The sequence below is a fragment of the Ranitomeya imitator genome, chromosome 3 (genome assembly GCF_032444005.1).
Source record: "Ranitomeya imitator isolate aRanImi1 chromosome 3, aRanImi1.pri, whole genome shotgun sequence".
Lineage (NCBI taxonomy): Eukaryota > Metazoa > Chordata > Amphibia > Anura > Dendrobatidae > Ranitomeya > Ranitomeya imitator.
This window is the reverse complement of record NC_091284.1, coordinates 601,947,819-602,091,997: the sequence shown is the minus strand read 5'-3', so window position 1 is coordinate 602,091,997 and position 144,179 is coordinate 601,947,819. Positions and strand designations below refer to the sequence as shown.

General features: G+C 43.9%; 1 long non-coding RNA gene across 1 annotated transcript; it reads left to right on the top strand.

The window, feature by feature from the left end:
- The first annotated feature begins 40,856 nt into the window (after window positions 1–40,856).
- Window positions 40,857–129,431, top strand: LOC138672225 (uncharacterized). Its single transcript, XR_011319652.1, has 3 exons — window positions 40,857–41,060; window positions 126,228–126,416; window positions 128,943–129,431. It is a non-coding gene; the product is annotated as an uncharacterized lncRNA (long non-coding RNA).
- Window positions 129,432–144,179: the final 14,748 nt, after the last annotated feature.

Below are 144,179 nucleotides of genomic sequence, written 5' to 3'. Positions count from 1 at the left end.
CTCTCATATTTGAAGGGTGCCTTCTCCCAACAGCAATTTTCAGAACTCTCCACAGGTGTTCAATGGTATTTAGATCCGGACTCATTGCTGGTCATTTGAGAAGTCACCAGCTCTTTGTTCCCATCCATTTCTAGGTGCTTCTTGAAGTATTTTTGGGGTCATTATCCTGCTAGAAAACCCAAGGCCTGGGATGCACCCCAGCTTTCTGACACTGGGCAAAAAAATAGTTTGGTAATCTTCAGATTTCATGATGCCTTGCACACAGTAAAGGCACCCAATGCGGTGGGCAGCAAGATAACAGCAAAACATCTTTAATGTGTACCATATTTGACCGTAGGTATAGTGTTCTTTTCTTTGCAGGCCTCACTCCATTTTCAGATTCAAAATGAACAAATAGCCTGCTGTAACTAAATAAGTAAATTGTGCATAGCTATTATGAACTATTGCTTTTACTTATTTACTTACAGCAGGGTATTTTTTATTTATTTTTTTATTTTTTTCCAAACTTTTTATTGAACATTTTAAACATTTATAATAGGGGGAAGAGGGTCGGGAAAGGGTAAAAGGGGCATAAAGGGGAAAGAAGGGAACATGAAGGACCTGTAAGTTCTTGTATATATTTCTCTGTAAATAACAATCACAATGTTGAATAAGTGAAAAACAGTACAATATTAACACTAGGACTACTGGTATAGTCATTTTGACTACTTACTTGGATTAGTTCTTGTCAGGGTTCACGAGTCCAGTAGTCTTAGTGTTAAATTTGAGGAAACAATTCTATCCATCTGGACCATTTCCTGGAGTATTTTTCAAATTTGTTATCAATCAGGGCCAACTTGTGTATGTAAGAGTTATGAGTGTGAATTTTATCTATAATATCCTGAAACAAAGGGGGATGTGACCTCTTCCAATGATTAACAATAGAGTTTTTAGTAATTAGCAGGATGTGAATAATAATTGCAACCAAGGATGGTGAGATTGTCTGGGTGTCCAGAGACAGTAAAGCCAGTTGTGGAGATAATGTTTTGCCTGTGGAATGAATTTTATTGATCGAGTTCGATATATTCGTCCATAAGGGTCTAATATAAGGGCAATGCCACAAAATATGAATCAAACTTCGACGTTGGCCACATCCCCTCCAACAATCTGGTGAATGGTCAATGTGAAGATGCTCCTATTTTGCATGCATACCAACTGATACTCCAGATAATTTTCTTTTTTGTTTTTGGTACACAGTACAATAATGTGCTTTATCAAAAAGCTCTGTCTTGCTCTCATCTGTCCACAAGGTGCTTTCCCAGAAGAGCATGGCTTACTCACATGCATTTTGGCAAACTGCAGACTAACTTTTTTATAGCTCTGTGTCAGCAGTCCTCCTGGGTATCATGCCATTGTATTTCATTTATTTAAATGTCGACAGATAGTTCACACTGACACAGCTTTAATTTCTTTGGAATTTGATTGGGGCTGCTTATTCACCATACAGACTTTCCTGCATTGCTACCTTTGATGAATTTTTCTCCACCCTCCTCGTCCAGGGAGATTAGCTACAGTGTCGTGGGTTGTAAGCTTCTTGATTATCTTGCTCACTGTGGACAAAGGAACATCAAGAGCTATGGAGATGGATTTGTAACCTTGTGATTGTTGATATTTTTCAACAATTTTGATTCTTAAGTTATCTAACAGTTCTCTTCTCTTCTTTCTGTTCTCCATGCTTAGTGTGGCACACATAGATATACAATGAAACATTTAGTCAACTTCTCCCATTTGGAAACAAAGACAGTCAGTGGCATCTAAATGATTAACAGCAGTGATCAACGCTCAGTTCCGCCCACTGCTATTACACTGGCAAAAGGTTTTAAAACATATTTTAAGTCAATTTTGGCTGCTGATTACGAATATGAACTCCTTTTTTGGCTATTAGGATTTCGAGATATTTTCAATTTTTGATGAAAATTACTCCTAATTAGGGTTGAGCGAAACAGATCGGACAAACTAAAAAATCGCCGACTTTCGGCAAAGTCAGGTTTCGTGAAACCTGACCCGATCCTAGTGTGGGATCGGCCATGAGGTCGGCGATCTGCACGCAAAAGTCGCGTTTCATATGACGCTTTCAGCGCCATTTTTCAGCCAATGAAGGAGGACGCAGAGTGTGGGCAGCGTGATGACATAGGTCTCGGTCCCCACCATCTTAGAGAAGGGCATGACAGTGATTGGCTTGCTTTCTGCGGCGTAACAGGGGCTATGAAGGGGCGTGCACGCCGGCCGCCATCTTGCTCCTGACGATCTTAGCATAGGGAGCTGTTGCTGCAGCTTCATCAGAAGAAGGGATATAGTTAGGGAGGGAAGATTAACCCCCAAACTGCTTGTGCTGTAGCGATTTCCACTGTCCAACACCACCATTTTTTTGCAGGGACAGTGGAGGCTATATTTTTGTGCATCAGCTCTGTAGCTTATTAGGCTGCCTTATAACGCTCCCTGATAGCTGCATTGCTGTTTGCACGCTGCTGTGCAAACCAACTGCTTTTTTAAAAGCAAAAATCATGTTGCTCCTTTCTGCACAGTTATCTTGTTTATTTGTCCACACTTTTGTGTGCAGCAGTCCTTTTTATTGCTGCCATACTTTTCCTGAGATCATTGTAGGGAGATTGAAATTGTACTACAGCCCTTGTATTTTTTCATATATCTTCCAGCCACTTTCTGCCACTTACATTGTGTTGTTATATACACTGGGCCTGAGTTTGGTTCAGTCTCCCCCCAAAAAAGGGAGATTCTAATTCTCACAAAGTGGATATGCTTCAGTCCTGTTAGTTTGTGGTATATCTGCCAGCCACTTTCTGCTACTTACATTGTGTTGTTTTATGCACAGGGCCTGAGTTTTGGTTCAGTCTTCCCCCAAAAACGGAGATTCAAATTCTCACAAAGTGGATATACTTCAGTCCTGTTAGTTTGTCGTATGTCAGCCAGCCACTTTCTGCCACTTAGATTACGTTGTTATATACATTGGGCCTGAGTTTTGGTTCAGTCAGGGAGATTCAGTTCAGTCAGGGAAATTCTAATTCTCATAAAGTGGATATACTTCAGTCCTGTTAGTTTGTCGTATATAAGCCAGCCATTTTCTGCCACTTAGATTACGTTGTTATATACATTGGGCCTGAGTTTTGGTTCAGTCAGGGAGATTCAGTTCAGTCAGGGAAATTCTAATTCTCACAAAGTGGATATACTTCAGGCCTGTTAGTTTGTCGTATATAAGCCAGCCATTTTCTGCCACTTAAATTGTGTTGTTATATACACTGGGCCTGAGTTTTGGTTCAGTCTCCCCAAAAAAAGGGAAGATTCAAATTCTCACAAAGTGGATATACTTCAATCCTGTTAGTTTGTCGTATGTCAGCCAGCCACTTTCTGCCACTTAGATTGCGTTGTTATATACACTGGGCCTGAGTTTTGATGCAGTCTCCCCAAAAAAAGGGAGATTCAAATTTTCACAAAGTCGGTATACTTCAGTCCGGTTAGTTTGTCGTATATCAGCCAGCCACTTTCTGCCACTTAAATTGTGTTGTTATATACACTGGGCCTGAGTTTTGGTTCAGTCTCCCAAAAAAAAGGGAGATTCAAATTCTCACAAAGTGGATATATTTCAATCCTGTTAGTTTGTCGTATGTCAGCCAGCCAGCCACTTTCTGCCACTTAGATTGCGTTGTTATATACACTGGGCCTGAGTTTTGGTTTAGTCTCCCCCCAAAAAAGTGAGATTCAAATTTTCACAAAGTGGATATACTTCAGTCCTGTTAGTTTGTCCTATATCAGCCAGCCACTTTCTGCCACTTACATTGTGTTGTTTTATGCACAGGGCCTGAGGTTTGGTTCAGTCTCCCAAAAAAAGGGAAGATGCAAATTCTCACAAAGTGGATATACTTGAATCCTGTTAGTTTGTCGTATGTCAGCCAGCCACTTTCTGCCACTTAGATTGCGTTGTTATATAGACTGGGTCCGAGTTTTGGTTCAATCTCCCCCCCCCAAAAAAGGGAGATTCTAATTCTCACAGAGTGGATATACTTCAGTCCTGTTAGTTTGTCGTATATCAGCCAGCCACTTTCTGCCACTTACATTGTCTTGTTATATGCACTGGGCCTATGTTTTGGTTCAGTCTCCCAAAAAGAAAAGGGAGATTCTAATTCTCACAAAGTGGATACACTGCAGTCCTGTTAGTTTTTCGTATGTCAGTCAGCCACTTTCTGCTACTTAGATTGCGTTGTTATATACACTGGACCTGAGCTTTGGTTCAGTCTCCCAAAAAGAAAAGGGAGATTCTAATTCTCACAAAGTGGATATACTTCAGTCCTGTTAGTTTGTCGTATATCAGCCAGCCACTTTCTGCCACTTACATTGTGTTGTTTTATGCACAGGGCCTGAGGTTTGGTTCAGTCTCCCAAAAATAAAAGTGAGATTCAAATTATCATAAAGTGGATATACTTCAGTCCTGTTAGTTTGTCGTATATCAGCCAGCCACTTTCAGCCACTTACATTGTGTTGTTTTTTGCACCGAGTCTCATTTATTGTTCAGTCTCCCCCCCAAAAAAATGGAGATTTAAATTCTCAACAAGTTTATATACACCTTCTACCTTGTTTTACAGTACCATATAACAGTTGTTTTTTTGGTTAGATTTTCAAAAAAATGAGGAAGTCTGGTGGAAGAGCCTATGGGCGGTGGTTGCCAGCTGGTACTGATGGTGGTGGTGCATCTGGTGGTAATGGCAAAAGCACAATAGCACCTAAGGCTGGAGGTGTTGAGCCAGCATCATCGTCTGGCTACACAAGGCCTCGAAGGCTCCCTTATCTGGGAGTAGGAAAACAGCTTTTAAAACCGGAGCAGCAGGAAAAAGTTTTGGCTTTCCTTGCTGACTCAGCCTCTAGCTCTTTTGCCTCCTCTTCAGAAAGTTCCAAATGTAAAAGCAGCAAGTCGTCAGTGGATTCTCCCAGTCAGGAACAAGACGTTTCCTTGTGTCCTTCACCCAAACCAAAAGTGAAGGATGCGTCAGGCGACACTACAGGTTACTCCATGGAGCTCTTTACACATACCGTGCCTGGGTTAGAAAGGGAAATTGCTAACTGCCCATTACAAGATGAATCGGACATGGAGTGCACTGATGCACAGCCACAGCTAGATTTTTATGCTGTTCATTGACTCAGAGCACTACATTGCCCTGGCAGTGTACTGAGCCAGAATCTGACCCTGCTGAGACTATGGTGCCCCGTCCTGAACGTTATAGCACCTTACACGGTGACACAGAGGAAGGTGCACATGACATTGAAGAGGAGGTGACCCAGTTGTTGACCCAGATTGACAGCCATTGGGGAAAGAGGGTGCCGCTGCCAGTAGCTCAGAAGCGGAGGAGGATGATGCGCAGCAGCCATCTACATCGCAACAGCTGTCATCTGGCAGGCCCGTATCAGGCCAAAAACGTTTGTCAAAAACAAAAACAGTTTTAGGACAGCGTGGCCATCCAGTGAAAGTAGAACAGCGTGCAATGCCTGAAAAGGTATTCCATAGTAGGAAGAGTGTAGTGTGGCAATTTTTTAACCAAGATCTGAATGATCAGTCAAAAGTTATCTGTAAGAAATGCTCAAAGACCTTTAGCAGAGGGGAGAATCTTCAAAATTTAAATATAGCGTGCATGCTTAGACATTTAACCAGCAGCAACTTGCAAGCCTGGACTAACTACCAAAAGTCTCGTACCGTTGGTGCACCTGCTCAGAATGAAGGTAGTCAGCAATGCTACATTGCTTTCCTCACTGTAAGGCCACCGGTTAGGACACCACCAGCAGCAAATGTGGAGGTATCGTCGCAAGGCCAAAGCAGTCAGGGAATCACAAGGTTATTGGTAGGAAACACGGTATGTAGGCCAACATCGAGAATACCATCACCAACCCTCTCTCAATCCGCCATGTCCACTACTACCACCACCGCTAGTTCCACCATATGCAGCTCTCCAGTCCAGCTCACCCTACAAGAGACTCTCGTTAGGAAAAGAAAGTACTCATCCTCTCATCCGCGTACACAGGATTTGAATATACTAATTTTGTTAGAGATGATGCCCTACCGGTTGGTTGTAAGCGAAGCTTTCAAAGCCCTGATGGCCTATGCAGTACCACGCTATGACCTACCCAGTCAGCACTTCTTTGCGAGAAAAGCAATCCCAGCCCTCCACCAGCATGATAAAGACCTCATTGTCCACGCACTAAGGCAATCAGTCAGTGGAAAGGTGCACCTCACAACAGATGCATGGACCAGTAGGCATGGTCAGGGACGTTATGTGTCCATCAAGGCGCACTGGGTTAATGTGGTGGATGCAGGGTCCACAATGGACAGCCATAGTGGGACAGTTCTGCATAGCCCACGGTCTAGGAAACAGTTGGCTGTAGGCGTTCGCAACCCCTCCTCCTCCTCCAGAAGCGAAAGCTCGTCCACAGAGTGCAGTCGCATGACCACTCCATCCGCAGCTGCCAGTGTTGAACCCGAGGTGTCCCATTATGGAACAGCTAGTGGTAAGCGTCAGCAGGCTGTGTTAGAAATGAAGTGTTTGGGCGACAACAGACACACCGCGGAAGTACTGGTTGAGTACTTGCAGCAACAAACTCAGCCATGGTTGGGCAGTGTACATCTTGAGGCAGGCAAGGTATTCAGTGATTACGGAAGGAATTTTATGGCTGCCATAGCCCTTTCAGAACTGAAACACATTCCTTGCCTGGCTCACACCTTGAACCTGGTGGTGCAGTGCTTCCTAAAAAATTATCCGGGGTTACCAGCCCTGCTCATGAAGGTGCGAAGTGTTATGTTTGCTAATGACAGGTGTTATGAAGGCAATCCAGAAACACAGTGTGCTTAGCGATCAGAGCGCACACAGAGATCTGACAAATACCCAAAAATACAAGAACGAGCTCTGAGACGTGGAAACTCTGTAGACTTCACACCTGATCCTATCCTAAACACAACTAAAAGCGGCTGTGGATTGCGCCTAACAACTACCTAGGCAACTCGGCACAGCCTAAGAAACTAGCTAGCCTGAAGATAGAAAAATAGGCCTGACTTGCCCCAGAGAAATTCCCCAAAGGAAAAGGCAGCCCCCCACATATAATGACTGTGAGTAAGATGAAAAGACAAAACGTAGGGATGAAATAGATTCAGCAAAGTGGGGCCCGATATTCTAGGACAGAGCGAGGACAGTAAAGCGAACTTTGCAGTCTACAAAAAACCCTAAAGCAAAACCATGCAAAGGGGGCAAAAAAAACCCACCGTGCCGAACTAACGGCACGGCGGTACACCCTTTGCGTCTCAGAGCTTCCAGAAAAACAAAAGACAAGCTGGACAGAAAAAAAGCAACAAAAAAGCAAAAAGCACTTAGCTATACAGAGCAGCAGGTCACAGGAACAATCAGGAGAAGCTCAGATCCAACACTGAAACATTGACAAGGAGCAAGGATAGCAGCATCAGGCGGAGTTAAGTAATGAAGCAGTTAACGAGCTCACCAGAACACCTGAGGGAGGAAGCTCAGAAGCTGCAGTACCACTTGTGACCACAGGAGTGTATTCAGCCACAGAATTCACAACAGTACCCCCCTCTTGAGGAGGGGTCACCGAACCCTCACCAGAGCCCCCAGGCCGACCAGGATGAGCCGCATGAAAGGCACGAACAAGATCGGAAGCATGAACATCAGAGGCAAAAACCCAGGAATTATCTTCCTGAGCATAACCCTTCCATTTAACCAGATACTGGAGTTTCCGTCTAGAAACACGAGAATCCAAAATCTTCTCCACAATATACTCCAATTCCCCCTCCACCAAAACCGGGGCAGGAGGCTCAACAGATGGAACCATAGGTGCCACATATCTCCGCAACAACGACCTATGGAATACATTATGTATGGAAAAGGAGTCTGGGAGGGTCAAACGAAAAGACACAGGATTGAGAACCTCAGAAATCCTATACGGACCAATAAAACGAGGTTTAAATTTAGGAGAGGAAACCTTCATAGGAATATGACGAGAAGATAACCAAACCAGATCCCCAACACGAAGTCGGGGACCCACACGGCGTCTGCGATTAGCGAAAAGTTGAGCTTTCTCCTGGGACAAGATCAAATTGTCCACTACCTGAGTCCAGATCTGCTGCAACCTATCCACCACAGAATCCACACCAGGACAGTCCGAAGACTCAACCTGTCCTGAAGAGAAACGAGGATGGAACCCAGAATTGCAAAAAAATGGAGAAACCAAGGTAGCCAAGCTGGCCCGATTATTAAGGGCGAACTCAGCCAACGGCAAAAAGGACACCCAATCATCCTGGTCTGCAGAAACAAAACATCTCAGATATGTTTCCAAGGTCTGATTGGTTCGTTCGGTCTGGCCATTAGTCTGAGGATGGAAAGCCGAGGAAAAGGATAGGTCAATGCCCATCCTACCACAAAAGGCTCGCCAAAACCTTGAAACAAACTGGGAACCTCTGTCAGAAACAATATTCTCAGGAATGCCATGCAACCGAACCACATGCTGAAAGAACAAAGGTACCAAATCAGAGGAGGAAGGCAATTTAGCCAAGGGCACCAGATGGACCATTTTAGAAAAGCGATCACAGACCACCCAAATGACTGACATCTTTTGAGAAACGGGAAGGTCAGAAATGAAATCCATCGAAATATGTGTCCAAGGCCTCTTTGGGACCGGCAAGGGCAAAAGCAACCCACTGGCACGAGAACAGCAGGGCTTAGCCCTAGCACAAATCCCACAGGACTGCACAAAAGTACGTACATCCCGTGACAGAGATGGCCACCAGAAGGATCTAGCCACTAACTCTCTGGTACCAAAGATTCCAGGATGACCAGCCAACACCGAACAATGAAGTTCAGAGATAAGTTTATTAGTCCACCTATCAGGGACGAACAGTTTCTCTGCTGGACAACGATCGGGTTTATTCGCCTGAAATTTTTGCAGCACCCGCCGCAAATCAGGGGAGATGGCAGACACAATGACTCCTTCCTTGAGGATACCCGCTGGCTCATATAAACCCGGAGAGTCGGGCACAAAACTCCTAGACAGAGCATCCGCCTTCACATTTTTAGAGCCCGGAAGGTACTAAATCACAAAGTCGAAGCGGGCAAAAAATAACGACCAACGGGCCTGTCTAGGATTCAAGCACTTGGCAGACTCGAGATAAGTCAAGTTCTTATGATCAGTCAATACCACCACGCGATGCTTAGCTCCTTCAAGCCAATGACGCCACTCCTCGAATGCCCACTTCATGGCCAGCAACTCTCGATTGCCCACATCATAATTACGCTCAGCGGGTGAAAACTTCCTGGAAAAGAAAGCACATGGTTTCATCACTGAGCAATCAGAACCTCTCTGTGACAAAACCGCCCCTGCTCCGATCTCAGAAGCATCAACCTCGACCTGGAACGGAAGAGAAACATCTGGCTGACACAACACAGGGGCAGAACAAAAACGACGCTTCAACTCCTGAAAAGCTTCCACAGCAGCAGAAGACCAATTAACCAAATCAGCACCCTTCTTGGTCAAATCGGTCAATGGTTTGGCAATGCTAGAAAAATTACAGATGAAGCGACGATAAAAATTAGCAAAGCCCAGGAACTTTTGCAGACTTTTCAGAGATGTCAGCTGAATCCAATCCTGGATGGCTTGGACCTTAACTGGATCCATCTCGATAGTAGAAGGGGTAAAGATGAACCCGAAAAATGAAACTTTCTGCACACCGAAGAGACACTTTGATCCCTTCACAAACAAAGAGTTAGCACGCAGGACCTGAAAAACCAATCTGACCTGCTTCACATGAGACTCCCAATCATCTGAGAAGATCAAAATGTCATCCAAGTAAACAATCAGGAATTTATCCAGATACTCACGGAAGATGTCATGCATAAAAGACTGAAACACAGATGGAGCATTGGCAAGTCCGAACGGCATCACTAGATACTCAAAATGACCCTCGGGCGTATTGAATGCAGTTTTCCATTCATCTCCTTGCCTGATTCTCACCAGATTATACGCACCACGAAGATCTATCTTAGTGAACCAACTAGCCCCCTTAATCCGAGCAAACGAGTCAAATAACAATGGCAAGGGATACTGAAATTTAACAGTGATCTTATTAAGAAGGCGGTAATCAATACACGGTCTCAGCGAACCATCCTTCTTGGCTACAAAGAAGAACCCTGCTCCCAGTGGTGATGACGATGGGCGAATATGTCCCTTCTCCAGGGATTCCTTCACATAACTGCGCATAGCGGCGTGTTCGGGCACGGATAAATTAAATAATCGACCTTTAGGGAATTTACTACCAGGAATCAAATTGATAGCACAATCACAATCCCTATGCGGAGGTAGAGCATCGGACTTGGGCTCTTCAAATACATCCTGATAATCAGACAAGAACTCTGGGACCTCAGAAGGGGTGGATGACGAAATCGACAAAAATGGAACATCACCATGTACCCCCTGACAACCCCAGCTGGATACCGACATGGAATTCCAATCCAATACTGGATTATGGGTTTGTAGCCATGGCAACCCCAACACGACCACATCATGCAGATTATGCAACACCAGAAAGCGAATAACTTCCTGATGTGCAGGAGCCATGCACATGGTCAGCTGGGCCCAGTATTGAGGTTTATTCTTGGCCAAAGGTGTAGCATCAATTCCTCTCAATGGAATAGGACACCGCAAAGGCTCCAAGAAAAACCCACAACGTTTAGCATAATCCAAATCCATCAGATTCAGGGCAGCGCCCGAATCCACAAACGCCATGACAGAAAACGACGACAAAGAGCATATCAAGGTAATGGACAGAAGGAATTTGGACTGTACAGTACCAATGACGGCAGACCTAGCGGACCGCTTAGTGCGCTTAGGACAATCAGAAATAGCATGAGTGGAATCACCACAGTAGAAACACAGACCATTCAGCCGTCTGTATTCCTGCCGTTCAACTCTAGTCATAGTCCTATCGCACTGCATAGGCTCAGGTTTAACCTCAGGCAGTACCGCCAAATGGTGCACAGATTTACGCTCGCGCAAGCGTCGACCGATCTGAATGGCCAAAGACAAAGACTCATTCAAACCAGCAGGCATAGGAAATCCCACCATGACATCCTTAAGAGCCTCAGAGAGACCCTTTCTGAACAAAGCTGCCAGCGCAGATTCATTCCACTGAGTGAGTACTGACCATTTCCTAAATTTCTGACAATATACCTCTATCTCATCCTGACCCTGGCACAAAGCCAGCAAATTTTTCTCAGCCTGATCCACTGAATTAGGCTCATCGTACAGCAATCCGAGCGCCAGGAAAAACGCATCGACACTACTCAATGCAGGGTCTCCTGGCGCAAGAGAAAATGCCCAGTCTTGAGGGTCGCCGGGCAAAAAAGAAATAATAATCAAAACCTGTTGAATAGGATTACCAGAAGAATGAGGTTTCAAGGCCAGAAATAGCTTACAATTATTTTTGAAACTTAGAAACTTAGTTCTATCTCCAAAAAACAAATCAGGAATAGGAATTCTTGGTTCTAACATAGATTTCTGATCAATAGTATCTTGAATTTTTTGTACATTTATAACGAGATTATCCATTGAAGAGCACAGACCCTGAATATCCATGTCCACACCTGTGTCCAGAATCACCCAAATGTCTAGGGGAAAAAAAAAAAAAAGTGAACACAGAGCAGAAAAAAAAAAAAATGATGTCAGAACTTTTTCTTTCCCTCTATTGAGAATCATTAGTTAGGCTCCTTGTACTGTTATGTTTGCTAATGACAGGTGTTATGAAGGCAATCCAGAAACACAGTGTGCTTAGCGATCAGAGCGCACACAGAGATCTGACAAATACCCAAAAATACAAGAACGAGCTCTGAGACGTGGAAACTCTGTAGACTTCACACCTGATCCTATCCTAAACACAACTAAAAGCGGCTGTGGATTGCGCCTAACAACTACCTAGGCAACTCGGCACAGCCTAAGAAACTAGCTAGCCTGAAGATAGAAAAATAGGCCTGACTTGCCCCAGAGAAATTCCCCAAAGGAAAAGGCAGCCCCCCACATATAATGACTGTGAGTAAGATGAAAAGACAAAACGTAGGGATGAAATAGATTCAGCAAAGTGGGGCCCGATATTCTAGGACAGAGCGAGGACAGTAAAGCGAACTTTGCAGTCTACAAAAAACCCTAAAGCAAAACCACGCAAAGGGGGCAAAAAAAACCCACCGTGCCGAACTAACGGCACGGCGGTACACCCTTTGCGTCTCAGAGCTTCCAGCAAAACAAAAGACAAGCTGGACAGAAAAAAAGCAACAAAAAAGCAAAAAGCACTTAGCTATACAGAGCAGCAGGTCACAGGAACAATCAGGAGAAGCTCAGATCCAACACTGAAACATTGACAAGGAGCAAGGATAGCAGCATCAGGCGGAGTTAAGTAATGAAGCAGTTAACGAGCTCACCAGAACACCTGAGGGAGGAAGCTCAGAAGCTGCAGTACCACTTGTGACCACAGGAGTGAATTCAGCCACAGAATTCACAACAGCGAAGACTTTGCTCGCACATCCGCTGGTCGCCCGTACACTCCAGCCACATGCTGAACCATCAGCGATCGCTGAATCTTCCCCAGCACTGCCTAATAATCAATGTTGCAACAAGGTGGAACTCCACACTGCACATGGTTCAGAGGCTGTGCGATCAGAGGCGTGCTGTGATTAATTTGTGGCAGGATACACATACACGGGCAGGCAGTTGGATGGCAGACATGGAGTTGTCTGGTGTGCAGTGGTCGAAGCTCCAAGACCTCTGTCAAGTCCTTCACTGTTTTGAGGAATGCACATGGCTGGTAAGTGCAGACAACACCATCATAAGCATGAGCATCCCACTAATGCGTCTGCTGATGCAAAGTTTGACGCACATTAAGGAGCTGGCATCTGCAGCTGAGGAGGAGGGAAGCCTTGCTGACATTCAGCCATTGTCTGCTCAGGGAACTCTCCTGGACGAGGTGGCAGACGAAGAGGAGGAGGATGATGGGGATGAATATTTATGGGAGGAGAATGCTTCTCAGGGGGGCAAATCAAACTGGTGGCATTGCAAGTTCAGGTGCTGGGTTTTTTCGGGACACAACTGATGTTGATTTGCAAGAATGTGCTCCTCAACCCAGCACAAGCAGTGAATTGACACCTGGAACATTGGCCCAAATGGCTGAGTATGCTTTGCGTATCCTAAAAAGGTACCTCCGCATTATCAAAATGATGACCGATGACGATTACTGGTTGGCCTGCCTCCTGGATCCACGATATAAAGGAAAATTACAAAATATCATGCCACATGAGAACCTTGAGCAATTATTGGCTACCACACAAGCAACTCTTGTAGACCGTTTGTTTCAGCAATTCCCAGTACACAGCGGCGGCGATGGTTCTCACACGAGCCGTAGGGGGCAACATGGCAGAGGTGTTAGAAGTGCATAAATCCAAAGTGGCATTGGACAGAGGGGTTTTATGACCAGTTTGTGGAGTGATTTCTCAATGACCGCTGACACGACAGGTTCTGCTGCATCGATTCAAAGTGACAGGAGACAGCATTTGTCCAGTATGGTTACGAACTACTTTTCCTCCCTTACCGATGTTCTCCCTCACAGGTCATTCCCCTTTGATTACTGGGCATCTAAAATAGACACCTGGCCAGAATTGGCAGAATATGCATTACAGAAGCTCGCTTGCCCAGCTGCTAGTGTGCTATCAGAAAAAGTCTTCAGTGCTGCTGGTTCAATACTGACCGAAAAAAGAACATGTCTGGCTACCCAGAATGTTGATGATCTAACCTTCATTAAAATGAACCAGTTATGCATTTTAAATTATTTTGCCCCACCTTCCCCTGCTGACACGTAGCTTGCCGGAAAAATGTCTTGCTTTTGGCCTCCTCTTACTGACTTCTCCAATTCCTCCATTTGCAGCTGCTGAATGTCCACATTAGGCCATTTTTATACCTCTCTAATTGGGCTGACTCCCCCCACAGGGCTGTGGTCACCACCTGGCGCAAGCATTCGTGCGAGTGCCGTTTGCCTGGACAGGTTGGTGTGCCCACTCTTGGGCGACGGCACTGGCATGGGGTCCCTCATAGTACAATGAAGTGTCTCTGATGGTGGTGGTGCACAACCAACATCAGACACACCGTCGTAATATGAGGGGCCCTGTGCCAGTACCGCCGCCCACGAGAGAGTGTTCCCCCCAGCTCGAACAGTGCTCTACCACTTGCAATACTTACCTCTATCTTGTCCACCACTGTGTAGTCTGTGCTGTTAAATCCTACACTGCCAAAACAAATTTGTTAAAATGATAGATGATAGCTAAAATATACAGGGGCCCTGGCCTCCACTTAGACCAGTTAATACTTTGCGCCTAAAATTACTGTCTGCTGCTCAGAAGAGGAGCCCACCCCTCTACCTAGCTATGCCACCTGTTTAGTCCTGTTACCAATTTTGAACTGCATTTAGCCTACTTTATTATTTGGGCCTACTAACTGTGTCTGCCACTCATTACAGTTGTCCTCCACTGAACAAAGCAATGCCGCCTGTTTAGTCCTGTTACCAATTTTGAACTGCATTTAGCCTACTTTATTATTTGGGCCTACTAACGGTGTCTGCCACTCATTACAGTTGTCCTCCACTGAACAAAGCAATGCCGACTGTTTAGTCCTGTTACCAATTTTGAACTGCATTTTGCCTACTTTATTATTTGGGCCTACTAACGGTGTCTGCCACTCATTACAGTTATCCTCCACTGAAAAAACAATGCCGACTGTTTAGTCCTGTTACCAATTTTGAACTGCATTTAGCCTACTTTATTATTTGGGCCTACTAACTGTGTCTGCCACTCATTACAGTTGTCCTCCACTGAACAAAGCAATGCCACCTGTTAAATCCTGTTACCAATTTTGAACTGCATTTAGCCTACTTTATTATTTGGGCCTATATCTGTGTTTCCTCCTCATCCTGCCCATTGCCCAGCCACTGCTATGTGAGTCTGCTGGTACATTGACCCAGACCACTACATTCCCTTTGCACTCTACACAGCCAGAATCTGACCCTGCTAAAAGTCAGGCTCCCCTTCCCGCATACTATACCACCTTACACGGGGGCAAAGAGGAAGATGCAGATGAAAGTGCAGGTTCCTTCATCAGGTGGGGGGCATACTCATTGGCGACGTCACTGGCACAGGGCCCCTCATAATACAGAAAAGTGTCTCTGCCAGTGGGAGGCACCACCCGCCGTCAAACACACCGCCATACTATGAGGGGCATTGTGCCAATGCCAACGAGTGCCCCCCCCCTGCTTGCTCTGGATTACAGCACTTACAAAGTTGAAATACTTACCTCTCCCTGCTCCACCGCCGTGACGTATTCTGCGTTTCCTGGGCCCACAAAAATCTTGAGCCAGCCCTACCCTCCACAACTTTACCCAAATGACCCCCAGTTTTCAATGCCTAACTATTATTATAAAGTAAGTTAAGATTGACAAGCTTAAGTACTAAGAATTTATGTTTTTGCCATTAAAATGGGCACTGTAGGTGTTTTCCTGTCCTCCACTCACTGCCGACTTTGATTCCCCATTGACTTGCATTGGGTTTCGTGTTTCAGTCGGCCCCTGACTTTTCGAAATAATCTGCCGATTTCACCCGACCCGACTTTTGACAAAGTCAAAACCCGACTCGATCCGAAAAAAGTAAAAGTCGCTCAACTCTACTCCTAATGTTTTATTATAAAAACACATGATTTTCGGTACTATATTTTTAATCAAGGAACAACAAAGATTACAAAGTCTATGTACAGCAAATCAAATATACTTACAGAATTAAACTACAAAATATAAAAACACATATATATGGCACACAGATGAATGACAAATGGCAGTTATTTGATCTTTCTTTTCTTGGCTGATCTGTGATGTACAGCTTCTGGATTGTCTCTCATCAAGCTCCATCAATAGTCAGCCATCACATGTGAGTCCCACAGCGCCGGGGGACAGACACCGGAATGTAAGTATGTAGTGTTTTTTTTTTTTTTACGTTTACGCTGGTAACCAGGGTAAACATAGGGTTACTAAGCCCGTCCCTGCACTTAGTAACCCGATGTTTACCCTAGTTACCAGTGAAGACATCACTGAATCGGCGTCACACACGCCGATTCAGCGATATCTGCGGGAGTCCAGCGACGAAATAAAGTTCTGGACTTTCTGCTCCGACCAACGATGGCACAGCAGGGGCCTGATCGCTACTGCCTGTCAAACTCAATGATATCGCTAGACAGGACGCTGCAACGTCATGGATCGCTAGCGATATCGTTCAGTGTGACGATACCTTTACTGGTAAAGTCACTTGAATGATGCAGCAAATCACAGGCCACATGGTTCTCCCTATGTCAGCACAGACTATGGAGCAGCCTCTATTGAATCAATGTAGGTGCCAAGAGATAAGTATTACTTAGTTTGTTATATTTTATGCCTGAAAGCCATTGGGAAACTCTTTTATTTTCCCACACAACCACTTTCACTAAATGGCATGCTGAATCGGGTTGAGGTCAAGTAACCCCATTGAAGAATATTCCATTCATTTGCTTTAAGAATATTTGGTTGATTTTATAATATGTAGAGGAGTGGACGGGGGTCTGCACAGATGGACGGGTGAGCGGTGACAGATGAGCAGTAAGGTTTTCTTTTACTTTCATGACCCTCTATAAATCAGCAAAGTGGTAGCAGTCTGGCTGCCAGTTTTCTCCATTATTAAGTAAATCCTGAAATATTTGAATTCAGTAGAATATGTTTTTTTTCTAAAATTCTAGTTGAATTTCATATGGCTCCAACAATTTCGCTGATCTCTAAAATCCAACACTTGGATAAAAGATTATGGCAATATTTTTGTAAAAACTCTTGAATTAATCTACACTTCAGTCTCATCTTAATGGCTTTGTTTCAAGCTGAAAGCTATTTTTCAATATGATGCCATATTCCTAGTCATACTGTGAATAGCCAAAGTGATCTAAACGTGCAAAACTGTAAAGCGCTGCGGAATGTGTTAGCGCTATATAAAAATAAAAGATTATTATTATTATTATTATTATTACCATGGCCTGCAGCATCTCCGGACTTGTCTCTGATTTGTACATCTGTGATGTCATCGGTCGGCAATTTCAAAGGGAGCTGCCACCATCGGATCCTAATGATTTGTATGTCCAAGTGCATTCACCGTGGCAGAACATTCCTCAGACAACCAATAGTAGCATATTGATAGCGGCAAGACATTTAAGTATCTGTATTTCTGCACGGAGCTTTCATACTCATTACTAAATAAACTTAGATATTATGCAAATTTTGTTTTAATTTCTTCATTACTTGAATGTAATTAACATGTCTATCTATCCTCTTATTTTCAGAATTCCACAATTTTTCCGTCTTATTGCAAATTCAATGTGGAGGAGTGTATTTATATATTTGTTTCCATTATCTAATTTAGTTGTCAGACATCTTTGGGATCATCTATTATGCAGGGTGGGCCGTTTATATGGATACACCTAAATAAAATGGGAATGGTTGGTGATATCAACTTTCTGTTTGTGGCACATTAGTATATGGGACGGGAAAAACTTTTCAAGATGGGTGGAAACCATGGTGGCCATTCTGAAATTGCCCATTTTGGATCCAACTTTATTTTTTTTCAATGGGAAGAGGCATCAAACTTCTTGAAAATTTCACAATGGTATGCTTTGTTATAATGTAACTTTATTCTTTCATGAGTTATTTACAAGTTCATGACCACTTATAAAATGTGTTCAAAGTGCTGCCCATTGTGTTGGATTGCTAATGCAACCCTCTTCTCCCACTCTTGACACACTGATAAAAGTCTAAGGGCGTCAGATCAGGAGACCTTAGTGGTCATTCAACTGGCCCACAATGACCAATCCACTTTCCAGGAAACTGTTCATGTAGGAATGCTCAAACCTGATACCCATAATGTGATGGTGCAAACCAGATCTCACACTTTGAACTGATGAGGGTCAGTACCCGGAAACACAGTGTCTGCAAATTGAGATTCTGGTTTTGGCTTTTTTCCTAAGTCATGTGACAAAGCTCGTTAAAGGATCGTCATTGTCTTCTAGGATTGCTACTTTCCATAAGTGGCACTAGAGTTTTAGGAGCATTGCAGCTTAAAAGTCTCCTCATATCGGCATGCTTGATATGTCACTCTCTACCTTGACAAACGATATCTCTTGGATCCCGGCATTTCCGAGAGAAATATTTTTAATAGCTGTTAGGAATCTAGCCACATAGCATGCTATCCCTGGTGGTCTTTCCCCGTATTATTATCCATTTTATAGTTTTTTTAATTTACATTTCACATTTTTTATCTATTTGTATTCTTTAATATTTTCCATTCTGCATTTTTGGGCTAAATGTATAATCTTTTATAAATAATTTCTTTTTGAGAGTAGGGTTTTAAAAATCTATAAAAATCCTTATATTAGGTATTGATTCAAGTCATTATAACAATGTAAAAAATGACACAGCAGTAATTACTGTGCAAATATTTTCAATTTCACTATAGAAAAAATGAAATTAGGTCCATAATGAGTTCTCTAATAATTTCTCAAAGCTCCACTAACAAAACAGCCAAATGTATATTGATTACGACTATGAAATGAACTTGTAAATGAACATCTAGATTTGTCAGCAAAATTTGATCAGTTGAGTTCAAGAGGTTCTCTTCCTAGTATTAACCTGACATTGATAGGATGGACTGGTGTACATCTTGTGTTTTTTGCACTCATTTAAGATTTTTCCGCTAAACATCTTAAAATGTCTGTATATTTTGGAGGAAAGCAAGCCAATTCTTTTATGTTCATAGATCTACAATAGGGACTCTATCTATTTCCATATGCCCAGTCCTTTGACTATGCAAATTGTCTCTTCAGATAGGAAGAGGACTTGAACTCTAGCACCACCTAATAAGTAGCAATCTTAAAATTCAATATTGACCCTATAACTAGCTGTGCCATGTGATGTAGGATAGAAGCCAAACCAGAATCTCAATTTGAAGACATGTGTTTTGGAGTGATGTCCCTCATCAGTGCAAAGCATAAGATCAGATTTGGTTGTAAAAGAGGTCTCTGACTGGGGTTACCCCTTAGAACCCAGGTCCTTTGACACCCAGTTCACAATCTGAAATCTTGTGGAATGAGAATTTTTTAGCTCCTTTCACTTGTTGGTGCTTTGTTGTCTCCATTATTGCTGTATTGCTGTGCATGTGGAGTGGTGTGTACTGAAATAATTGGGAATCAGCCTTGTAGCATGGATGCGGCGAGGCACCAGGTCATCTGCCATGGTGGTGCACTATTGCTGTGGTGGTAGTTGGTGTATGGCACCGCACCTTTAAGGCGAGGAAAAAGTTAGGAACCCATTGAGAGGTTTGTCAGAACATCACAGTGGGCTTCATACAGTCTGATCAGAATGTTAAACTAAGGCACTTATATTCTGCTTTGTAAGTTTTTGCCTAGCATAAATGATTGTTGGCTGTGCGATTCATGTCTTTCTCTGACATTATAGTATACTAGATGGTAGCCCGATTCTAATGCCCGGGTATTCTAGAATATGTATGTAGTTTATGAAGATTTTAGAATAATACATTGAATACACAGGATTCAGCCAACTGCGACCAATTAGCGAAGCGTAGTTCAAATCCTGCGCCAATTCCGGACTGCGCCTGTCGCTGATTGTTCGTGGCTGGCCATGTAGTATATAGCACAGCCACGTAGTATATAACAGCCCACGTAGTAAATAGAACAGTCACGTAGTACATAGCACAGCCACGTAGTATATTGCACAGCCATGTAGTATATTGCACAGCCACGTAGTATATAGCACAGCCCATGGAGTATATAGCACAGCCCACGGAGTATATAGCACAGCCACATAGTATATAACAGCCCACGCACGCAGTATATAACACAGGCTACGTAGTATATAACACAGCTCACGTAGTGTATAACACAGCCCACGTAGTATATAACAGCCCACGTAGTGTATAACACAGCCCACGCAGTATATAGCACAGCCTACGTAGTATATAGCACAGCCCACGTTGTATAGCACAGCCCACATAGTATATAGCACAGCCACGTAGGATATTGCACAGCCATGTAGTATATTGCACTGCCACATAGTATATTGCACAGCCCACGTAGCATATTGCACAGCCCATGTAGTATATTGCACAGCCCATGTAGTATATAGCAATGTGGGCATCATATCCCTGTTAAAAAAAAGAAATAAAAAAAAATTTGTTATATACTCACCTTCCGTTGGCCCCCGGATCCAGGCAAAGCGTTTACCGATGCTCCTCGCATGGTTCGGTCCCAAGAGTGCATTACGTCATCATCTCGCGAGATCGCAATGCATGGAGTGGTCACCGGAGCGTCGCGAGGAGCAGGAAAGGCCTGTTCTGCATCCGAGGGGCCGACGGACAGTGAGTATATAACTATTTTTTATTTTTTTTATTATTTTTAACATTAGATCTTTTTACTATTAAATATTAATAATAATAATAATTTTTATTTATATAGCGCTGCATAGGCAGCATCAATAGTAAGAAGTTGGTCACACAGGGTTAATAGCAGCATTAACGGAGTGCATTACACCGCACATAACACGGTCCACTATTGCTACCATTAACCCTGTGTGAGAGCTGACAAGGGGGAGTATGGAGCGGGCTATGATTGTGAGGAGTAAGGAGCGGCCATTTTGCCGCCGGACTGTGCCCGTCGCTGATTGGTCGTGGCTGTTTTGCCGTGACCAATCAGCGACTTGGGATTTCCGTTACATACAGACAGACAGACAGAAAGACAGAAGTGGACCTTAGACAATTATATAGTAGATTGCATGGTCTGTCTCCTCCTTTTTTTTCTTGAACCAGCAATTTTCCCAATTGACATAGGCGATTTTAATTAGCAAGAGACTATAACAGGGGTTCTGCCTGTTTTTGCTCTGAGTTCACAGTCTAAGAGCTTGTGGAAGATGAGTTTTTCAGCTTCTTTCACTTGATGTTGGTACTATGTGGCAGCCATTGTTGCTTTGGTGTTGTGCCTTTGGGGTGGTGCGGTCTGGTGTCATGGGGACTTAGACTTGCAGCATGATTACTGTGAGACACCATGTCGTCCCTGCTGCACCTTTAAGGCTATGAAAAAGTTAGGGAACCACTGAGAGGTTCGCCGTGACATGGCAGTGGGCTTCATACAGTCTAATCAGAATGTTAAGCTAAGAACCTCAGGCTCTGTTTTGTAAATCTTTTCTTAGAGTCATTTGATCAGTGTATGAGTTTTGGATGTGCGGTCCTTGTCTTTCTCTACCGCCATGGTACTTTGAACACAGCAGTAAATAAGTAGTGGCCAGAGCAGCTTATGGTGACCATACACATTAAAATATTGGTGGTGTTGGCAGAATTGCACGATTTCTACATAAAGATGTCATACCAAAGAAGGAATCGACATGTTGAACCTCAATGCCCAATCATTTTTGGGCTGGATGTGCCAACACAGAATTTGTATAATCAAATTTACATAACTCTCCATATGGAAAACTCATACATGCCTAGTAGTGATGGGCGAGTATGCCCAAGCATTCTCAGGTGTTCTCCGGGTATTTGGGTTTGCTTAGAGATTTAGTTTGTGTCGCCGCAGCTGCATGCTTTGTGGCTGCTAGACAGCCTGAATTCATGTGGGGATTCCCTAACAGTCAATCCCTGCATGTATTTAGGCTGTCTAGCAGCCGCAAATCATGCAGCTGCGGCGACACAAACTAAATCTCCGAGCATGCCCAAATACTCGGAGAACACCCGAGCATGTTCTGGAAATCTCAAGTAACGAGCACACTCACTCATCACTAATGCCTAGCTGATATATAGGCACATACAATGCCTTGCGGAAGTATTCGGCCCTCTGGAACTTTTCAACCTTTTCCCACATATCATGCTTCAAAAATAAAGATACCAAATGTAAATTTTTGGTGAAGATTCAACAACAAGTGGAGCACAATTGTAAAGTTGAACAAAGTTTATTGATTATTTTAAATTTTTGTGGAAATTCAAAAACTGAAAAGTGGGGCGTGCGATATTATTCAGCCCCTTTACTTTCAGTGCAGCAAGCTCAGTCCAGAAGTTTTATTGTGGATCTCTGAATGATCCAATGTTGTCCTAAATGCCTAATGATGATAAATATAATCCGCCTGTGTGTAATCAAGTCTCTGTATAAATGCCCCTGCTCTGTGATAGCCTCAGGGTTCTGTTTGAAGCACAGGGAGCATCATGAAGACCAAGGAACACAACAGCCAGGTCCATGATACTGTTGTGGAGAAGTTTAAAGCCGGATTTGGATACAAAGTGATTTTCAAAACTTTAAACATCCCAAGGAGCACTGTGCAAGTGATCATATTGATATGGAAGGGGTATCATACCATACCAGGGAGACACGATCTTCCTGCCCTATTGTTCTCCATTTTGTAGACCACAGGTTGTTTTAAGCCTGTTGTTTACAAAACAACATGGGATGCATTGGGTGAGTCCCCAGCACATGCACAGAATGTCAGAATGTGAGCTAACGAGAGGGTCACTATACAGTTTGGGTGCCATCATACAACGTGGGAGCCCAAATACAGTGTGGGGACCACTGTAGTGGGCCACCATAAAGTGTGGGGACTACAGTGATGGCCATTATGCAGTGTGGGAGCTAATGAGAGGGCCATTATATATATACAGTGTTAACTACTGTGCATGGCTCTCATAATGTGCGGGGACTACTGTGGCAGCTATTATGAAGTGTGAGGGACATTATACATTATGGGGGCTACTGTGAGGACCAATAAGCATTGTCAAGGCTACTATGGGGGCAAATATACTGTGTGAGGCATAATATAAAGTGTGAGGACTACTGTGGGAATCATTCTCCTGTGTTTGGGACAGCAGTGGGGACATAATTCTATGTATAGAGTAACTGGGGGATATCATACTATATGTACTATATGTAGGGGAGCTGTGGGCCAATCATAGTGTGTATAAGGAAGCTGTGGGGGAATTATACTGTGCATAGTGGAGCTCTGTCAGCATTATACTGTGTATGGGGAAGCTGTGGGCATATCATACTATGTGGAGGGGACCTTTGGGATAATTATATGGTGTATGGGGGGCTGTGGGCCCACCATACTGTGTAATAAGACAGCTGTGGGGGCATTATACTGTGAAATAGGGCAGTTGTGAGTCTATGATACTGTTTATAGGAGGGCTGTGGACCCATCATACTGTGTATAAGAAAGCTGTGGGGGCATTACACTGTGTATAGGGGAGCAGTTGTCTCATTATACTGTGTATAGTGGAGCTCTGTCAGCATTATACAGTGTATAGGGGAGCTATAGGATCACCATACGGTGTATAGGGGATCTGTGGGCCCACCATACTGTGTATAGGGGATTTGTACATGGGGAACATTATTAAATGTTAAGTGGGCACTTAAACATTATTATAAAGAGGGGCACTCAGTATTGTCACCATCAAAGTTGCACATGGAGTATTATTACTTTCTAGGGACAAAATGTGGAGGGCACATGCACAGGAAATTAGTATTTTTTAGGGGCAAATTTACCTTCTAGAGAGCACAGAATCAGCATTATTACTATGTGTGGCACTAAGAGGAGCTGTTATTGTACCACACAGTAGGTGCCGAAATAGGGACACACATGGTAGCAGAGGCTCAGTATTGGAATCAACAGGATGAGGCAATTGTGCAGGTTGGGAACAGATGGGGATGGTGCTGGAGATGTGAGAAGTCAGATGTGTCATTGTTGTAATATCTGCAGCCGAGTCCTGGTTAGAGAAGTTGGCATGTCGGTCTGGGCCAGATGGAAAAGAAGGGAAAAGTGAATGACGTCACCAGAAAAAACATCAGCGGTAAGTCACCATCTATATCTGTACTGTGATCTCTTATATGGTCTGCAGGATTGGTATCTACCAATATATGTCACCATATGGCGGTAATATCAGTGCTGGTCTGGGCATAGAGATTATTTTCAATAACAGTGTGGTCATCTGCTGAGGTTCCCCTATACTCACCGTAGTTATAATCATGGTTACCTGATTAAGGGCCACAAGCGGACACAGAAAAAGGTCCAAGTGTAAAAACAATAAAGCTCTCATTTTTCATATTTCTAGTGCAGTAATGCATTTCAAATTTCGTTTTCAAGTTTGTATGTTCTAGCGCTACAGTGTGCTGCCTTATTTACTTAACTATATACGAGTTGGCGACTCTAGGTTCAGCACCTGTTCACACTGAGTCTATGTTTGGATGTGCCGGTCAGGTTTTTGAAATGTATTCTCTAGCCTTCTGATCGTGCACTCCGCCTCCTAGCTTCGGGTGTTTTAATTACAGCAGGTCCAATACCCCTCCACAGAGAGAGAGAATTTTAGTCTAGGGAGAGGTTTTCACATGTACCCATTCAGATGGAGACGTTTATTCTCAGCGAGGTAAGGCAAGTTTAGGACCTGGTATAAGAGAGATGCCGTAACGGGGCTACCAGGTACACATAAAATTGGCCATTTTTATGCGCTAAAAGCTCTAATATTTCATATTTCTAGTGCAGTAATGCAGTTCAAATTTCGTTTTCAAGTTTGTATGTTCTAGCGCTGCAGTGTGCTGCCTTATTTACTTAACTATATACAAGATGGCGACTCTAGGTTCAGCACCTGTTCACACTGAGTCTATGTTTGGATGTGCAGGTCAGGTTTTTGAAATAAAAACAATATATGGGCCCTTTGCAGCCCAAGAGCTCCTAAAAATACAATATTGCTCCTTATTTACAGGTAAAAATGGGCCCCCTTAGCTCTTGCCTCCATGTGCGGCCACGCAGGTTGCACCAATGATATGTCCTCCTGTTAGAGGCCCACTCACATGTTTTGCCCCCCCCCTGAGCTGAACCCCTAGCTACACCTCTGCTCAGACCACAAATGTTGGACATCTGAAAAGCGGCAATTCCATCAAATTTGAATTCCGCCTGTTAATGCCATTTTGACTTTGGATATGTTCACTAATGTAAAGAATTACTGCTCGAAATCCTCTCTTCCAACCTTTATTAATAGTATTTAAGAATAGCACTAGTAGTGTTCATGTGGCGTACAGAGCTGCAGACATCTGCCATCTTTAATCATCGAGGACGCCAATAGCTGACGCTATAGCAACACATTATCCAGACTGTGCCATGAGAGGCATCTTCATCTAAACACTGGAAACTTTTGAGTAATGCACTAAATAATTTGCTTTTAGTAGGAACTCAGTGCTCATTTTAAAAACACAAACTTCTTTAATTTATCTCCACTATTGAAAAATGTGTATCATGAATAGACAACAGATTGAGTGCCCGTGCCTGAAAAATTGAATGTTGTTTTTCTACTTTTCTCACATAAGCTTATGGAGTTTAAACTGAGGTTTTGATGTATGCTTGATTTAATTTCCTCTACAAAATTAGAAACAGGAATCACAAGAGATGGCTAAACATTTAATTTGCTCTTCTGTTTTGTTTTTCAGGCAGTCTAATTAAAGCCTGGTTCCCATGCCTGATTAGGCTATTTCTCCATCTGACTGCAGTTTACACTACACATAGCGCTTCCAGACAGGAACTTATGCTCATTTTCCATTAAATGGAACAATCTGGGAAGGAAAAATGTGGTTTTCGGTTTAACCCCTTAAGCCCGGTTCATTAATTCTTTATAAAGTTGTACAAAACAGAACGGGTTACTATTACTGATTCGCCTATCTTGCACAAATAGAATGACTTAAATTGTGTTTTTATTATGTCTACAAAGACTGTACTTTTGCAAGCCATAAAAAAAAGAGGAAAGCTGAACTCAAATAAAGTATAGGAACTAATTAGAGAAACAGCAGTGTCTTCAGGGGGGAATATAAATGCCATTTAACATATGTCAAAATGAAACTCTAACTACATATGCGTAAAACATTTTATTTTTTTCTATTTGCTGTGTGATTTTTATGGCCGCGTTTATACTCCATTGTGGTAAACAGTTGCAATATTCACTTAGGTTTTGGGAATACCTACAGAATAACATTTTGCAAATTCATTCTTTTTGAGCCTCTGGGTATAAATGAGTAACTCAACTTTGGAACATAAATAGTAATATAGACAGAAGATATTGTGCGTCTACTGGTGGACGACAACTGTATCTATAACTAGACCTTCAGGGCTCATGTATGTGGATGCAAATGTATGTGTACAAAAGAAACAGACAATGCAGCTCTACCCTTCACATGAACTGCATTATTCACAAATGAAGAGCAGGAAAATTGACAGAAAATCTATGAAAAAGGGATTGGATGATTATGGCAAATAAGTACATGCCCAATTGTCTTGGGTGGCAAAACCAGGCCCTATAATGGGGGGCCCATTGATTAGTCTATTATGTGTACACCACTGCTCTGGTTATGGATCATTCCTGTAATAATATAGCATAAAGGTGGTCCAATGCTATAATGCCATACTATATACTCTAATACCATGTCCCTTTTATTTTGTACAGAAGCTGACAGTTTTCATAGTTTCATATGAAATAGCAAAAAATAGGGCATGAATATATACCCCCCAAAAGCATTAATCAGAAATCCATGAAAAATGCTTCAAATACTATTTGAACAACATACCGTTAGCTCACATACTGCTTTTTTCCATCAGGAAATAGGAGCAAGTCAATTCTTGAAGCATTTCTGCTAATAAAGCAATGTGTGCAGAAAACGCCACAAATAATTAACTATTTCTGTGTGAAAGTGACTTGCTGTGAACATGTTCAAGTTTTTGAACACCTTTTAACCACTTCAGATTTCTAAAAGCGCAACACGGATAAAGGAAGTGAAATCTCTCGTCTTCAGGATTTTATTGCTTAGAGGAGTCTTCTTACTTTACAATACAACTCAATGAGAAAGCTCAGAAGATGCCTGGAGTAATCCTGGATGTCTTTTAACCCCTTTACCCCCAAGGGTGGTTTGCACGTCAATGACCAGGCCAATTTTTACAATTCTGACCACTGTCCCTTTATGAGGTTATAACTCCGAAACGCTTCAACGGATCCTGGTGATTCTGACATTGTTTTCTCGTGACATATTGTACTTCATGATAGTGGTAAAATTTCTTTGATAGTACCTGCGTTTATTTGTGAAAAAAGCGGAAATTTGGCGAAAATTTTGAAAATTTCGCAATTTTCAAACTTTGAATTTTTATGCAATTAAATCACAGAGATATGTCACACAAAATACTTAATAAGTAACATTTCCCACATGTCTCCTTTACATCAGCATAATTTTGGAACCAATTTTTTTTTTTGTTAGGGAGTTATAAGGGTTAAAAGTTGACCAGCAATTTCTCATTTTTACAACACCATTTTTTTTTAGGGACCACGTCTCATTTGAAGTTATTTTGAGGGGTCTATATGATAGAAAATACTCAAGTGTGACACCATTCTAAAAACTGCACCCCTCAAGGTGCTCAAAACCACATTCAAGAAGTTTATTAATCCTTCAGGTGTTTAATAGGAATTTTTGGAATGTTTAAATAAAAATGAACATTTAACTTTTTTACACAAAAAATTTACTTCAGCTCCAATTTGTTTTATTTTACCAAGGGTAACAGGAGAAATTGGACCCAAAAAGTTGTTGTCCAATTTGTCCTGAGTATGCTGATACCCCATATGTGGCAGTAAACCACTGTTTGGGCGCATGGGAGAGCTCGGAAGGGAAGGAGCGCTATTTGACTTTTCAATGCAAAATTGACAGGAATTGAGATGGGACGCCATGTTGCGTTTGGAGAGCCACTGATGTGCCTAAACATTGAAACCCCCCACAAGTGACACCATTTTGGAAAGTAGACCCCCTAAGGAACTTATCTGGATGTGTGGTGAGCACTTTGACCCACCAAGTGCTTCACAGAAGTTTATAATGCAGAACCGTAAAAATAAAAAATCATATTTTTTCACAAAAATTATATTTTTGCCCCCAATTTTTTATTTTTCCAAGGGTAAGAGAAGAAATTGGACCTCAAAAGTTGTTGTCCAATTTGTCCTGAGTACGCTGATACCCCATATGTGGCAGTAAACCACTGTTTGGGCGCATGGGAGAGCTCGGAAGGGAAGGAGCGCAGTTTGACTTTTCAATGCAAAATTGACAGAAATTGAGATGGGACGCCATGTTGCGTTTGGAGAGCCACTGATGTGCCTAAACATTGAAACCCCCCACAAGTGACACCATTTTGGAAAGTAGACCCCCTAAGGAACTTATCTAGAGGTGTGGTGAGCACTTTGACCCACCAAGTGCTTCACAGAAGTTTATAATGCAGAACCATAAAAATAAAAAATCATATTTTTTCACAAAAATTATATTTTTGCCCCCAATTTTTTATTTTTCCAAGGGTAAGAGAAGAAATTGGACCTCAAAAGTTGTTGTCCAATTTGTCCCGAGTACGCCGATACCCCATATGTGGCAGTAAACCACTGTTTGGGCGCATGGGAGAGCTCGGAAGGGAAGGAGCGCCGTTTGACTTTTCAATGCAAAATTGACAGGAATTGAGATGGGACGCCATGTTGCGTTTGGAGAGCCACTGATGTGCCTAAACATTGAAATCCCCCACAAGTGACACCATTTTGGAAAGTAGACCCCCTAAGGAACTTATCTGGATGTGTGGTGAGCACTTTGACCCACCAAGGGCTTCACAGAAGTTTATAATGCAGAGCCATAAAAATAAAACAAAATTTTTTTCCCACAAAAATTATTTTTTAGCCCCCAGTTTTGTATTTTCCCTAGGGTAACAGGAGAAATTGGACCCCAAAAGTTGTTGTCCAATTTGTCCTGAGTACGCTGATACCCCATATGTGGGGGGGAACCACCGTTTGGGCGCATGGGAGGGTTCGGAAGGGAAGGAGCGCCATTTGGAATGCAGACTTAGATGGAATGGTCTGCAGGCGTCACATTGCGTTTGCAGAGCCCCTAATGTACCTAAACAGTAGAAACCCCCCACAAGTGACACCATTTTGGAAAGTAGACCCCCTAAGGAACTCATCTTGATGTGTTGAGAGCTTTGAACCCCCAAGTATTTCACTACAGTTTATAACGCAGAGCCATGCAAATAAAAAATATTTTTTTTTCCACAAAAATTATATTTTAGCCCCCAGTTTTGTATTTTTCCAAGGTTAGCAGGAGAAATTGGACCCTAAATGTTGTTGTCCAATTTGTCCTGAGTACGCTGATACCCGATATGTGGGGGGGAACCACCGTTTGGGCGCATGGGAGGGCTCGGAAGGGAAGGAGCATCATTTGGAATGCAGACTTAGATGGATTGGTCTGCAGGCGTCACATTGCGTTTGCAGAGCCCCTAATGTACCTAAACAGTAGAAACCCCCCACAAGTGACCCCATATTGGAAACTAGACCCCTCAATGAACTTATCTAGATGTGTTGTGAGAACTTTGAACCCCCAAGTGTTTCACTACAGTTTATAACGCAGAGCCGTGAAAATAAAAAATCTTTTTGTTTTCCCACAAAAATTATTTTTCAGCCCCCAGTTTTGTATTTTCCCAAGGGTAACAGGAGAAATTGGTCCACAAAAGTTGTTGTCCAATTTGTCCTGAGTACGCTGATACCCCATATGTTGGGGTAAACCCCTGTTTGGGCACACAGGAGAGCTCGGAAGGGAAGGAGCACTGTTTTACTTTTTCAACGCAGAATTGGCTGGAATTGAGATCGGACGCCATGTCGTGTTTGGAGAGCCCCTGATGTGCCGAAACAGTGGAAACCCCCCAATTATAACTGAAACCCTAATCTAAACACACCCCTAACCCTAATTCCAACGGTAACCCTAACCACACCTCTAACCCTGACACACCCCTAACCCTAATCCCAACCCTATTCCCAACTGTAAATGTAATCTAACCCTAGCCCTAACCCTAGCCCTAACCCTAGCCCTAACCCTAACCCTAGCCCTAACCCTAGCTCTAACCCTAGCCCTAACCCTAGCCCTAACCCTAGCCCTAACCCTAACCCTAGCCCTAGCCCTAACCCTAACCCTAGCCCTAGCCCTAACCCTAGCCCTAACCCTAGCCCTAACCCTAGCCCTAGCCCTAACCCTAGCCCTAACCCTAATGGGAAAATGGAAATAAATACATTTTTTTTTATTTTTCCCTAACTAAGGGGGTGATGAAGGGGGGTTTGATTTACTTTTATAGCGAGTTTATTAGCGGATTTTTATGATTGGCAGCCGTCACACACTGAAAGACCCTTTTTATTGCAAAAAATATTTTTTGCAATACCACATTTTGAGAGCTATAATTTTTCCATATTTTGGTCCACAGAGTCATGTGAGGTCTTGTTTTTTGCGGGACGAGTTGACGTTTTTATTGAAAACATTTTTGGGCACGTGACATTTTTTGATCGCTTTTTATTCCGATTTTTGTGAGGAAGAATGACCAAAAGCCAGCTATTCATGAATTTCTATTGGGGGAGACGTTTATACCGTTCCGCGTTTGGTAAAATTGATAAATCAGTTTTATTCTTCGGGTCAGTACGATTACAGCGATACCTCATTTATATCATTTTTTTATGGTTTGGCGCTTTTATACAATAAAAACTATTTTACAGAAAAAATAATTATTTTTGCATCGCTTTATTCTCAGGACTATAACTTTTTTATTTTTTTGCTGATGATGCTGTATGGCGGCTCTTTTTTTGCGGGACAATATGACGCTTTCAGCAGTACCATGGTTATTTATATCTGTCCTTTTGATCGCGTGTTATTCCACTTTTTGTTCGGCGGTATGATAATAAAGCGTTGTTTTTTGCCTCGTTTTTTTTTTTTTTTTCTTACGTTGTTTACTGAAGGGGTTAACTAGTGGGACAGTTTTATAGGTCGGGTCGTTACGGACGCAGCGATACTAAATATGTGTACTTTTATTGGTTTTTTTTTTTTATTTAGATGAAGAAATGTATTTATGGGAATAATATTTTTTTTTTTTCATTATTTTGGAATATTTTTTTTTATTTTTTTTACACATTTGGAAATTTTTTTTTTTACTTTTTTACTTTGTCCCGGGGGGGGGGACATCACAGATCAGTGATCTGACAGTTTGCACAGCACTCTGTCAGATCACTGATCTGACATGCAGCGCTGCAGGCTTCACAGTGCCTGCTCTGAGCAGGCTCTGTGAAGCCACCTCCCTCCCTGCAGGACCCGGATCCGCGGCCATCTTGGATCCAGGGCTGGAGGGAGCAGGGAGGGAGGTGAGACCCTCGCAGCAACGCGATCACATCGCGTTGCTCCGGGGGTCTCAGGGAAGCCCGCAGGGAGCCCCCTCCCTGCGCGGTGCTTCCCTGCACCGCCGGCACATCGCGATCATCTTTGATCGCGGTGTGCCAGGGGTTAATGTGCCAGGGGCGGTCCGTGACCGCTCCTGGCACATAGTGCCGGATGTCAGCTGCGATAAGCAGCTGACACCCGGCCACGATCGGCCGCGCTCCCCCCGTGAGCGCGGCCGATCGGCTATGACGTACTATCCCGTCCAGGGTCAGATAAGCCCAGGGCACCTCGACGGGATAGTACGTCTAAGGTCACAGAGGGGTTAAAGCATTTTGCCATCATTTTTTTTTTTTTTTTAAATACTAGCAGCTTTTTCATTATTCAATGGAGTGGAAAAAACTACTTTAGAAAACCATCACAAAAACCTGGGAACATGCTGCAAAAAAATGTCACCAGCCAAAAATAACTGGAAAAATGCTCAGGAAATGACCAAAAAATGACACAAAAGATGCTTCAGAAAAAAAACACATGAGTTTCCCCAAGCAACTTCTGCTTGAAAAACTTTCTTTGAGTTTAAACCCTTTCTGAAATTTGTAGTACATGTATGGCGTAATTCAGAAGTGGGTGTATGGAGTGGGCTCATAGGCTGGAACTATACCCAGAAGATAATGAATGTGTGTCACAGCTAGGATCTGCTACCAACAACCATGGGTGGCACAGTGCTCTGCCCCTGACTGTTAAATGCCACTGTCAATCAGTGACTGCTGCGTTAACAGTGCTCCGGCATTGGGAATGTCATTCTGTGCGTCCATCAGCCACTCTGATCATCGGGCGCCGATGGGTTGCTATAACAGCTCGGCGTAGATTGTAGATCTTACATCAATAAGCTGAATTACGTCAAGAAGCTGCATTAAGTTTCAATCTGTAGTTGGGTTTAAAAGGAGATTGTGATTTTTACTTTATTCATTTATTCTTTATAATTCAAGCGATTGTAGAATCACAGCTTCAGGTTCCATAATTCCCTTAGACAGGGCCGCCATCAGGGCATGACAGCCGTGACTGGCGTATGGGGTCCGGCGAGTGCATCTGTGTGGAGCCAGGGGGGATCTTCGCCCGGCGCTGGAGCATGGCCAGGTAAGAAGTCGTGTTTTTTTTTTTTTCTGAGAGCGGCATCCAGGGGGGCCCAGGGGGCAGAATGCTGGACACACAGGGGCAGAAATGCTGGACACAGTGGGGCAGAAATGCTGGACACAGTGGGGCAGAAATGCTGGACACAGTGGGGCAGAAATACTGGACACAGTGGGGCAGAAATGCTGGACACAGTGGGGCAGAAATGCTGGACACAGTGGGGCAGAAATGCTGGACACAGTGGGGCAGAATGCTGGACACAGTGGGGCAGAATGCTGGACACAGTGGGGCAGAAATGCTGGACACAGTGGGGCAGAAATGCTGGACACAGTGGGGCAGAATGCTGGACACAGTGGGGCAGAATGCTGGACACAGTGGGGCAGAAATGCTGGACACAGTGGGGCAGAAATACTGGACACAGTGGGGCAGAAATGCTGGACACAGTGGGGCAGAATGCTGGACACAGTGGGGCAGAATGCTGGACACAGTGGGGCAGAAATGCTGGACACAGTGGGGCAGAATGCTGGACACAGTGGGGCAGAATGCTGGACACAGTGGGGCAGAAATGCTGGACACACAGGGGCAGAAATGCTGGACACAGTGGGGCAGAATGCTGGACACAGTGGGGCAGAATGCTGGACACAGTGGGGCAGAAATGCTGGACACAGTGGGGCAGAAATGCTGGACACAGTGGGGCAGAAATGCTGGACACAGTGGGGCAGAATGCTGGACACAGTGGGGCAGAATGCTGGACACAGTGGGGCAGAAATGCTGGACACAGTGGGGCAGAAATGCTGGACACAGTGGGGCAGAAATGCTGGACACAGTGGGGCAGAAATGCTGGACACAGTGGGGCAGAATGCTGGACACAGTGGGGCAGAAATGCTGGACACAGTGGGGCAGAAATGCTGGACACAGTGGGGCAGAATGCTGGACACACAGTGGGGCAGGAATGCTGGACACACAGTGGGACATGAATGTTGGACACACAGTGGGGCAGAATGCTGGACACACAGTGGGGCAGAATGCTGGACACACAGGGGCAGAAATGCTGGACACACAGTGGGGCAGAATGCTGGACACAGTGGGGCAGAAATGCTGGACACAGTGGGGCAGAATGCTGGACACACAGTGGGGCAGAATACTGGACACAGTGGGGCAGAATGCTGGACACAGTGGGGCAAAATGCTGGACACAGAGTGGGGCAGAATGCTGGACACACAGTGGGGCAGAATGCTGGACACACAGTGGGGCAGAATGCTGGACACACAGTGGGGCAGAATGCTGGACACACAGTGGGGCAGAATGCTGGACACAGTGGGGCAGAATGCTTGACACACAGGGGCAGAAATGCTGGACACACAGTGGGGCAGAATGCTGGACACAGTGGGGCAAAAATGCTGGACACAGTGGGGCAGAATGCTGGACACACAGGGGCAGAAATGCTGGACACAGTGGGGCCGAATGCTGGACACATAGGGGCAGAAATGCTGGACACAGTGGGGCAGAATGCTGGACACACAGGGGCAGAAATGCTGGACACAGTGGGGCAGAATGCTGGACACACATTGGGGCAGAAATGCTGGACACAGTGGGGCAGAAATGCTGGACACAGTGGGGCAGAATGCTGGACACAGTGGGGCAGAATGTTGGAGACAGTGGGGCAGAATGTTGGAGATAGTGGGGCAGAATGTTGGAGACAGTGGGGCAGAATGTTGGAGACAGTGGGGCAGAATGCTGGAGACAGTGGGGCAGAATGCTGGAGACAGTGGGGCAGAATGCTGGAGACAGTGACAGGGGCAGAATGCTGGAGACAGTGACAAGGGCAGAATGCTGGAGACAGTGGGGCAGAATGCTGGACACACAGTGGGGCAGAATGCTGGACACACAGGGGCAGAAATGCTGGACACAGTGGGGCAGAATGCTGGACACACAGTGGGGCAGAAATGCTGGACACAGTGGGGCAGAAATGCTGGACACAGTGGGGCAGAAATGCTGGACACAGTGGGGCAGAAATACTGGACACAGTGGGGCAGAAATGCTGGACACAGTGGGGCAGAATGCTGGACACAGTGGGGCAGAATGCTGGACACAGTGGGGCAGAAATGCTGGACACAGTGGGGCAGAAATGCTGGACACAGTGGGGCAGATTGCTGGACACAGTGGGGCAGAATGTTGGACACAGTGGGGCAGAATGCTGGACACAGTGGGGCAGAAATGCTGGACACATTGGGGCAGAAATACTGGACACAGTGGGGCAGAAATGCTGGACACAGTGGGGCAGAATGCTGGACACAGTGGGGCAGAATGCTGGACACAGTGGGGCAGAAATGCTGGACACAGTGGGGCAGAATGCTGGACACAGTGGGGCAGAATGCTGGACACAGTGGGGCAGAAATGCTGGACACACAGGTGCACATATGCTGGACACAGTGGGGCAGAATGCTGGACACAGTGGGGCAGAATGCTGGACACAGTGGGGCAGAAATGCTGGACACAGTGGGGCAGAAATGCTGGACACAGTGGGGCAGAAATGCTGGACACAGTGGGGCAGAATGCTGGACACAGTGGGGCAGAATGCTGGACACAGTGGGGCAGAATGCTGGACATAGTGGGGCAGAAATGCTGGACACAGTGGGGCAGAATGCTGGACACAGTGGGGCAGAATGCTGGACACAGTGGGGCAGAATGCTGGACACAGTGGGGCAGAAATGCTGGACACAGTGGGCAGAAATACTGGACACAGTGGGGCAGAAATGCTGGACACAGTGGGGCAGAATGCTGGACACAGTGGGTCAGAATGCTGGACACAGTGGGGCAGAAATGCTGGACACAGTGGGGCAGAATGCTGGACACAGTGGGGCAGAATGCTGGACACAGTGGGGCAGAAATGCTGGACACACAGGGGCAGAAATGCTGGACACAGTGGGGCAGAATGCTGGACACAGTGGGGCAGAATGCTGGACACAGTGGGGCAGAATGCTGGACACAGTGGGGCAGAAATGCTGGACACACAGGGGCAGAAATGCTGGACACAGTGGGGCAGAATGCTGGACACAGTGGGGCAGAAATGCTGGACACAGTGGGGCAGAATGCTGGACACAGTGGGGCAGAAATGCTGGACACAGTGGGGCAGAAATGCTGGACACAGTGGGGCAGAATGCTGGACACAGTGGGGCAGAATGCTGGACACAGTGGGGCAGAAATGCTGGACACAGTGGGGCAGAAATACTGGACACAGTGGGGCAGAAATGCTGGACACAGTGGGGCAGAATGCTGGACACAGTGGGGCAGAATGCTGGACACAGTGGGGCAGAATGCTGGACACAGTGGGGCAGAAATGCTGGACACAGTGGGGCAGAAATACTGGACACAGTGGGGCAGAAATGCTGGACACAGTGGGGCAGAATGCTGGACACAGTGGGGCAGAATGCTGGACACAGTGGGGCAGAAATGCTGGACACAGTGGGGCAGAATGCTGGACACAGTGGGGCAGAATGCTGGACACAGTGGGGCAGAAATGCTGGACACACAGGGGCAGAAATGCTGGACACATTGGGGCAGAATGCTGGACACAGTGGGGCAGAATGCTGGACACAGTGGGGCAGAATCCTGGACACAGTGGGGCAGAAATGCTGGACACACAGGGGCAGAAATGCTGGACACAGTGGGGCAGAATGCTGGACACAGTGGGGCATAATGCTGGACACAGTGGGGAAGAAATGCTGGACACAGTGGGGCAGAATGCTGGACACAGTGGGGCAGAATGCTGGACACAGTGGGGCAGAATGCTGGACACAGTGGGGCAGAAATGCTGGACACAGTGGGGCAGAAATGCTGGACACAGTGGGGCAGAAATGCTGGACACAGTGGGGCAGAATGCTGGACACACAGTGGGGCAGGAATGCTAGACACACAGTGGGGCAGGAATGCTGGACACAGTGGGGCAGAATGATGGACACACAGTGGGGCAGAATGCTGGACACACAGTGGGGCAGAATACTGGACACAGTGGGGCAGAATGCTGGACACACAGTGGGGCAGAATGCTGGACACACAGTGGGGCAGAATGCTGGACACACAGTGGGGCAGAATGCTGGACACACAGTGGGGCAGAATGCTGGACACACAGTGGGGCAGAATGCTGGACACACAGTGGGGCAGAATGCTGGACACAGTGGGGCAGAATGCTGGACACACAGGGGCAGAAATGCTGGACACACAGTGGGGCAGAATGCTGGACACAGTGGGGCAGAAATGCTGGACACACTGGGGCAGAATGCTGGACACACAGGGGCAGAAATGCTGGACACAGTGGGGCAGAATGCTGGACACACAGGGGCAGAAATGCTGGACACAGTGGGGCAGAATGCTGGACACACAGGGTCAGAAATGCTGGACACAGTGGGGCAGAATGCTGGACACACATTGGGGCAGAAATGCTGGACACAGTGGGGCAGAAATGCTGGACACAGTGGGGCAGAAATGCTGGACACAGTGGGGCAGAAATGCTGGACACAGTGGGGCAGAATGCTGGACACAGTGGGGCAGAATGTTGGAGACAGTGGGGCAGAATGTTGGAGATAGTGGGGCAGAATGTTGGAGACAGTGGGGCAGAATGTTGGAGACAGTGGGGCAGAATGCTGGAGACAGTGGGGCAGAATGCTGGAGACAGTGGGGCAGAATGCTGTAGACAGTGGGGCAGAATGCTGGAGACAGTGACAGGGGCAGAATGCTGGAGACAGTGACAGGGGCAGAAATGCTGGACACAGTGGGGCAGAATGCTGGACACACAGGGGAAGAAATGCTGGACACACAGTGGGGCAGAATGCTGGACACACAGGGGCAGAAATGCTGGACACAGTGGGGCAGAATGCTGGACACACAGTGGGGCAGAAATGCTGGACACAGTGGGGCAGAAATGCTGGACATAGTGGGGCAGAAATGCTGGACACAGTGGGGCAGAAATGCTGGACACAGTGGGGCAGAAATGCTGGACACAGTGGGGCAGAATGCTGGACACAGTGGGGCAGAATGTTGGAGACAGTGGGGCAGAATGCTGGAGACAGTGGGGCAGAATGCTGGAGACAGTGACAGGGGCAAAATGCTGGAGACAGTGACAGGGGCAGAAATGCTGGACACAGTGGGGCAGAATGCTGGACACAGTGACAGGGGCAGAATGCTGGACACAGTGACAGGGGCAGAATGCTGGACACAGGGGCAGACTGTGAGACCCAGGGGCAGTATGCTGGACATTGGGGCAGAATGCGAGACACAGGGGCAGAATGGAGATACGGGGCATGATTGGCGACACGGGGCAGGATGAAAGACATGGGGGCATGACTGGAGACAGATGGGGCAGGATTGGAGACAGATGGGGCAGAATGGAGACACAGGGGGCATGATTGGAGACAAGTGTCAGGATTGCAGACATGGGGGCATGGTTGGAGACATAGGGGGCAGAATGGAGACATGGGGCATGATTGGAGACACTGGGGGCAGAATTGGAGACAGAGCGTGCAGGATCATGGGGCAGGATGGATATGTTGGAGACAGATGGGACCAGATGGAGAGATCACATGGGGCGATCATATGGGGCAGGATGGGGAGATCATATGGGGCAGAATGGATACTCATGAGGGCAGGATGGGAGAACATCTGGCTGACGCCAGGAATGAGACACACAGGGCCAGGATGGGGGATATTATTAACCCTCCGTCACATACAACTGATCTGACAGGCGCTTCTCTTTTACTTTCATTTCTCCTTCCTCACCAGATTGTGAGGAAACCCCCTCCCTCCAGGTAGTCTCCTGTCTCTTGAAGGTCTGTGAAACCTGATATCACAGTTGGATTTCAGAGCTTCAGGGGAGAGGATATAGCTGCACAGATCTCTCAGGCTCATTGTATGTGAATACGTCACATTCAGTAAGGTTGGTATTTTATGTTTTTATTCATCACAATAGTTTATTTAGCTTGTTTTATGAATATATAGCACAAAATGTGAGGATATTTCATAGAAATAAGGGAGATTTTATAAAAGAAAGTGTGCTGCTCAGGCATATACAGTAGTTCCCTAACATATTCCTTCTCTTGCTTCAGATTATCTGCTGAAATGGAGAGGAAAATGTACAATTTATCCAAACAACTTGATGTTGAGGAAGTAACAAACATGCTGTTAGATGATAGAGACCTCACACTGAATGAGGATTTAGGAGAGGAAAGTGAGATTGATTCTCATGATGAGGTGGAAGAATGTGTCCTGGATTCTGAAACAGGGCAAGATGGTGACAGTGGTGAGGATGAAGAAGTTGGATCATATTATATTGGAAAAGATAAAAATACTAAATGGAACAAGAAGCCATTCTAGAAAAAACGTAGGAAACCTTTAAACATTATTACTCACCTTCCTGCAGTAATAGGAACTGCACGTAATGCAAAAACTGCAGTTGAATGCTGGAACAGTATATTTACAGATGACATTCTGGACTCTATTGTCACATATACCAACCAATATATAGACATTATAAAGGACAAGTACATCTGCAACAGAACCATCAAGCCCACAGATGAAATAGAACTGCGTGCTTTTTTTGGATTACTGTACCTTGCAGGAGCTTATAGGGCAAATAGACAAAGTTTGGAGGAACTTTGGGGTAAAGATGGGGATGGAGTTGAAAAATTTAGCCTTGTTATGTCCATAAACAGATTCAAGATTCTAATTCGTTGCCTTCGGTTTGACGACAGAACTACCCGAACCGAACGCAAAACACATGACCGACTTGCTCCAATTCGTGATATATTTCAAAGATTTGTTGTAAACTGTAAACAAAGTTATTACCCTGGAGAGAATCTCACTATTGACGAAATGCTCCCTGGTTTTCGTGGTAGATGTGCCTTTCGTCAATATATTCCATCAAAGCCAAACAAATATGGAATAAAAATTTATGCCCTTGTTGATGCCAGTAAGACCTACACTTACAACCTGGAAGTTTATGCAGGAAAACAACCAGAAGGTCCTTACTGTGTGAGCAACAAACCCATTGATGTTGTAAAAAGACTGGCTGAACCCTTATTTGGATCGGGTCGCAATATTACAGCTGACAATTGGTTTACAAGTTGTGATCTGATTGATTATCTGAAAATTCAGAAGCTGTCATATGTGGGAACTGTAAGAAAAAACAAAAGGGAATTGCCGCCACAGTTTGTAAGTGTGAAAGAGAGACAACAGTACAGCAGTATGTTTGCATTCCATAATGGAAAGGCTTTAGTTTCCTATGTACCACATGCCAAAAAAATCGTACTTCTTCTATCAACACTTCATGATGATGCTGCCATCGATCCTGGGACTGGGGCAGAAAAAAAACCGGAGATAATTACATTTTACAATGCCACCAAAGGGGGTGTGGATACAGCAGATCAGATGTGCTCCACTTTCAACGTCAGCAGACACATCAAACGCTGGCCAATGGTCATATTTTTTGCTATGTTGAATTTGGGTGGTATAAATTCACAAGTAATTTATCTTGAAAACAAGCTTGAACCACTCCGTAGACGATTGTATCTGAAAAAATTGGCCCATGAACTAGTACTTGGAGAGCTACGCAGGAGAAGCGTGAAAACAATCGGTATCCCCTATCGCCTTCAAGTTCAGCTCAAAAGGTTCCGCCCAGAAGATGATGGTGAAAAGTCACCATCTGCACCACCTCACAAAAGAAGGAGATGCACCACCTGCCAAACGGAAAGCGGAACCAGAAGGCTTTCAAATTATGAATCTCTCAAATGTCATAAAGCAATTTGCCTGACACATGCAAAAATGGTGTGTAATTCTTGCTATTTGCTCTGCAAGTGTGACTTTTCTGGGGAAACCTCAGCATCTACTTCTGATTGAATATGTTTTTAATAGTACTTAAGGTACCTTAAAATTAAGTTTGTGTTCAAAAATTTTCTTTGTACATTTTTTGGAGAGAGTCGAACTGGGGACTATTTGGCGGGAGTTTTGAAAAGTTTGCATTTCATAGTTATTAGTTTTATGTTAAGTAAATGTTTTTTTTTTGCAACTGATTATGTGTAGTCTCTTTTATTACATCCCTATGAAGGTCACTGATCACTTTTAGAGCACTGAAATTGCAAACATTAGATATTATAGGTATTTTTCCAGCAGGCGCCTGACAGGCACATTGTATGTGAACTCGTTAGTCCGAATATTGTATGTGACGGAGGGTTAATACCATAGGGGCTAATTTAGGGATATTATTACTGCAGTGATGTATTTATTTTATTTTTTGAGTATACTGTTTTAAATGGGGGGCGGTCCTGTTACTGTATAGAGTGATACTATGTCGCCTTCTTCATGTGGTGTAATGTAGAAGTTGTGAAAAATTAAGTAATGTGTTCTGCAAGCGGAGCTCGAGATAACTGTGTTATTTCCTGCAGAGAGAAGTCCTGGCTGGATGAAATGATGGCGGTCTGTGCTGGATGAAAGATGAAGGACTTCACCTAGAGACGTCACTGGTGAGTCAGTGTGTTACCTATACACTGACACTATACACTGTATACTGTATACAGAGCTCCTGTGTATAATTTCACTAGTGATCACTATATTATCTGTACACAGACACTGCTTACTAATTACAGATCTCCTGTGTATAATGGCACTTATGGTGATAGTATGGTGCTTTTTTTTAAATTACTGATCAGAATTGTAGTATTCAGTCACTATGTGGTGGTAATATGTGGTCTGGACATGGTGTTGTGGTATTTGTTCCTTGTATGTGATATTATTCGATCCCTGTGGTGGTAATATGTGGTCTGGTCATGGTGTTGTGGTATTTGTTCCTTTTATGTGATATTATTCGATCACTGTGGTGGTAATATGTCATCTGGTCATGGTGTTGTGGTATTTGTTCCTTCCTTCCTTTTAAAAATTGAAAAATAAATAAAAATATACCTAAATTGTATTGCATATTTTAACAAATATTTAATAGGTTACAGCAGAGTAGGGCCCGGCCAAAAGTGTCTACCTTGTTATGGTGGCGGCTTAAAAAATATTTTGGCCAAAACAAAAGCTGCCGGCTATATGTGTGATCTGGTGATGGGAACTGTCAATGTGTGATAGGTGAGAAGTGGAGTTTTTCCAAGAGAGAGCGGTGGGACTGTGGACAGTTCGAGGGGTGGAGCCTGGAGGCGGGGCTGGGGTGGAGCCTGGAGGTGGGGCTGGGGTGGAGTCTCAAGGGGGCCCCGAAAATTTTGCCAGTATGGGGCCCCGAAATTTCTAGTGGCAGCCCTGCCCTTAGAAGACTAAGAAATACGCTAAAAAGTTAAAAAGGGGAAAACATATATAAAAATTCAAATCACTCCTTTTTCCTCTCTCTACAAACACATACAACATTTTTAAAACAATTCACATATTTGGTATGACTAATTCCACTCTGTCACAAAATCAAATTAATTAACCCGATTGGTAAACATTGTTAACAGAAAAAAACCCGCCAAGATTGCGATTTTCTTTGGAAGCCGCAACGCTGCAATAAAAAGCAGTAAGACGCAATTAAAACGTGTTATCTATCCCAAATTGATAGCAATAAAAATGTCAGCACGGTACAAAATAAACAAGCCCTCATACAACTTTATCAGTCAAAAAATCAAGGCATTTTTTTTGCAAATCTCCAATTATTTTTCATCAGTAAAATTTAAAAATTAGATAAGTTTGATATTGCCGTAATTATACTGACTTAAAAAATCATAATGCCAGCTCATTTTTAAAATGATGTGGGGTCCCCCCCTTTTATTAATAACCAACAAAGGCTAGACAGACAGCTGTGGGCTGATATTAACAGCCAAGGAAGGGGCTTTCCCCCAGCTGGTTAAGAAAAATTAGGGAGACCTCAAGTCATTTTTTTCTTTTAGCTGTTTATTTTTTAAATAAATACATGTGCATTAAACTGCAAACACCGCACTAACTACTGTATATGTCACTGACATCTTTCTATCTATCTATTCAATGCATATATTTATTCTATATATTGTAACCATGTTGGTCACACTGTAAATTTACTGTACTTGGCTGCTGAAATGTCGGGTTTAGTATGAGATGGATGTATAAAAATTAGACAGCACACGCATGGTCCGTGTGCTGTGTGGTTTTTTTCTGTCACTTATTGACAAGTCTCGTTCAATATACACTGCTCAAAAATTAAAAGGGATAATTAAACAACAGAATATATCTCCAGGTAAGTCAAACTTCTGTGAAATCAAACTGTCCACTAAGGAAGCAACACTGTTTGACAATCAATTTCACAAGCTGTTGTGCAAATTTAATAGGCAACAGATGGAAATTATTGGCAATTATCAAGACACACTCAATAAAGGAGTAGTTCAACAGGTGGAGCCACAGACCACATCTCAGTACCAATGCTTTCTGGCTGATGTTTTGGTCACTTTTCAATGTTGGTTGGGCTTTCACACTCATAGTAGCATGAGACGGACTCTACAACCCACACAAGTGGCTCAGGTAGTGCAGCTCATCCAGGATGGCGCATTAATGTGAGCGGTGGCGAGAAGGTTTGCTGTGTCTGTCAGTGTAGTGTCCAGAGGCTGGAGGTGCTACCATGAGAAAGGCCTGTACACCAGGAGACATGGAGGGGGCCGTAAGCAGGCAACAACCCAGCAGCAGGACCGCTACCTCAGCCTTTATGCAAGGAGAAAGAGGAGAAGCACTGCCAGAGCCCTGCAAAATGACCTCCAGCAGGCCACAAATGTGCATGTGTCTGCAAATACAGTTATAAACTGACTCCATGAGGATGGCCTGAGTGCCCGATGTCCATAGATGGGGGTTGTGCTCACAGCCCAACACCATGTAGGACGCTTGGCATTTGCCACAGAACACCAGGATTGGTAAATCCGCCACTGGCGCCCTGTGCTCTTCACAGCTGAAAGCAGGTTCACACTGTGCACATGTGACAGACGTGACAGAGTTTGGAGATGCCGTGGAGAGCAATCTGCTGCCTGCAACATCCTTCATCATGACCGGTTGGGCAGTGGGTCAGTAATGGTGTGGGGTTGCATTTAGTTGGAGTACCTGTTAGGACTGGCGGAACGCACCAAGAGAGATGATATAGATGCGTTCGCAGTCCGGGGTCCACCGTGCAGGTGAAACCTGCTGCTAGGAAATGACAGACAATATGGCGGTATTCAAAAGTATGCACGCGTGGGTTAAACCTCACCCAGCGTGAAGAAAGCGATCTTGTTGCGTCACAGGACCGCGGTACCGCACATAGAGCGCGAGCAAGTGGTCAGCGAACTAAACCCCAACAGGGATTGTAGTCCGATTAGACCCTTGCTGGCACTACACCGCTACTGGGTGTGAAAGGAATTATATAATTAAGGCACCGAAGTGCGAACTGTGCCATGCTGGCAGGCACCACTAAGCACCCAGACGTGGGTCAGGAAGCGCACACTGGCGCGTGGCACCGCACTGGCGGTCACAGCAGTAGACGCTGACACGTGTGTGACACGTTGAGTGATAAGTCGGGCGCTAGATAGCAGCCATACTCCATACGCGAACAATCATACAATAGGGTAGGGGTATTTAAAGAACGACTTGCACTCACAACAAACACACGTATTAAATTGTACACTAGCGCATGGCCGTGCGGTCATGCGCAGTTTATATAGTTGCAGGACAGGAAGCGGCCACAGAAACTTTGCCCTTCCAAGACCTGCCAAGAGGACCAATAGAATGCGCTGCAGAGTCTGAGCACATGACCCTCGATCTCCAACGGGAGATCTTGCCCTGGGCATGCTCAGTGTGCGCAGACAAGGACTTAGTCCCAGAGAAGTCCACTCGCTGCTGACCAGTATAGGCTTTACAGGCAGAAGCTGGAGAAGCAGCAGTAACTCTTCTCACAGAGTCAGACTGAGCGAGACGCTGGGATCGACGTCCCTGCTGAGCAGGCTCCACTGCAGCTGGAGGAGAATGGGAGACCGCAGCGGAGACGGATCGAGATTCCCCCTGTGCAGCAGAGGAAACTCGACTCCTAACATTACCCCCTCTCCTAGGACCCCCCCTCCTTGGGCCTCGCTACGTTCGAAGGCAGCAATGAGCTGTGGGGCCCGAATGTTTTCAGCAGGCTCCCATGACCTGTTCTCTGGACCATAACCCTTCCAATCCACCAGATAGAACTTTTTGCCGCGTACCACCTTACACCCCAAAATAGCGTTCACCTCGTAATCGTCCGTAGACGAACCCGATGTCCCGGCAGATGACTCGGAAAACCGGGACATGTATACGGGTTTCAAGAGGGACACATGAAAGGTGTCGGTGATACCCAAGCATGGAGGAAGAGCCAGGCGGTAGACCACAGGATTAACCTGTTCGAGAACCTTGAAGGGACCCAAGTAGCGAGGCGCAAACTTAGTGGACTCAACTCGCAGCCTGATGTTACGGGCGGAGAGCCACACCAAGTCGCCAGGAGCAAAGGTCGGAGCGGGGCGCCGATGAACATCGGCGGAGGACCTCATTCTCTCCTTGGAAGCCCGAATGGCATCCTGAGTGCGATCCCAAATGTCCCGTGCCTCCACAGCCCAGTCTGCCACCCTGGAATCGGCGGAAGACACGGGCATGGGCACAGGTACCCGCGGATGCTGACCATAGTTAAGGAGGAATGGGGTCTGTCCAGTGGAGTCAGCTACAGCATTGTTAAGAGCAAACTCCGCCCACGGTAGCAAAGATGCCCAGTCATCTTGTTTAGCAGACACAAAATGTCGCAGATATGTGACCAAGGTCTGGTTGGCTCTCTCCACCAACCCATTCGTCTCGGGATGATATGCCGAAGAGAGATTCAACTCGATACTGAGAAGGTGACAAAGCTCTCTCCAGAACCGAGACGCAAACTGGGGACCCCGGTCACTGACAATTTTGTCTGGCATACCGTGAAGACGGAAGATGTGTTTAACATACAATGCTGCCAAGGCCCGTGCAGAAGGTAGCCGGGGAAGCGGCACCAAATGCACCATTTTAGAAAAATGGTCGGTGATAACCCAAATGACAGTACAGCCACGTGACTTGGGCAAACCCACCACAAAGTCCATCCCGACCATCTCCCAGGGCCTGTCTGCCACCGGCAGAGGGTATAACAACCCAGCTGGCCGTTGACGGAAAGACTTATTTTTGGCACAAGAGACGCATGCCCGAACGTAGTCTCCAATGTCACGAACCATATGTAGCCACCAATACATTCTCGCCAACAACTCAGATGTCCTCTTTGCCCCAAAGTGTCCACCCACTCTGGACGAATGAGCCCACGAGAGAACCTCCGGACGCAAATTGATGGGGACAAAAGTCTTGCCCGGAGGCACAGACTCAAGCGAAACCGGAGCTACGGTTCTCAGACTTTCTGAAGGGACAATGAGCCGAGGCTCGTCCTCCTCCTCCACAGTTGACACCAGGGAGCGAGAGAGAGCGTCAGCACGAATGTTCTTCTCCCCGGCGAGATAATGTAGAGTGAAGTGGAACCGGGAGAAAAACAAGGACCATCTGGCCTGACGAGAATTCAGCCGCTGGGCTGTCTGTAAATAGACCAAATTCTTGTGGTCCGTGAAGACTTGGAATGGGAACCGAGCACCCTCCAAGAGATGTCTCCAATCCAAAAAGGCCAACTTCATTGCCAGCAACTCCCTATCCCCGATGGAGTAATTTCTCTCCGCTGGTGAGAAGGTTTTTGAGAAGAAGAAGCATGTATGCTTCCGACCTTGAGCATCCTTTTGATAGAGGACTGCTCCTGCACCAACGGAAGAGGCATCCACCTCCATTAGGAATGGCTTATCCACATCGGGACGATGTAAGATGGGAGCGCTAGCAAAGTGGGACTTAATAGAAGTGAAGGCCTTGGAGACCTCTTCGGACCACGATTTAGGATTCGCTCCCTTCTTGGTGAGGGATATCAAGGGAGCTACCAGGGTTGAGAAGTGGGGGATGAACTGACGATAGTAATTTATGAACCCCATAAAGCGCTGCACCGCTTTCAGAGAATGGGGTTCCTGCCAGTCCATCACTGCCTGTAGTTTGGCAGGATCCATAGCCAATCCCTGGGCCGAGATGATGTAGCCCAGGAAAGGTAAAGACTCCTGCTCAAACATACACTTCTCCAATTTGGCATAGAGGGAGTTTGCCCGTAGGAGGTCGAAGAGTTTGCAAACATCTCTCCGGTGGGAGTCAATATCTGGAGAGTAGATAAGAATATCATCCAGATAGACTACGACCGAGGTGGAAAGCATATCCCGGAAGATATCGTTCACAAAGTCTTGGAAAACGGCTGGGGCATTACAGAGCCCGAAGGGCATCACCAGATATTCATAGTGCCCATCCCTGGTGTTAAAGGCCGTCTTCCATTCGTCCCCCTCACGGATGCGAATCAGGTTGTAAGCACCCCGCAAATCTAATTTAGTAAATACCCTTGCTCCCCGAAGTCTATCGAATAACTCAGATATCAAGGGCAAAGGATACTTATTCTTAACGGTGATGGCGTTAAGACCCCTGTAGTCTATGCATGGGGGCAATTCCCCATTCTTCTTCTGTACGAAGAAGAACCCAACCCCAGCAGGTGACACTGACTTCCTAATGAATCCTCTTGCCAGATTTTCCTGGATGTACTGTGACATTGCCTCCGTCTCCGGGAGAGATAGCGGATAAACTCGACCCCGGGGAGGCTCAGCACCAGGCAAGAGATCAATAGGACAGTCATAGGGGCGATGAGGCGGAAGGACCTCCGCCACCTTTTTGGAGAACACATCTGCATAAGACCAATACTGCTTGGGGAGAGAGGATAGATCTGCGGGTACCTCAGTAGTAGCAACCTGAACGCACTCCCTCTGACACCTACCCCCACAAGATTCACCCCAACCCAGAATTCTGCCTGAGGACCACTCGATATGAGGAGAGTGGTACCGTAGCCAAGGTATTCCCAACAGGACCTCATCAATTCCTTCCGGAATGACGAGCAGAGAAATTATCTCCTGATGAGATGGCGACATGGACAGAGTAAAAGGGATGGTCTGGTGTGTTATCTGTGATGGCAATGTCGACCCATTCACCACTCGCACCGTTACTGGTTGAGCAAGCATAACCAGGGGTATTGCGTGACGTTGGGCAAAGGCAGAAGACATAAAATTGCCCTCCGCCCCAGAATCCACGCAGAGCTCTACCGAGTGGGAGAATGAGCCAATAGTAATTGTCCCCTTAAAGGACAACTTAGAGGCAAACGTCGCCGTGTCTAGTGTACCTCCACCTACTACCACTAGACGCTGACGTTTCCTCGACCGCTGAGGACATCTGGTGGCTAGATGTCCTGACTGCTGGCAAACATGACAGACCCTGAGTGCACAAGCGGTCCGGGACTTAGATCCTGCTTGTGACACTTCCCTGGCCTCATGTGACTCAGGAACCAGGACCGGAAATTCCAGAGGTTTGGCGAAAGTAGGAGCCAGCCGAAACCTCTGCCTACACTGGGCTCGCTCTAACCTCCGCTCGTTAAAACGGAGGTCAATTCGAGTGAAGACAGTTATTAACTCCTCCAGTGTGGCAGGAATCTCCCTAGTGGCCAGAGCGTCCTTTATGTGGTCAGCCAAGCCCCTCAAAAATATGGGGATAAGAGCTTTATCCGACCAATCCAGCTCAGATGCTAAGGTGCGGAATTGGACGGAAAAATGACTGACCAAGGACTCACCCTGAGTTAATGCCAGCAATTGGAGCGCAGTATCATGGGTGACTTGAGGTCCTAAAAAGACCTGTTTCAGAGCGCTCAGAAACAGCGGAGCACTCTGCACCACATGATCGCCACACTCCCACAGCGGTGTAGCCCATTCCAATGCCCTGTCCGACAATAGAGACAGAATAAATCCCACCTTAGCCCGCTCTGTGGGAAAACGTGTAGCCAGGAGCTCGAGGTGAATAGAGCACTGACTCACAAATTCCCTACAAAACTTGCTATCGCCAGAAAATTTTTCTGGCAGCGGGAGGCGAGATAATGTCGGAACAGGGGTGGCAATGGACATAGTAGCTGCAGCCACGCTGGCAGCCTGTACAGCTACTGCAGTAACATCCACAGCTGAGGTCGCGCTCTCGAGAGCCGCCAACCTACCCTCCAGCTGCTGGATATGCCGCAGAGATTGCTGTTTGTCTGTCATCACTAGCCAGACCCTGGCGCTAGTGTAATGTTAGGACTGGCGGAACGCACCAAGAGAGATGATATAGATGCGTTCGCAGTCCGGGGTCCACCGTGCAGGTGAAACCTGCTGCTAGGAAATGACAGACAATATGGCGGTATTCAAAAGTATACACGCGTGGGTTAAACCTCACCCAGCATGAAGAAAGCGATCCTGTTGCGTCACAGGACTGCGGTACCGCACATAGAGCGCGAGCAAGTGGTCAGCGAACTAAACCCCAACAGGGATTGTAGTCTGATTAGACCCTTGCTGGCACTACACCGCTACTGGGTGTGAATGGAATTATATAATTAAGGCACCGAAGTGCGAACTGTGCCGTGCTGGCAGGCACCACTAAGCACCCAGACGTGGGTCAGGAAGCGCACACTGGCGCGTGGCACCGCACTGGCGGTCACAGCAGTAGACGCTGACACGTGTGTGACACGTTGAGTGATAAGTCGGGCGCTAGATAGCAGCCATACTCCATACGCGAACAATCATACAATAGGGTAGGGGTATTTAAAGAACGACTTGCACTCACAACAAACACACATATTAAATTGTACACTAGCGCATGGCCGTGCGGTCATGCGCAGTTTATATAGTTGCAGGACAGGAAGCGGCCACAGAAACTTTGCCCTTCCAAGACCTGCCAAGAGGACCAATAGAATGCGCTGCAGAGTCTGAGCACATGACCCTCGATCTCCAACGGGAGATCTTGCCCTGGGCATGCTCAGTGTGCGCAGACAAGGACTTAGTCCCAGAGAAGTCCACTCGCTGCTGACCAGTATAGGCTTTACAGGCAGAAGCTGGAGAAGCAGCAGTAACTCTTCTCACAGAGTCAGACTGAGCGAGACGCTGGGATCGACGTCCCTGCTGAGCAGGCTCCACTGCAGCTGGAGGAGAATGCGAGACCGCAGCGGAGACGGATCGAGATTCCCCCTGTGCAGCAGAGGAAACTCGACTCCTAACAGTACCACACAGCCCTCAATGTGCTCATCAGAGGTAGCCTGACTGCCATGAGGTACCGAGATGAGATCCTCAGGCCCCTTTTGAGACCATATGCTGGTACGGTTTTCCCTGGGTTCCTCCTAATTCAAGACAATTCCAGACCTCATGTGGCTGGAGGGTGTCAGCAGTTCCTGCAAGAATAAGGCATTGAAGCTATGGACTTGCCTGCCCGTTCCTCAGACCTGAATCCGATTGAACACATCTGAGACATCATGTCTCGCACCATCCACAAATGTCTTGCTGCACCACAGACTGTCCAGGAGTTGGTGGATGCTTTAGTCCCGGTCTGGGAAGAGATCCCTCAGGAGACCATTCACCACCTCATCAGGAGAATGCCCAGGTGTTGTAGGGAGGTCATACAGGCACGTGGAGGCCACATACACTACTGAGCATCATTTCCGTGTCTTGAGGCATTTCCATTGAAGTTGGATAAGCCTGTAACTTCATTTTTCACTTTGATTTTGAGCATCATTCCAATACAAGACCGCCGTGGGATATTAGTTGTGATTTACGTCGATCATTTTTAGGTTTTATTGTTCTCAACACATTCCACTATGCAAAGAATAAAGATTTACAACTTGAATATTTTATTCATTGATATCTAGGATGTGGGATTTTAGTGTTAGCTTTGTTTTTTTGAGCAGTGTACATTTAAATACATAAGGCAGCACTCTGTAGTGCCAAAACTTTGCAAACATGAAATATGAAAATTGAATTGCACTACTGCGCTAGAAATATGAAAAACTGAGAAAGTTTAGCGCATAAATTGTCCAATTCATGTGTACCTGGTAGCCATAATAAGGCATTTCTCGTTTACCAGTGCCAATCCTCGCTTGGAATAAAGTCTTCAACCGTATGGGAACCTGTGAATCCTCTCTTAGACTAAAATATATATCTCTGTGGAGGGTTAGGGTCCTGCCTTGCTTAAAAACGCCTGTAGCTAAGAAGCTGAGTGCTCAGCCAGAAGGTTAATAAATACAAATCTCAAAAAAACTGACCATCACATCCAAACATAGACTAGTGTGTCATATGAACACATATCTCAACATACACATTAGTAGCATAATTCATGTGATTAATATCCCACTGATGACAATTTTCCAACAAAACACATATTAATGCTAAATGTGTAGGACTACGTTGTGAGGCCAATCGTTATGAAAATATACAAGAAACACAGTGAACAAAAAACGATCAAAAGGCCAGAATATATAGAAAAAAATGATATACTTTATTATACAAATACACTAAAAAACAGGTGCAATAGTGGGTATTCCCACATGACATATGCAAAAACTTCAACAGCAGAAGTGGGACATGGATGGTCTGGCGTTATTTAAGTATTTTGACATACATGCATAGGAGTACTAGACCCCTATAGTATTAACATTATATATCCCGGGTGACGTGGATGGCACTGGCGGGTCCCCTGGTTACTCTGTTTGGTAGTGGACGGCTGCACTTTGGGTAAGCGTATGGCCCCTATACTTTCTATTTAAGCAAGGATTTTGATACTATGGCAGGTCTTTGTACCTGACCAGTATAAAGACACATGGGCTAGCGCTTTTAGCCTGTATGATTTTCCAAAACCGTCATACCATCTATGTGGGGATATATAATGTTAATACTATAGGGGTCTAGTACTCCTATGCATGTATGTCAAAATACTTAAATAACGCCAGACCATCCATGTCCCACTTCTGCTGTTGAAGTTTTGCATATGTCATGTGGGAATACCCACTATTGCACCTGATTTTTTAGTGTATTTGTATAATAAAGTATATCATTTTTTTCTATATATTCTGGCCTTTTGATCTTTTTTGTTCGCTGTGTTTCTAGTGTGTCATATGGAAAGAAGAGGCCAAGTACTTAGGCTACATCATTGGAAGAGTTGAAATCAAACCACAGTTAAATTAGAACGAGGCAATTCAGAAGTGGCCACAACTGCTTTATAAGAAGTTTCTTGAAATTGTAATAATAATAATAATAATCATCTTTATTTATATAGCGCCAACATATTCCGCAGCGCTTTACAGTTTAACAGTTTCAAACACAACAGTCATAAGTAACAACGTTAACAATGCAATAATTAAAGCGAAATAAGACGACCCTGCTCGTGAGAGCTTACAATCTACAAAGAGGTGGGGGAGATACAAAGCACAGGTATGTATTTACAATGATGTATTTACAATGGTCCAGCCATCTTCAGGGGGTGGGGGATAGATGGGGATAGTGAATGGGCTACACACATGCACAAACATAAAATGACTTTGATTAGTGAACGTGTAGGCCGCTCTGAACAAATGTGTTTTGAGCGAGCGCCTAAAACTATGCAAATTGTGGATGGTCCTAATATCTTGGGGTAGAGCATTCCAGAGGATTGGTGCAGCACGGGAGAAGTCTTGGAGTCTGGGAGGGGGAGGAACGGATTAGTGCAGAGGTTAGTCGAAAGTCATTTGCAGAGCGCAGCGGTCGGTTAGGCCGATAGACAGAAATGAGGGAGGAGATGTAAGGGGTGGCGCACTGTGGAGAGCTTTGTGGGTGAGAACAAGCACTTTGAATTGTATCCTGTAATGAATGGGCAGCCAGTGTAATGACTGGCGAAGAGCGAGTAACGATTAGCCAGATGGACGACCCTGGCTGCTGCATTAAGGATGGATGGACTGGAGAGGGGAAAGTCGCGTGAGGGGGGGCCAATTAATAGAGCATTGCAGTAGTCCAGACGGGAGTGTATCAGGGCGACAGTGAGGGTTTTTGTTGTTTCCATGGTGAGAAAAGGGCAGATTCTAGAGATGCTCTTTAGGTGTAAGCGGCACAAGTGGGCAAGAGATTGTATATGGGAGGTGAAGGAGAGATCGGAGTCAAACATAACATCCAGACAGCGCACCTGCTGCCGGGGTGTTATTATGGTGCCACCCACGGAGAGGGAAATGTCAGATTTAGGGAGGTTAGTAGATGGTGGGAGCAGAAGAACTTCAGTTTTGGAGAGGCTGAGTTTCAGATAGAGAGCGGACATGATATTGGAGACTGCAGACAGTCAGTGGTGTTCTGTAGGGTATTACCGTCAGTTTATCACAAATTTCACCATGTTGCCACACCATAGACAGATCTTTTCATGTGCTCCAAGTCGAAGATGGTGAAATGGACTACTAATACAGAGGTGGCGTTTCAGGAGCTGAAGCAGGCTCTGTGCAAGCATCTGGCTCTGGTCGCCCCAGATGGATGGATGCTTCAGAAGTAGGGTTGGGGGCCATGCTGTCTAAAGAAATAAATGGAGAAGAGCATCCCATCCTGTATCTGAGCCGGAAACTCTCTTCCTGCAAGAAAAACTATGTGATTGTTGAGAAAGAATGCTTAGCCATAAAGTGGGCCGTGGATACATTGAAGTATTACCTTCTAGGATGTAGGTTTAAGCTAGTGTCAGACCACACTCCTCTGAGATGGTTAATAGAAAATAAGGGTAAGAATGCCTGGATGACTAGGTGTTTCTTAGCCCTTCAAGATTTCTGTTTCCACGTACAGCATAGGCCAGGTAAGTTACATAGTAATACGGATGCTCTCTCCCGAATCCCCTGTTTGGTGTCTGAAGGTGCCAAAACTTCCGGCTGTGGGCAGAGGGGGGGAATATGTGACAGGGTCACTGGCACGGTATGAGGGGAGATATGGGTCACTGTGCGAAATGGTGTCAGTAATGTGAAACCAGAGTATTTTCTGTTGTGAATTCTGTTGTCGGGATCCCTCCTGTGGTCATGAATGGTACTTCGGCTGGTTCTGTCCATGGACTTCCTCTGGTGGGTGTTTCTGAGTTTCCTGCCGCAGGTGACGAGGTTAATTCGTTAGCTGGCTGCTCTATTTAACTCCACTTAGATATTTGCTCCATGCCACCTGTCAATGTTCCAGTATTGGTCTAGTTCACTCCTGGATCGTTCTTGTGACCTGTCTTCCCAGCAGAAGCTAAGTTCCAGCTTGTATTTCTTTGGTTTGCTATTTTTCTGTCCAGCTTGCTATTTTTATTGTTGTCTTGCTTGCTGGAAGCTCTGGGACGCAGAGGGAGCGCCTCCGCACCGTGAGTCGGTGCGGAGGGTCTTTTTTGCGCCCTCTGCGTGGTCTTTTTGTAGGTTTTTGTGCTGACCGCAAAGTAACCTTTCCTATCCTCGGTCTGTTCAGTAAGTCGGGCCTCACTTTGCTAAATCTATTTCATCTCTGTGTTTGTATTTTCATCTTTACTCACAGTCATTATATGTGGGGGGCTGCCTTTTCTTTTCGGGAATTTCTCTGAGGCAAGGTAGGCTTTATTTTTCTATCTTCAGGGCTAGCTAGTTCCTTAGGCTGTGCCGAGTTGCATAGGGAGCGTTAGGCGCAATCCACGGCTATTTCTAGTGTTTTTGATAGGATTAGGGATTGCGGTCAGCAGAGTTCCCACGTCCCAGAGCTCATCCTTTACTATCAGTAACTATCAGGTCATTCCGTGTGCTCTTAACCACCAGGTCCATTATTGTCCTGACCACCAGGTCATAACAGTACAGGTGGCCAAAAGTACTTATGCATCTCAATAGAGGGATAAGAGAAGTTCTGAGACCATTTTTTTTCTTTGCAGTGTGTTTTGTCTCTCTTTTCCCCTTTACCTCTGGGTGGTTCAGGACACAGGTGTAAACATGGACATTCAAGGTCTGTCCTCTTGGATGGATAATCTCACTACAAGGGTACAAAACATTAAAGATTTTGTGGTTCAGAATCCGATGTCAGAGCCTAGGATTCCAATTCCTGATTTGTTTTTTGGTGATAGATCTAAGTTCTTGAATTTCAAAACTAATTGTAAATTGTTTCTTGCCTTGAAACCTCGCTCCTCAGGTGACCCTGTTCAACAAGTAAAGATCATTATTTCTTTGTTACGTGGTGACCCTCAAGACTGGGCGTTTTCCCTTGCGCCAGGAGATCCGGCATTGCGTGATGTTGATGCGTTTTTCCTGGCGCTTGGATTGCTTTATGACGAACCTAATTCAGTAAATCAGGCAGAGAAAATCTTGCTGGCTCTGTGTCAGGGTCAGGATGAAGCGGAGATATATTGTCAGAAGTTTAGAAAGTGGTCTGTGCTCACTAAGTGGAATGAATGTGCCCTGGCAGCAATCTTCAGAAAGGGTCTCTCTGAAGCCCTTAAGGATGTCATGGTGGGATTTCCCATGCCTGCTGGTCTGAATGAGTCTATGTCCTTGGCCATTCAGATCGATCGACGCTTGCGTGAGCGTAAAGCTGTGCACCATTTGGCGGTACTATCTGAGCATGGGCCTGAGCCTATGCAATGTGATAGGACTTTGACCAGAGCTGAACGGCAAGAACAAAGACGTCGGAATGGGCTATGTTTTTACTGTGGTGATTCCACTCATGCTATCTCCGATTGTCCTAAGCGCACTAAGCGGTTCGCTAGGTCTGCCACCATTGGTACGGTACAGTCTAAATTTCTATTGTCCGTTACTCTGATTTGCTCTTTGTCATCCTATTCTGTTATGGCATTTGTGGATTCAGGCGCTGCCCTGAATTTGATGGACTTGGAGTATGCTAGGTGCTGTGGTTTTTTCTTGGAGCCCTTGCAGTATCCTATTCCATTGAGAGGAATTGATGCTACGCCTTTGGCCAAGAATAAGCCTCAGTACTGGACCCAATTGACCATGTGCATGGCTCCTGCACCTCAGGAGGATATCCGCTTTCTGGTGTTGCATAATCTGCATGATGTGGTCGTTTTGGGGTTGCCATGGCTACAGGTTCATAATCCAGTATTGGACTGGAAATCTATGTCTGTGTCCAGCTGGGGTTGCCAGGGGGTACATGGTGATGTTCCATTTTTGTCTATTTCGTCTTCCACTCCTTCTGAAGTTCCAGAGTTTTTGTCGGATTATCGGGATGTATTTGATGAGCCCAAAGCCAGTGCCCTACCTCCTCATAGGGATTGCGATTGTGCAATTAATTTGATTCCTGGTAGTAAGTTTCCTAAGGGCCGATTGTTCAATTTATCTGTGCCAGAACACGCCGCTATGCGGAGTTATATAAAGGAATCCTTGGAGAAAGGCCATATTCGCCCGTCGTCATCACCGTTAGGAGCAGGGTTCTTTTTTGTGGCCAAGAAGGATGGTTCTTTGAGACCTTGTATTGATTACCGCCTTCTTAATAAAATTACAGTCAAATTTCAGTATCCTTTGCCATTGCTGTCTGATTTGTTTGCTCGTATTAAAGGGGCTAGTTGGTTCACCCAGATAGATCTTCGAGGGGCGTATAATCTTGTGCGTATTAAACAAGGCGATGAATGGAAAACAGCATTTAATACGCCCGAGGGCAATTTTGAGTACCTGGTTATGCCATTCGGGCTTTCCAATGCTCCATCAGTGTTTCAGTCCTTTATGCATGACATCTTCCGAGAGTACCTGGATAAATTCCTGATTGTGTATTTGGATGATATTTTGGTCTTTTCGGATGATTGGGAGTCTCATGTGAAGCAGGTCAGAATGGTGTTCCAGGTCCTTCGTGCGAATTCCTTGTTTGTGAAGGGGTCAAAGTGTCTCTTTGGAGTTCAGAAGGTTTCATTTTTGGGGTTCATTTTTTCCCCTTCTACTATCGACTGTTAAAGTCCAGGCCATTTACGATTGGACTCAGCCGACATCTGTGAAGAGCCTGCAAAAGTTCCTGGGCTTTGCTAATTTTTATCGGCGCTTCATCGCTAATTTTTCTACTGTTGCTAAACCCTTGACTGATTTGACCAACAAGGGTGCTGATGTGGTCAATTGGTCTTCTGCAGCTGTAGAGGCTTTTCAGGAGTTGAAGCGTCGATCCTCGTTTCTCTTCAGGGCAGGTTGAGTCTTCGGACCGTCCTGGTGTAGATACTGTTGTGGATAGGTTGCAGCAGATTTGGACTCATGTGGTGGACAATTTGACATTGTCCCAGGAGAAGGCTCAACGTTTCGCTAACCGCCGGCGCTGTGTGGGTCTCCGACTTCGTGTTGGGGATTTGGTTTGGTTGTCGTCTCGTTATGTTCCTATGAAGGTTTCCTCTCCTAAGTTTAAGCCTCGTTTCATTGGTCCGTATAAGATTTCTGAGGTTATTAATCCTGTGTCATTTCGTTTGGCCCTTCCTGCTTCTTTTGCCATCCATAATGTGTTCCATAGGTCGTTATTGCGGAGATACGTGGCGCCTGTGGTTTCATCCGTTGATCCTCCTGCCCCGGTGTTGGTTGAGGGGGAGTTGGAGTATGTGGTGGAGAAGATTTTGCATTCTCGTGTTTCGAGACGGAAACTCCAGTACCTGGTCAAGTGGAAGGGTTATGGTCAGGAAGATAATTCCTGGGTTTTTGCCTCTGATGTTCATGCTGCCGATCTGGTTCGTGCCTTTCATTTGGCTCATCCTTGTCGGCCTGGGGGCTCTGGTGAGGGTTCGGTGACCCCTACTCAAGGGGGGGGTACTGTTGTGAATTCTGTTGTCGGGCTCCCTCCTGTGGTCATGAATGGTACTTCGGCTGGTTCTGTCCATGGTTTTCCTCTGGTGGGTGTTTCTGAGTTTCCTGCCGCAGGTGATGAGGTTAATTCGTTAGCTGGCTGCTCTATTTAACTCCACTTAGATCTTTGCTCCATGCCACCTGTCAATGTTCCAGTATTGGTCTAGTTCACTCCTGGATCGTTCTTGTGACCTGTCTTCCCAGCAGAAGCTAAGTTCCAGCTTGTATTTCTTTGGTTTGCTATTTTTCTGTCCAGCTTGCTATTTTTATTGTTGTCTTGCTTGCTGGAAGCTCTGGGACGCAGAGGGAGCGCCTCCACACCGTGAGTCGGTGCGGAGAGTCTTTTTTGCGCCCTCTGCGTGGTCTTTTTGTAGGTTTTTGTGCTGACCGCAAAGTAACCTTTCCTATCCTCGGTCTGTTCAGTAAGTCGGGCCTCACTTTGCTAAATCTATTTCATCTCTGTGTTTGTATTTTCATCTTTACTCACAGTCATTATATGTGGGGGGCTGCCTTTTCTTTTGGGGAATTTCTCTGAGGCAAGGTAGGCTTTATTTTTCTATCTTCAGGGCTAGCTAGTTCCTTAGGCTGTGCCGAGTTGCATAGGGAGCGTTAGGTGCAATCCATGGCTATTTCTAGTGTTTTTGATAGGATTAGGGATTGCGGTCAGCAGAGTTCCCACGTCCCAGAGCTCATCCTTTATTTTCAGTAACTATCAGGTCATTCCGTGTGCTCTTAACCACCAGGTCCATTATTGTCCTGACCACCAGGTCATAACAATTTTTCTCCAGCACACTACGTGTTGTGAGGGTTAAATTAAAATTGCATACATGGGCTGGTTTTATGTGGACATCTATAGAATGGGTGGGAAGATGTCCACCTTATCTCCACCTGCAGAGCTAGCACTGCCGTGTTCTGACAGGACCTGTGTGATGTCTCAGTCATGTGATTAGTCACATGGTCTGGGTTTAAATAGCTGGACTTGAGAAGCAGTGTTTTTGTTGTGGTTTGGAGAGGAAAAGCTCCAAATGGTGGCTCCAGGTGGAGCTGAAGACATATGGTGGTCTGAGTGAGCTGATCCCTCAGAAATATGGACTTTGTTATACATTGTCTTTTTGTTTTGCCCTTATACCAGAAAGGCCATGTTTATATTGCTGAGCCCTGCTATGGTTTATGCTGTTCCACAATAAACCAGCAGGTGATTTACCACAAGAAGTGTTCCTGTGTCTACCTTTGGAAGCAACTCAGTGAGTCAACCCCTCACAGTGACCACAACCGTGCAAAACAGGGGTGGTTTCTGTGCTGAGAAAAGGTGGACATGACAAACTGCTGTACTGTGAGTGAGAAACAAGCGGGGATGTAATGGTGGATTGAGAAAGATGTAATGTGCTTAGTTTCTGAGAATGGTCAAAAACAGCGTTCATATGCCCTTTGGTTAAGATGTGCTGTCACTCACCACAATGTAGCCGGTAAACAAGTGGAGGTTCTGAGGACGGAGATCTGTGTGGGAACACCTTCCACATTGAGGGAGGAGAAAGAAGCAGCAGATGTGGTTGATGGGGCGGCCAGTGCTTGGCAAGGCATGCTTGTACCCATTTTAGGGCAGTTAAATTCCCTCCCTCTCCGCTCATCGCAGCTGAAGACTTCACAACATAAGGCAAAGCTTTTGCCTAAAGTCCTCACAGCTCCTCCTCATAAATACACAACTCTGCTCCTGCAAAAATGACTTATCCACTGTCACGGAAGATCAACTTTCCTCTTAACTCTCAAAATCACGTCTCACTTACCACTTGTGAACTAGACCCAATCCTGTCCCACCTAATACAAAGTCTTACCACAGTTTTCATCTCAACGCTAACCCAGCTCTTCAACCTTTCACTAACAACTGTTGTCTTCCCATCATACTTCTTACATACCTCAATCACACCCATCCCAAAAATACCTTGAACAATCCTTTGTGAGTAGCTATTACCCCATATAACTTCTCCCCTATGCTTCAAAACTACTGCAGCAACACGTCCATTTTGATCTGTCCTCCTATCTCTCTCCTCCTGCTCCCTGTTTGACCGCTTACAATATAACTTTCGACAGCATCATTCCACTGAAACTGCCCTGGCTAAAGTCAACAACAACCTACTGACTGCCACATCCAATGACACTACTTTGTCCTCCTCCTGGAGGACTTTCACCTGCCTTCGACACAGTGGATCATTCCTTCTGACTACAGACTCTCTCATCTCTTTGCATCACAGACTTGGCCCTATCTTGGATTTCCTGATACCTAACATACAGGATATTCAGTGTCTCCCACTCACACACCACCTCTTCATCTCACCCCCTATCTGTCAGTGCCCCCAAGGTTCAGTTTTAGGACCCCTGCTCTACTCCATCAACACCTTCAACCTGGGACAGCTCATAAAGTCTCGCAGCTTTCATTATCACCTCTTTGCTGATGACACACATATCTACTTCTCTGAACCTGATATCACCCCCTTACTTGCCAGAATCCCACAATGTCAGTCGTCTATTTCATCTTTCTTCTCAGCTAGGTTTCTAAAACTTAATGTGAATAAAATCATCTTTCCACCATCTGATTTAACCACCCCAACTGACCTATCCGTCAATGGCTGACCACTTTCCCCAGTCCTGTGAGATTTATTCTGACCTCTCCTTCAAATCTGAGATCCAAGCCCTTTCCACTTCCTGCCAACTTCAACTCAAATATAACTTCCCGATCCACATATCTCCCTCATCATCTCCCGCTTTACCTAATGCAACCTCCTGCTCTGTGGCCTCCATCTTAACACTCTCGCACCCATCCAAACTATCCTAATCTCTGCTGTCCGACTAATAGACCTTTGACCCCGCTATTCCCCAGATTCTCCCCTCTGTCAATCCCTGCACTTGCTCCCCTTTGCCCAGAGACTGCTATTCAGATCCCTTACTTTGGCATACAAAGATATCCACAACCTGTCTCCTCCATATATCTGTGACCTAATCTCCCAGTACTTACCTGAACACAACCTCCAATCCTCAAAAGTTCTCCTTTTTTACTACCCTTTTTTCTGCTCTTCCCTCAATTGTATACTAGATTTCTCACATAGATCCCCTCAACTCTGGGACTGTGCACCACAACATATCATACTCTCACCTACCATGGGAAAGTTCAAAAGGAACATGAAAAATTACATCTTCCGAAAAGCCTACAACCTACACTAACCATCGCTCCACAATAGTGATGCATAAGCAGCTCTACCCTCATCTATTGTATCCTCACTCATCCCTTGTAGACTGTGATCTCTCAACGGTAGCTGAGATCTAAAAATGGCAGTTTGGAGAAGGCACCCAACAAATATCAGGGACCTGGAGCAGTTTGCCAAAGAAGAATAGTCTAAAATTCCAGCAGAGCTTTGTAAGAAACTCATTGATGGTTACCGGAAGAGGGTGGTCGCAGTTATTTTGGCTAAAGGTTGTGCAACCAAGTATTAGCCTGAGGGTGCCAATACTTTTGTCTGGCCCATTTTTGGAGTTTTGTGTGAAATGATCAATGTTTTGCTTTTTGCTTCATTCTCTTTTGTGTTTTTTCATTTAAGACAAATTAAATGAAGATAATAATACCAAATAATTTGTGTTTGCAATCATTTTCAGGAAGAAAATGAGTATTATCTGACAGAATTGCAGGGGTGTCAATACTTTTGGCCATGACTGTATACCCCTTTTCACATGTAAAGCGCCATGGAATAAATGGCTCTATAACATTAAATGACAATATTATCTCTGTGTGGCTGCCAAAGAAAGGGGGTCAAATAGACCATACAGTAACTGAAGTTTTAAAAAAATGCGCAATTGTAATATTTCTACTCTAGGGGAAATTCATGATAGTTTTGTGGTGTGTGGCAATAATTTTTCGATATTTTTATATTCCAAGTTGGGTCTATTTCATGTGAGTTGCCTGAGTTTGTCAGGTCTCCCAGCACAGCAGGACTACACCTATCCTTCGACCTCCTCTTAATTTCTACCAAATTTCAAAGCTCTGAATACTGGCCCAGACCCTGATACCTCATGCATTTTGGACGGCTGACTGCTTATGTTCCATTATAAAATGTTCTGCTGTGGGTCAATTGATCAGACAACTACCTGTGTTACTATTCTGCCATTTTTCTTTCAATAGCAGTCTATGAATCTGATGTTTGTGCTACCTGACAGTGGCTGTGAGAAAATCATTGAGACATTGCATAAGGTCTCAGGGCTTCCAGAAAAGAAGGCTTATACCACTCCCTTACCCACTACATTGTAATTGAAGCTTTAGTTGAAAGGTTGAAAAGCTGTCCCAGACCCTGATACCTCATGCATGGCTCATGGCTAACTGCTGCTGTGCCATTCTAACATTTCTACTGTTAAGGAAAGAGAGCGCACATAGGGTGATAAAAGTGATAATTTGGATGACAATATGCGGTAGGTGCATTCTCCTTTAAAGCATGTGAAAGGTCACAACCCCTTACAGGATATGAGAGTAAACAGTGGTCGCTGCAGACTCCCGTGGATACCAATGTCACAAAGAAGGAAGTGAAACATTTACAGTATCTGTTTACAACAGTGGTTTTATACAAATCCTTCATGGCATCAAGCAAACAGACATCACTTCCTGTGCAAACACCCCCTACAATGTCAGAATTATTATTATTATTATTATCATCATTTAATCAGTCAGAATGTCATACAACAGTTACAATGACTTTATTTCAAAATCTAAACTCAACTGAAACACATTATCCACCTGAACAATCAGTCTTTAATTCAAAAGGAATTGTTTTGTATAAAACCTCAACTATTCCCAACAAGTGGAGAGATAGTATGATGGTAATGGGAAGCCCTAAGTATTCTGGCTCGGCCAAAACTTGTGAGTTTGATCTTAGCTAACTCTATTTTTTCAAAACACTTTTTAATATATAAAAATCATTGATTGTTATATATATATATATATATATATATATATATATATATATATATATTCCTTTTGGATGAAATACTGATTGTTTAGGTGGATAATGTGTTTTCACTAGAGTTTAGATTTGAACTACATTCATTGTAACTGTTGTATGACATTCTGACATGGGAAGGGGCGTTTTCACAGGAAGTGATGTCTGTTTGTTTGTAATTGTGATGCCATGAAGGTTTTCTATAAAACCACTGTTATAAACAGATACTGTAAATGTTTGGCCCTGAGGAAGTGGCAGACTGCCACGAAACTGGGCGGCACAATAAAGCTTTCAAGAACATTTCCATCATTGTGTGGTCAGCGTGGATACGTTGAGAAACCCGGTCTTTTTCTTCCTTCTTTGTGACAACATTTCTTCATTGGGTGAATTGATCAGTCAACTACCTTTGTTACTATCCTTAAATTTTTCTAACAATGGTGGTCTACCAAGCTGACACTTGTATCACCTGAGTGTGTTTGAGCAAATAAGCAGTTTGAGCTGTTGCATTAGGTATCAGGGCTCCCAGCACTTCAGGTTTACACTGGTCCCTCAACCACCTCATCTTAATTTAAGCTTTAATTAAAAGCTGTAAATGCTGGCCAGACCCTGATATCTCATGCATGGCCTATGGCTGACTGCCACTGTGCTATTATTAAATTTCAACTGTGGATCAATTGATGCCACTTTTACTGGTGTCTGCCCCTAATTTGGGTTGTTTTAGCAGCTTTTTGCCGTTCCCCCTGAGGGTGTTGTCTGTGCATTTGGTTTTGCCTGCCATTGAATTTAATGGGCTTTGGGTACATTCATGGAACATTTCAGTGAACATCTAAACATCTAAACTTTTGGCAAATCAAATCAAACCTTGAAAGGTTCGTTCATCTCTAATTGTGAGCAGCGACTGTTTAAGTAGGCAGAGAAGCAGGATACTTGAGCTGACCATGGTGTCATGACTGTTCACCATCTTTGTAGAGTCCTCAAAGTCATGGCGAACAGCACAAAAGTCAGACATCCATACCCACTCTTCAGTTGGAATGTGTGGAGGTTGACAAGAATACTGGTGGCTGTGTTGGAGCTGGCACTCAAACACTGGCCTCTTCTGCTCACAAGGCCTTGCCAGCATGAGGCGTTCCAACATGTGGTGACGCCCCATACTAGTCGGTGAGTTGATACCTGCATGCGCTGCCGCAGCTGTAGCCGACTTGCGGAAATGGGCGCTGATGTGGCATAACGCAACCAGAAGCTCTGGCAAATCTGCATAGGTTTTGCGAAACCTCTGAACTACCAATTTGAGCACATGTGCCAAGCATGGTACATGAACTTGCCAAACTTCACAGCCGCCACTAGGTTAAGCCCATTATCACTGCCAACATATATACCCTCTAAAAACAATGTACTTTAATATACCTGATTAAAAAATACCAATAACCATATGGTGCAGAAATAAACAATAATATAATGAGGACAAAGAAATACCCAAAAATTATTTCTGATAATACTAACTATAAACTCCCTGTTCTTTGCCTGAGCTGATAGTGTCCTACGGAAAAGGTTGACACCCTAGTGCAAGCGGATTGGCGCCCCGGCTCCTCAGCAGCTCTCTCTCACTCTCTTTTATATGTCCTGATTCAATGAGCTAAAGACAGAAAATGAGTGTCAGCCTATCTCAATACATCCATATTTCTCACATATAAAAAAATATTTATAATTAAATGGATAAACTTATCATTAGTTGTAATAACTGCTTCAACGCATTTCCCCATCCATTCAGTTCATCAGGAGGCCCAATTGATGGATAGTATGAATGTTGGCTGCAAATTCATGATGAAAAAAATCACAGGCTGAGATGGTCTGACAGGGAACACCATACCGGGATAAAGAGTGGTGGCTGAGTATCCTCTGTGTCAACAAGTCGAAACTGCAACATTTCCATGGCAAGCAGCCTGGAAATGTGTTCATTTAGCCTTTTGGGCCTGTGGCTGATTGGCTGCAAACTTTACCTTGCATTCTAAGGCCTGGGGTAGGGGCAGCTGAACGCTGTGCTGGGACAAGGATCTGGAATTGCCTGATGATGGTAAGTCAGAATATGCAAGGATGGGTGCAGGGCAGGAGGAATCTTCGCCAGTGTTTTGGACAGAGGATTGGGAAGCACTTAAGCACAGGGCAAGAGGCAGTGGTATCACCAGATGGCATCAATCATGGACCCAAGCAATTGGCCCACCATCATTCTGGTAGTGGTTAGATTCTTCATGGTACAGGACCCTTCTGACCTTGGCATTGCACAGATTACAAATGGCCATTTTGTTTTTCTCTGAACTCTCTTTAAAAATGTAACAGACTGGTGAACTAACTCTTTGACGGAGAAATTCATGAGTGTCGGTGCTCTGTTGAATAGTTGATCGTCTTCTCCTTCTGGTTACCCCATTGCCTCTTCCTGTCTGTTTTGGTGCTAGCAATCTCTCCCCCTCAGTGCTGCTGGCTTTGCTCCAAATGCCAGCTCCCCAGGTTGGGTCGGTGATTTCATCAAGCACTACCGCGTCTTCCACCTCCGCACCCTGATTCTCCTGACTTTGTAATTTAGCAGCATGACTTAGTGCCAATTGTGTGTTATCATCATCTTCCTCATTAACCCAAATTTTCCATTCCACTCCGTTATCTTCTTGTGGCTGTGGCTGCTCTAAGTTTTGTCCATCACAAAACAGCATGTCCTCCTGTCCCCTTTGAAGCATGCAGGTTGAGAGGCCACAATCAAGAAATATTGTTGTAAAGAGCTCCTCAGAGTGTCCTAGTGTTGGATCACTAGTTTCCTGGGACTCCATGTGGTGGGAGAAAGGAGAATCAGGATAAGGATCAAGTAATCCAGACTGTAGGCTGGTGAGACTGGATAGTACAGAAGACTGGGTAGTGCTGCCAAACCTGCTGGAAACATTATCTGCTGTTCAACCGACCACCTGTTTGCACTGTTCTGGCATCAGAAGTGGTGTACCATGCCACCCTGCAAAGTAGGACAGAACCTATGTATTGTGTAAGAGCGTGTTTCTTGTGCTCCAGCAACAGGTATGCCCCATGTCCTCGGCATCTGCGTGCAAGATCATCAGCACTTCCACTTCCGTGTCCCTTACCGCGGGCCTTACAGTTTTTCTAACTGCTAGGTCTCTTGAAACCAAGATTATTTTCAATATAATTAAAAATTGGTCACCTGCAGCAGTCAAAGCGGTTTTGGAATTTTAATACCACCGTAATGTCACAGAAAGAACTAAAAAATCTATGGCTGTCAATCAAATTCAATCCAGAAAAAAGTTTCAACACTTTTTTGGAGAGTTATATGCCACAAAATATACCACAAAGCACGCAAAACTTTATGACTGAGAAATTTAAGACTGCAACTTTTTAATGCTTTTTTCCATTTTTATCTACCGCAGGAAATGTCCCCCAGAACACAGATTAGTGTATGGATGAGAACTGTAATCTAGCCAGTTTTTTTTAACACTTTTTTGTAGTGTTAGATAACATCACATTATTATTATTATTATTTATTTATATAGCACCATTGATTCCATGGTGCTGTACATGAGAAGGGGTTACATACAAGTTACAGATATCACATACAGTAAACAAACTAACAATGACGGACTGATACAGAGGGGCGAGTACCCTGCCCTTGCGGGCTTACATTCTACAGGATTATGGGGAAGGAGACAGTAGGTTGGGGGTTGCAGGAGCTCCGGTATTGGTGAGGCGGTAGCTTCGATAGTGATGAGGCGGCAGCGGTGTCAGTGCAGGCTGTAGGCTTTCCTGAAGAGATGGGTTTTCAGGTTCCGTCTGAAGGATCCGACTGTGGTTGATAGTCTTACCCAAAGCCATGGAATAGTGTATGGGTGACAAATTTAAGCCTGAAAATTATTTAAAAGGTTTTTGGACAGTCATACATGAAAAAATATAATCCAGAGCAGAATAGTGCAAGGATAAGAAATATAACCCACAGACATTTTTTTTACAATTTTTTTGAATATTATAGAACACAAAAAGTACCACAAATCACGTAATACTCAATGGATCAAAATATATTAAATTTTTCTCACCCCTTCCAAAACAGCTTCAGCTGTATATTTACCTGCTTCTCTCCTCCACACCTATTTGCTCCTCACCTAATCACCTCCAAGACTTCTCCCGAATATCCTCATCCCCTGGAATTCTGTGCCCCAACACGTCCGACTATCAACCACATTCTGACCCTTCAGATGTAAACTAAAACCCACCTCTTCAAGAAAGCTTACAACCTACAATGGTCCTGCTGCCTCCTCACCACTACCGGAGCTACCGCCTCACCAAAACTGGAGCTGCCGAACCTCCCAACCTACTGTCTCCTTCCCCACTATCCTGTACAATGTAAGCCCGCAAGGGCAGGGTCCTCTCCCCTCTGTATCAGTCCGTCATTGTTAGTCTGTTTACGGTAATTTGTATGTAAACCCCTTCTCATGTACAACATTCATGTAAACAGAAACTGTTTTCAGGAATGCTGGACTTTTTGAAAAAGAAGACAGAATCAAAATTGCTGGATGAATCATCAACAATCTTAAATACGTAGACAATGCAATATTAATAGCAACAAGCATAAATGGAATGAAGGACTTATTACAAAGTGTTAAGATGGAAAGCTCGAACATGGGACTGCTACTCAATACAATGAAGACAAAGTTATTTCACAATTGCCAAGTACAACCGGAACATACATATTTGAGATGGATTTTGATGAACTGGAAGTTGTAGAGGGCTTCAATTTACACGGATCAATGATTACTTAAGATTCAGCAAATACACCAGAAGTCAATAGGGCAATAGCTATGGGCAAATCAACAAAAAAGTCTTCAAGGTCTTCAAATTGAGGAATATTACACTGGCGATGAAGACATAGTAGGCACATAGTTTAGTCTTTTCTGTGGTAACATACGGATGCTAAAACTGGACTATAAAGAAATAAGACAGCAAAAAAATCAATGCACAGAAAAATAATCACTGCCTTCAAAATGTGGTGCTGGAAAAGGATGTTATCAATATCATGGATGTCAAGAAGAACAAATAAATCAAATTAGGAACAAGTCAGGTCAAACATCACTCAAAGCAAAAATCACCAAGCTACAACTTGCCTACTTTGGACACATCACACGAAGAGACCAATCACTGAGGCTGTTAAAAAACATCAAACAAGACATTAAGTTGTTGGATTATTGTAAATGTTAAAAGTGCTGATCCTATGTTATTGATTGTGAAGTTTTTCCCAAAATAACAAAGTTTTCCTCTGTGAGGTACGGCATACATGTTGATCGCAATTCCAGGGATGAAGCTCTGGATTCCCAAGAATAGGGTTCTGGACCCCAACCTGAATGGAACAGGGGAGTGAGTGTGCAGCCTCTACTCCATTCATTGTCTTGGGATGGACAGAAATAGTGAAACACTGTATTTGGTAGTTCCATAGACAATGAATTGAACATAGGCTTAGTTTGCTTACTTCAGCTCCAGTTACGATGGGGCTACAGAATTCCCCCTTGCTCTTTCAAAGCCCTATTTCCTGGATTGCTGAAGGTCAAGGTGTACAGACCCCAGAAATTAGTATGCTATTACTAGTGTTGAGCGATACCGTCCGATACTTGAAAGTATCGGTATCGGATAGTATCGGCCGATACCCGAAAAATATCGGATATCGCCGATACCGATATCCAATACCAATACAAGTCAATGGGACATCAAGTATCGGAAGTAATTCTGATGGTTCCCAGGGTCTGAAGGAGAGGAAACTCTCCTTCAGGCCCTGGGATCCATATTAAGGTGTAAAATAAAGAATTAAAATAAAAAATATTGATATATTCACCTCTCCGGCGGCCCCTGGACTTCACGCTGGTAACCGGCAGGCTTCTTTGTTTAAAATGAGCGCCTTTAGGACCTGCGAATGACGTCGTGGGTTCTGATTGGTCGCGTGCCGCCCATGTGACTGCCACGCGACCAATCAGAAGCCGCGACGTCATTCGCAGGTCCTTAATTCCTAGAATTAGGAGTTTAGTGAATGAGAATGATGTCGCGGCTTCTGATTGGTCGCGTGGCGGTCACATGAGCGGCACGCGACCAATCAGAACCCGCGACGTCATTCGCAGGTCCTAAAGGCGCTCATTTTAAACAAAGAAGCCTACCGGTTACCAGCGTGATGTCCAGGGGCTGCCGGAGAGGTGAATATATCAAAAAATTTTTATTTTAATTCTTTATTTTACACATCCCTATGGATCCGATACCGATACCCGATACCACAAAAGTATCGGATCTCGGTATCGGAATTCCGATACCGCAAGTATCGGCCGATACCCGATACTTGCGGTATCGGAATGCTCAACACTAGCTATTACCTATCTCATGGAGAGTTGACAACTTTGATTTTGTGGGAATAGCCCTTTAAAAAATGCATTAATGTATTTATCATGTGGGTCAGTCCAACTGGATTTGACACATCTCTTCCATGACTCATTTTGCAAGGTAGCTAGAAGGAATATAGAGCACGCATTGGGTCTTATCCGAGATAAAGGGAATATTCGTGAGAGATAGTTTAAATTCACTCACCTATTATGATTGTGTAAGACACAACCACTGCACTTAGCATTGGCGGCTGCTGCAAGCCCCGATATGATGATCCTTGGCTAGATGAAGAGAATGGGGCATCAGACTGCGCTGCTCGCCTGTCAGGATAATGTACCAGAGAAGTCCAAATAGAAGTAATAGAGAATAGACTTTATTTCTACGCGTTTCGTGGTGATCACACCACTTCCTCAGGACAGTCTATACACATACACATACAGGGTCTTGTATTTATAGCAAAAGAAGGCACATGGAGACGCCTCCTTTCAAAGAAAAAAAAAACACAAACAAGAAACACCACACCCAGTGGGTGGGGAATCTGACTTAAACACATATTCAAACATATATGTACATCATAAAACACACAAAACAATCATAAAATATAATTGAGTAAAGCACTTAAAACCATTGCTCATACATGTAACAATCTAAATACAAAAAAACACATTAAAAAGAGTAGTTAAGCAAATAAATAACTTTTACAAGCTGGGCGAGTGCTAGAACCTACAGTGTTGAACATTTATTCTTTGTCAGGACCCTGCTACTGATGTTTTGAACCATTAAGCCATGGGTGGATTTGATTGGATTCTTTTGTTTGGTGGTAGTTTCACAAGAGTCTGTGAAATCAAAGAGATAACAGTGGAAAGAAGAAAAAAAAAAAAAGAAAGAATCCCTGAGAATTATTTTTTATTTTTCTTTTATCCCTTTCAATTGAACAAATCCGTTGTTTCGTTGAGTCCATGGGGATTTATGGTGTTCAGCTTGTGAATCCAGAAGATCTCTTTTCTGTTGAGAGTCTGGACTCTTTTTTATATGAAAGCATGCAGTTCATACTCCATAATAATTTTTTTTTACCTTTCAAGATACTCTATACCATCAGATACTTGGGACCGCAATGGGCTCGAAGGTGGCGCCAACTTAAGCAAATTTGTTTATGGCCATCTTCGAGTCCATTTTCATATACAGCAGTATACATGCACCCAACATCATCATTTACAAACGTTACATAGATGATTTATTCTTTATTTATGATAACTCAAATGATGATGTGGGGTCATTCCTCAGGAGCATTGAAGACAACACCTGGGGTTTGGGTTTCACCCCTGTAGTAAACCCTGACACAGTTGACTTCCTTGACCTCACTTTCTTTCATGACCATATAAAAATTCATACAAGAACCTACTTCAAACCTGTGGATGCGAACAGTTATGTCCATTATCAAAGTGGACACTACACCAAATGGTTGAGGAATATTCCACTCAACCAATATAAAAGAATAAAGAGGAACTGCAGTTTGGATATAGATTTCATTAACCAATCAAACGTTTTATCACATAGATTTCTTGAGAGAAGTTACCCCAAAAAATTGATCCATAGAGCCTTCTCTGAAAGCAAAAAAATAGAACAGATAGAATTAATCTCTAATAATATAAAAACAAAAAATCTGCATCTGATATGAAGTTCATCTTCAATTTTATTACCACTTTTTCAGCCCAGAACAAGAGAATTCGCCTGGTTCTGAAAAAACATTGGGGCATACTTCTTAATGATCCCATATTGGGGAAGCTTCTTCCTAGCAATCCCCTGATAACGTTTTGAAGGGCCCCAACATTGAAAAACATGTTGGCCCACAGCCGGCAAAAGAAAAAAGAGGATCTCAATCCCTCTACAAAAAAGCCCAGACAAGGCTCCTATAGATGTGGCATCCCGAGATGCCTATGTTGCTCAAGCATCATTCATGATGCAAAAACTTTTTCATCAGACAGTGGAAATTCAGATGAGTTTCAAATCAAATACCATTTGACTTGCCAATCCAGTTTTGTCATCTATGTCATTATATGCGAATGTAAGAAATTATATGTGGGTAGGACAACGCAACAGCTGCATAAAAGAATAAACTCACACAGGTACAATATAAAAGAAGGATTTTTACAGCATGGCCTTTCCAGGCATTATGCAATGTATCACAACAAAAGGATATCCTTCAGGGTGATCCCTATTGACCATGTCCCCCTTGATAATCCTAATCGAGTCCAGACTCTCAACAGAAAAGAGATCTTCTGGATTCACAAGCTGAACACCATAAATCCCCATGGACTCAACAAAACAACTGATTTGTTCAATTGAAAGGGAAAAAAGAAAAAGAAAAAATAATTCTCAGGGATTCTTTCTTTCTTTTTTTTTTCTTCTTTCCACTGTTATCTCTTTGATTTCACAGACTCTTGTGAAATTACCACCAAACAAAACAATCCAATCAAATACACCCATGGCTCAATGGTTCAAAACATCAGTAGCAGGGTCCTGACAAAGAATAAACGTTTTAACACTGTAGGTTCTAGCACTCACCCAGCTTGTAAAAGTTATTTATTTGCTTAACTACTCTTTTTAATGTGTTTTTTTTTGTATTTAGATTTTTACATGTATGAGCAATGGTTTTAAGTGCTTTACTCAATTATATTTTATGATTGTTTCGTGTGTTTTATGATGTACATATATGTTTGAATATGTGTTTAAGTCAGATTCCCCACCCACTGGGTGTGGTGTTTCTTGTTTGTGTTTTTTTTTCTTTGAAAGGAGGCGTCTCCATGTGCCTTCTTTTGCTATAAATACAAGACCCTGTATGTGTATGTGTATAGACTGTCCTGAGGAAGTGGTGTGATCATCACGAAACGCGTAGAAATAAAGTCTATTCTCTATTACTTCTATTTGGACTTCTCTGGTACATTATCCTGACAGGCGAGCAGCGCAGTCTGATGCCCCATTCTCTTCATCTAGCCAAGGATTACTTATTTTGCAGGCACTGCAATGTTTTAACCCCTTTCTGACATCAGACGTACTATCCCGTCGAGGTGGGGTGGGCCCCTATGACCACCGACGGGATAGTACGTCATATGCGATCGGCAACGCTCACGGGGGGAGAGCCGTCGATCGCGGCCGGGTGTCAGCTGCTTATTGCAGCTGACATTCAGCACTATGTGCCAGGAGCGGTCACGGACCGCCCCCGGCACATTAACCCCCGGCACACCGCGATCAAAGATGATCGCGATGTGCCGGTGGTACAGGGAAGCTTCCCGCAGGGAGGGGGCTCCCTGCAGGCTTCCCTGAGCCCCCCACAGCAACGCGATGTGATCGCGTTGCTGCGAGGGTCTTACCTCCCTCCCTGCCTGCTCCAGCCCCAGATCCAAGATGGCCGCGGATCCGGGACCTGCAAGGAGGGAGGTGGTTTCACAGAGCCTGCTCAGAGCAGGCTCTGTGAAGCCTGCAGTGCTATGCAAACTGTCAGATCATTGATCTGTGATGTCCCCCCTGGGACAAAATAAAAAAGTAAAAAAAAAAATTTCCAAATGTGTAAAAAAAAAAAAAAAATATTCCTAAATAATGAAAAAAAAAATATTATTCCCATAAATACATTTCTTCATCTAAATAAAAAAACAAAAACAATAAAAGTACACATATTTAGTATCGCCGCGTCCATAACAACCCGACCTATAAAACTGGCCTACTAGTTAACCCCTTCAGTAAACACCGTAAGAAAAAAAAAAAAAACGAGGCAAAAAACAACGCTTTATTATCATACCGCTGAACTAAAAGTGGAATAACACGCGATCAAAAAGACAGATATAAATAACCATGGTACCGCTGAAAGCGTCATCTTGTCCCGCAAAAAACGAGCTGCCACACAGCATCATCAGCAAAAAATTAAAAAAGTTATAGTCCTCAGAATAAAGCGATGCAAAAATAATTATTTTTTCTGTAAAATAGTTTTTATCGTATAAAAGCGCCAAAACATAAAAAAATTATATAATTGAGGTGTCGTTGTAATCGTACTGACCCGAAGAATAAAACTGCTTTATCAATTTTACCAAACGCGGAACGGTATAAACGCCTCCTCCAAAAGAAATTCGTGAATAGCTGGTTTTTGGTCATTCTTCCTCACAAAAATCAGAATAAAAAGCGATAAAAAAATGTCACGTGCCCGAAAATGTTACCAATAAAAACGGCAACTCGTCCCGCAAAAAACAAGACCTCACATGACTCTTTGGACCAAAATATGGAAAAATTATAGCTCTCAAAATGTGGTAACGCAAAAAATATTTTTTACAATAAAAAGCGTCTTTCAGTGTGTGACGGCTGCCAATCATAAAAATCCGCTAAAAAACTCGCTATAAAAGTAAATCAAAACCTCCCTTCATCACCCCCTTAGTTAGGGAAAAATTAAAAAAATGTATTTATTTCCATTTTCCCATTAGGGCTAGTGTTAGGGATAGGGTTAGGGTTAGGGTAGGGCTAGGGTTAGGGCTAGGGCTAGGGCTAGGGTTAGGGCTAGGGTTAGGGCTAGGGCTAGGGTTAGGGTTAGGGCTAGGGCTAGGGTTAGGGCTAGGGATAGGGCTAGGGTTAGGGTTAGGGCTAGGGTTAGGGCTAGGGCTAGGGTTAGGGCTAGGGTAAGGGCTTGGGTAAGGGCTAGGGTTAGGGTTAGGGCTAGGGTTAGGGCTAGGGTTAGGGTTAGGGCTAGGGTTAGGGCTAGGGTTAGGGCTAGGGTTAGGGTTAGGGCTAGGGTTAGGGTTAGGGCTAGGGTTAGGGCTAGGGCTAGGGCTAGGGTTAGGGTTAGGGCTAGGGTTAGGGTTGGGGCTACAGTTAGGGTTGGGGCTAAAGTTAGGGTTAGGGTTTAGATTACATTTACAGTTGGGAATAGGGTTGGGATTAGGGTTAGGGGTGTGTCAGGGTTAGAGGTGTGGTTAGGGTTACCATTGGAATTTGGGTTAGGGGTGTGATTGGATTAGGGTTTCAGTTATAATTGGGGGGTTTCCACTGTTTAGGCACATCAGGGGCTCTCCAAACACGACATGGCGTCCGATCTCAATTCCAGCCAATTCTGCGTTGAAAAAGTAAAACAGTGCTCCTTCCCTTCCGAGCTCTCCCGTGTGCCCAAACAGGGGTTTACCCCAACATATGGGGTATCAGCGTACTCAGGACAAATAGGACAACAAATTTTGGGGTCCAATTTTTCCTGTTACCCCTGGGAAAATACAAAACTGCGGGCTAAAAAATAATTTTTGTGGGAAAAAAAAAGATTTTTTATTTTCACGGCTCTGCTTTATGAACTGTAGTGAAACACTTGGGGGTTCAAAGTTCTCACAACACATCTAGATGAGTTCCCTGGGGGGTCTAGTTTCCAATATGGGGTCACCTGTGGGGGGTTTCTACTGTTTAGGTACATTAGGGGCTCTGCAAACGCAATGTGACGCCTGCAGACCATTCCATCTAAGTCTGCATTCCAAATGGCACTCCTTCCCTTCCGAGCCCTCCCATGTGCCCAAACAGTGGTTCCCCCCACATATGGGGTATCAGCGTACTCAGGACAAATTGGACAACAAATTTTGGGGTCCAATTTCTCCTGTTCCCCTCGGGAAAATACAAAACTGGGGGCTAAAAAATAATTTTTGTGGGAAAAAATTTTTGTTTTATTTTTATGGCTCTGCATTATAAACTTCTGTGAAGCCCTTGGTGGGTCAAAGCGCTCACCACACATCTAGATAAGTTCCTTATGGGGTCTACTTTCCAAAATGGTGTCACTTGTGGGGGGTTTCTACTGTTTAGGTACATTAGGGGCTCTGCAAACGCAATGTGACACCTGCAGACCATTCCATCTAAGTCTGCATTCCAAATGGCGCTCCTTCCCTTCCGAGCCCTCTCATGCGCCCAAAGAGTGGTTCCCCCCCACTTATGGGGTATCAGCGCACTCAGGACAAATTGGACAACAAATTTTGGGGTCCAATTTCTCCTGTTACCCTCGGGAAAATGCAAAACTGGGGGCTAAAATATAATTTTTGTGGGAAAAATTTTTTGTTTTATTTTTATGGCTCTGCATTATAAACTTCTGTGAAGCCCTTGGTGGGTCAAAGCGCTCAAAACACATCTAGATAAGTGCCTTAGGGGGTCTACTTTCTAAAATGGTGTCACTTGTGGGGGGTTTCAATGTTTAGGCACATCAGTGGCTCTCTAAACGCAACATGGCGTCCCATCTCAATTCCTGTCAATTTTGCATTGAAAAGTCAAACGGCGCTCCTTCCCTTCCGAGCTCTCTGATGCGCCCAAACCGTGGTTTACCCCCACATATGGGGTATCAGCGTACTCAGGACAAATTGTACAACAACTTTTGGGGTCCAATTTCTTCTCTTACTCGTGGGAAAATAAAACATTGGGGGCGAAAAATAATTTTTGTGAAAAAATATGATTTTTTATTTTTATGGTTCTACATTATAAACTTCTGTGAAGCACTTGGTGGGTCAAAGTGCTCACCACACCTCTAGATAAGTTCCTTAGGGGGTCTACTTTAAAAAATGGTGTCACTTGTGGGGGGTTTCAATTTTTAGGCACATCAGGGGCTCTCCAAACGCAACATGGTGTCCCATCTCAATTCCAGTCAATTTTGCATTGAAAAGTCAAACGACGCTCCTTCGCTTCCGAGCTCTGTCATGCTCCCAAACAGTGGTTTACCCTCACATATGGGGTATCGGTGTACTCAGGACAAATTGTACAACAACTTTTGAGGTCCATTTTCTCCTGTTACCCTTGGTAAAATAAAACAAATTGGAGCTGAAGTAAATTTTTTGTGAAAAAAAGTTAAATGTTCATTTTTATTTAAACATTCCAAAAATTCCTGTGAAGCACCAGAAGGGTTAATAAACTTCTTGAATACGGTTTTGAGCACCTTGAGGGGTGCAGTTTTTAGAATGGTGTCACACTTGGGTATTTTCTTTCATATAGACCCCTCAAAATGACTTCAAATGAGATGTGGTCCCTAAAAAAAAATGGTGTTGTAAAAATGAGAAATTGCTGGTCAACTTTTAACCCTTATAACTCCCTAACAAAAAAAAATTTTGGTTCCAAAATTGTGCTGATGTAAAGTAGACATGTGGGAAATGTTACTTATTAAGTATTTTGTGTGACATAATTTAATTGCATAAAAATTCAAAGTTGGAAAATTGCGAAATTTTCATAATTTTCGCCAAATTTCCGTTTTTTTCACAAATAAACGCAGGTAATATCAAAGAAATGTTACCACTGTCATGAAGTACAATATGTCACGAGAAAACAATGTCAGAATCACTGGGATCCGTTGAAGCGTTCCAGAGTTATAACCTCATAAAGGGACAGTGGTCAGAATTGTAAAAATTGGCCCAGTCATTAACGTGCAAACCACCCTTGGGGGTAAAGGGGTTAAAATTAAATTGGTAAGTCCTTTTTTAATTATCATTTTTACTCTCATAAAAGACTGCAATAGACAATAGGGAATGAAAAAAGTAACAATAGGGCATGAAAAAAGCACTGCTTAAATTAAACACTTCATTTTAAGTTATCCTTTGCAATCTGCTTTTCCATGAACCTATAAGAATTGTTCATGTGGTAATTATCATTTATTGTACAGCTGACAGAAATCCTTTTCTAGCCTGATGCGCCTGACACGCCTGTCCAAACAAAATTAACTTAAAACTGAATTTTTATGAGTTAGCATATCCCTTAAAGTTAACCAATTTAATTTACATACTGGACCATTAAAATATTTAGATATAGGACAGATGATTGACCTAAAATTCCATTCAAGATACCAAATGTAAATTTTTGGTGAAGATGAAAAATCAACAACAAGTGGAACACAATTGTGAAGTTGAACCAAAATTATTGGTTATTTTAAATTTTTGCGGAAATTAAAAACCTGAAAAGTGGTGCAGGCAATTTTTTCGGCTCCTTTACTTTCAGTGCAGCAAACTCACTCCAGAAGTTCATTGTTGATCTCTGAATGATCCAATGCACCTGCTCTGTGATAGTCTCAGGGCACAGAAAGCATCATGAAGACCAAGCAACACAACAGGCAGGTCCGTGATACTGTTGTGGAGAAGTTTAAAGCCGGATTTGGATACAAAATGATTTCCAAAACTTTAAACATCCCAAGGAGCACTGTGCAAGCGATCATATTGAAATGGAATGGTAACTATCTACAACTAAATGTTAAGAAAACTAAGGAGCTGGTGGCCAACTATAGCAGGATAAAGATGGAATGCTTACCGATCACTATTGCTGGTCAGGAGGTAGAACAGGTGGAGAGGTACAAATATTTGGGGGTCCATTTGGATAGCAAACTGGACTGGAGATGCCACTCAGAGTTTGTCTACAAGAAGGGGATGAGCAGACTGTATTTCCTAAGGAAACTGAGGTCTTTTAATGTGTGCAGCAAAATGTTAGAAATGTTCTACCAGTCGGTGGTGGCAAGTGCCATCTTTTTTGCAATCACGTGCTGGGGTAGTAGTGTGCGGGCCTCTGATGCTAATAAGCTGAATAAGATTATTAAGAAGGCAAGTTCTGCTGTGGGCTGCAAGCTGGACTCTTTTGGGGAGGTAGTGGAGAAAAGAACTCTGAAAAAGTGTATGGCAATTATGAACAATAATGCACATCCACTATATGAGCTATTCATGAGACAGAAGAGCACCTTCAGTAACCGGCTTATACTCCTGAGGTGTAAGAAGGAAAAATATAGGAAATCGTTTGTGCCAACTGCCATGGGAATGTACAACAATAACATTAGAGTTAAACCACCAAGGTGAATGTCTACTTATTTCTCTACATTTCAGTTCACTTGTTGTGTATGTCCTATTCTAATGTATAATGTATAATGTTCTTCTGTCAACAAACTGTCATGTCAACTATGTAATTCCTTTATGATTTTTATGTTTTAAGTCGTGCTGCTGTGATACCATAATTTCCCACAGGATCAATAAAGTGTATCGTATCGTATCGGAAGGAGTATCATACCACTGAAAATCTACCAAGACCCGGCCGTCCCTCTAAACTTTCATCTGAAACAAGAAGAATGATCAGAGATGCAGCCAAGAGGCCCATGATCACTCTGGATGAACTGCAGAGATCTGCAGCTGAGGTGGGACAGTCTGTCCATAGGACAACAATCAGTCGTACACTGCACATATCTGGCCTTTATGGAAGTGTGGCAAGAAGAAAGCCATTTCTCAAAGATATCCATAAAACGTAAAGTTTGCAACAAGCCACCTGGGAGACACACCAAACATGTGGAAGAAGGTGCTCTGGTCAGATGAAACCAAAATCGAACTTTTTGGCAACAATGCCAAATGATATGTTTGGCATAAAGGCAACACAGCTCATCACTCTGAACACACCATCCCCTCTGTCAAACATGGTGGTGGCAGCATCATAGTTTGGGCCTGCTTTTCTTCAGCAGGGACAGGGAAGATGGTTAAAATTGTTGGGAAGATGGATGGAGCCAAATACAGGACCATTCTTGAAGAAAACCTGTTGGAGTCTGCAAAAGACTTGAGACTGGGATGTAGATTTGTCTTCCAACAAGACAATGATCCCAAAAATAAAGCAAAATCTACAATGGAATGGTTCACAAATAAACAAATCCAGGTGTTAGAATAGCTAAGTCAAAGTTCAGACCTCAATCCAATCGGGAATCTGTGGATAGAGCTGAAAACTGCTGTTCACAAACGATCTCCATCAAACCTCACTGAGCTCGAGCTGTTTGCCAAGGAAGAATGGGCAAGAATTTCAGTTTCTCGATGTACATACAAAACTGATGGAGACATACCCCAAGCGACTTGCAGCTGTAATCGCAGTAAAAAGTGGCACAACAAAGTATTAAGTTAAAGGGGCCGACTAATATTATTACTCACCCCACTTTTCAGTTTTTTAAATTTCCACAAAAATTTAAAATAACCAATAAATTTCGTTCAACTTTACAATTGTGTTCCACTTGTTGATTCTTCACCAAAAATTTACATTTGGTATCTTCATGTTTGAAGCATGATATGTGGTAAAAGGTTGAAAAGTTCCAGGGGGCCGAATACTTTTTCTAGGCACTGTATTTGAGTCATGCCATTGTTTCTGTATCCTTGTTTCCCATCGCAGGGATACCTCTTTGTCTGTTGAAATATTTTGCTGGCTCTACAAAGCCTGCATGTTTTTGGCAAAGAAAGTGGGGTATAATATGTGGCCAGATGGGTTTTCAGCTGACCACTATGCTAAGTACATACTAAGTACATGCTAAGTATTTACTGACATTGTGGAATCATTGTCTTGCTGCATTACCAGGTTAGACTTACATTTTGTGTACAGTTTACCAAATATGCTTCCTTAGACTTCTTGAGCATGTATAATCTAAAATGTACAAATTATTGAAATTGTTTTACTGATTAAAAATGAATGATTACTGTGACTTACTGTGACTTTCCTTTTAAAAGTGTATTAAATTATTGTAGCCTTCATACAAGTGACAAGAGCACACATACACTTCCTGACAGAAGTTATGTCTCTTATCCATGTTATGTAAATAAAAGCTTATATCCTCCTGACATTAAATTCATCCATTGATTGTATAAATTTTTCTTTTGAAAGCTGAAACCCTCTGAAATGTGGTTTGGGTTAATAAAATAAATTGGCATCAATACAGAAATATTGATCAGTTAATAGACACAGAATGGTCAGATTTTGGCAAAACAGAAGTTTTGTTGCCTGGTCATATAATGCACCCAATCCTAGTTTACATCCTCACCTATGCTCAGTAAATGATCCGTTGATTAGTGTGTGTATATAAAAAGAAACCCAGCACCCCAGACCTTCACTTGAACTGCAACTTGACAACATTCCAAAAATCCACCCTGTGACCAAAGCCTGGATTATCACGAGGCTGAAGACCAGATCCACTGCAGAGGTGGCTGGCACCTTTAATGTGTCTCAGCGTCAAGTACAAAGAATTAAAAAAAGATTTGAAAAGACTGAAGATGTGTTTGACAAGCCCAGGTCCGGCAGACCCTGCAAGACAACTGCTCCGGAGGAACGTTTTGTTGGTTAGAAAATCCAAAGCAAGCCCCTCTTCCACTGCAGCAGAGCTCCAATAGGCCTGGTCACCTCAAGTCCCTGTGTCAACTGGAACAGTTTGTAGCATTCTGTATCGAAATGGTCTCCATGGTCGAATCAGTGCCCAGAAGCCAGCACTAAACAAAAGGCAAATAAAAAACTGTGTGGCATTTGCAAAGTCCCACAGCCTGCTGAACAAATGGATGCTGGAAAAGTGGCAGAAGGTGAATTTATCTGATGAATCTTCAGTAGAATTACACCACAGCTGCCGCAAATACTGCAGGAGACCTACTGGTGCCCATATGGATCCAAAATACACCCAGAAAACAGTTAAATTTGGTGCTGGAAAGATCATGGTCTGTGGTTAAATTCAGTATGGGGGTGTGCAAAACATTTGCAAGGTGGAAGGCAGTATTAATAGCGTAAAATATCAAGAAGTATTAGCTACCTCTCATATTGAAAATTCTGCAGCAGGATGGTGCTCCATCTCATACATCCATCTCTACAACAAAGTTCCTCCAGGCAAAAAAGATCAAGGTGCTCACGAACTGGCCAGCCCAGTCACCAGACATGAACATCATTGAGCGTGTTTGGGGTAGGATGAAAGAGGAAGCTTGGAAGACAAAATCAAAGAATCTAGATAAACTATGAAAGGCATGTAAGACTGCATTCTTTGCTATTCCTGTTGATTTAATTAATAAATTATAAGAATCATTGTTGAATCGCATGGATGCAGTCCTTCAAGCTCATGGAAGTCACACAAAATCTTAAATATTACTCTAATAGCACCACAACTTCATTCACCAATGTTATGCAACATATATTTGTATTTTAAGTTAATTATTTGTTTGAATATCACATTACTTTCTGTGGGCGACAAAATGTTTGTCTTGCCAAAATCTGACCATTCTGTGTCTATTAACTGATCAATATTTCTGCATTGAAGCCATTTTATTTTCTTAACCTAAACCTCATTTTGGAGGGTTTCAGCTTTCAAAAGAATAATTTATACAACCAATGGATGAATTTAACGTCAGGTTATAAACTTTTATTTACATAACATAGATAAGTGACATAACTTCTGTCATGGAGTGTACAGTAGGATGCCATTTTTGTTTTCTGCATTTTAATTGTCAGCTTTACTGGGTAGAATGGAACAGAGTCAGCAGAGTTATGGCATTATGATAAGATAGGAGATTTAACCTGATAAGAATGTAGATATCTTATGCTGACAAGGAATGTAGGAAGAGGCCATTGAATAAAGAGATGCATGTTCTTACAATAGGCTCCATTTTATCCGCAAGCTGTATTGCTGTGATTTTTATCCTTGCACTCTTAAAGCCACAACTTCATAACTTTTTTCTATCTAAATAGATGTATGAGAGCTTGATTTTTGTTTGATGATTTAACCCATAACAAGAAAGGCTTGTGTTTGCCAGATGACTTATATTTTTCCTCCGTACCATTTTGGGGTAAACTTAAAATAATTGTAGGCAAGTGGGTTGAACAGCCAAAGTACATTTCTGAAACTGATTTTCTTTCTTTTTACAGCATTTGAGTTACTACAAACTTTAATACAATATACAGTTAGGTCCATATATATTTGGACAGAGGCAACATTTTTCTAATTTTGGTTATAGACATTACCAAAATGAATTTTAAACAAAATAATTCAGACGCAGTTGAAGTTCAGACTTTCAGCTTTCATTTGAGGGTATCCACATTAAAATTGCATGATGGGTTTCGGAGTTTCAGCTCCTTAACATGTGCCACCCTGTTTTTAAAGGGACCAAAAGTAATTGGACAGATTCAATAATTTTAAATAAAATGTTCATTTTTTAGTGCTTGGTTGAAAACCCTTTGTTGGCAACGACTGCATGAAATCTTGAACTCATGGACATCACCAGACGCTGTGTTTCCTCCTTTTTGATGCTCTGCCAGGCCTTCACTGTGGTGGTTTTCAATTGCTGTTTGTTTCTGGACCTTTCTGTCTGAAGTTTATTCTTTAACAAGTGAAATGCATGCTCAATTGGGTGGAGATCAGGTGACTGACTTGGCCATTCAAGAATATTCCACTTCTTTGCTTTAATAAACTCCTGGGTTGCTTTGACTTTATGTTTTGGGTCATTGTCCATCTGTAGTATGAAACAACGACCAATCAGTTTGGCTGCATTTGGCTGGATCTGAGCACACAGTATGGCTCTGAATACCTCAGAATTCATTCGGCTGCTTCTGTCCTGAAAGTCTGAACTTTTTTGTTTAAAATTCATTGTGGTAATTTCTTTAACCAAAATTAGAAAAATGTTGTCTCTGTCCAAATATATATGGACCTAACTGTATGTAAATTTCTTTTTTCTTTGTCATTTTCAGCCTTTCCAGACACTTTGTATGAGAAAATGGTAGTAAAAAACCCAAAAATATTATTGACTTTTTGTTTAGACCTATTTTCTTAGTTTTACTATAGCTTACTTACTACTTACTTTGCTTAATTTTAGTATACCATGTCATCTTTATACTCCATTAAATTAAAGGGTGTATTGGCAGGGATTTAGGCAAGCCTCAATCCTTGCCATTAAGTTTGTGTGTTGCAGCTAACATCCACTGTTGAAAGTAGAAAACAGATGCTTCATTTGGAAAAAAAAGTTTGCTTGTTTAACCCCTTACCGGCATCGGACGTACTATACCGTCCGATGTCGGCTCCCCTGCTTTGATGCAGGGCTCCGCGGTGAGCCCGCACCAAAGCCGGGACATGTCAGCTGTTTTGAACAGCTGACATGTGCCCGTAATAGGCGGGGGCAGAATCGCGATCTGCCCGCACCTATTAACTAGTTAAATGCCGCTGTCAAACGCAGACAGCGGCATTTAACTACTGCTTCCGGCGGGGCGGCCGGAAATGACGTCATCGCCGACCCCCGTCACATGATCGGGGGTCGGCGATGCTTGTGAATGGTAACCATAGAGGTCCTTGGGACCTCTATGGTTACTGATTGCCCGTCGCTGTGAGCGCCACCCTGTGGTCGGCGCTCACAGCACACGTGCAATTCTGCTACATAGCAGCGATCAGCAGATCGCTGCTATGTAGCAGAGCCGATCGTGCTGTGCCTGCTTCTAGCCTCTCATGGAGGCTATTGAAGCATGGCAAAAGTAAAAAAAAAAAGTTTAAAAAAATGTGAAAAAAATAAAAGACATAAAAGTTTAAATCACCCCCCTTTCGCCCCAATCAAAATAAATCAATAAAAAAAATATCAAATCTACGCATATTTGGTATCGCCGCGCTCAGAATCGCCCGATCTATCAATTAAAAAAAAGTATTAACCTGATCGCTAAACAGCGTAGCGGGAAAAAAATTCGAAACGCCAGAATTACGTTTTTTTGGTCGCTGCGACATTGCATTAAAATGCAATAACGGGTGATCAAAAGAACGTATCTGCACCGAAATGCTATCATTAAAAACGTCATCTCGGCACGCAAAAAATAAGCCCTCAACTGACCCCAGATGATGAAAAATGGAGACGCTACGAGTATCGGAAAATGGCGCAATTTTTTTTTTTTTTTTTTTTAGCAAAGTTTGGAATTTTTTTTCACCACTTAGATAAAAAATAACCTAGTCATGTTTGGTGTCTATGAACTCGTAATGACCTGGAGAATCATAATGGCAGGTCATTTTTAGCATTTAGTGAACCTAGCAAAAAAGCCAAACAAAAAAACAGTGTGGGATTGCACTTTTTTTGCAATTTCACCGCACTTGGAATTTTTTTCCCGTTTTCTAGTACACGACATGCTAAAACCAATGATGTCGTTCAAAAGTACAACTCGTCGTGCAAAAAATAAGCCCTCACATGGCCAAATTGACGGAAAAATAAAAAAGTTATGGCTCTGGGAAGGAGGGGAGCGAAAAACGAACACGGAAAAACGAAAAATCCCCCGGTCATGAAGGGGTTAATATGCAAATTACCTGTCTGCAGACAAAGGAGTGGACTCATTGTGCAGACAAGTCAAAATGTCCACACCCTAAATTTTGCCCTCTATGATTTGATTGTCACACTTTAGGATAGATTATATCATCCAAAGCTCTATTCTCAGGGATGTCATTCATTACACATGGGGCAAGTAGGGTGGGACCAGGTTGTCTTGTCTCCCAATTATTTCCACATCTTTAGCTGCAATTGGGTAATTTATCATGATGATGTATGGTAATTTCTTTTAAAATTTAATATTTTATCTTGTAATTTTTAATAAAGGTTAATTTTTATTCTCAATTCCCTTTTCCCCTTTCCCCCTTTCCCTACTCAAAAATTGATGGTGTTCACCTTGTGAATTCTGTCCTAGTAGACCTTTTTTCACCAATTTGGTAATTTTATCGTAATTTAGATGTCTAAATAAATATTGGTCAAATAAACACAGGTTTGGAAGCTGCATATTGTAACATGTTCGGTTATAGGTAGAAGTCAGTGAACTTATATCTACTTTGAACCTTAAAAATGACCACACGATACAACAAATTGCTGCATATTGTAAGTTAGTAGTCAGTCAGTTATTGCATTTAAGCAGCTTTAGTTTTCCACATTTTAATTTGTTAATCCATCTTTATTTTACTTAGCTGCTACGAAGTCATTTAGAGGGTAATTTCTACATATTTCATTATTTTATTAAATTCACATAATATAGATTTGATGTGATCTGTAAATGAAACAAAGAGGTTAAGAGAGGTTTTTTATGCCTACCACTTCTCGGCCCTATCCATACCTTGCCCTCCTCCACCAATACCTTGATCTGCTCTTTTATCTTCTATCTTCATTCTGGGCCTCTAGCCATTTCTATGTGGGTCTTCTATTCTCTAGGCACCCTGGTGTGATGTGGGGTATGATGCATTTAATGGTTTTTAATGATGTATAGTACATCATGGCATGTATAGTCAAGTGGGGCCTCGTGATTAGAAAACTTGGAAGTGGATGGAGCCCTTCAACAAAAATGGAACACAGATATGGAGAAGGTTGATGATAGGTGAATATACCGTATATGCTCAAGTATAAGCCGAGAATTTCAGCCCATTTTTTAGGCTAAAATTGCCCCTCTTGGCTTATACTCGAGTCATTCCCAGGGGTCGGCAGGGGAGGGGGAGTGGCAGCTGTCTAATCATAATCACCTGCTCCTGGCACGGTCCCTGGACATCCCTAGTTCGTGTTTGTGGTACCGCTCATTACAGTAATGAATATGGACCCGACTCCACTCCCATAGGTATGGAGCTGCATATTCATACCATGTGATCGCTCAATACAGGAAGAAGCTGTCAGCGCCCGGAGAACCAGGGATGTGCAGGGACCGCGCCAGGAGCAGGTGAGTATGACTGGGGCAGTGCGTGATATTCACCTGTCCCTGTTCCACAGTCGGCGCTGCTCCGTCTTCCGTGTCCTCTGCAGTGACGCTCAGGCCAGAGGGCACGATGATGCGATTAGTGTATGTGCCACCCTTTGCCTGAACTTCAGTTCAGAGGATGCGGAAGACACAGCGGCGCCCACCAGTGGAACGGGGGACAGGTGAATATAGCAAGTGCTGGGGGCCTGAGCGACAAGAGGTGAGTATGTGATTTTTTTTTTTAATCGCAGCAACAGTGTAAGGGGCAAATATCTGTATGGAGCATCTTATGGGGCCAGAATCAGCATTTGTTCAGCATTATACGGAGCAAATATTTCTATGGAGCATCTTATGGGGCCATGTGCAGCATTATATTGGGCAAATAACTCTGTGGAGCATCTTATGGGGCCATAATCAGCATTTATGCAGGATTATATGGGGCAAATATCTCTATGGAGCATCTTATGGGGCCACAAACAGCATTTGTAAAGCATTATACGGGGCAAATGTGTCTATGGAGCATCTTATGGGGGCCATAATCAGCTTTTGTGGAGCATTATATGGGGCAAATGTGCCTATGGAGCATCTTATGGGGCCATAACCAGCATTTGTGCAGTATTATATGGGGCAAATGTCTGTATGGAGCATCTTATGGGGTCATAATCAACATTTGTGCAGCATTGTATGGGGCATATTTTAATATGGAGCATCTTATGGGGCGTATTTTGTATGGAGCATCTTATGGGGCCCATCATGAACTGTATGGAGCATTATATGGGGCTCCTGATTCAATATGGATATTCAAAAACACTTAACCTACTGATGTCTCAATTAATTTTACTTTTATTGGTATCTATTTTTATTTTTGAAATTTACCAGTAGCTGCTGCATTTCCCACCCTCGGCTTATACTCGAGTCATTAAGTTTTCCCAGTTTTTTTCTGGCAAAATTAGGGGGTCGGCTTATACTCGGGTCGGCTTATACTCAAGTATATACTGTAAGGGTAAGTATCAGTATTATACTGGTGATTTAATTATTTCCAGTTACATTACCCCAGGATGTACATAGGGCATCCTTCAATCATGATCTATTGTGGCATCTTGATCACTGGAGTTAAGAAAACCTGCTGTAAAAGGCTGCAATTACACTTACTAAATATTTAAACAGCACACTAATTGGCAGGAGCTCGGTTTACCCATATTAGATAACACAAAAATAATATTCAGCCAGGGCAACATCTGTGTGATTTTTGTGCATAGCACCATGCTTGGGTTACCCTTTGGCACTCTCATAACAGCTATGAGTAGAAACTAGTTCAAGAGGAAAATTGGGCTCTACTGTGTAATTATCCTACAGTTATATTATGCTAATAGGAGATTATTTCAATAGGTGATTATTAGATAGCAAATCAATTCATAAAACTCAAGAACTTATAACATATGCATATTAATAAAAATATAAGATTGTGATGATATTAAGGTAAAGCATTTAAAAATAGCCTTCAAGACTTCAACATTTTGTTTCAAATTTATTTTTCTCTTATGTTTTCTACTAAATTTGCTTCCTGGGTATTTTTTTCTCAAAGGCAACAGGTTATTTTCTTAATCTAAATTTTATTCTGGGCAATTTCAGCTGTGTATTTGGCTGCTGTTATTACAGGTGATATTTGGGTACAGTTCTTGTATTATTAATTTATTTGCAAAATGCTCAATTAAAGTTATTGTTCTCACGAGGGTTTCCATTTTCTATAGATCCCATCAGTCTACCGCCACCTAGTGTACCTTGAAGAAAGCAACAGAGCATTCCCACAGACCAAATTACCATCATTTATCAATTTTAGGTAGATTGTATTAATATTTTAGTATGTACAATTAACTTCTGGAAGTATATTACCATAATATAGGTTTTCTTGTATACTATAATATATGGTGCAAACTTGTTACCCACCGAAAAATAATTGACATAATTGCTACAGTGTAATTTTAGGTCTATCATTAAATCTACATAAGGTCCATTTATATAAATTCTGATTCTTGGTTCTTCTTGAAAACTACAGCCCTTTATTTTATGGGGCTAAGATAAGGTGTAAGCAGAGTAGTAATTTTCCTGTAGTGCAATGTCTGCAGTTTCAGTAGATAAAGGAAACCTATTTTTTCTCCAATCTTTTCTATTGTTAGATATTGGTCACCCACAAGGTCTCCAACCACAATGATGAAAAATTATGCACCCTCCATTATGAATATATCTATGTATGTCCAGCTGTTTTAGCATATAAATCTATAAAGCATAGCTCAGTATGCCCTAGTATACCTTGGAGCTGAGTGTACCCACCAAGAGGTGACGCTGTAGAAATGTCTGGATATTTGCATTTATGATTAATTTATTTCTCAGTTATTATGAATGGTTTTAGCTGCTGTAGAATTACTGCTTTGCTCTTCTGAGTACAGTAACTAAAACTGACCAAGTGTGAGAAAGCTCAAGTGGACAAATGTAGGTCAATTTTGTAGTGTTTTCTTTGTGCGCTTACATTTTTAAACTTATTAATATGAAAAATGTATTTTTAGAAGTTTTTTTATTTTTTTATTTTGCATTGTGATTTGTTTTCTTTAAGAATATAAGAGAACTGTTTCTCTATTCAAGACTGCAATAAAAGAAAATTATAAAAGAAAACATTTCAGCCCTAAATTTAAAAAAAGTGCTCCGAAAGAAGAATTTTGATGGAATAACACAGCAGGTAAAGTCAGAAGAAAAGGAATATTATGTAATAAAGCAATAGAGTTGTTGCCATTGATGGTTTCACACTGAAGACATTTTCTTGTAATTTACTGCTACTTCTTAAATTAGAAAGACAATACATGGCCAAGACCTCACCAGGCACAGCAAAATGATGCCTTGGGCCAAACCATCTGTATTAGAAGTACATTCAAAAATTAAAATCAATCTTCAGTATTCAATGAAAGACCGCATGAGGGTATATGATCAGAGTCTGAGCTCCTCTCAAAGCCAACTTGAGTGTACCAGTTTGGGTATATCAAGCGTGATCTGCATATGGTCCGCTGCTTAAAGTTATAAATGCAGTGAAAGATCTGGTGTAGCTCTTACGGCTTATTGCTTACCCCACTTCCAATGGATCACAATTGCAAGCTGTGGGATCCTGTCGGAACGTGTGGATAGAGGTGGGTTGGCGGAGTGTGTTGCTGCAGTTGGTAGCACGGAGAGAGCACAGTGAAGCCCCTATAACTGATGGATTTTTCTTTGTTAAAAAGAAATATAGGAGTCTCCGTCCTTGCATTTATTTCCGAGAACTAAGCAAGATCACGGTTAAATACTTACCCACTTCCACTCATCCCTGACCTACTGTATATAATCAACTACTGGGGGCCAGTGTGTTTTCTAAATTTGATCTTAGAGGGGTTCACAATTTGATATGCATCTAGAAGGGTGATGAGTGGAAAATGCAGTTTTTTACATCTGAGGGTCTGTTTGACTTTGGGTTATGCCTTTGGATTAATGCTTTTCGGATTATCTAATGCACCTTCTGTGTTTCAACATTTTATGAATTATATTTTCTCCTATTTCATTGGAAGATATGTTGTGATTTACCTCGATGACATTCATTTTCTCGCCAGACTTGGACACTCACCAGGAACAAGTCCGTGTTGTGTTACAGAGACTGAGGGAGAACTCTCTGTTTGTTAAATTAGTGAAATGTGTTTTTTCTGTTCAGGGCTTTATCTTGTCAGCAGAAGGGTTTAAGATGGACCTCAGGAAGGTGCAGGCCATAATTGATTGGGTTCAACCTTGTGATCTTAAAGCTTTGCAGCGTTTTCTGCTATAGAAAATTTATCTAAGAGTTTTCACAGATTGCTAAACCAGTTACTGACCTTACACGTAAGGGGGTGAATCTCAAAGTTTGGTCGCCAGGTGCTATTAAGGCTTTTGAAAGATTAAAAGAGTGTTTTATATCCACACCCATAATGGTCTATCCTGATCTCCAGGAACCGTTCATTGTGGAGGTGGATGCTTCAGAGATCGGAGTGGGGGCAGTCTTATTGCACGGGTCCAAAACTCTGACTAACCTGCATCCATGTGCTTTTCTTTCTAAAAAATTTTCACCGGCGGAGAGAAATTATGATGTTGGGAATCTGGAGTTACTTGCTATCAAATTGGCCTTTGAGGAAAGGAGACATTTTTTTGGAGGGGGCTTCATCCAGTTATGGTGATCATGGATCACAAGAATTTAGCTTATATTGAATCAGCTAAAAGGATCACTCCTAGACAGGCCAGATGGTCCTTGTTTTTGGTTAGCTTTAATTTTTCTATTACATTCAGGCCAGGGTCTACGAATTTGAAACCTGACGCTTTATCTCGTAGTCAAGATTCCATTTCTCATCCAGAACCTCCATCCTCCATTATTCCTCAGGGTATTGTGGTGTCTATAGTAACCTCGAAGCTGGAAGAGAAGATTCGTAAAGTCCAGTTGTTGGCTCCTTCCACTTCCCCAGGGTCTAAATTATTTGTGCCTGTGTACCTAAGATTACGGGTGTTACAGGAATTTTATGATTCTGTTTTAAGTGGTTATCCTGGGTTTACTGCCACAAGGAAAGCCGTTGCTAGGCTTTTCTGGTGGGCATCCATGCATTATGATATTAAAGATGTTTGTTATGGCTGGCAATCAGGCAACACAGCGTGCAGTAATCAGCGCACATACAGAGATCTGGCAATAACCAAAAACAATAGGACGAGCTCTGAGACGTGGAATCTCTGTAGACTGCAGTACCTGATCTATCCTCACACAACTATAAGCAGCAGTGGATTGCGCCTATCACTACCTATGCAACTCGGCACTGCCTGAGGAGCTGACTAGCCTGAAGATAGAAATACAAGCCTGACTTACCTCAGAGAAATACCCCAAAGGAATAGGCAGCCCCCCACATATATTGAGTGTTAGCAAGATGAAAAGACAAACGTAGGAATGAAATAGATTCAGCAAAGTGAGGCCCGATATTCTAGACAGAGCGAGGATAGCAAAGAGAACTATGCAGTCTACAAAAAACCCTAAAACGAAAACCACGCAAAGGGGCAAAAAGACCCACCGTGCCGAACTAACAGCACGGCGGTGCACCCCTTTGCTTCTCAGAGCTTCCAGCAAAAGTTAATAGCAAGCTGGACAGAAAAAACAGAAAACAAACTAGAAGCACTTATCTAGCAGAGCAGCAGGCCAAAGGAAAGATGCAGTAGCTCAGATCCAACACTGGAACATTGACAAGGAGCAAGGAAGACAGACTCAGGTGGAGCTAAATAGCAAGGCAGCCAACGAGCTCACCAAAACACCTGAGGGAGGAAGCCCAGAGACTGCAATACCACTTGTGACCACAGAAGTGAACTCAGCCACAGAATTCACAACAGTACCCCCCCCTTGAGGAGGGGTCACCGAACCCTCACCAGAACCCCCAGGCCGACCAGGATGAGCCACATGAAAGGCACGAACAAGATCTGGGGCATGGACATCAGAGGCAAAAACCCAGGAATTATCTTCCTGAGCATAACCCTTCCATTTGACCAGATACTGGAGTTTCCGTCTAGAGACACGAGAATCCAAAATCTTCTCCACAATATACTCCAATTCCCCCTCCACCAAAACAGGGGCAGGAGGCTCCACAGATGGAACCATAGGTGCCACGTATCTCCTCAACAACGACCTATGGAATACATTATGTATGGAAAAGGAGTCTGGGAGGGTCAGACGAAAAGACACCGGATTGAGAATCTCAGAAATCCTATACGGACCAATAAAACGAGGTTTAAATTTAGGAGAGGAAACCTTCATAGGAATATGACGAGAAGATAACCAAACCAGATCCCCAACACGAAGTCGGGGTCCCACACGGCGTCTGCGATTAGCGAAAAGCTGAGCCTTCTCCTGGGACAAGGTCAAATTGTCCACTACCTGAGTCCAGATCTGCTGCAACCTGTCCACCACAGAATCCACACCAGGACAGTCCGAAGACTCAACCTGTCCTGAAGAGAAACGAGGATGGAACCCAGAATTGCAGAAAAATGGAGAGACCAAGGTAGCCGAGCTGGCCCGATTATTAAGGGCGAACTCAGCCAACGGCAAAAATGACACCCAATCATCCTGGTCAGCGGAAACAAAACATCTCAGATATGTTTCCAAGGTCTGATTGGTTCGTTCGGTCTGGCCATTAGTCTGAGGATGGAAGGCCGAGGAGAAAGATAGGTCAATGCCCATCCTACCACAAAAGGCTCGCCAGAACCTCGAGACAAACTGGGAACCTCTGTCAGAAACAATATTCTCAGGAATGCCATGTAAACGAACCACATGCTGGAAGAACAAAGGCACCAAATCAGAGGAGGAAGGCAATTTAACCAAGGGCACCAGATGGACCATTTTAGAAAAGCGATCACAGACCACCCAAATGACCGACATTTTTTGAGAAACGGGAAGGTCAGAATTGAAATCCATCGAAATATGTGTCCAAGGCCTCTTCGGGACCGGCAAGGGCAAATGCAACCCACTGGCACGTGAACAGCAGGGCTTAGCCCTAGCACAAATTCCACAGGACTGCACAAAAGCACGCACATCCCGTGACAGAGATGGCCACCAGAAGGATCTAGCAACCAACTCCCTGGTACCAAAGATTCCTGGATGACCGGCCAGCACCGAACAATGAAGTTCAGAGATAACTTTACTAGTCCACCTATCAGGGACGAACAGTTTCTCGGCTGGACAACGATCAGGTTTATTAGCCTGAAATTTCTGCAACACTCTCCGCAAATCAGGGGAGATGGCAGACACAATGACTCCTTCCTTGAGGATACTCGCCGGCTCAGATAACCCCGGAGAGTCGGGCACAAAACTCCTAGACAGAGCATCCGCCTTCACATTTTTAGAGCCCGGAAGGTATGAAATCACAAAATCAAAACGAGCAAAAAATAACGACCAACGGGCCTGTCTAGGATTCAAGCGCTTGGCAGACTCAAGATAAGTAAGGTTCTTATGATCAGTCAAAACCACCACGCGATGCTTAGCACCCTCAAGCCAATGACGCCACTCCTCGAATGCCCACTTCATGGCCAGCAACTCTCGGTTGCCCACATCATAATTACACTCAGCAGCAGAAAATTTCCTGGAAAAGAAAGCACATGGTTTGAACACTGAGCAACCAGAACCTCTCTGTGACAAAACCGCCCCTGCACCAATCTCAGAAGCATCAACCTCGACCTGGAACGGAAGAGAAACATCAGGTTGACACAACACAGGGGCACAGCAAAAACGACGCTTCAACTCCTGAAAAGCTTCCACGGCAGCAGAAGACCAACTAACCAAATCAGCACCCTTCTTGGTCAAATCGGTCAATGGTCTGGCAATGCTAGAAAAATTACAGATGAAGCGACGATAAAAATTAGCAAAGCCCAGGAATTTCTGCAGACTTTTTAGAGATGTCGGCTGAGTCCAATCCTGGATGGCCTGAACCTTAACCGGATCCATCTCGATAGTAGAAGGGGAAAAGATGAACCCCAAAAATGAAACTTTCTGCACACCGAAGAGACACTTTGATCCCTTCACGAACAAGGAATTAGCACGCAGTACCTGGAAAACCATTCTGACTTGCTTCACATGAGACTCCCAATCATCTGAGAAGATCAAAATGTCATCCAAGTAAACAATCAAGAATTTATCCAGATACTCACGGAAAATGTCATGCATAAAAGACTGAAAAACAGATGGAGAATTGGCAAGTCCGAACGGCATCACCAGATACTCAAAATGACCCTCGGGCGTATTAAATGCCGTTTTCCATTCATCTCCCTGCCTGATTCTCACCAGATTATACGCACCACGAAGATCAATCTTAGTAAACCAACTAGCCCCCTTAATCCGAGCAAACAAGTCAGAAATCAATGGCAAGGGATACTGAAACTTAACAGTGATCTTATTAAGAAGGCGGTAATCAATACACGGTCTTAGCGAACCATCCTTCTTGGCTACAAAAAAGAACCCTGCTCCCAATGGTGACGACGATGGGCGAATATGTCCCTTCTCCAGGGACTCCTTCACATAACTGCGCATAGCGGTGTGTTCAGGTACGGACAAATTAAATAAACGACCCTTAGGGAATTTACTACCAGGAATCAAATCGATAGCACAATCACAATTCCTATGCGGAGGTAGGGCATCAGACTTGGACTCTTCAAATACATCCTGAAAGTCCGACAAGAACTCTGGGATGTCAGAAGGAATGGATGACGAAATAGACAAAAATGGAACATCACCATGTACTCCCTGACAACCCCAGCTGGTTACCGACATAGAGTTCCAATCCAATACTGGATTATGGGTTTGTAGCCATGGCAACCCCAACACGACCACATCATGCAAATTATGCAGTACCAGAAAGCGAATAACTTCCTGATGTGCAGGAGCCATGCACATGGTCAGCTGGGCCCAGTACTGAGGCTTATTCTTGGCCAAAGGTGTAGCATCAATTCCTCTCAACGGAATAGGACACCGCAAAGGCTCCAAGAAAAATCCACAACGTTTAGCATAATCCAAATCCATCAGATTCAGGGCAGCGCCTGAATCCACAAACGCCATGACAGAATACGATGACAAAGAGCACATTAAGGTAATGGACAAAAGGAATTTGGACTGTACAGTACCAATAACGGCAGAGCTATCGAACTGCCTAGTGCGTTTAGGACAATTAGAAATAGCATGAGTAGAATCACCACAATAGAAACACAGTCTGTTCAGACGTCTGTGTTCTTGCCGTTCTACTTTAGTCATAGTCCTGTCGCACTGCATAGGCTCAGGTTTACTCTCAGACAATACCGCCAGATGGTGCACAGATTTACGCTCGCGCAAGCGACGACCGATCTGAATGGCCAAGGACATAGACTCATTCAAACCAGCAGGCATAGGAAATCCCACCATTACATCCTTAAGAGCTTCAGAGAGACCCTTTCTGAACAAAGCCGCTAGTGCAGATTCATTCCACAGAGTGAGTACTGACCACTTCCTAAATTTCTGACAATATACTTCTACATCATCCTGACCCTGGCATAAAGCCAGCAGATTTTTCTCAGCCTGATCCACTGAATTAGGCTCATCGTAAAGCAATCCCAGCGCCTGGAAAAATGCATCAACATTACTCAATGCAGAATCTCCTGGTGCAAGAGAAAACGCCCAGTCCTGTGGGTCGCCGCGCAAAAAAGAAATAATAATCAAAACCTGTTGAATAGGATTACCAGAAGAATGAGGTTTCAAGGCCAAAAATAGCTTACAATTATTTCTGAAGCTCAGGAACTTAGTTCTGTCACCAAAAAACAAATCAGGAATTGGAATTCTTGGTTCTAGCATCGATTTCTGATCAATAGTATCTTGAATCTTTTGTACATTTACAACGAGATTATCCATTGAGGAGCACAGAGCCTGAATATCCATGTCCACAGCTGTGTCCTGAAGCACTCTAATGTCTAGGGGAAAAAAAAGACTGAAGACAGAGCTAAGAAAAAAAAATGATGTCAGGATTTCTTTTTTCCCTCTATTGGGAATCATTGGTGTGGCTCCTTGTACTGTTATGGCTGGCAATCAGGCAACACAGCGTGCAGTAATCAGCGCACATACAGAGATCTGGCAATAACCAAAAACAATAGGACGAGCTCTGAGACGTGGAATCTCTGTAGACTGCAGTACCTGATCTATCCTCACACAACTATAAGCAGCAGTGGATTGCGCCTATCACTACCTATGCAACTCGGCACTGCCTGAGGAGCTGACTAGCCTGAAGATAGAAATACAAGCCTGACTTACCTCAGAGAAATACCCCAAAGGAATAGGCAGCCCCCCACATATAATGACTGTTAGCAAGATGAAAAGACAAACGTAGGAATGAAATAGATTCAGCAAAGTGAGGCCCGATATTCTAGACAGAGCGAGGATAGCAAAGAGAACTATGCAGTCTACAAAAAACCCTAAAACGAAAACCACGCAAAGGGGCAAAAAGACCCACCGTGCCGAACTAACAGCACGGCGGTGCACCCCTTTGCTTCTCAGAGCTTCCAGCAAAAGTTAATAGCAAGCTGGACAGAAAAAACAGAAAACAAACTAGAAGCACTTATCTAGCAGAGCAGCAGGCCAAAGGAAAGATGCAGTAGCTCAGATCCAACACTGGAACATTGACAAGGAGCAAGGAAGACAGACTCAGGTGGAGCTAAATAGCAAGGCAGCCAACGAGCTCACCAAAACACCTGAGGGAGGAAGCCCAGAGACTGCAATACCACTTGTGACCACAGAAGTGAACTCAGCCACAGAATTCACAACAGATGTTGTATCTGCTTGTGAAGTCTGCGCATGCGCCAAAATCAGTCATAGCTGGCCGATTGGGGAATTGGCTCCATTGCCTATTCCTGAAAGACCATGGACTCATTTCTCCATGGATTTCATTACAGATTTACCTCTGTCTGATGGTACGACTGCTATCTGGGTGGTAGCTGATCAATTCAGCAAACAAGCTCATTTTGTTCCTTTGTCAATATTACGTAATGCAGAGACACTCTCCAGGTTATTTATTTCTCATATTGTAAGATTACATAGGATCCCTCTGTACATTGTATCTAATAGGGGAGTACAACTTGTCTCTAAATTTTGGAGAGCTTTTTGCAGTAAACTAGGGAATGACTTATCATTTTTATCTGCCTATCACCCTGAAACCAATGGTCAGACTGAGAGGACAAACCAGTCTTTGGATCAAATTTTAAGTTGCTTTGTGACAGCCAGGCAAGAGGACTGGTCTTCATTTTTACCTCTCTTTGAGTTTGATTTTAACAGTCAAGTAAATCAAAATACCGGGACCTCACCGTTCTTCTGTAATTATGGCTTTCATCCCCATTTTGGTAAATTTTCTAGGATCAGTTCTGAATGCCTTGGGGAGGATTTTACAATGCAGAGACTGGAGGGAGGTTCAAAAGAATATTGAGATTGTCCATATTCGCCTAAAAACGAAAGGCAGATAGAAGACGTTCGGTGGGTCCTGTTTTTAAGATTGGGGATAAGGTTTGGTTTTCTTCTTGAAACATTAGACTTAAAGTGATTGTCGGCAAAGTTGGGTCCAAAGTTAATTGGTCCATATGAAATCCTGGAGGTGGTCAATCATGTGGCATTTAGATTAAAGCTTCCTCCATCCCTATTAAAGGAGAATGTTTCTTCTGCATTGCCTCCCTCATCACCGCTTTCAGTGGAGGTGGCCTGGAATATGAGGTTCGGAAGGTTGTGGATTTTCAGAGGGTCCTTAATTCCCACCAGTACCTCATCCACTGGAGGGGATATGACCTGAGGAGAGATCCTGGGTCCCTGCTTGAGATGTGTAGGCTGATCAGTTAGTTAGGGCCTTCCATCTAAAATTTCCTGGGAAACCTGGGGATCCGGTAGTCCCCCTAGAAGAGGGGATACTGTCATGGTTCCACCCCTCAGTGTGTCTGGGATACATTTACTGACAGCTCGGCTGTCCAATATGGTATAGGGGTGTGCTGAGGCTGGCAGTACTTTGATTGACCACTTGGCCATCCAATCTGGTATAGGAGTGTGCTGAGCAGTCAGTGTGTTGATTGACAGCTCGACTATCCAATCTGAGACTGTGAGGCATCGGCTGTCTCCATGTGTTCATTATTCCAGTTAATGACCATGCTTCCTAACTGAGCTGTTTATCCTAGAACACTGCCAGACATACATTCACCTTGTGAGGTTTGTGCTCTGCTTTTCTGTGCCTTGAATTCTCTTTGCTTGATCTGTTGCCTGACCTTGGACTTCGTTCTGACCATCCACCTGTTTAACCCCTTCAGCTCTAATCCATTATCCTCCCTGTACTCTGACTTCGGAACGTTACTTGACTATGCTTTTGTCTCTTCCTTCTGTTTATGACGTACCCTCCTGGCTTCTGACTTTGGACTCCTTGACAACTCTGACTCACGGCTTGGCCGTGAGAAGTGACTAGTGTTACAGTACCCAGGCATTCTGCCCACCTACTGGGGTGCTGTGTATGTTAGCTGTATATGTCGAATTATGTATTATGTCGAATTTTTTTAAAGTGATGTGTGGGAAAGATTTAGAACTAGCAGCATATATATAGAGCATGTTTACTCATATTATTATTCTGTGAAAGGCTGAAATCTGAAGAAGTGTGTGGGGCATATTAATGCATTGCTGTTACACAATATCCAAGTGCAGACCTAAAAATCAACATTAGGCTCCCAGATACATGTTTAAAGAGACTGTGAAAAGGGCAACACAATAAAAAATTATAATAATAGAAAATATATAGATTGACAGTAGAAATTTGACCATTGTACAACGTACAAAGGTTTCCAAAAATTACCCAAGGACTGTGTATTGTACACACCAAAATAGACCATGATGGGGACCTAACAATAAATTATGCAATGCTTATTATAATTGCTAGAGATAGGGAGTACAAGTTTCACCATTGCACAATGTACAACATTTTCTAAAAATTACCCAAGAGGTCTGTATAATACATGCCAAAAGAGACCATGGTGGGGACTTCACAATAAATTTAGCAGTTATTATAATTGCTAGACATGGTGGGTACAAGTTTCAACAATGCACAATGTACAAAAGGTTTACACATTTAAAAACATTACCTATGTGGGTTGTACATCCTGTATAGTTCACAGAAAAAAAAAACCAGTTTCCCTATAAAATTATGTTAACTTTTATATTATATAATACTGGTGCACACAAAACTCAATACCATCACCAAGAGATCAAAAAATACTAAATATAGAAAAGGCGACTGTCACCTGACCGTGACGTCATGGCAGGTCCTTCTGCCACCGGAACCTGCAACGGAAGATGGCGGCCGGCGCGAGCTGCAATGGAGGGTGAGTATAGCAGGTTTTTTTTTTTAAATTATTTTTAACATTAAATTTGTTACTATTCAATAGTATAAAGTTGGGGACACACAGGGTTAATAGCAGCGGTAACGGATTGCGTTACCCGCGGCATAACGCGGTCCGTTTCTGCCGGCATTAACCCTGTGTTAGCGGTGACTGGAGGGGAGTATGCGGGTGACAGGCACTGACTGCAGGGAGTAAGGAGCGGCCATTTTTTCCGGACTGTGCCTGTCGCTGATTGGTCACGGCAGCCATGACAGGCAGCTGCCGAGACCAATCAGCGAATGAATAACCGTGATAGAAAGACAGACAGACAGACAGAAGGACAGATGGAAGTGACCCTTAGACAATTATATGTGATTGTCAAATATGGGACCCCAGAGGAGGGACCAGGAGTGGTCCAAATCAAGATAAGGGGCCAATGGTTTTGCTGCCCCCACCCTGTCCCTACCTCACAGCGGAGATTGGCACCCTAATTAGAAAATGACGAGAATGGCGCCCCCGCTTCTCCACAGCTGTCCCAAACAAAAACCTATTGTGCTAACTAGTAGCAGGGATGTTGATGATCCTAAAGTGTAAATCCTCTACAGTTAGAGTTCAAATATACATTTCAAAAAACCTCCATATCTCCCAAGATAATAAGGACCCACAAGACATGTATACAGCAAATTACTCATCAGGAGTATACATGTTAAAGAAAGCTACTTAGCTTAATCATCATAATACAGGTCCTTCTCAAAAAATTAGCATATAGTGTTAAATTTCATTATTTACCATAATGTAATGATTACAATTAAACTTTCATATATTATAGATTCATTATCCACCAACTGAAATTTGTCAGGTCTTTTATTGTTTTAATACTGATGATTTTGGCATACAACTCCTGATAACCCAAAAAACCTGTCTCAATAAATTAGCATATCAAGAAAAGGTTCTCTAAACGACCTATTACCCTAATCTTCTGAATCAACTAATTAACTCTAAACACATGCAAAAGATACCTGAGGCTTTTATAAACTCCCTGCCTGGTTCATTACTCAAAACCCCCATCATGGGTAAGACTAGCGACCTGACAGATGTCAAGAAGGCCATCATTGACACCCTCAAGCAAGAGGGTAAGACCCAGAAAGAAATTTCTCAACAAATAGGCTGTTCCCAGAGTGTTGTATCAAGGCACCTTAATGGTAAGTCTGTTGGAAGGAAACAATGTGGCAGAAAACGCTGCACAACGAGAAGAGGAGACCGGACCCTGAGGAAGATTGTGGAGAAGGACCGATTCCAGACCTTGGGGAACCTGAGGAAGCAGTGGACTGAGTCTGGTGTGGAAACATCCAGAGCCACCGTGCACAGGCGTGTGCAGGAAATGGGCTACAGGTGCCGCATTCCCCAGGTAAAGCCACTTTTGAACCATAAACAGCGGCAGAGGCGCCTGACCTGGGCTACAGAGAAGCAGCACTGGACTGTTGCTAAGTGGTCCCAAGCACTTTTTTCTGATGAAAGCAAATTTTGCATGTCATTCGGAAATCAAGGTGCCAGAGTCTGGAGGAAGACTGGGGAGAAGGAAATGCCAAAATGCCTGAAGTCCAGTGTCAAGTACCCACAGTCAGTGATGGTGTGGGGTGCCATGTCAGCTGCTGGTGTTGATCCACTGTGTTTCATCAAGGGCAGGGTCAATGCAGCTAGCTATCAGGAGATTTTGGAGCACTTCATGCTTCCATCGGCTGAAATGCTTTATGGAGATGAAGATTTCATTTTTCAGCACGACCTGGCACCTGCTCACAGTGCCAAAACCACTGGTAAATGGTTTACTGACCATGGTATTACTGTGCTCAATTGGCCTGCCAACTCTCCTGACCTGAACCCCATAGAGAATCTGTGGGATATTGTGAAGAGAAAGTTGAGAGACGCAAGACCCAACACTCTGGATGAGCTTAAGGCCGTTATTGAAGCATCCTGGGCCTCCATAACATCTCAGCAGTGTCACAGGCTGATTGCCTCCATGCCACGCCGCATTGAAGCAGTCATTTCTGCCAAAGGATTCCCGACCAAGTATTGAGTGCATAACTGAACATTATTATTTGATGGTTTTTTTGTTTGTTATTAAAAGACAATTTTATTTGATTGGATGGGTGAAATATGCTAATTTATTGAGACAGGTTTTTTGGGTTATCAGGAGTTGTATGCCAAAATCATCAGTATTAAAACAATAAAAGACCTGACAAATTTCAGTTGGTGGATAATGAATCTATAATATATGAAAGTTTAATTGTAATCATTACATTATGGTAAATAATGAAATTTAACACTATATGCTAATTTTTTGAGAAGGACCTGTACATCCATAGTGATATAGTCATCAGACCACATGGTGAGTCCACTCTTGATAAAGTGCCTTAGACACAGTGCCCAGTATGCCCCAAATATAGATTCTGTTAATTAGTAAAATAAAGACATATGCGTAGTCCGGCGTGCGGAAGTACGCTTCTTATAACTAGTGTTGAGCGATACCATCCGATACTTGAAAGTATCGGTATCGGATAGTATCGGCCGATACCCGAAAAGTATCGGATATCGCCGATACCCGATACCAATACAAGTCAATGGGACACCAAGTATCGGAAGGTATCCTGATGGTTCCCAGGGTCTGAAGGAGAGGAAACTCTCCTTCAGGCCCTGGGGTCCATATTAATGTGTAAAATAAAGAATTAAAATAAAAAATATTGATATAATCACCTCTCCGGAGGCCCTTGGACATCACCGCTGGTAACCGGCAGGCTTCTTTGTTTAAAATGAGCGCTTTTAGGACCTGAGAATGACGTCGCGGCTTCTGATTGGTCGCGTGCCGCTCATGTGACCGCCACACGACCAATCAGAAGCCGCGACGTCATTCTCAGGTCCTAAACTCCTCATTCTAGGAATTTAGGACCTGAGAATGACGTCGCGGCTTCTGATTGGTCGCGTGGCGGTCACATGAGCGGCACGCAACCAATCAGAAGCCGTGACGTCATGGAAGTCCCTAAACGCGCTCATTTTAAACATAGAAGGCTGCCGGTTACCAGCGGTGATGTCCAGGGGCCTCCGGAGAGGTGAGTATATCAATATTTTTTATTTTAATTCTTTATTTTACACATTAATATGGATCCGATACCGATTCCCGATATCGCAAAAACATCGGAACTCGGTATCGGAATTCCGATACCGCAAGTATCGGCCGATACCCGATACTTGCGGTATCGGAATGCTCAACACTACTTATAACCGCTGCACTTTCTTGCATGTGCATTCCAGTCGAATGCGCCGATGCGCAAGTATGTATTTCCCGGCATCATGCATTCCAAAGGAAATCCACCACACGCAGGCGCAGGGTCTCTGTATATCACAGCTAACGTCGAAGCGGAAGTGAATATCAGTACTTTCGGTTTATGTGCTTCTTAGCTGCATTCCATCAAGTGCACAGGTGCAGGATCCTAGCATTAGGGGTATGTGCAGGGCCCATTTATTATATTAACCCCTTTCTGACCTCAGACGGGATAGTACATCCGAGGTCAGATCCCCTGCTTTGATGTGGGCTCCGGCGGTGAGCCCACATCAAAGCGGAGACATGTCAGCTGTTTTGAGCAGCTGACATGTGCGCACAATAGCAGCGAGTGGAATCGCGATCCACCCGCCGCTATTAACTAGTTAAATGCCGCTGTCAAATGCTGACAGCAGCATATAACTACCGCTTCCAGCCACGCGGCCGGAAATGCGCTCATCGCCGACCCCGTCACATGATAAGGGGTCAGCGATGCGTCGGCATAGCAACCAGAGGTCTCCTTCAGACCTCTATGGTTGCTGATGCCGGCTTGCTGTGAGCACCACACTGTGGTCGGCGCTCGTAGCAAGCCTGTAATTAAGCTACATAGGAGCGATCTGATGATCCCTGCTATGTAGCAGAGCTGATCAGGCTATGTCAACTTCTAGCCTCCCATGGAGGCTATTGAAGCATGGCAAAAGTAAAATGTTAAAAAAAATATTAAATAAATAAAAAAAAAATAAAAGTTTAAATCACCCCCCTTTCGCCCCATTCAAAATAAAACAATAAAAATAAAATCAAATATATACACATATTTGGTGTCGCTGCGTTCAGAATCGCCCCATCTATCAATAAAAAAAAGGATTAACCTGATCGCTAAATGGCGTAGCGAGAAAAAAATAAAAAATGCCAAAATTACGTTTTTTTCGTCATTGACATTGCACTAAAATGCAATAACGGGCGATCAGAAGAACGTATCTGCACCAAAATAGTATCACTAAAAACGTCACCTTGGCTTGCAAAAAATAAGCCTTGACCCAACCCCAAATTTTTCACCACTTAGATAAAAAATAACCTAGACATGTTTAGTGTCTATGAACTTGTAATGACCTGGAGAATCATAATGGCAGGTCAGTTTTAGCATTTAGTGAACCTAGCAAAAAAGCCAAACAAAAAATATGCATGGAATTGCACTTTTTTTGCAATTTCACCGCACTTGGAATTTTTTTCCCATTTTCTTGTACATGTCATGGTAAAACCAATGATGTCCTTCAAAAGTACAATTCGTCCCGCAAAAAAATGAGCCCTCACATGGCCATATTGATGGAAAAATAAAAAAGTTATGGCTCTGGGAAGGAGGGGAGCGAAAACGAGCACAGAAAAACGGAAAATCCCAAGGTCATGAAGGGGTTAATAACTGTACCACTTGATGTGATCCTTTAAACCCATTTTTATATCATCAAATAGATATAGATGTACTAAACCATAATACTCAATTTAAATGACCTGAGTCGCAACTCAAGTTACTGTCTTCCATAAATTGCTTGATTACTTGGAAATTGTCTCTTCAGAGAGGAAGAGGACTAGAACTTTAGTGCCACCTATTGGAAGTAGCAATCCTAACAGTCAATGTCGACCCTTTAATGAGCCTTGTTACATGACTTAGGATAAGAGCCAAACTTATCCTAAATCATATGACAAGGCTCGTTAATGGGTCGACATTGACTGTCAGGATTGCTACTTCCAATATGTGGCACTAGAGTGCTAGTCCTCTTACTCTCTGAAGAGACATTTTGCATATTTCCCAGAGGAGCATTGCGGCTTTAAGTCTTCTCATCTCGACATGCTTAACATGTCACTCTCCGCAAGGAGACATGATACTGTACTTTTTGGATCTTGATTACTTGGCATCTTTAAACCATATTATACATCAGAGTTTGCCAATATAGGTATTGCCTTGGCCAGGTATATATCCTGAAAGGCAAACAGATATGCGTTCCCTCCTAATTGGGAAATATTATAATAAATAAATGACCTATTCAGGTCGATAAATAAGGGAATGCTCACACAGGGGTGCCAACAGTCAAATTAACAGGGTAATCACGGAAAACAGCCAAAATGAATTTGTTCATTTTTTATTATTTTTTTGATGATTCAACAGATTTATTATCAAGAACGCTGGAACAACACATGCAGGTAGATCTACAGAGTCCACAATTAGTCCAACGGAACAGATTCGGGGGCACCTCCCGATAATCCTTGTGCCAGCTAACAAAGCAGTAGTCCACACGAGTCCAAGGGATCCCAAAACAATCCCACGAATGACGAGATATGTCCTCAGCTCAAGTCTCGCCCCGTTCGCTTCCGCAGTCACAGATGGACATGGGGTCTTGCCTCAGCTAAGAATCCCCACTCCTTCTCCTTTATGGATCAACTCACACCTGATCTCAAAATAAGAATGGATTGTCTGAGCTCCTGGGATCCGCCCATGAAGGGGGGTAGGGGTCACACCTTCTATTCAATGGTTGGGTCCACCAGAAGATTCTAGACTGGTAGGCTCCAAGTAGTCTATGTAGTATGTACATTTGACTAGCCACCTGCTGTGAGGAAGAATGGCTATTCTTTCACTGGTGGTGTTGACAAAGCTTAATTACATTATAGCTTAGGGCTGCAAGTATTGGGGGAAGGAGACATATTGTTACAGGTGAACTCCCAGCACAAGAAAATACATAAATCACAGCTAATAGAAACCAGAGAACAGTTACATACATCAAATGGCATATTATTCAAATACAGAACAGGGCAAAAGTACATATCATGACAATCCCTTCCACTCCCAATTTGTGTACGTACTAGGGACCTCTACAGGTCGCTGGTTAAGTACACACAGGCAGAGCGTAACTACATGTGGCTTCATGCAGCCACGAATTGGCATCGTAGCTCTCCCACATCATTGCCCAGGAGAACATCTGCAGGCAGACCACCCATCACCCCAACCACACATCGCCTGACCCCAAAACCAAAGTTCAGATCCACAGTGGCTGTGGGAATAGTCCTCCATTGTCCACCAGCCAGTGCAATGACAATCCCAGGTCCTCGATGGATTGCCTCAGGCCGAACCACTCGGGGATCAGCCAGTGTGAGGAAAGCCCCTGAGTCACAAAATCCAATAAGTCTCTGTCCATCCAGCATGACCTCCTGCAAGTGCTTACCTCGATGAGCAGAAGTCGTCATAGCTGCAGGTCGCACACCATAAACTCCTAGTGGTGCAACATGGGTGGGTGAGGCACAAGGCCAGTCCTCACATAGTGGTGACACGTCGTCCTCCATGGCACTTGGCTGTACATAATTAATAATACGACTGGGTACAGGATTAATCCTCATTTGAACAGCTGGGCTGGAGGCTTGCAGATGCCCCGGCTGTCCACATCGATAGCATCTGTGCTGGGTCTCACTCCATCCAAGGTGTCCTCTTGGGTGAGGGGTAAGGGAACCTGGAGACCGGCCCCCACCTGAAGGTGCTGTAGGGTTTTGAGGACGACTCCTCCATGGGCTGGCTGGGCATGAGGCCTGCAGATGCCCCGGATGCCCACAACCATAACACCTGCGCTCTGCTACTTCCTCTCCTCGTCGTATTCCAGAAAACGCAGTAGAAGCAACTGGAGGCACATTTACACGGGTATCAGCATGAGGTGGTGGCTTAGAGGAACGGGGAACAATGGGGACAGAAGAACAGGGGGCTTACCGGTGTTGTGGAGCTGGTAGGCCTCTCTCCATCCTCCAACAAAACCCTCCACTGAGGCTTGATGGTGAGAGCCTCATCAGCTAGAACTGCAGCTTCCTCCACAGTGGCTGGTCTCCTTTCACGCACCCATTCCCGGATCTCAGCAGGGCACTTGAAGTAAAACTGCTCTTTTAGGATAACCTGGAGGAAGGTCTCCCAGGTTAAGGCCTCCTCTGCCTCCAGCCAGCGATGACATATTTGTTTGAGTCTGTGGGCATACATCTTGAAAGACACTTCCTCATCGCAGGCTAAAGTATGGAACTGAGTCCTGTAAGTGTCTGGGGTAACAGCATAATGTTCTAGAATAGTCTGTTTAATCTCCGCATACTCAAAGTTCCCCCGAGGGTCCATAGCTCTATAGCCTGCGGCAGCTCTGTTGTGAATTCTGTTTTCGAACTCCCTCCTATGGTCATGAATGGTACTTCGGCGAGTTCTGTCCATGGACTCCCTCTGGTGGCTGTGAGTGGAGCTGCTGCTTCTGAGGTTCCTTCCACAGGTGATGTAGTTTATTCTTTGGCTGGCTGTTCTATTTAACTCCACTCAGATTGTTACTCCATGCCAGCTGGCAATGTTCTTGTACTAGTTCAGTTCGCTCTTGGATCTTTCTGGTGACTTGTCTACTCCAGCAGAAGCTAAGTCCCTGCTAGTTATTATTTGTTCATTGTTTCCTTGTCCAGTTGGCTATCATGATTTTGCCTATCTAGCTGGAAGCTCTGGGATGCAGAGTGGCACCTCCGCACCGTGAGTTGGTGCGGAGGTCTTTTTGCACACTCTGCGTGGTCTTTGTAGTTTTTTGTGCTGACCGCAAAGATTCCTTTCCTATCCTCAGTCTGTTAAGTAAGTCTGGCCTCCCTTTGCTGAAACCTGTTTCATTTCTGTGTTTGTGACTTTCATCTTAACTATATATGTGGGGGGCTGCCTTTTCCTTTGGGGAATTTCTCTGAGGCAAGGGAGGCTTTATTTTCTATCTTTAGGGCTAGTTAGCTCTTAGGCTGTGAAGAGGCATCTAGGTCGTGTTAGGTACGCTCCACGGCTATTTCTAGTTGTGTGATAGGATTAGGGGTTGCGGTGGGCAGAGCTCCCACTTCCCAGAGCTTGTCCTGTGTGAGTTTAACCATCAGGTTGTTCCGGGTGCTCCTAACCACCAGGTCCATAACAGTACAGCTGGCCCAAAGTATTAATGCATCTCAATAGAGGGATAAGAGAAGTTCTGAGACCATTTTTTTTTCTCTGCAGTGTTTTTTGTCTTTCTTTTCCCCTTAACATCTGGGTGGTTCAGGACACAAGTGTAGATATGGACATTCAAGGTCTGTCCTCTTGTGTGGATCATCTCACTGCAAGGGTACAAAACATTCAAGATTTTGTGGTTCAGAATCCGATGTTAGAGCCTAGAATTCCAATTCCTGATTTGTTTTCTGGGGATAGATCTAAATTCCTGAATTTCAAAAATAATTGTAAACTGTTTCTAGCTTTGAAACCCCGCTCCTCTGGTGACCCCGTTCAACAAGTAAAAATCATTATTTCTTTGTTGTGTGGTGACCCTCAAGACTGGGCATTTTTCCTTGCGCCAGGAGATACTGCATTGCGTGATGTAGATGCGTTTTTTCTAGCGCTTGGATTGCTTTATGATGAACCAAATTCAGTGGATCAGGCAGAGAAAATCTTGCTGGCTTTGTGTCAGGGTCAGGATGAAGCGGAGGTGTACTGTCAGAAGTTTAGAAAGTGGTCTGTGCTTACTCAGTGGAATGAGTGTGCCCTGGTGGCAATTTTCAGAAAGGGTCTTTCTGAAGCCCTTAAGGATGTCATGGTGGGATTTCCCACGCCTGCTGGTCTGAATGAGTCTATGTCCTTGGCCATTCAGATTGATCGTCGCTTGCGTGAGCGCAAAGCTGTGCACCATTTGGCGGTATTCTCTGAGCATAGGCCTAAGCCTATGCAATGCGATAGGACTTTTACCAGAGCTGAACGGCAAGAACACAGCGGAATGGGCTGTGTTTTTACTGTGGTGATTCCACTCATGCTATCTCCGATTGTCCTAAGCGCACTAAGCGGTTCGCTAGATCTGCCACCATTGATACGGTACAGTCTAAATTTCTTTTGTCCGTTACTCTGATTTGCTCTCTGTCATCCTATTCTGTTATCGCATTTGTGGATTCAGGCGCTGCCCTGAATTTGATGGACTTGGAGTTTGCCAGGCGCTGTGGTTTTTTCTTGGAGCCCTTGCAGTATCCTATTCCATTGAGAGGAATTGATGCTACGACTTTGGCCAAGAATAAGCCTCAGTACTGGACTCAATTGACCATGTGCATGGCTCCTGCACATCAGGAGGATATTCGCTTTTTGGTGTTGCATAATCTGCATGATGTGGTCGTTTTGGGGTTGCCATGGCTACAGGTCCATAATCTAGTATTGGATTGGAAATCTATGTCTGTGTCCGGCTGGGGTTGTCAGGGGGTACATGGTAATGTTCCATTGCTGTCAATTTCGCCTTCTACTCCTTCTGAAGTCCCTGAGTTTTTGTCAGATTACCGGGATGTATTTGAAGAGCCCAAATCCGGTGCCTTACCTCCTCATAGAGATTGCGATTGTGCTATTACTTTGATTCCTGGTAGTAAGTTTCCTAAGGGCCGACTGTTTAATTTATCTGTGCCAGAGCACGCCGCTATGCGGAGTTATATAAAGGAATCCTTGGAGAAAGGTCATATTCGCCCGTCGTCATCACCGTTGGGAGCAGGGTTCTTTTTTGTGGCCAAGAAGGATGACTCTTTGAGACCTTGTATTGATTACCGCCTTCTTAATAAGATCACAGTCAAATTTCAGTACCCTTTGCCGCTGCTGTCTGATTTGTTTGCTCGGATTAAGGGGGCTAGTTGGTTCACCAAGATAGATCTTCGAGGGGCGTATAATCTTGTGCGAATTCAACAGGGCGATGAATGGAAAACAGCATTTAATACGCCCGAGGTCCATTTTGAGTACCTGGTTATGCCATTCGGGCTTTCTAATGCTCCATCTGTGTTTCAGTCCTTTATGCATGACATCTTCCGAGAGTACCTGGATAGATTCATGATTGTATATTTGGATGATATTTTGGTCTTTTCGGATGATTGGGAGTCTCATGTGAAGCAGGTCAGAATGGTGTTCCAGGTCCTTTGTGCAAATTCCTTGTTTGTGAAGGGGTCGAAATGTCTCTTTGGGGTTCAGAAGGTTTCATTTTTGGGTTTCATTTTTTCCCCTTCTACTATCGAGATGGACCCTGTTAAGGTTCAGGCCATTTATGATTGGACTCAGCCGACATCTGTGAAGAGCCTGCAGAAGTTCCTGGGCTTTGCTAATTTTTACCGTCGCTTCATCGCTAATTTTTCTAGTGTTGCTAAACCGTTGACTGATTTGACCAAGAAATGTGCTGATGTGGTCAATTGGTTCTCGGCGGCTGTAGAGGCTTTTCAGGAGTTGAAGAGTCATTTTTCTTCTGCCCCTGTGTTGTGCCAGCCAGATGTTTCGCTCCCGTTTCAGGTTGAGGTTGATGCTTCTGAGATTGGAGCAGGGGCTGTTTTGTCGCAAAGAAGTTCTGATGGCTCGGTGATGAAACCATGTGCCTTCTTTTCTAGAAAATTCTCGCCTGCTGAGCGCAATTATGATGTTGGCAATCGAGAGTTGTTGGCCATGAAGTGGGCATTCGAGGAGTGGCGACATTGGCTTGAAGGAGCCAAGCATCGTGTGTGGTCTTGACGGATCACAAGAATTTGACTTATCTCGAGTCTGCCAAACGGTTGAATCCTAGACAGGCTCGATGGTCGCTGTTTTTCTCCCGTTTTGATTTTGTGGTTTCGTACCTTCCTGGCTCTAAGAATGTGAAGGCTGATGCCCTGTCAAGGAGTTTTGTGCCTGACTCTCCGGGTGTTCCTGAGCCGGCGGGTATTCTCAAAGAGGGGGTAATTTTGTCTGCCATCTCCCCTGATTTGCGACGTGTGCTGCAGAAGTTTCAGGCTGATAGACCTGACCGTTGTCCAGCGGAGAAACTGTTTGTCCCTGATAGATGGACTAGTAGAGTTATCTCTGAGGTTCATTGTTCGGTGTTGGCGGGTCATCCTGGAATCTTTGGTACCAGAGATTTGGTGGCTAGATCCTTTTGGTGGCCTTCTTTGTCACGGGATGTGCGTTCTTTTGTGCAGTCCTGTGGGACTTGTGCTCGGGCTAAGCCCTGCTGTTCTCGTGCCAGTGGGTTGCTTTTGCCCTTGCCGGTCCCGAAGAGGCCCTGGACGCATATTTCCATGGATTCTATTTGAGATCTCCCTGTCTCTCAAAGGATGTCAGTCATTTGGGTGGTTTGTGATCGCTTCTCTAAGATAGTTCATTTGGTACCCTTGTCTAAATTGCCTTCCTCCTCTGATTTGGTGCCATTGTTTTTCCAGCATGTGGTTCATTTGCATGGCATTCCGGAGAACATCGTCTCGGACAGAGGTTCCCAGTTTGTTTCGAGGTTTTGGCGGTCCTTTGGTGCTAAGATGGGCATTGATTTGTCTTTTTCTTCGGCTTTCCATCCTCAGACAAATGGCCAAACCGAATGAACTAATCAGACTTTGGAGACATATCTGAGATGCTTTGTTTCTGCTGATCAGGATGATTGGGTGTCCTTCTTGCCTTTGGCTGAGTTCGCCCTTAATAATCGGACCAGCTCGGCTACTTTGGTTTCGCCTTTTTTCTGTAATTCTGGTTTCCATCCTCGTTTCTCTTCAGGGCAGGCTGAGCCTTCGGACTGTCCTGTTGTGGATACGGTGGTGGACAGGTTGCAGCAGATTTGGACTCATGTGGTGGACAATTTGACATTGTCCCAGGAGAAGGCTCAACGTTTCACTAACCGCCGGCGCTGTGTTGGTCCCCGACTTTGTGTTGGGGATTTGGTTTGGTTGTCATCTCGTCATGTTCGTATGAAGGTTTCCTCTCCTAAGTTTAAGCCTTGTTTCATTGGTCCGTATAAGATTTCTGAGGTTCTCAATCCTGTGTCATTTCGTTTGGTCCTTCCAGCTTCTTTTGCCATCCATAATGTGTTCCATAGGTCATTATTGCGGAGATACGTGGCGCCTATGGTTCCCTCCATTGATCCTCCTGCCCCGGTGTTGGTCGAGGGGGAGTTGGAGTATGTGGTGGAAAAGATTTTGGATTCTCGTATTTCGAGACGGAAACTCCAGTACCTGGTCAAGTGGAAGGGTTATGGTCAGGAAGATAATTCCTGGGTTTTTGCCTCTGATGTTCATGCTGCCGATCTAGTTCGTGCCTTTCATTTGGTTCATCCTGATCGGCCTGGGGGCTCTGGTGAGGGTTCGGTGACCCCTCCTCAAGGGGGGGAACTGTTGTGAATTCTGTTTTCAAACTCCCTCCTGTGGTCATGAATGGTACTTCGGCGAGTTCTGTCCATGGACTCCCTCTGGTGGCTGTGAGTGGAGCTGCTGCTTCTGAGGTTCCTTCCACAGGTGACGTAGTTTATTCTTTGGCTGGCTGCTCTATTTAACTCCACTCAGATTGTTACTCCATGCCAGCTGGCAATGTTCTTGTACTGGTTCAGTTCGCTCTTGGATCTTTCTGGTGACCTGTCTACTCCAGCAGAAGCTAAATCCCTGCTAGTTATTATTTGTTCATTGTTTCCTTGTCCAGTTGGCTATCATGATTTTGCCTATCTAGCTGGAAGCTCTGGGATGCAGAGTGGCACCTCCGCACCGTGAGTCGGTGCGGAGGTCTTTTTGCACACTCTGCGTGGTCTTTTGTAGTTTTTTGTGCTGACCGCAAAGATTCCTTTCCTATCCTCAGTCTGTTTAGCAAGTCTGGCCTCCCTTTGCTGAAACCTGTTTCATTTCTGTGTTTGTGACTTTCATATTAACTCACAGTCAATATATGTGGGGGGCTGCCTTTTCTTTTGGGGAATTTCTCTGGGGCAAGGCAGGCTTTATTTTCTATCTTTAGGGCTAGTTAGCTCTTAGGCTGTGAAGAGGCATCTAGGTCGTGTTAGGTACGTTCCACGGCTATTTCTAGTTGTGTGATAGGATTAGGGGTTGCGGTCGGCAGAGCTCCCACTTCCCAGAGCTTGTCCTGTGTGAGTTTAACCATCAGGTCATTCCGGGTGCTCCTAACCACCAGGTCCATAACACAGCTCCACCCTCTAAGAGCCCCACCAGATGTCGGACTCGGTCCCTTTCCGGGACTTCCATTAATCGACACTGATGCTCAAAGTCCTTGAAGAAGCCCTCAATGTCGCCTGCAGCCTCATTAAAGGGCTTGAAGTCTTTGCGGGACACTCTGGGGAGTTCCCTCATGGTGGGTGCTGGGGTTAGAGTCTGTCTAGAGCTTCTAGCTGCTTCCAAAGCGATCTGCGTCTCCACTCTCCAACAATGCCATCTCCTGAGCTCTGTCCTCGGCTCTGTGAATGGCCTCCCTCTCCTGAGCTCTGTGAATGGCCTCCCTCTTATTGTCTATGGTGGCCTCTTCTCCCAGCAATGCCAACTCCTCCTCGTACCACACAACCCACTGACTTTTTGGGGTATTTACCTCCGGCTGCCTTCTTTCCTCCATTTGCTGTGAGGATCCTTCCTCAGCGTCATCTTGCAGGCGAACTCCTTCCAAAGCCTCAATTAGCTGCTCCTTGGAGAGTACTTTAAAACGGACTCCTACTTCACGGGCCTTTGATTGTAGGCTCCCCAAAGTCCAGTTCTTGTACTCTGCGGTGTTGGTTCCCGATGTTGGGCCATTGTCCTCCATTCCTTCTGCTCTGATCCCTCTGCTGCCAACCAGTTTGTGACGGGGTGTACGGCAGAGCAAGAAGGGACAACAGGCCGAGGGATGATTCAACAGATTTATTATCAAGAACGCTGGAAAAACACATACAGGTAGATCTACAGAGTCCACAATTAGTCCAACGGAACAGATTCGGGGGCACCTCCCGATAATCCTTGTGCCAGCTAACAAAGCAGTAGTCCACACGAGTCCAAGGGATCCCAAAACAATCCCACGAATGACGAGATATGTCCTCAGCTCAAGTCTCGCCCCGTTCGCTTCCGCAGTCACAGATGGACATGGGGTCTTGCCTCAGCTAAGAATCCCCACTCCTTCTCCTTTATGGATCAACTCACATCTCGAATTTGTTCATTTTAACCCATGGGAGAAGCAGTGTTCAGTCTATGGATCCACCTGAGTTCCTTTTGAAGAATCCTTTTATCCAGATTGCCACCTTTAACAGATGGAGAAATAACTTTAATCACATTAAAAGAAAAGGATTTGAGATCACCCCGGTGTACCTCACACACATTCCTAGAGATGGGGGTCTCCCTGGCATGATTGATGTCCCCAATGTAATCCCTGATCCTCCTCTTCAGCTCCCTTTAGGTCTTGCCAACATAGTTGAGCGGACATGTGCATGTAAAAAGATAAATTAGACCACTTGTCTTGCAATTTGCAAAATGTCTCATATTAAGTGTTTGCCCAGTGCTTACACTGTTAATTTGACTGCCAATCTCCAAAAAAACCACAAAAAGAGCAGCCACCACATCTGAAGGTGCCAGACTGTCTCCTATCTAGCCAGGTAGTGATCTTTTTAGGGGGGATGAAAGTACTGTGGACCAACTGATCTCTTATTGATCTCCCTTGTCTATAGGTAATGGCAGGTGTTTGAGGCAGTTTGAGGCAAAAATTCCTTAATGTCCGTGTCGGCCAAGAAGATATCCCATTATTTACTAATGAAACCTCTCACTTCCTGTGAGCAGACATCAAAATTCCCTATCATCCTCTGGAGTGACTCCGAGCCACCTTTTGTTCTAGATTGAAGAAGATTGGTTTGTGGTATAGATACACCCTCTTTAAATATTTCATGAAGAATGTTTCTAGGGTAACCCATCTCGACAAACTAATACCCCTAAGATAGATAAACGGAGAATGAAATGAACGGCACTAGAGGCAAACTAGTTCTAATGGAATAAGACTCTGATGAACAGCCGAACTGCAGGTGTCACGAAGCTGATGGGTATAAGGTGCTCTGCATACCAAGCATATAAGCTGAATATAAGTCCAAGCAAAAAGAGAAAAATATGCAGCATTCACCCGTCTTTGTGCTGAGCATTCGTGTTCTTTATTGGAATAAAGTAGTAGAATGATTATACATCCATGAAAACATCAGGTACATGTGAGGGTGCGGTATTGGAGCAAGGGGATTTTCTAAAAAGGAAAAAGAAAACGGAACCCATTGTAGAGGGTAATAAAGAAATAAATAGATTTTCCTTTTGTTTTAAGCACAGTAATCTAGACAATATTATACATGCATCTATACGGAAGAACTGGCATGTCCTACAAACGGATAAGGATCTAGTATCCATACATGCCAGTGCCCCTAAATTTGCATATAAACGTGCCCATAATTTGTCGGATATGCTTGTGCATAATAGAATTTTTGTCCCCAAAAATGAAAATAATTGGTTGAAAAATAACACCCTAGTGGGTAATTATAAATGCGGTAACTGTAGGTTTTGCCATCTACATATAACACATAACCCTATCCAGATTGGCCCAATAATACACAGAGTTCAGGATTTCATTTTTTGCAAGAGTAAATTTGTAGTTTACGTTTTATTTTGTCCCTGTCGATATTTTTATATCAGTAAAACGATAAGACCAATGGCTACGAGATTTAAAGAACATTATAACTCGATTGTAACAGGCAAAGGCTGTTTAAGGTTGATTCAGCATATGAAGGAGAAACATAATTCCAATCCTAATCTGCTCAGTTTTGCTGGGCTCGAGATTGTAAAAAATCCTCCACAAGGAGGAGATCAAAATAAACTGCTATTAAGAAAAGAAGCCAGATGGATTTTAAACGCTAATGCGCAAGGTCCGATCGGCCTCAATGATCGTTATATGGCAGTATTTTTGTAACAAACTAGGTTAAAAGGTTGATAACTAAATAAGACCAGATATATAAAATAGCTCTGGTATCATATAATGTTTAGGATTACAATTCTGCAAACAGATATGATTACTTATTATAAATATATGTTTTTTGCACAGTTCACTTTATATCTCACAGCAATTTGTAATGTATGTTGTTGTACGCACGTCAGGAATCCTTTAAAAGGAAATGACGTGAAGGTAATCAATCACCTGGACCCGTTGAAGCACTCAGTGTGCGAAACGGCCGTCGTCCTTTCTCCAATACCGTACCCTCACATGTACCTGATGTTTTAATGGATGTATAATCATTCTACTACTTTATTCCAATAAAGAACACGAATGCTCAGCACAAAGACGGGTGAGTGCCGCATATTTTTCTCTTTTTGCTTGAAATCTATCCCTAAGATCACGTACTGTACCTCCCTATAGAAAGAAAGGTCAGAAGTACAATTTCTCCTAACCCTCAAATACTTGCCTTTAGGAATCCCCCTTCTGGGGCCAAGGGGATGATGGCTGCTCCATCTAAGTAGATTGTTAGTAGAGGTTGGTTTTCTGAAAATACTAGTTTGCTGCCAGCCCTCCTCATCCTTCCTACTTGTGATATCTAGAAAATTGATGGAGTCTGAATCAATCTCCGATGTAAATTTCAGACCTATATTGTTCACATTAAGGTCCTGGACAAATTTATTAAAAGAAAGAGCATCACCCATCTACAAAAACAAAATATCATCAATGTAGTGCCCCCAGAATAATATCTGGGGATGCAATCACGACGACAGAGCCTCACAAAAAACCACGGTGTCTTCCCACCAGCACAGGAGCAGATTGGCATAAATGGTGGCCCATGGACTGCTCATGGCTGTGCCCCTGAACTGGTGGTAGAACTTCCCATCAAATAAAAAATAATTGTGAGTCAATATAAAGTGAAGGAGTAGACTTAGGAACTGATTGTGTTTTGCAAAATGAGTACCTCTGGATCTAAGAAAAAAATCACCAGCTTTTAAACCCCTGTCATGGAGAATACTACTGTATAATGCCTCGACACCTATTGAAGCCAAAAAAGTGTCCCTGTCAACGGTGATATCCTCAATCTTTAATAATTGTCTAAGGGTCACTTCCATCTGTCTGTCTGTCTTTCTGTCTGTCTCTCTGTCACGGATATTCATTGGTCGCGGCCTCTGTCTGTCATGTAAATCCAAGTCGCTGATTGGTCGTGGCAAAACACCCATGATCATTGCCACGGCCAATCAGCGATGGGCACAGTCCTGTGGCAACATGGCCGCTCCTTCTTTCCCGCAGTCAGTGCCTGCTCCATACTCCCCTCCAGTCAGCGCTCACACAGGGTTAATGGCAGCACTAATGGACTGGGTTATGCCATGGTATAATACACTCCATTAACGCTGCTGTTAACCCTGTGTGACCAAGTTTTTACTATTAATGCAGCATCAATAGTAAAAAGATCTAATGTTAAAAATAATAAAAAAGAAAAATCGTTATATACTCACCATCCGTCGGCCCCAGAAAAGGCCTTTCCTGCTCCTCGCGATGCCCCAGTGACCGCTCCATGCATTGCGATCTTGCGAGATGATGACGTATCGGTCTCACGAGACCGCTGCGTCATCATCTCACGAGGCCGCAATGCACTCTTGAGACCGGAGCGCATGAGGAGCGTCAGTAAATGCTTACTGGATCCGGGGGCCAACGGAAGGTGAGTATATAACTATTTTTTATTTTAATTCTTTTTTTAACAGGGATATGATGCCCACATTGATATATACTGCGTGGGCTGTGCAATATACTACGTGGGCTGCGCAATATACTGCGTGGGCTGTGCAATATACTACGCAGGCTGTGCAATATACTACGCGGGCTGTGCAATATACTGTGTGGGCTGTGCAATATACTGCATGGCCTGTGCAATATACTGCGTGGCCTGCGCAATATACTGCGTGGCCTGCGCAATATACTGCGTGGCCTGTGCAATATACTGTGTGGGCTGTGCAATATACTGCGTGGGCTGTGCTATATACTGCATGGGCTGTGCAATATACTGCGTGGGCTGTGCAACATACTGTGTGGGCTGGGCTATGTACTGCGTGGGCTGTGCTATGTACTGTGTGGTCTGTGCAATGTACTACGTGGGCTGTGCAATGTACTACGTGGGCTGTGCAATATACTACGTGGGCTGTGCAATGTACTACTTGGGCTGTGCAATATACTACGTGGGCTGTGCAATGTACTACTTGGGCTGTGCAATATACTACGCGGGCTGTGCTATACACTATGTGGGCTGTGTTATACACTACATGGCCTGTGTTATACACTACGTGGCCTGTGTTACACACTATGTAGGCTGTGTTACATACTGCATGCGTGGGCTGTTATATACTACGTGAGCTGTGTTATATGCTATGTGAGCTGTTATACACTCTGTGGGCTGTGCTCTATACTACGTGGCTGTGCTATATACTCCATGGGCTGTGTTATATACTACGTGGCTGTGCTATATACTATGTGGCTCTGCTGTATACTCTGTGGGCTGTGCTATATACTCTGTGGGCTGTGCTATATACTACATGGCTGTGCTATATACTACGTGGCTCTGCTATATACTACGTGGCTGTGCAATATACTACATAGCTGTGCTATTTACTACGTGGGCTGTTATATACTACGTGGCTGTGCTATATACTACGTGGCCGGCCGCGAACAATCAGCAGCAGGCGCAGTCCGGCTGCGAATTGGTGCTGGAGTTGTACCACACTTCGCTAATTGGTAACGGCTGGCCAAATCCTGTGTATTCAATGTATTATTCTAAAATGTTCATAATCATAAATAAACTACATACATATTCTAGAATACCTGATGTGTTAGAATCGGGCTACCATCCAGTCTTTAGTAACAGATCTGAAGTGTCACGTATACATGATGGCAAGGCTGTGACAAATTGTCTCAGGATTCTGTCCACATACTGTATATACCACAATTCTGTGTGATAGAGTTGTTACCTGAGACAATGGGCCATCCCTTAAGGGGTGACAAACCCTTATGCACCTTTGGGAGAGCATAAAACCTGGGTAAGGTTGGTGTCTTTTGCAACATGAAATCAATCTCATTTTTTATATCAACCCCTTATCACAGGAGATCATGAGTTAACAGCTCAATTCAGCATTAAATCTTTCAGTCGGATCCCCACATAATACTCCATAGGTTAATGTATCAGTTAGGATTTTGAGACACATGTACGTATAGTCCAGGATCACCAGGTTGCCCCCTTGTCTGATGGCTTAATCACCAGCTTGTTTTTTGCTGATATGGCATCCAGGGCCCTTCTCTCATCATATGATAAATTAGAATTCATTTTTCTTTTGCCAGTACCAAGTTTCTTTAGGTCAGTTAACACCAATGCATAAAGATGTCAACAGTTGTGTTAGTGGGCAAGGGAGGCATCCTGGTGCTACCAGTTCTCAAATCAGTGAAGGGACCAATCCCAATTGGTCTAGAGCCTTCATCCAAAAATTCAGTCAAAATTCTTACATCTGCATGGTCAGTGATATCAATGCCCAAGGCCGCACATTCGACCTGATCATGATTGCAAAAAATGTTTTTCCACTTGAGTTTCCTCGTGAAAAAGTTAATGTCCTTAACCTCAAGCTCATTAAACCTACTTGTGGGTACAAAACCCAATCTCTTATTAAGGACTGATCTCTCAGCATCAGACAAGGAATATGATGAAAGATTAACTATTCTATTCCTATCCTGTTCTTTAGTCAATATAGAGGAGCCCCCAGTCTTTCTCTCAATTGATAGGGGAAATTTCTCTCTAAAAAAGAGGATGTAAAGGATGAGGAGGTAGATGGTACCCCAGGTGAAGGTATACGATAGCCTGACCCCCCTCTTGTAGGGGTGAATCCCCTCCTTCCTGATCTTCTCTCTGCATGGCCTATTCTCTCGACTCATATTATTTCCACTTATATTCCTAATTTAATCACTTCTGTCACTGTCTGAAGCTTCAATGTCAGATGAAGAAATATTAGAAGCAGCCCCTGTGTGGGTTGAGCTCTCCTCCAACAGAAAGCCAAACACTTTGTTGTCCTTGAAATCAAGACTATCCCTATTAAATTGTTTGTGCTTTCTTTCTTTTATGTCCACCTGAAATTTCTCGATGTTAGTTTGCAGGATTGATTCTCGTCTATTGAAATCTGGATCACCTTTATGTTTAATGATATTGTCAATCAGCTCTCTAAGCCTCTTGCTGGTTCTATCAAAAGTGTTCCTTTCTTCTTGTTAAAGGATCTGCATGAACCTCAACAAGCTATTGACAAGTTCATTATTACGCCATTTATGTAAAAGTTCTGGTGTTCTTGTTCTCTGTGCTGGGGAAATGTTCAACCTAAGTCCCCTAGGTACAATTCTATTTTTGATATAATTCTCCAGAGACTGGACTTCCCAACCAGGACTTGATATTCAATTCAGCATTAAATCTTTCAGTTGGATCCCCACGTAATACTCCATAGGTTAATGTATCAGTTAGGATTTTGAGACACATGTCCCAATATTTTGTATTTATCAACCAGAATAGGTCATTTATTTATTATCATATTTCCCAATTAGGAGGGAACGTGCATCTGTTTACCTTTCAGGATATATTTCAAGGCTGATAGAGACCTGCAGTTTTGGATGGATATCGCTCCCCACTGCAACCTAGGGCACACTCCTCTAATCCAGTCTTATCCTCACCCTTATGATTCCTTGTTCAGATAAGTTTTTTGGACCAAGTATGTCTCCTGATGAACCCACTTCGGGGAAACGCGTCGAGATTTTACATGCTTAATGCTGAGATTTACATGCTATTAGATGAATATGCTTAATGTTTTATCCAACTAGATAACATTATACATCATGAAAGGGAATTGTCAGCAATGTAATTTTGTTTATGTTTGTTCACTGTCAACCTGGGTGGTGCCCGGTTTGATATATGTATATCTACTTCTGTTACTCTGAAAAGGGCATACCTTATCTGCATCAGAGTTTTTTCCCTAGACAAGGACCTATAGAGTTTGTCAAGGCTAGACGACGTTGAGCGGGGGCGCCAATTGTACAGGATTATAGGGTGCCAACCTTCGCTTACAGGTAGGGTGAACCTACTGTAGGTTAACGGTTATATTCCTTAGTGTTTAGCACTATATTGATGTTCGGGAATATGTGCAATAATAGTAAGTGTGCAATATATCTGAGCACTAGTGTTGAGCGATACCGTCCGATACTTGAAAGTATCGGTATCGGATAGTATCGGCCGATACCCGAAAAATATCGGATATCGCCGATACCGATATCCGATACCAATACAAGTCAATGGGACATCAAGTATCGGAATGTATCCTCATGGATCCCAGGGTCTGAAGGAGAGGAAACTCTCCTTCAGGCCCTGGGATCCATATTAAAGTGTAAAATAAAGAATTAAAATAAAAAATATTGTTATATTCACCTCTCCGGCGGCCCCTGGACATCAGCGGGAGGATCCGGCGTCCGGCACGGCTTCTTTCTTCAAAATGCGCGCCTTCAGGACCTGTGGAATGACGTCCCGGCTTCTGATTGGTCGCGTGCCGCCCATGTGACCGCCACGCGACCAATCAGAAGCCGCGACGTCATTCCTCAGGTCCTAGAAGGCGCTCATTCTAGGACTTTAGCTGAGGAATGACGTCGCGGCTTCTGATTGGTCGCGTGGCGGTCACATGGGCGGCACGCGACCAATCAGAAGCCGGGACGTCATTCCACAGGTCCTGAAGGCGCGCATTTTGAAGAAAGAAGCCGTGCCGGACGCCGGATCCTCCCGCTGATGTCCAGGGGCCGCCGGAGAGGTGAATATAACAATATTTTTTATTTTAATTCTTTATTTTACACTTCCGATACCGATACCCGATATCACAAAAATATCGGATCTCGGTATCGGAATTCCGATACCGCAAGTATCGGCCGATACCCGATACTTGCGGTATCGGAATGCTCAACACTACTGAGCACACAACATTGCACTGGGTAATGTGCAATATATCTGAGCACATGTTACTAATTATTACTGATGACAATTTTGTGTATTTGTTTGTCTGAATTGAATGGTCTGCTGTTTGATTTGCTGTCTTTTCCTACATGACAGGGCCCATTAGGGTGAATTATGGAGAGCCTACGTTGAGCGGGGGCGCCACTGCACAGTACTTAGGGTGCCAAGCTCCACGGCAAGGTAGCGTACAGACAGACTGCTAACCAGGGATATTGTGCACCCGGTATCTTAAGTCAAACAATGTACATTGTTTTAAGGTCGTATGTGTTATGTGGTTATCATTTTATTATATGATTTATTAAATGTAAGTTTTATTGTGCTTATTAACTTGATTTTTTGTATATAGTGCTTCATGTCGGTGAATAATATAAGGTCTTTTGGCACTTTCATTCTATATTCTGTGAAATAATACGGTCTTTCAGGATATATACCCGATTTAATCTCTTTGCCTTAGCGATGTTATTTTGTTATATGGTCTTAAGAGCAATAGTGTCGAGGAATTTTGGTTTTGCCGAAGGCTATATTGGCAAACTCTTATGTAATATATGGTTTAAAAATGCCAAGTTATCAAGCAATTTATGGAAGACTATAACTTTTGTTGCGACTCAGGTCATTTAAATTGAGTATTATGATTTAATACATCTATATCTATTTGATGATATAAAAAAGGTTTCCGAGGCTCGCATCAAGTGGTACAGTTATTAATATACAAATTGGGGCCTGCACGTACCCCTAATGGTAGACTTCTGCACCTACGCACTTGATGGAAAGCAGCTGAGACACTGGAACCGGAAATACTGGTATTCACTTCCGCTTCGGCGTAAGCTGTGGAAAACAGAGACACTGCACCTGCGCATGGTGGATTTCCTTTGGAACGCATGATACCGGGAAATACATACTTCCGCATCGGACCATTCAACTGGAATGCACATGCAGGGAAGTGCAGCGTTTATAAGAAGCGTGCTTCCTGTATGTGACACGTACGCCGGACCACGCATATGTTTTTATTTTACTAATTAACAGAATCTATATTTGGGGCGTACTGGGCACTGTGTCTCAGGCATTTTATCAAGAGGGGACTCTATGGTCTGTTGACTATATCGCTATGGACGTATTATGTTGATTAAGCTATGTAGCTTTCTTCAACATGTATACTCCTGATGAACCTCATGTTGAGAGGGAAAACGCATCAAGTTAATTTGCTGTATACATGTTTTGTGGGTCCTTATTATCTGTGGAGCTATGGTGTTTTTTTGAAATGTATCTTTGAACTCTAACTGTAGAAGATTTATTTGGGGGAGCTATATTGAGACGAGCCTTTGGGGGTGTTCTACTCTGGTTTACCTATTGTTGGTTCTGTAATGAACATCTGTTATGACCCTCTATATTTATGCACTAGCATGACCTCGCTGCTATTTAATATTGAGCTCCCCTAACTCCCTTCATCATTTATATGTTGGCCCATGATTTATATTATCTAACATGCTACATTAGGGCACTGTAGCACTTTAGGTTCATCAACGTCCATGCTACTAGTTATCACAATAGGTTTGGGACAGCCGTCGAGGAGCGGGGTTGTCTTTCTCTTCATTTTCTAATTAGGGTGCCAACCTCCACTGTGAGGTAGGGACAGGGTAGGGTCAGCAAAACAATTGGCCCCTTATCTTAATTTGGACCACTCCTGTTCCCTCCTCTGAGGTCCCATATTTGACAATCATATTAAGAATTTTTCACCCTCTCTCTACAGGGGCAATAAGGGATAGAAGGGACAGTCGACGGTGACCGGGGGCGCCTAGGTGCAGGATTAAGGGTGCCAACCTCCACAGTCAGGCAGGGCATTGTTGAGTCTTAGAGTAGGGCCAGGCATCATCCTTGGCCTTTTCTACAGTGGGGCAAAAAAGTATTTAGTCAGTCAGCAATAGTGCAAGTTCCACCACTTAAAAAGATGAGAGGCGTCTGTAATTTACATCATAGGTAGACCTCAACTATGGGAGACAAACTGAGAAAAAAAAATCCAGAAAATCACATTGTCTGTTTTTTTTATCATTTTTTTGCATTTTATGGTGGAAAATAAGTATTTGGTCAGAAACAAACAATCAAGATTTCTGGCTCTCACAGACCTGTAACTTCTTCTTTAAGAGTCTCCTCTTTCCTCCACTCATTACCTGTAGTAATGGCACCTGTTTAAACTTGTTATCAGTATAAAAAGACACCTGTGCACACCCTCAAACAGTCTGACTCCAAACTCCACTATGGTGAAGACCAAAGAGCTGTCAAAGGACACCAGAAACAAAATTGTAGCCCTGCACCAGGCTGGGAAGACTGAATCTGCAATAGCCAACCAGCTTGGAGTGAAGAAATCAACAGTGGGAGCAATAATTAGAAAATGGAAGACATACAAGACCACTGATAATCTCCCTCGATCTGGGGCTCCACGCAAAATCCCACCCCGTGGGGTCAGAATGATCACAAGAACGGTGAGCAAAAATCCCAGAACCACACGGGGGGACCTAGTGAATGAACTGCAGAGAGCTGGGACCAATGTAACAAGGCCTACCATAAGTAACACACTACGCCACCATGGACTCAGATCCTGCAGTGCCAGACGTGTCCCACTGCTTAAGCCAGTACATGTCCGGGTCCGTCTGAAGTTTGCTAGAGAGCATTTGGATGATCCAGAGGAGTTTTGGGAGAAAGTCCTATGGTCTGATGAAACCAAACTGGAACTGTTTGGTAGAAACACAACTTGTCGTGTTTGGAGGAAAAAGAATACTGAGTTGCATCCATCAAACACCATACCTACTGTAAAGCATGGTGATGGAAACATCATGCTTTGGGGCTGTTTCTCTGCAAAGGGGCCAGGACGACTCATCCGGGTACATGAAAGAATGAATGGGGCCATGTATCGTGAGATTTAGAGTGCAAACCTCCTTCCATCAGCAAGGGCATTGAAGATGAAACGTGGCTGGGTCTTTCAACATGACAATGATCCAAAGCACACCGCCAGGGCAACGAAGGAGTGGCTTCGTAAGAAGCATTTCAAGGTCCTGGAGTGGCCTAGCCAGTCTCCAAATCTCAACCCTATAGAAAACCTTTGTAGGGAGTTGAAAGTCCGTGTTGCCAAGCGAAAGCCAAAAACATCACTGCTCTAGAGGAGATCTGCATGGATTAATGGGCCAACATACCAACAACAGTGTGTGGCAACCTTGTGAAGACTTACAGAAAACGTTTGACCTCTGTCATTGCCAACAAAGGATATATTACAAAGTATTGAGATGAAATTTTGTTTCTGACCACATACTTATTTTCCACCATAATATGCAAATAAAATGTTAAAAAAACAGACAATGTGATTTTCTGGATTTTTTTTACTCAGTTTGTCTCCCATAGTTGAGGTCTACCTATGATGTAAATTACAGACGCCTCTCATCTTTTTAAGTGGTGGAACTTGCACTATTGCTGACTGACTAAATACTTTTTTGCCCCACTGTACTTTAGTATTTTTTGATCTCTTGGTGATGGTATTGAGTTTTGTATGCACCAGTATTTTATAGTAATAAAGTTAACATAATTTTATAGAGCAACTGTTTTTTTTTCTGTGAACTAGCTGATAAATTGTACTCCAATTATTATTTGTTTACTGTGAATTTTTCTTCAGTATACATCCTGTATATGACCACTAAGTACTTGTAGCTAAAGCAGGAAGAGTAGGACGTGATTTCCAGAACAAAATGAGTTTGGATGGATAGGGATGGACATTAAGACAACTTCCAAAAAAGAACATTTGGGCTGCATTTTTCTTGGGCTGCTGTAATCCATAGGGCTTACAAAGCTGGAGGAAATCCAGCCCTTGTTCAATTTTAGAAGACTCAGCCTGTCTGCATTATCATTTGACAAGCGTGTGCGCCTATCCATTATGATTGCAGCGGCCAACCTAAAAACCCGCTCAAATAACACACTTGCAGCATGGCATGGCAGCATCCATGGCATACAAGCAGAGGATGGGCCAAATGTGCAGCTTGAACAACCAATAGTTAAAGGGCACTGAAGAATCAGGAAGGATGCAGGTTTGGTCACTTAAATACTTCACCATCTTGGTCAACTTCTCCCTCCCACTATTTTAGGTGTGGGTAAGATGTGTGATATTCCAACCTTTGACTCAGTCCCAGAATCACCCAGTGTGCTGTCAGGGAAATGTAGCGTCGCTGTCCACAAGAACTTGTCCACGTGTCTGTGGTTAGGTGGACCTTCATTGTGACTGCGTTGGCCACAGTATGGCTGATTTTGTGTAAGACGTGCTTATGTAACGCGGGGAAGGCATAACAGGAAAAATAGAGGCAGATGGGAATCGAGTACCATGGGGCTGCCACCGCCCAGAGGTCACGGAAAAACTCAGTTCCCACTAGCTGAAACAATTCCAGGGTTTATCAATTTGGCAATGTGAGTGTTTAGCATTTGGTCCGGTTATATATCTGTTTCCTTTGAATTGTCTGGGGCAGGAACAATTGAACGCTGTGCTGGGACAATGAACTGTATGTGGTTGCTGTCTGTTGTGTTTGTGCAACCACAGATTGTGAGCAGGAGGCATCAGTGCCTACTTCCTGGATAGCAGATTGGGAAAGCCATAACACAAGGGAAGGGACAGTGGTTTCACCTGCAGACACAGATTTTTTTCCCAGGTATTCCGTCCACCTGCTGGGATGCTTGGCTGCCCTGTGCTTCTGCATGCTAATGGTGCTCAGGTTGGCAATCTTCTTGCCTCTTGCCTTTTCTCAGCTTGGTATGGCAGATGCTGCAAATTACAGTTGTTTTGTCTGAAGAACTTTCCGAAAAAACTGCCATACAGGGGAGCAACACACACTTGGCTTGTTATCTAGCCGAGTGGGGAGGGCTTAATGGAATAGTTGACCAAGTTCTCCCTCTGGTCAAACCATTACCTTTTCTTGCCTGTTTTCATGCTATGGATCCATCCCTCTCTGCACTGCTGTGCTCGCTAGGCGTGCCACCATGCCAAGTTGGATCAGTGGCCTATTCATTGTATATTATAGTACCTAATATGAAACCTGCCTCTATCCCTAATCCCGCAGTCGGTTCCTACAGTAAACACAATGCAAACTATCAGAGATCTGCAGCATGTACTTTCAATGATAACCTTTCCCTCTCCCTCATAATATATCTCTCCCTACGCTATCTCAACCTAACAGAGAACTAATCTTTACTCTCAGTAGCTCTTAAAAGAGCTTTTTGGAAACTCTCCCTATACACTGCTTTCACTCTCTGTACGCTCACACGAAGCTCTCACTACGCTGTTTCTTGATGCAATGTTCACAAGATGGCACCGGCAGGGATTAAATATCTCTTATGTCACTGTAAGGCCAGCCAATCACAGTAATGCCACAATAAAGATTGTGTCGGCATCACTGTGATTGGCAAGCAAGCCTGGCATGTTCATTGGCTGCAAATAAAGCGCCAAACATGCTGAGTGGGTCACTCGAATATACGGAGGTGAATAGCAAATTACTCACTGACTAACAAATAGCCCGAATAGCGTACTCTTCGTGCTCATCACTACTTATTTTCTCTTCGGTGGTTTAATTGTCTCTTCTTTGTTTACGAGGATAAAATATGTTGCTAATTTACAAGAAGGCCAGTAATTTGATAGGATTAGATTGATCTTATTCATCTGTTTTATGTAAATTACCTGTTATTAATTTTATTAAACACTAGTAGGTATTTAGTTTTGTTGGTATTGTGGTCATTGGGATGTCCCGTGTTCCTGGGTTTCTGTGTTTACTAACTTCAGATATTACTTACTGTTTGTTTTTAGTTTTATTTTTTTTAGAACTGATACATTGTATTTTATGTTGGTTTTATAAATAGGACTGTGCATTATTTAAGTGATGAAAAGAGTGCATGTTCAAGGACGATTTTGAGACTAATAAGTATTGAAATATAATATTTCTAAAAATACTAAAAATGTTAAAATTCTCCTAAAATCCCAGCTGAAATAATATATGTTTTTTTTTAGAAAAATAAGAACAACCTCAACTCCTTAAAAATCTTGGAATTTTTTTAATTGTACATTTTTTTTCTCCCTTGCTGCAAGAGCATTTACCGTACCTTCTTTTTTTTTTTTTTAGATAACCATAGAATGGCTCGATTTTGTGAGAAGAGTTGAATTCACCTCAGACGCGCCACCGGCTGGGGCGCCACCTGAACTACTAACAATGATCTTGGAGCATTGCATCGATTAATGAAAAGATCAAGCAAACATCTATTGAAATCAAGGATGGTGGAGCATTCGCTGCACACTCCACATCTCTCTTCAGGTTAGTTTTTTAATCGGATCATCATTCCAATCATTCGCGAGGCCCATGCCATATGTCGGTCAGGTTAGAGGAAACCAGAGACATACGTCTGTCAGTTCACTAACTCAGTTGCACAATGCCGATGTGACAGCAAGAAATTTCTTCATATGTGCTCATATGTTAACACAGTGTTAGGCCATATAGTCTTTGACCTCTCCTCGTATACCTGTACTATTGATCCTTAGTGTCTGTTGGATATAGTCACTGTTTCTTTGCATAGGGGTACTGATATCTACAGATAAGTGTGTTAGCAATACGCGGACATATTGCTCTCCTTTATTCATCTCCTATGTGTCCCATCCCATAGCGCTATTTGTTTATACAGTTTCTAATTTAATTTAATTTTTACAGAAAACATGGAGCCCATCTTGCTTTAGTCTTTGCATTAAATATACACATAACAGGAAAGAATAAGTAATATTTTTTAAAAATGTTAAAGTATATACATATTTACAATGAAAAATTAAACTTGCTTCTGTGCTTGAAAAATCCAATATTTAGATTAGGCAATTAAAAAAATGTTGTAGTATTTTCTTGCTATACAAGTTTAAGACTACTCATGTTTAGATACCCCATCAGCATTGGTGACACTTATAAATGCCCCTTTCACGTTTACACAGAGAAGCTCGAATTTCTAAAATGTATGGATAGCAAAATGACCATTTTAGAGCCACACAAGAGTGCCTTTCAAATATGTTTACATTGGTAGCAGGGAAATTAATTAAATCAAACCTCAGTTTGACACACAAAAGGTGCAAAAGTGATTCAGACAGCAGGTTGGCCTAAGATGTCAGGTTCTACTCAATTTCAAGTTAAAAGCTCTCTATGCCTTGCACAAAGAACTAACTCTTTCTCCTATTAGCATAATTTCCTGTAATGAACAAACATAACTTTAGATCGAATTTCCCTAAATCACCATTATGTACTTTGCTTTTGCTTATTTTTCTAATAAATGATTCCAGTTTGTCAAGTGACAACAGAGTTTCCTAATTGCTGTAACTAAAACCTAAATAAGCAAACTAATAATTTTGATAACTAAATAAAAATAGAAATTCTGCATACCGCATGTTTTAAATTTATTTTTACTTTTTTATGATACAGTAAATAAACGAAACTATTAGTTTTAAGATGAAGAGAAAAAAAAACTAACTGAAAAAAGGAGATATTTTATCTGCACAATTTTATTTTATTAGCTATGGGGATATATGGTATGTTATGGGATATGTCGCTTATGTTTCATTTACAAATGTCAATACTCTTCTACTTTTACAAAATAACTAAATGGAAAAAATAATTGGTTTAAAAGTCTCTATTTCCTTCTGAACTTTGCTTGGCTGGATCCAGTCATAGCTTTCCAAAAAAAGACTACGAAGAGGACAGACTTCCTTGTCATCTGGATGCCATAAATAAATTAAAATGATGTTCTCCAGATAAATTTTTTTTTTCTTTCTTTTTGGCAAACCAATCTGTAATTAGAAAAAGTGAAGGCTTTCATTTGTGGATCCAGCAAAAGGAAGGAAGCATTTTGTATGTGGATTCAAAGAAGGCCAAACTATGAAAACAGTAAAGAGGAAAAACATATGTTGCCTTGGTTTTAGCTCAGTTATTTAAATGTTCTGTGATCTAATTTACTCTGTAAGCTTAAAACCACTTTAAAGTCAATGATCCTGTAAATATGAAGAAGAACATTGACAATTCCATGGAAAGAACAAAAATAGTATTCCAAGGAGCTAGGAAAAAAAACTTTTACTTTGAGTAACTATTTCCTATATTTTTAACAATATAATCAAATATATCTGTAATTGAATTTTTTTCTAACTTTATTCTGGATTCTGAGACATTAAAATGAATATTTTCAACCACTGATGATATTTACAACATCCTCATAATACATTTCCATTTGGGATCAATTAAGTTGAAACTGGAGCAGTGCAATGATAGCTTTCTGCCACACATAGCATATTGCATTTCGCCCAAAAAGTTCTACTTTGTCTTATCTGAGCACAACACCTTCTTTCACATGGTACCTGTGTCCGCTACATGGGTTTTTGCAAGAGAAATAACTGAGGGCATTCCTAATACATGCGGGATTGGCGAACTAAACACTAAGAATCAAATATGCAATCAAAAGAAAACAAATGTGCTATTGAGTCAGGATCGCCAAATATAATATGCTACATATTTTATTTAACCCCTTTGTGAGATTGGATGCAATAGTACGCCCATGTCGGACTCCCTCTGTCTGGTACAGGCTGCGGCGCTGAGCCTGCACCTTTCCGGGTACTTGACAGCTGCTCTATACAGCTGACATGTGCCCGCAACAGCCACAGGTGGAATTGCGATTCCACCCGCGGTTGTTAACTAGTTAAATGCTGCTGTCAATCTCTGACAGTAGCATATAACTTGCGCTTAGAAGAAGCGCATTGCTAATCCTAATATTTAAAAATTTCAAAAATAACAAAATATAAAAGTTTTATTTTTCAACAGGACAATTACCCCAAACACACCTCCAGGCTGTGTAAGGGCTATTTGACCAGGAAGGAGAGTGATGGGGTGCTATTCCAGATGACCTGGACTCCACAGTCACCAGACCTGAACCCAATCGAGATGGTTTGGGGTGAGCTAGACCACAGAGTGAAGGCAAAAGGGCCAACAAGTGCTAAGCATCTCTGGGAACTCCTTCAAGATTGTTGGAAGACCATTCCTGGTGACTACCTCTTGAAGCTCATCAAGAGAGCGCCAAGAGTGTGCAAAGCAGTCATCAAAGCAAAAGGTGGCTACTCTGAAGAACCTAGAATATCAGAAATATTTTCAGTTGTTTCACACTTTTTTGTTAAGTATATAATTCCACATGTGTTAATTCATAGTTTTGATGCCTTCAGTGTGAATGTACAATTTTCATAGTCATGAAGATACAGAAAAATGAGAAGGTGTGTCCAAACTTTTGGTCTGTACTCTATATCTCAGATTAGTAAAAAGACGTATTGGAGGTCACTAAGGGATTAAGTATGAGACATCCAAGATGATTTTCTATAAAATGATGGCAGTCTCAAGTTCAAAGGAGAAGTGGGTAATGAGTAGTGTTGAGCATTCCGATACTGCAATATCAGGTATCGGCCGATATTCACTGTATTGGAGTTCCGATACTGAGTTCCAATACTTTTACAATTTCGAATACCGGAATCGGAAATTCCCATAATGCAATGAGCCAGTTTTATTCTATTCAGCCAATGAGGATCCTAAGAAGTGTGGGCACATCCTCTTAGGCATGTTAGCCATATTAACTAATGGCATGGCTGTGATTGGCTGCTCAAATGATGTCATGATGGAGTGAGTGTGGGCGGTGCGTGGGCAGAGACTGCATGTCTGTGTGTGCGGGCGGGGTCTGTGCGTGACCATCGAGGGTCTGTGCGGGCCTGCCGGGGGTCTGTATGGGCCTCTTGGGGGTGTGGGGGCCTCTTGGGGGTCTGTGCGGGCATGCCTGGGGTTTGTATGGGCATCTCAAGGGTCTGTGTGGGCCTGCCAGGGGTCTGTGCGGCATGCCGGGGGTCTGTTCGGGCCTCTCTGGGGTCTGTGCAGGCCTCTTGGGGGTCTGTGCGGGCTGCTGGGGGTCTGTACGGGCCTCTTGGGGGTCTGTGCGGGCCTCTCAGGGGTCTTTGTGTGTGTGCAGGCATCGTCCAATGGGACTACAAGTCCCATCGGGCTATGCCTGCTACAATGACAGTGATTGACACATTAGCCAATGATGGGGCAGCAGTAGTCCCATCATCTGGCTAATGTGTTGAATGTAAAAAAAACACACAAACATACATACTACATACTACATACAACATACTACATACATACAACATACATGATACATACATACTACATACTGCATACATACAACATGCATACTACATACATACAGACAACATACTTACAACATACTACATACATACTACATAAATACAACGTACATACATACAACATACATACAACATACTACATACATACAACATACATACAACAAACATGCATACAACATACATACATACATACAACATGCAAACTACATACATACTGCATACCTACATACATACTACATACATACATGCAACATAAAACATGCATTCTACATACATACTACATACATACTACATATATATACAACATACTACATACATACTACATACATACTACATACTGTACATACATACATACAACATACAACATGCTACATACATACAACATACAACATACCACATACATACTACATACATAATACATACATACAACATACATACAACATGCTACATGCATACAACATACATACTACATACATACTACATACAATACATTCATACATTACATACAACACATACATATAGACATACAGTACATATAACATAGATTACATACTCACCATCACTTGTCACTTTGTTCCCCGAAGCCAGTGTCATCTGTAAAAAATATTAAAATAACAAACAAACAATATACTCCCTGATCTGCAGAAATCCACGAGTGTCCCACGACGATCTCCTGTGGAGGACAGCATCATCAGCTGATGCGACCGCTCTCTAGGGGCTCCAGGAACACAATGACGGGTGGAAGGTATCCTTCCACACTGTATACCTCCGCCACTGTAAAAAAAAATAGTACCTATTCTCACTTTTGGCATTGCTGTGTGTGAAAGTTCCCACGCAGCTTTTGCCATAGAGTGAGACCAGTGAACTAGAGTAACCTCTCAGTGATGCACTGCAAGCCATTGTCTCCTGTCAGTGTGTCATTGAGGGTCCTATAGAGCAGTGACATCACCCGATGTCACTGTTCTATAGGGGAGATCGTCGTGGGACACTCGTTATTAATTGGACTGTGTCAGACAGGGAGTATACGGTTTATTATTTTACGTTTTTTGCAGGTGCTGAAGTATGGTAAGTATGGTTAAATTAAGAATAATAAAATACTTTTTCTGGCTGTTTTTTAATTTTGTTTTTAACCCTTTCACTACTCTAGGATTAATAATAGGCATCTTATTGATGCCTCTCCATTGTGAATCTGGCTTCATGTCACCTTACAATAACAAGGTGACATTAACCCCTTATTAACCCATATTCCACCGCTACACGGTTTACATTCCGCAGCATATCAATTCTGTGTGCGGAATCAGCAGTGGTTTTACACCTGCTCCATAATAGGAATCCGCAGGTGTAAAACCGCAGTGGAATCCACACAAAAAATGCGTTAAATCCACAATAAATCCCCAAGAAAAACGCACAGTTTTTGCCCTGCGGATTTATCAAATCCACAGCGGAAAAATCCGCAAAGGATCATTCTACGTGTGCACATACCCTCACTGCACCAAAACTGCATCAAAAACCGCACCAAAAGCTGCATCAAAACTGCATCAAAACTGTATCAAAACTTTGGTGCGGTTTTTGATGCAGTTTTGGTGCAGATTTGATGCAGTTTTTGGTGCAGTTATGATGCAGATATGGTGCAGTTTTGATGCATTTTTGATGCATTTTTGGTGCAGGTTTGATGCAGATTTGGTGCGGTTTTTGCACAGTTTTGATGCAGTTTTTGGAAATAAATAAATGGAAAATGTGCATTGTTGTGAATTCTGTGGTCGAGCTCCCTCCTGTGGTCACAAGTGGTACTTCGGCTGATTCTGTCTATGGGCTTCCGTTGGTGGATGTGAGTGGTACCGCGGCTTCTAAGTTTCCTTCCTCAGGTAATGTGGTGAAGTCATTAGGTGCTGCTCTATTTAACTCCACCTAGTGCTTTGATCCTGGCCTCCAGTCAATGTTCTAGTATTGGACCTGTTTCCTCCTGGATCGTTCCTGTGGCCTGCTGCTCTGCATAGCTAAGTTACTCTTTGCTATTTGTTTGCTGTTTTTTTCTGTCCAGCTTGTCAATTTGTTTTTTACTGCTTGCTGGAAGCTCTGGGACGCAGAGGATGTACCTCCGTGCCGTTAGTTCGGTACGGAGGGTCTTTTTGCCCCTTTGCGTGGTTTTTGTAGGGTTTTGTGTTGACCGCAAAGTTACCTTTCCTATCCTCGCTCTGTTCAGAAAGTTGGGCCTCAATTTGCTAAATCTATTTCATCTCTACGTTTGTCTTTTCATCTTAACTCACAGTCATTATATGTGGGGGCTGCCTTTTCCTTTGGGGTATTTCTCTGAGGCAAGGTAGGCTTATTTTCTATCTTCAGGCTAGCTAGTTTCTCAGGCCGTGCCGAGTTGCATAGGGAGCGTTAGGCGCAATCCACGGCTGCCTTTAGTGTGGTTGGAGAGGATTAGGGATTGCGGTCAACAGAGTTCCCACGTCTCAGAGCTCTATCTTGTTTTTTGGGTTATTGCCAGGTCACTGTATGTGCGCTGACCTCTATGTCCATTGTGGTACTGAATTACCTTTCATAACAGTACTGGAGGCCCAAAGTACTAATGATTCTCAATAGAGGGAAAAAAGAAGTTCTGAGACCATTTTTTTTTCTTTGCACTGTGTTTTGCCTTTTTTTCCCCTAGACATTTGGGTGGTTCAGGACACAGGTGTAGCAATGGACATTAAAGGTCTGTATTCATGTGTGGATCAGCTCACGGCAAGAGTACAAAGTATTCAAGACTTTGTGGTTCAGAATTCTATGTTAGAACCGAGAATTCCTATTCCTGATTTGTTTTTTGGAGATAGAACTAAATTTCTGAGTTTCAAAAATAATTGTAAACTATTTCTGGCTTTGAAACCTCGCTCCTCTGGTGACCCAATTCAACAAGTTAGGATCGTTATTTCTTTTTTGCGTGGCGACCCTCAGGACTGGGCATTTTCTCTTGCGTCAGGAGATCCTGCATTAAGTAATATCGATGCATTTTTCCTGGCGCTCGGATTGCTGTACGATGAGCCTAATTCTGTGGATCAGGCAGAGAAGAATTTGCTGGCTCTGTGTCAGGGTCAGGATGAAATAGAGATATATTGTCAGAAATTTAGAAAGTGGTCCGTACTCACTCAGTGGAATGAAGGTGCGCTCGCAGCTATTTTCAGAAAAGGTCTCTCTGAAGCCCTTAAGTATGTCATGGTGGGATTTCCTATGCCTGCTGGTCTGAATGAGTCTATGTCTTTGGCCATTCAGATCGGTCGACGCTTGCGCGAGCGTAAATCTGTGCACCATTTGGCGGTATTACCTGAGCTTAAACCTGAGCCTATGCAGTGCGATAGGACTTTGACCAGAGTTGAACGGCAAGAACACAGACGTCTGAATGGGCTGTGTTTCTACTGTGGTGATTCCACTCATGCTATCTCTGATTGTCCTAAGCGCACTAAGCGGTTCGCTAGATCTGCCACCATTGGTACGGTACAGTCAAAATTTCTTCTGTCTGTTACCTTGATCTGCTCTTTGTCATCATATTCTGTCATGGCATTTGTGGACTCAGGCGCTGCTCTGAATTTAATGGACTTGGAGTATGCTAGGCGTTGTGGGTTTTTCTTGGAGCCCTTGCAGTGTCCTATTCTATTGAGAGGAATTGATGCTACGCTTTTGGCCAAGAATAAGCCTCAGTACTGGACCCAGCTGACCATGTGCATGGCTCCTGCACATCAGGAGGTTATTCGCTTTCTGGTGTTGCATAATCTGCATGATGTGGTCGTGTTGGGGTTGCCATGGCTACAAGTCCATAATCCAGTATTAGATTGGAAATCCATGTCTGTGTCCAGCTGGGGTTGTCAGGGGGTACATGGTGATGTCCCATTTCTGACTATTTCGTCATCCACCCCTTCTGAGGTTCCTGAGTTCTTGTCTGATTACTGGGATATATTTGATGAGCCCAAGTCCGATACCCTACCTCCGCATAGGGATTGTGATTGTGCTATCGATTTGATTCCTGGTAGTAAATTCCCAAAAGGTCGACTGTTTAATTTATCTGTGCCTGAGCATGCCGCTATGTGGAGTTATGTGAAGGAGTCTTTAGAGAAGGGGCATATTCGCCCGTCATCGTCGCCATTAGGAGCAGGGTTCTTTTTTGTAGCCAAGAAGGATGGTTCACTGAGACCTTGTATAGATTACCGCCTTCTAAATAAGATCACGGTTAAATTTCAGTACCCCTTGCCATTGTTATCTGATTTGTTTGCTCAGATTAAGGGGGCTAGTTGGTTCACCAAGATAGATCTTCGTGGTGCGTATAATCTTGTGCGTATTAAGCGAGGCGATGAGTGGAAAACTGCATTTAATACGCCCGAGGGCCATTTTGAGTATCTAGTAATGCCGTTCGGACTTGCCAATGCTCCATCAGTGTTTCAGTCCTTTATGCATGACATATTCCTAGAGTACCTGGATAAATTCCTGATTGTGTACTTAGATGACATTTTGATCTTCTCGGATGATTGGGAGTCTCATGTGAAGCAGGTCAGAATGGTGTTTCAGGTCCTGCGTGCTAATTCATTGTTTGTGAAGGGATCAAAGTGTCTCTTTGATGTTCAGACGGTTTCATTTTTGGGGTTCATCTTTTCCCCTTCTACTATCGAGATGGGCCCTGTTAAGGTCCAAGCCATCCATAATTGGACTCAGCCGACATCTCTGAAAAGTCTGCAAAAGTTCCTGGGCTTTGCTAATTTTTATCGTCGCTTCATCTGCAATTTTTCTAGTATTGCTAAACCATTGAACGATTTGACCAAGAAAGGTGCTGATGTGGTCAATTGGTCTTCTGCTGCGGTGGGAGCTTTTCAAGAGTTGAAGCATCGTTTTTCTTCTGCCCCTGTGTTGTGTCAACCAGATGTTTCGCTTCCGTTCCAGGTCGAGGTTGATGCTTCTGAGATTGGAGCAGGGGCTGTTTTGTCGCAGAGAAGTTCTGATTGCTCGGTGATGAAACCATGCGCCTTCTTTTCCAGGAAGTTTTCGCCTGCTTAGCGAAATTATGATGTGGGCAATCGAGAGTTGCTGGCCATGAAGTGGGCATTCGAGGAGTGGCGTCATTGGCTTGAAGGAGCTAAGCATCGTGTGGTGGTCTTGACTGATCATAAGAACTTGACTTATCTCGAGTCCGCCAAGCGGTTGAATCCTAGACAAGCTCGTTGGTCGTTGTTTTTTGCCCGTTTTGACTTTGTGATTTCATACCTTCCGGGCTCTAAAAATGTGAAGGCGGATGCTCTGTCTAGGAGTTTTGTGCCCGACTCTCCGGGTGTATCTGAGCCGGCGGGTATCCTCAAAGAGGGAGTAATTGTGTCTGCCATCTCCCCTGATTTGCGGCGGGTGCTGCAAAAATTTCAGGCTAATAAACCTGATCGTTGCCCAGCGGAGAAACTGTTTGTCCCTGATAGGTGGACGAATAAAGTTATCTCTGAGGTTCATTGTTCGGTGTTGGCTGGTCATCCTGGAATCTTTGGTACCAGAGAGTTAGTGGCTAGATCCTTTTGGTGGCCATCTCTGTCGCGGGATGTGCGTACTTTTGTGCAGTCCTGTGGGATTTGTGCTCGGGCTAAGCCCTGCTGTTCTCGTGCCAGTGGGTTGCTTTTGCCCTTGCCGGTCCCGAAGAGGCCTTGGACACATATCTCTATGGATTTTATTTCAGATCTTCCCGTCTCTCAAAAGATGTCAGTCATTTGGGTGGTCTGTGATCGCTTCTCTAAGATGGTCCATTTGGTACGCTTGTCTAAATTGCCTTCCTCCTCTGATTTGGTGCCATTGTTTTTCCAGCATGTGGTTCATTTACATGGCATTCCAGAGAATATCGTTTCTGACAGAGGTTCCCAGTTTGTTTCGAGGTTTTGGCGAGCCTTTTGTGGTAGGATGGGCATTGACTTGTCTTTTTCCTCGGCTTTCCATCCTCAGACTAATGGCCAGACCGAACGAACCAATCAGACCTTGGAAACATATCTGAGATGCTTTGTTTCTGCTGATCAGGATGACTGGGTGTCCTTTTTGCCTTTGGCTGAGTTCGCCCTTAATAATTGGGCCAGCTCGGCTACCTTGGTTTCACCGTTTTTCTGCAACTCTGGGTTCCATCCTCGTTTCTCTTCAGGGCAGGTTGAGTCTTCGGACTGTCCTGGTGTGGATACTGTGGTGGACAGGTTGCAGCAGATTTGGACTCATGTAGTGGACAATTTGACTTTGTCCCAGGAGAAGGCTCAACGTTTCGCTAATCGCAGACGCTGTGTGCGTCCCCGACTTCGGGTTGGGGACTTGGTTTGGTTATCTTCTCGTCATATTCCTATGAAGGTTTCCTCTCCTAAGTTTAAACCTTGTTTTATTGGTCCGTATAGGATTTCTGAGGTTCTTAATCCTGTGTCTTTTCGTCTGACCCTTCCAGATTCTTTTTCCATACATAACGTATTCCATAGGTCATTGTTGCGGAGATACGTGGCACCTATGGTTCCATCTGTTGATCCTCCTGCCCCGGTTTTGGTGGAGGGGGAGTTGGAGTATATTGTGGAGAAGATTTTGGATTCTCGTGTTTCAAGGCGGAAACTCCAGTATCTGGTTAAGTGGAAGGGTTATGCTCAGGAAGATAATTCCTGGGTCTTTGCCTCTGATGTCCATGCTCCCGATCTTGTTCGTGCCTTTCATATGGCTCATCCTGGTCGTCCTGGGAGCTCTGGTGAGGGTTCGGTGACCCCTCCTCAAGGGGGGTACTGTTGTGAATTCTGTGGCAGAGCTCCCTCCTGTGGTCACAAGTGGTACTTCGGCTGGTTCTCTCTGTGAGCTTCCGTTGGTGGAGGAAAGTGGTACTGCGGCTTCTGAGTTTCCTTCCTCAGGTGATGTGATGAAGTCGTTAGGTGCTGCTCCATTTAACTCCACCTAGTGCTTTGATCCTGGCTTCCAGTCAATGTTCTAGTATTGGACCTGTTTCCTCCTGGATTTTTTCCTGTGGCCTGCTGCTCTGCATAGCTAAGTTACTCTTTGCTATTTGTTTGCTGTTTTTTTCTGTCCAGCTTGTCAATTTGTTTTTTACTGCTTGCTGGAAGCTCTGGGATGCAGAGGGTGTACCTCCGTGCCGTTAGTTCGGTACGGAGGGTCTTTTTGCCCCCTTTGCGTGGTTTTTGTAGTGTTTTGTGTTGATCGCAAAGTTACCTTTCCTATCCTCGCTCTGTTCAGAAAGTTGGGCCTCACTTTGCTAAATCTATTTCATCTCTACGTTTGTCTTTTCATCTTAACTCACAGTCATTATATGTGGGGGCTGCCTTTTCCTTTGGGGTATTTCTCTGAGGCAAGGTAGGCTTATTTTCTATCTTCAGGCTAGCTACGGTAGTTTCTCAGGCCATGCCGAGTTGCATAGGGAGCGTTAGGCGCAATCCACGGCTGCCTTTAGTGTGGTTGGAGAGGATTAGGGATTGCGGTCAACAGAGTTCCCACGTCTCAGAGCTCGTTCTTGTTTTTTGGGTTATTGCCAGGTCACTGTATGTGCGCTGACCTCTATGTCCATTGTGGTACTGAATTACCTTTCATAACAGTTCGAGCTCCCTCCTGTGGTCACAAGTGGTACTTCGGCTGATTCTGTCTATGGGCTTCCATTGGTGGATGTGAGTGGTACTGCGGCTTCTGAGTTTCCTTCCTCAGGTGATGAGGTTAAGTCGTTAGGTGCTGCTCTATTTAACTCCACCTAGTGCTTTGATCCTGGCCTCCAGTCAATGTTCTAGTATTGGTCTTGCTTCCTCCTGGATCGTTCCTGTGGCCTGTCTGCTCAGCATAAGCTAAGTTCTGCTTGTGTTACTTTTGTTTGCTATATTTTCTGTCCAGCTTACTATATTGGTTTTTCTTGCTTGCTGGAAGCTCTGAGACGCAGAGGGAGCACCTCCGTACCGTTAGTCGGTGCGGAGGGTCTTTTTGCCCCTCTGCGTGGTTGTTTTTAGGTTTTTGTGTTGACCGCAAAGCTATCTTTCCTATCCTCGGTCTATTCAGTAAGTCGGGCCTCACTTTGCTAAATCTATTTCATCTCTGTGTTTGTATTTTCATCTTATCTCACAGTCATTATATATGTGGGGTTATTCTGCCCCTGTGTTGTGTCAACCAGATGTTTCGCTTCCGTTCCAGGTCGAGGTTGATGCTTCTGAAATTGGAGCGGGGGCTGTTTTGTCGCAAAGAGGTTCTGATTGCTCGGTGATGAAGCCATGCGCCTTCTTTTCTAGGAAGTTTTCGCCTGCTGAGCGAAATTATGATGTCAGCAATCGAGAGTTGCTGGCCATGAAGTGGGCATTCGAGGAGTGGCGTCATTGGCTTGAAGGAGCTAAGCATCGCGTGGTGGTCTTGACTGATCACAAGAACTTGACTTATCTCGAGTCTGCCAAACGGTTGAATCCTAGACAGGCTCGTTGGTCGCTGTTTTTCTCCCGTTTTGACTTTGTGGTTTCGTACCTTCCGGGCTCTAAAAATGTGAAGGCGGATGCCCTGTCTAGGAGTTTTGTGCCCGACTCTCCGGGTTTGCCTGAGCCGGCGGGTATTCTCAAAGAGGGAGTAATTGTGTCTGCCATCTCCCCTGATTTGCGGCGGGTGCTGCAAAAATTTCAGGCTAATAAACCTGATCGTTGCCCAGCGGAGAAACTGTTTGTCCCTGATAGGTGGACAAATAAAGTTATCTATGAGGTTCATTGTTCGGTGTTGGCTGGTCATCCTGGAATCTTTGGTACCAGAGATTTAGTGGCTAGATCCTTTTGGTGGCCGTCTCTGTCGCGGGATGTGCGTTCTTTTGTGCAGTCCTGTGGGATTTGTGCTCGGGCTAAGCCCTGCTGTTCTCATGCCAGTGGGTTGCTTTTGCCCTTGCCGGTCCCGAAGAGGCCTTGGACACATATCTCTATGGATTTTATTTCGGATCTCCCCGTCTCACAAAAAATGTTGGTTATTTGGGTAGTTTGTGATCGCTTCTCTAAGATGATCCATTTGGTACCCTTGTCTAAATTACCTTCCTCCTCTGATTTGGTGCCATTGTTCTTCCAGCATGTGGTTCGTTTACATGGCATTCCAGAGAACATCGTTTCTGACAGAGGTTCCCAGTTTGTTTCGAGGTTTTGGCGAGCCTTTTGTGCTAGGATGGGCATTGATTTGTCTTTTTCCTCGGCTTTCCATCCTCAGACAAATGGTCAGACTGAACGAACCAATCAGACCTTGGAAACATATCTGAGATGTTTTGTTTCTGCTGATCAGCATGATTGGGTGTCCTTTTTGCCGTTGGCTGAGTTCGCCCTTAATAATCGGGCCAGCTCGGCTACCTTGGTTTCGCCGTTTTTCTGCAATTCTGGGTTCCATCCTCGTTTCTCTTCAGGGCAGGTTGAGTCTTCGGACTGTCCTGGTATAGATACTGTGGTGGACAGGTTGCAGCGGATTTGGACTCATGTAGTGGACAATTTGACCTTGTCCCAGGAGAAGGCTCAACGTTTCGCTAATCGCAGACGCTGTGTGGGTCCCCGACTTCGTGTTGGGGATTTGGTTTGGTTGTCATCTCGTTATATTCCTATGAAGGTTTCCTCTCCTAAGTTTAAGCCTCGTTTCAATGGTCCATATAGGATTTCTGAGGTTCTTAATCCTGTGTCTTTTCATTTGACCCTTCCAGATTCTTTTTCCATCCATAACGTATTCCATAGGTCATTGTTGCGGAGATACGTGGCAACTATGGTTCCATCTGTTGATCCTCCTGCCCCGGTTTTGGTGGAGGGGGAGTTGGAGTATATAGTGGAGAAGATTTTGGATTCTCGTGTTTCAAGACGGAAACTCCATTATCTGGTTAAGTGGAAGGGTTATGGTCAGGAAGATAATTCCTGGGTCTTTGCCTCTGATGTCCATGCTGCTGATCTTGTTCGTGCCTTTCATATGGCTCATCCTGGTCGGCCTGGGGGCTCTGGTGAGGGTTCGGTGACCCCTCCTCAAGGGGGGGTACTGTTGTGAATTCTGTGGTCGAGCTCCCTCCTGTGGTCACAAGTGGTACTTCGGCTGATTCTGTCTATGGGCTTCTGTTGGTGGATGTGAGTGGTACTGCGGCTTCTGAGTTTCCTTCCTCAGGTGATGAGGTTAAGTTGTTAGGTGCTGCTCTATTTAACTTCAGCTTGGATAAAGACTGGTTTCCAGTCGAAACGCGTCGCTTGGTCCCTCACGGGGTTTATGGTGGGTCTAAGGAGCATGTATTGCTATTTTAACCTTTTGGATTAAAATTTATAATTTTTAACAAGAGCAAGCTGGAATCTTCGTTTTTTTTCATTGATTGCACGTCTCATCAGGACTATTTCCGTGCTTCTCTTCCAAGATCGGTGAGCTGGCTTCCCTTCCTTTCTTTTTTTCTATTTAACTCCACCTAGTGCTTTGATCCTGGCCTACAGTCAATGTTCTAGTATTGGTCTTGCTTCCTCCTGGATCGTTCCTGTGGCCTGTCTGCTCAGCATAAGCTAAGTTCTGCTTGTGTTACTTTTGTTTGCTATATTTTCTGTCCAGCTTGCTATATTGGTTTTTCTTGCTTGCTGGAAGCTCTGAGACGCAGAGGGAGCACCTCCGTACCGTTAGTCGGTGCGGAGGGTCTTTTTGCCCCTCTGCGTGGTTGTTTTTAGGTTTTTGTGTTGACCGCAAAGCTATCTTTCCTATCCTCGGTATATTCAGTAAGTCGGGCCTCACTTTGCTAAATCTATTTCATCTCTGTGTTTGTATTTTCATCTTATCTCACAGTCATTATATGTTGGGGGCTGCCTTTTCCTTTGGGGAATTTCTCTGAGGCAAGGTAGGCTTATTTTTCTTTCTTCAGGGCTAGTTAGTTTCTCAGGCTGTGCCGAGTTGCATAGGGAGCGTTAGGCGCAATCCACGGCTACCTCTAGTGTGGTGTGATAGGATTAGGGATTGCGGTCAGCAGAGTTCCCACGTCTCAGAGCTCGTCCTATGTTTTTTGGTTATTGTCAGGTCACTTTGTGTGCTCTGAACTTCAAGGTCCATTGTGGTTCTGAATTACCTATTCATAACAGTGCATGATTTGAATGGAAACATGCATGAAAAAATGGATTCTGAGGCCGGATTCATCATTTCACATCTCAGTTTCATACGTTTTTCGCCAGATCCGTCGCTGTGCGTTTTTTCACCGGACAGAAAAACCATTCCTCTGTATGTGGTTTCCATCCGGCGGAAACAGCTTTTTTGACGGATCCAGCAAAAAATGGATGAAACGTGTGGCCATCAGGTGCAATACGCCCCTAATACAACTCTATGAGAAAAAACAGATCCAGCAGAAAAAACGGATCGCTTTTTTCAAAACTCGCCGGATTGTGCCTGACAGCAAAAACCTGATGTGTGAAATTAGCCAGATAGATGTATGGATAGAAACATCTATGTATCTATAGATATATCTATAGATAAAAAAGAAAAGATGGAGGCAGCACACCATTTGTAGTGAAACAGAGCTTATTTAATCAGCCCAGAAAGCGACGTTTCGGTCCCAACAGGAACCTTTCTCAAGCTTGAAGAAAAGAAAAATAAATTCTGTGCATTTTCCACCTTTAATGCCACATTGCCAATCCCATTTGAACTCATGTTGAATAGTAGTTAGTCTGTACACAGCTACCTCCATTTAAAGTGATTTCGATTAACTTTATATAAAATTTAGCTGTTCTAGTAGGATTTTATTAATTGCATGCAACAGCAAAAGCAATGTTTGGTAAATAGCTTACAATATAGCAAAGGGATCTATTTGTTGAAAATTATTATTCAGTAGAATTTTACAATACATTTTCAAAGTGTTATACATACAATGGGACGTTGTGAATACTGTCATTAAGAAGTGGCGTACATTTGGCACAACCAGGGTATTACTTTACATAGTTACATAGTTACATAGTTATTAAGGTTGAAGGAAGACTATATGTCCATCTAGTTCAACCCATAGCCTAACCTAACATGCCCTAACATGTTGATCCAGAGGAAGGCAAAAAAAAACCATGTGGCAAAGAGTAAGCTCCACATTGGGGAAAAAAATTCCTTCCCGACTCCACATACGGCAATCAGACTAGTTCCCTGGATCAACGCCCTATCAAGGAATCTAGTGTATATACCCTGTAACATTATACTTTTCCAGAAAGGTATCCAGTCCCCTCTTAAATTTAAGTAATGAATCACTCATTACAACATCATACGGCAGAGAGTTCCATAGTCTCACTGCTCTTACAGTAAAGAATCCGCGTCTGTTATTATGCTTAAACCTTTTTTCCTCCAAACGCAGAGGATGCCCCCTTGTCCCTGTTTCAGGTCTATGATTAAAAAGATCATCAGAAAGGTCTTTGTACTGTCCCCTCATATATTTATACATTAAAATAAGATCACCCCTTAGTCTTCGTTTTTCCAAACTAAATAGCCCCAAGTGTAATAACTAGTGTTGAGCATTCCGATACCGCAAGTATCGGGTATCGGCCGATACTTGCGGTATCGGAATTCCGATACCGAGATCTGATACTTTTGTGGTATCGGGTATCGGTATCGGATACATAGAGATGTGTAAAATAAAGAATTAAAATAAAAAATATTGATATATTTACCTCTCCGGCGGCCCCTGGCGAGTCCGCGGGTAACCGGCAGGCTTCGTTGTTCAAAATCAGCGCTTTTAGGACCTGAGAAACACGTCCCGGCTTCTGATTGGTCGCGGGCCGCCCATGTGACCGCCACGCGACCAATCACAAGCCGCGACGTCACCGCAAGCTATTAGCGCGCTCATTTTTAAAAATGAGCGCGTTAATGGCTTTCAAAGACGTAGCGGGTTGTGATTGGTCGCGGCCGCGACCAATCACAAGCCGCGACGTCACCGCAAGCTATTAACGCGCTCATTTTTAAAAATGAGCGCGTTAATGGCTTTGAAAGACATAGCGGCTTGTGATTGGTCGCGTGGCCGCGACCAATCACAAGCCGCGACGTCACCGCAAGCTATTGACGCGCTCATTTTTAAAAATGAGCGCGTTAATGGCTTTGAAAGACATAGCGGCTTGTGATTGGTCGCGTGGCCGCGACCAATCACAAGCCGCTACGTCTTTGAAAGTCATTAACGCGCTCATTTTTCAAAAATGAGCGCGCTAATAGCTTGCGGTGACGTCGCGGCTTGTGATTGGTCGCGGCCACGCGACCAATCACAAGCCGCTATGTCTTTCAAAGCCATTAACGCGCTCATTTTTAAAAATGAGCGCGTCAATAGCTTGCGGTGACGTCGCGGCTTGTGATTGGTCGCGGCCACGCGACCAATCACAAGCCGCTATGTCTTTCAAAGCCATTAACGCGCTCATTTTTAACCCCTCTGTGACCTTAGACGTACTATCCCGTCGAGGTGCCCTGGGCTTATCTGACCCTGGACGGGATAGTACGTCATAGCCGATCGGCCGCGCTCACGGGGGGAGCGCGGCCGATCGCGGCCGGGTGTCAGCTGCTTATCGCAGCTGACATCCGGCACTATGTGCCAGGAGCGGTCACGGACCGCCCCCGGCACATTAACCCCTGGCACACCGCGATCAAAGATGATCGCGATGTGCCGGCGGTGCAGGGAAGCACCGCGCAGGGAGGGGGCTCCCTGCGGGCTTCCCTGAGCCCCCCGCAGCAACGCGATGTGATCGCGTTGCTGCGAGGGTCTCCTCACCTCCCTCCCTGCTCGAGCCCCGGATCCAAGATGGCCGCGGATCCGGGTCCTGCAGGGAGGGAGGTGGCTTCACAGAGCCTGCTTAGAGCAGGCACTGTGAAGGCTGCAGCGCTGCATGTCAGATCAGTGATCTGACAGAGTGCTGTGCAAACTGTCAGATCACTGATCTGTGATGTCCCCCCCTGG